Here is a 120,662-nt window from a genome sequence, read left to right as displayed (position 1 = left end):
GTACTTGTGCAGTCCATAGTTTCTCGTGCTTGATTTCAGAACAAGTCTGCATTCAGCTTACTGATGGCAAGGGCACGTTCTTCATTGGACGGTTTTCACAAAATTCCAATAGGTTAGGATTATATGCGCTAGAAGTTAAAAGGATAGGATGATTCGCACGAAAGGTTTAAAAGATAAGGATGATTTGTGCACAAAGGTTTCAACAAATGAACTGATTTTCTTCTTGAACAAACATTATTAATGAGAATCTCAATTTTATTTCAACATACATTGATAACTTCGATATAGATTACATTACTATACAACACTTGACAGTACACTGAAAGAAAATCGCACGCTGCCAAAACAGTCTTGAAAGTTCAGTTCTACCATTAAAAATCCATATTACAACAAACCCGCAAAATAAATCAAAAACCCAACTTCTAAAAGCATTAGCAGCAGGTCGCACCAGGGTAAGAATCCACAACCTCAATTTTGTTGTATAAAAGGAAAAATTTCGAGAGCAAATCATAATGCACAAGAAACGGACATTGGAGTTAGATAACCAGACGTATTTGGCATGAAAACCGTCTAATTGAGTTGGTTTCTATCCACGGGATCTTCATCTCAATTTCCATTACACATCGACATAATCGATGATCCATCCACACAAATTCAGATCTTCAACTTTGTGTATTGTTCTACATCCGCACATATGATGTTATCATTTCATAATTAAAAGGATTTGACAGGAAAGATCATAATTTAGTGTTCTGATCATAATGCCCTTGAACATTTTAATCAAGTGGGCTGCATGTGATCAGTTAACAGGAAAAACTGGCAGAATTGGACAAAACCTATGAGTATCGTCTGATCAATCTAAGGGCACAAATACCAAAATTCAAACGATATGGAAAATTCACGCAAAATAGTCAAATGAAAGAGACGTTTGGCATCAATTATCCAAAAGTATTATGTCAATCTAATGTAACAATCCAAAGATGAATATTGGAAAAGTTTCACTCTATAAGCACATGCTTCTCTAAATATACAATATTTGAATTATAAAATCTAAAACTCAATTAAGAGGAGGACATAGTAATCGACGGAATTATTTATAGAGTAGAAAATAAGCGTAAAATTCTGCCTACATATCGGTTTTCATCTCTCACATAACGGTGCTTGTAAATTCACAGAGTTCGAGCTGTCAACAGTTTTCCTGCTTCCCAAAGAGAGGTATAAGCTGTTTCTCCAACTCGACTAAACTGGAACAAATAAAATCGGAGATTAAGCAAATCATTGTACAGAGGCAACAAAAGTGGATTCAATAACTTACATCTCGAATTTTTGCAAAGCTTCAGCTTGTTTCGCTTTGTACAAGTCACTGTCTTTAGGTATGCTGCTCAAATTATTACCTGTGAAATTGTGAGTGATAGTTTGTGTTAGACAAGAAACTCAACAGACCATTAACCTGAACCAACATCAACCAAAAAGATGAAAAATAAAAACATTGGCATTTGGCAATGCCACAACCAAAGAAAGACAAATAGAAGAAAAAAAAACAAACAAATAAAGAAATGAGAAACTCAAAGCAACATGACAGCATTTCAAAAGTCGAAATGGTTTTTTACTCTTTCTAATATTCAACTTTTCTCAATCAATGTCCTTTTTACAGGGTAAACAAACTAAATCCAAGTACTTCACAGAAATCATTAAACCACACCCCCCCACCCCCAAAAAAAAAAGCACATAAAAAAAAATTAAGAAACAACTGTAGGAGGAGAGAAAAAATATCTCCACATTTTGCTGAGGTTTTTAAAATTCTATATAACACAAAGAACCATGTCTATCCTTGGTTACTTAAAGACATTTTTAATCCCATATATAAAGAGACATGTGCCGCATAATAGATGCAAATATTTATTTAGACAACTTTAACAAGAGAAAAAATTAATTTATATTGTTGAATTTCAGCATAAAGTAAATATATAAACAAAGCGGCCCAAAATGTTACGACTATACTGATAAGTAGAAGCTTCCTAAATCCTTATGAACCAATCGTGCTATTTCCCCAGAATTGATACAGAATGGGGTAAAATTGAGCCTTTACGAATTCTCCAACATACAATCCGGCTAGACTCTTAGCTTTGCCAACATATTAAGGCTCACAATTTTTATGCCTTGTCACAATATTTTTCCATAATCGATATGAAAGGTTTTTACAAAATATGTCCTATTTTGTATGAGAAGCACAAGATATGCTATTTGTCATCGTGGATTTAAGATCAAGAATTTCAAAATATATTTAAAAAAGAAAAAAAAGTAGTTCCATCTATTGTAAGCTAATGAATTTGAAAATAGTCGTAAGAAAGAGCAGGGGAACTGGATATGATGAGATCTCATGAATACAATGTGTGGCACATTGAATCATCACAATTATCTAGTCTTTGATATTGTTGGTAGTAAAAAGAGATTACCAGTAATATAGGTTGAAACAGGTGTTTTTGCTTCCATGTTGTTATCGTCCGTAGCAGGAGACAATTTTGTGACTATCAATCCCTGTCCATTTTCAAACGGAAAACTTTTGGTAAATACTAAATTCAAACTTAAACATGTACTATTATCGGTATAAATTTACATATTACAACCAAAATCAAAGTATTTTTCAACCTCAAAGGTCTAAACGAATTGAGATCATCTACATCTGCACAACATGTAAAATTAGAGGTACAATAGAACAAGATAATTCTTGGGTCACGGAATGTCAAAAATTAATAATTCAAGAACTAGTTAAATTTTTTAAAATCATCAGTGTTCCTTATAGATTAACACTTATTAGTGCATATATCAATAAAGAGGTATATCAACGTAATGATGTGAATATTACATTAGATTGCAGGAAAAAGTTTTATAATCAATTATTAACCGAATATTGTTGCAAAAAGCCTGAGGTGTCTTGAAATATACTCCCTCCGTCCCGTAAAGATAGACTCGCTTTCATTTTTCGTCTATCCCAAATTGCAAGCCACATTTCTCGTTAAGAATATATATATATTCAATTATATTATTGATATATGCACTAATAAGTGCTAATCTATATGGAAATGGAAGCAAGCCTATCTTTGTGGGAAAGAAGAAGTATTGACCTCTTTATTATTACTCCGTCCCATAAAGATAGACTTGCTTTCATTTTTCGTCTATCCCAAATTGCAAGCCACATTTCTCGTTAAGAATATATATATATTCAATTATATTATTGATATATGCACTAATAAGTGCTAATCTATATGGAAATGGAAGCAAGCCTATCTTTGTGGGACAGAAGAAGTATTGACCTCTATATTATTACACTGTCAACAATATTATTTTTTATAATCATTTTATGCCCGATTGTTGGTAAATAAAAAGTGATCACAAAATGGCATTCCCACAACATTATATGACAGAATGTATAACTTCTGAGTGATTATTCGTTTGAGATGAGCCCTTTATACTTTCTCTTTCACAGCCTCAAAGAATGGGGGGAAATGGCACTTACTAATATGCTGATATGCTCGATGAGTGCCACTAATTTTAACTCTCATAATTTCATTTGGCATCAAGATCAACATTTCAAAGACGACTGAATCCCATATAGTTCGTTTAAGCCCGTCTTGCGGGCTGATACACATTGAACACCCTACTCTTAGAACCTGGGTTTTAAAGGTGATTCTATTCTATCCAAGATCCTCCCTTTAGAAACCAGTTTTAAGAGCTGTTCTTGCAAAAGTTTCCTTCCCTTAACTCAATTGACAACCCACATTCAAAAATCATTTCTTAAACGACCATTCACTCAAAACTTCAATCAAAACAAATTATAATTCGAAACACAAAACTGAACTAAAAAATTTTAATAACAATAATAATTATTACTCCAACAATAACGAATACCTGTTTTTCTTTTCTCTTCAAGATTTTCACATGGCATTTTTTGATATAATGAAACAAATGGTACCGCGAGTGCCTGGAGTATAACTGGTCTCTGATTTCTGGGTTTGCAGTCAACCAATCTAAAACATCTTTGGACTTAATTACCTCGTCCGTCTCCAGTGATTCTAGCCAGGAGTAAACCGGCATCCATTGGTCCGTTCGCTGAAATCTATGATCATACATATTTTCCTGCAGACAGTAAAAGATTACTACAATAGTTTCTTGAAAGGGCAACGGATTCAGGAATTGAAATTGAAATATATAAACAATTGGGGAATAAAGGACGACTGGGAAAGTTGTAAATGATAGCGGCAGTCCGTTGGGTGGTTAGGTTAGAGGAAAAGGGAAAGCAAAAATTATCTGGGGAAATTTTGTATCGTTGTTTGCAGCTTTAGTCCTCCATTTCTGGTTAAATATTCAATTTAGTACATGAGTTTTAAAACTCTGAGTTTTCTTTTATTTTCTTATTATTATATTTTTGTCGACGGCATATTTCTTAGCTTTTGCTTGAGAGAGATTTTTTCAAATGAGGAAAAATTAGGGAAAATGTGATTAAAATGTATAAAAAGGTCACAAATTCTATAAAATATATAGTTGAAAATAAATTTTTTTTAATAATAATAATAATGTTAGAAAAGCTCTCACCAACAAACCCTTAGTGTTTCATAATTCTCATTTGTGTAAAAATAATGAAATATTTGTGGGCAAGCTTACCAATTTATAGTATTTGAAAATTGGCTCAGAGGGTGTTTGTGAGCCCTTTTTTTGTAAAAATGTATTTTGGAATAATAAATTGATGGGAAATATATGGTTCAAAAATAAGGAAAAGTTTTTTATTTACGTATAATATTATTTTAATGAAAAATGTGTGGTCGAAAAGAAAAGAGAGAAAAATGCATTTTGAAAAAAATTGGTACCAAACGGGCCTAAGTGAAAAACTTAAAGCCCCTTGTCAATGTTCTTTATTTGCCAAAAACAATTTTGAATAGTAAATTTTTAAAGAATACATAGTTAAAAAAATAGGAATTTTTTTTTTATTTACGGGTAGAAAATTTTATTGTCTAAATTTATGATTGAAACGAGAACATAAAAAATAAATAAATAAAAATAATAATAATAATAATAATTTAAAGTAAAGAATGTCAATCAAGGGCCAAAAATTCGACCCGTTCGTCCCTCGACTTAGCGTTTTAAAAATCTTAATTAAGTGACAACATTATTCGTAATTGAATCAATTTGCCTATGTTCTTTAGCAGGATTAATGATAACATTGGTGAAGTGGGTAAAATGTGTGAATCACAAAACATATGAAAGGCAATGAGGCAATGGTATTGTCCTTGTATAAATAACCTTTTTGGCTTCATTTATCAAATTCCTATTCTTAAATTCAGGGTTTTTTTAAGAATTAAAGATTTTCAATGACAAAAATTCAGACTTCGATTTCTCTACTAAAAAACATTCGAATTTTTGTGATCAAGTTTCAAGATGGGAAGGAAGATCAAAGGCATTCAAATTAGAGCAATAAAATGCATCGACTTGCTCAAAGCTTAAACACAATAATGTGTTGAGAATTAGAAACTTTATGTTTATACCATTGAGAGAAATGAAATAGCAGGAAAAAATAGACATACAAGAACATATAAAATTTATAGCGATTCACCACAATGTAAAACTATGTTCACATACACATCTACATTAATTAACTATGGTGCGTAGAAATTTACAAGTACTCTCTCTCTCTCTCTCTCTTTATGATAATATAAAAACTCTAATGACAATTGACAATCTCCTATTTATAAGAAAATTATGGTAAAATCGAAATTAAGAGTATGATTTTTTTAAACAATTCTTAGCCCCTATTCGACAACCATTATTTTAAAATTATTTATTCTATATACTCATTTTCAACCATACATTCACACAATAAAATATTATGTACGTAAATTTAAATTTTTTTTTATTACTTTTTAGTTACACATTCTCCAAAAATTCATTATACAAACAAATTTTTTGCCAAATAATGACCATCAAATAGTGGCTTATTAAAATTTTGGTCCGAGAATGAATCCTAGGAGGCAACCACCTTACCACGAAGGTAAATCCATATACGAACTCCACACAGAGACGATAAGTATGCTTCACAACTTAAAATTCTCCATGTCTCCTGCATGGAGACTAGTCCAACCATCAATACCTCCTCCTTTGTAGCGTCAAAAACTCATCAATCCACAGGGGGAAAAAAAGTCCAATTGAAGTTGCACGTAACTTTAGTTTTTCAATTAGAACAGTCCGTTAACGTGTCAAGCGGATTTAGACACCCTTGAATTTTCTCAAGTGTCAAGATTTTTCATACTCTAACTTTGATCTGATTAAGTGAATTATAACCTGTATATGTTTCATTCTTACATGATTAACAAATTTTTGCCAAAGTAAATAGTACTCTGACTATCACGATACATCATTTTTTGTAACCTAATTCCTCCTAAAAAGACTGCAATCATATAATCTATTTTGTAGTTTCTATTATAGCAACATACTCTGCCTTAGTAATAGAAAGAGAAAACATCTTCCGAAGCTTAGACACTCAACTAACTATTGTACCACTTAAAATAGTAGTGCTCTTCATGCCATTAATATCGTCAACCACGTTATTATCTACATAGTCATCTAATCTCAAGTCTGATTTTCTAAACACAAAGTTGGATCTAATGTATGTTTCAAATACCTGATAATATACTTTACTTCATCCTAATGTTATTTACTCGGATTGTTCGTATATTTTCTCACAAATCTCATGTGTTATATCTAGTCTTGTACACACATATATATAAGCAGGGGCAGAGCTAGGAATTAATACTACAAGGACAAAAAAAATTTAAATTTTAATGTACGAATAAAATTTATATGTAACAAGAAAAATTCCTAATATGACATGACCTATTATAGTTGTATCTGACGATGTTTTACAGTATAAAATTCATCTATAATGGAATCTAAATCTAAATTCATATTAAATTCTCATTCAACATTTAGTGGTAAAAAATCAGTAAGAAAACTATCATCCATTTTGTTACAAATTCTTGTCTTCACATGTTTCACTACTGAAAATGCTCGATCCACAGTCATCGTTGAAATAGGTAGTGTCGGTATTAAATAAATCAATTTAGTCAAAATGACGTAATTCTTTGCCTTCTACTTGCAACCAATTCCAGACATAAATAAAAAAGTGTAGGTACTTGAAATCGAGATTCGAAAATCACATCACTCTTAGAATAAGAAATTATGATACGATGAAGATATTGTACCGATATGAATAAGAAATACACATTTACTCTCTTGGAGTACTATCATTGAGAAAAATAAAGCAAAAAAAATATGCCTTATGTGTTGAAGTCGAATATTTCAACAAGAAAACTAATTGTACCAACGTTCCTGAAATTGGTGTTTCGACTCTCCACATTCTTTGCTCCGGTATTCCAAAAATTTTGGTTGATAAGGTCCAACATTTAGATAAGCTCGTCTAATCTGATCGCGTTCTTTAAATGGATGTTCACATATTTGCTTTCTTTTTACTAGGTCCGTTCAATAGAATCAAATGGTTCCAAATTAAGATTGAGAAGATGAAAGCCGTTCAACTTCAGGAGATGAAATTGGAAGAATAGGCAATGTAGGAATTGGAGTACCCTGAGATTTGTTACTCTTTGAAAAGAAAGAAAATAAGGTTCTTCTTCTCTTCGAAGAATGTCGATCTTCTTTCATATTGAATCTAAAAGCATGAAAATCAAAAAACTTCAATATCCCAAAAAGGCATAAACATAAATTGATAAAACCATAACCATAAACCATCACCACAAATTACACAATTGTACAGTATAGCTTAATAGCTCTATTACTAGTATCTTTATTTAATTAATAATTACCAATAGATAGCTTTCCAATTCCAACTTCCAAGATACTAGCCTGACAAGGGCGAATTTACTTGCACAATGAAATTATGAAAGGAAAGACAAGCAAAGCTAACATTATTGATTTCCTAGTAGGCAATAACTGTAACGTTGTAAGCTAATATTTTTCGTATCCCATGGTTTGCTTTGCACAATATTTCCTTAAATAATACACGTGATGCTTTGCACAATTACCAGAAAGTTAAAATCTTTACACCATTTTACTGCTTGCCATGAAATGTGATTTTTCATTCAAAAAGAACATTCCCAACTAGTTCGATTTCTTTGCTGCAAAACATGAAAATATTTACAATTTATAACATGTACAGTCGACAATTGGTGGTCGGCAGTCGACGGTCGATGGTAGTTGATCGGTGGTCGACGGCTCCAGGTGGGTGGAAAGATTTAGGGTTTAAAGATTTTGGGAATTTTTTCAATTTTGCTTTTCCAAATGATGTGAAGAATTGAAAATAGAAGAAATGGGTATTGATTAAAATTAAACAAGTTTGTTTTAAAAATTTGGCCTAAAATTAAATAAATAAATGGGCTAAATATTAAAACAAAAAATCATTTGAGGAATTGTGGCGGGCTAGCTCATTAAAATTAATTGTTGGAGGACTAATAGATTACAATTAAAACCTCTATTTTTCATTGTTAGTGTGTTTGGGCTTGGGCAACAATGGGCTACAGTCAAGTGCAGCCCATTACAAAATTTGCCCCATATATAGTTACGAATGGAAGAAGTATAAGACACCTTGACCATGTAGGCTCGCTCCTATTTTATAGAGGATAACAACTCATTGGACAGTCTAAAGTGACAAGCTAAATAAGTATTCACTAATTTTGCATTACTCATGACGTATTCTTCATGTGACTGTTTCAATACATCATTTTTCCATAGTAATTCTCATTCCAAATTCTTTTTTCTTTTTTTTCTTTTTTTTTTTTGGCAACACCGAAATCTTCATTGCAAACTCCTTGAATAATTCAAGAGCTTTTATTGAAAATTTGTAGAGATAAGAATGAAATAAATGAATATTGATAGTAAAATAAGTGCCCTTCACTTGTGGTGTAGCGGAATCTGTTTAGGAAAGGCTAATTTATGGTATGCTACTGATGTTTGGGAGTAATGACTCATGCGAACAATTTCACCTTTGACATTCCCACCACACAACCTTAAGTATGTATATAGATACTCTATTTTGGCATTTTTGTGTAAGAGAGAGAGAGAGAGAGAGTCAATCGATTTTGATTCATGAGTCAAGATTGCTAAAGGAAATATTATGAAATGACCAAACTATAGACTTCGATTACTTGGGATATGGACTGAGATGCAGTGAATGAAAAGGGACAGAATTCCAACGAAAAGTGTAAAAAATGCCCAACAATTTGCCAGCAGATCTAACCTCGACATATTGACTCTCAAGAACTACCTGCTCAACTTCATTCACTTCTTTCTCTGTCTTCTTACCTCGCTCATTAAGGTACCACCAGCTTCATACTTCCTCATGCAATGCTCGTAAAGACCAACATCAAACATTCTCCCGAAATTATTCTCAGTCAATAATTCATAGTTTTAGTCACCCAATTCTCTATTTGGTGAACAACCTCTGCTCCTTCAAATTACTCGCCCTGAATGATTGGTCCAAGAGCATAATAGACTCCAATATCAGTATACATTTGAGCATACTATGTATCAACTTGCCTACATTGTAGCTCAAATCTTGGTTTGAGATATACCACAGTTCCTGAGAAAGTTTGCAGTCTGTGTGGGCAAATCCAAATGGGATATATCTAGGGGAGAATATTGAACTATTAGCATACTTCTATACACATGCACATGAATTGTTGAAAATAAAAGTTAACATCATGAACTAAGTTGCATATACAATGCAAAAACAAGTAAGAGCATACTTCCATCTCGCGATCAACCTACTCTAGAGCATCTCTTACCTTGTAAAGGGGTACAAGCAATGCTTGAATGACATGCATAGATGCCACCCTGGAATACAGGTTATGCCTCTGAGCAACGGAATTGGGGTAGCTTTATCTAACTTCAGCAAATATACAAATTACCCAAGCTTTAATATGTTACCCAAAATTACATCATTATCTTCTTGAGGCAATTAAACAAATACATGGTGTTCCATATCTAAAGCATTTAAGAAAATCCTCTATTAGGGCAAAGATTACCTTCTTCCAGTACAGGTATTATGCTCTTGATTTGTAATAATACAGGTTTCTACACATCGTTGAAATCCTTTTCTTCCATTTTCATCTCTTCGAGAAGTTTTGTAAGAACGCTGTTCTTCAAAGAAGCCATATAGAATCTTCTTGTTTCTTTAACAAAAGGGCAGCTTACAAAAGTACTCTTAAAATTATGGTTCTTTTGAAAATTCGTTTTTAAAAGTTTAGTGTCACCTTTTATATTAAAAAAGTGATAGAAATTTCAAGAAAGTGACCAAAAAATTAACAACTACTTAAAAAAGTGACAAAAGATTAAAAAAGTGACAGAAAATTTAAAAAGTGATACAAATTAAAAAAAGCCACACGAATTTAAAAAAATTGACAGAAAATAAAAAGTGACACGTTTTTCCACATTCTCCTTGAGCAAACACCTCACATGCATCAATCTAATTGATTTAAAGTTTTCCTTTTCATATATACTGATATAAAACAAGAGTTGAATTTGTATGTTTAAATTTTCCCAAAAAAAAAAAAGGCACACATATGCATTTAGTTAATTGCTCAAATGAGATAACGTGACTTTTTTTAAGAAGTCTGTCACTTTTCCACATTCTCCTTGAATAAACACATTGCATGTATCAATCTAATTGATTCAAACTATCTTTTATGTATTAAAATAAAACATTAATGCTTGAATTTATATGTTCAAATTTTTAAAAATACACGCGTATGCATTTAGTTAATTTCTCAAATGAGATAGTATGACCTTTTTTAGAAAAATGACATAATATCACTTTTCACATTCTCCTTTCGTCAAACACTTTGTATCCATCAATTTAATTGATTTAAAGCTAATTTTTCATATATATTGACACAATCAATTTCTTCTCAAGTTCAACAATGTTATTTTCAAACATGTTCCCAATCACAATAGCAAAATAATCAAAAAGATACTTCATAAATGTCAATTATCTACATTACAAGGTTTAAACTAAACCTAATCACATTGTCAATAGGCTCTTTGCTCCTTATTTAAGTTCCATGTCAACTAATGAAAATCAATCTGCTAGCTCTTCAAACAAATATAGAGTTAATGAGAGAGTCAAAATGTATGTTAAAGAGATTATCACACGTCAAAGGCTCAATGTAAGCCGTGCACTCAACAGCCAAATCAGATAAAAGCTTGAATCTAATTCAAACTAATCAATTTTATAAATCCAACTCACCAAATGTTAAAGCAATGACAACATTAGCTAATAGATTTGTCAATTTATAATCACTGTAAGTATGACGAGGAAGACGATAAAGCCTTTCCAAGATCATCAAAATCACAGGCCATATATATTAAGATTCCTCTCTATTCTCCACCACATACATCATAAATCGCTAGACAAAATCCTATGAGATGGAATAAATATCAATGCCAATAATTTCCAAACAGAAGCAACCAGAATTGTTCCAAAACTTTGCCCTCCACCAGCAATTTCACCGTATCGATTTCAAAAACTTGGAGAATCGACACTTTAGCAAAATTTATACTATACACAGTAAAGAAAATAACAAATGTAAAAGCTAAAACTCATTCTTGATTATTATTAATATGGGATTCACGCTTGATAAAAGAGTCATTTGCATCTAATAGAAGTCAACTGGCACGGTTATTTCAATTTTATGAGAAATGATGGACTTTTCAAACTCGCTTTGTGCGTATGGCCTCGATCTCACAGTACCCATTAGCAAGCTTCATGTGCTCGATCTAAACCCCTCCTCATGCTCTTCGATTTGCTGGTTTTCGAAGTGGTCATAGACTTTTTCAGACTCGGAGTATCCATCTTTGTTGGTTGAAGCGGCTCCTTCACATGGTGGGTGATGATTAATCTCTATTAGGGCTGGACAAAACTCCCAAACCGAACCGACCGAACCGAACCCGAATCGAACGGAACCGAACCTGACGGTTCTTCTCAAATTAAATACCCGAACGGGTATTTGAATCAAGAACCGATGAGTATGGTTCGATTCTCGGTTCTAGGCCAAGACCCGAAGAATCGAATAAGAACTGAATCTCCGTAATTTTTTTAATTAATTTATTTTAAATAAGTAAAATTATTTTATTTTTTCTAAATAAATTTGTTAACTAGTTAATTTAGTTCAAACCACAAAATATGATTTTCCTATTTCTAATTTTCAGTTCAAAATCAACTTAATCAAATTGACCTCAATTTTATCCAAATCTATTATTCTACTGTAGTGTCGTTTCTACTGGAGAAAATAGAATTAAAACTCCACAACATCTCTCTTAATTATTTTGAGCTCGCTATCTTTCTCTTTCTGTGATTTTAATAATCAAATTTATGAAGAATTCAACAAAGAGAGACGTGAAACACATAAAATTGAACTACGTTATTTTGTAAGAGCTAATATTGCACATATCATTAATTAAATTAACGTAACTTTGTATATATTAAAAAATTTAATTATAATACGGAACTGAATGGAACCGAACCCAAACCGTTCCGTAATTAAATTTGGACCCGACGGTTCCACTTACTAAATACTCGAAAATTTCAGGTCGTCTCGGTTCTCGTTAGAATCGAACCGAATCGGACCACGTCCAGCCCTAATCTATATAAGAACAATGGAGTCGAATTTGAAATCGGGAAGGAGTTTTCTGATTCAGCGCTTCCTCTTTTTGATTTTTTATTTTTTTTATTTTTTTTATTTTTGAGGTTTTATGCTTAATTAGCCCCCTGTTTGGCCCCCCTTATATCTCATTAAATTAAATTAAATTTTTCTCTCTCCTATTTTCATCAACACAATCTTCAATAAAATAATATTACACGTAAATCGAAAAATTTCATTCTTTTATGACCATCCATTTAAAAAAAATTACTATTTCCTCATTATAATCAAAATTAATGAGGACCAAACGAAGGCTTAATACCGTAATAATAATCTTATTTGATTTTAAAGGTATTAATCAAAATGTAATTTTTTTTTTTAGGGTAGAGGGCCTACTTTGCCGTACAACCTGTTTGGAGTGATTTTTTGGCCCAAAAAATTGATTTTTTGACCGTTATTTCACTATTTCAACCATCATATTTGACTTCTTCTCTCACAGGTGAATCCCACTTTTCTCCTAACGGTCAAAAAATCAATTCTCAAAATCACTCCCAAACAGGCTCTTAAACAAAATAGGTAGATAGATTGTAATACTCCAAATTTTGTGCTCATTTAATTTTTAGAATAGCAATTTAACTTTTCAAAATTTAGTATGGCCAAAAAAATTATTTATAGTTGCCAAATTTTGCATTGGTTGATTTATTAAAAGTTTTTCCAAATAATTTGTTAATTAGGGGTTTGGGATAAATGTCCATTTTACACCTAATTACTAAAGTTAAACATTGTTTCTCCAACTTGGCCAAAAATTGATGAAACATATATGCATGAGGTGTTTTAATTTAAGCATGAGGTGGCTAACTAATGCATGAGGTGTTTTGGATTTAAGAAAATGAAACCATGCAGCCTACACATGTTGAATTTCTTGAAGAGTCGCCCAAAATTAATCATTTTTCTCACCTATAAATAGATGTGTTGCTGCCCTTTATTTCCCTTGCATGAAAAACAACTTATCACTTGTTTAAAAAAGGGCAGAAAACGTGAGGGAAGAAGAGGACCAGCCTAGCATTTCTCAATTCATTTTCAACCAAGATTTCTTCAAATTTTATTGTAAGATACTTTCTATGCTTAAGTGGTATGATTTCATGGTAATATTTATGTTTAAGCTATGCATGAAAAACCATAATATGAATGTGGTAGACAAGTCCACAAAGTTAGATATCTATTTATGCCTTAGGACAAGTCCGAAGGGCACCGGCAAGACGGAATGTGCAAGTATGTGTTTGATTGCATTCTTTTGTGTAGTATTAACATGATAAAATCCAAGCATGGTATCTTACTGAACATTCTTTATACTCATAGTGTTCTATACTAAATTTTCAAATTCATAATTGTGGAGTTGGTGGAAGTCAGTCGGCAAAATCGATGATGGATCAAGGACAAAATTATTTTATATCGAAGTTTCTGTTTTGTATGTTTTGTTTGACTGCTTTCCATATGTTTTGCTTTTGTTATTATATAAAAACATGTATAAGACATGATGTAATATGATACTGGAAGTAAATTATGTAATTATATCTATCATGTTATGTTAAGAGACTTTTTTTTTTTTTACTTTCCCTTGCACATGATAAAAAGGCAGAAATGGGACAGTTTTTGGGTCAACTTCAACACGTTATTTTTGACTCCATAAATTCCCACTTAGACTCTGAGAATATTATTGCGGTCCTCATTGAGTTTTCTTAATATGGGCACAAGAATCACTCAATTTGGATATCTGTAGCCTGAGATATGAATTTTTAAACGTTGAAGGGTCAAATCTGAAATTTCTGTGCAATACCTCACTGTTTCCAGTAAAACGCCCATATTATATGATCTTGTAAATTTTTTATATTTTAACCTAGAAAACTACTTGAAAATATCTTTCTAATGTCATAAATTTCATAGAAAACGGAGTTGGGATGAATTTTATAAAAATAGTCGAACTTGCTGACCCAACTAACCGTGGCAGTGCAGAGTTCGTATATGTAAAGTATAATTTCATATCGACATGCACTTCTATCGGCCATTAAATTTTATGAGAGATATTTTACCAAATTGAAAATAAGTTTCTAACATGTAATACTTCTATTTAAGAGTATTTACATGTACCAAAGGCAGAAACTATTATATTTAGTACGTGACCCTCGAAGTTTAAGTTCGAGGCGTCACATAGATATAAAAATTGTCCACTAATAAAGTGCAAATTAAATCTGGGCCGTATGGTAGCACCCATCAAAATTGATGACCAATATATATATATATATATATATTGAACCCCAACCTTGAGGGCCCTCACTGTCCCGCCCCTAGAGATTTTTGAGGGAGGTAAATCGCGAGATGTGCCCCAACAGGTCAGGGAACAATAGCTGCCTGTACACTGCGCCTACAAGGAGTCCAATTCCATGTCTCAGGAATCGAACTCCCACACTGCGGCTGCCAGCAAGGCTTGAAATAGCCTCACTCCTATCGTTTGCACCACTAAACAATGTCCCGGGAGGCTAAATTGACGCCCAATATCAGTTGGCTATTATATTGTATAGGCCTAAGACCAATGAAGCCTAGCCCAAGTAGTATCCAATGAAACCTAATAACAATTAACAATGTGTACATTACCAATTCGATTTTTAAAATTCATTTGGAGTCGTTTTCATAGTTACGGTTCTATTTGTCAATCTTTTTCATTGCAATACGATTCTATCTTACATGTATTTCTTTTTCATTCAATTGAAAGATCGATTTTCAATAGTCTCAATTATATAATTGTATCGAAATGTAAACTGAATTGACCGTTAGATAAACAATTTCAATTGTACACCACTAATGATTAACATAACTATCGTATTGAGCCTGTGTTTGGTAGATATAAAAATAAGATTTTTAGCAGATTGTGATAAAAATTAATGAAATATATACTTGAAAAGTTATGGATCCGAAATGTGTGGATAGAATTCATTGTTGACATTAATTTAAATTTTAATCAAATTTTTTAGTTGTCCTAAATAGATGCTTAATAACTTGATTAATAGAGTTCATGACCTAGCTTACCGAGTTAGTCGTTTACCTATATACTAGTCATCTAGCCACCAACTAAAGCTAACTCTTTTATAACAAGCAATGTGAAATTTGTATTTTCACAGCACCTAGGAATAATTTTTGTTGGATTTTTTGATACCCAATAAATTTCGGACAATGACATTAAAAAATATCGCGTTATATTTTATCGGCCGCGGTCAATGAGTGAAATATTTATTAACAAATCAATTCATATACACGCCTCAAACATAACGTCGGCCAGCAATTGCAACTTAATTGGTTTTAATGTCGCATTGCCCAAGTTCACTTATAGGAGGGCTTCCTTATGTCTCGACCCATTAATTTGTGTCTTGGCCCAACCTTTTGTTTCTTAACACAATTGATAATATACCTAAAGCTATATATATCAACTCTCTTGCAAGAAGTCGTGTATTTGCCCTTTGAGTGAGAAGAAAGACCGTGGTTCTCCTTATTCCGCCCCCCGCCCCCAAAAAAATGACCATGGCTGTTTTTGTAAACTCCTTCAAGCTCTTGCCTCTTTTTGTCTTTTCTTTGCCTTTGTGACTTGCAATCACTACCATATTATTGTCCCTTTATGGTTGAGAAAAGATGAATGCAACCATAAGTGGATTGAGTTGTGGGTTTGAAGTTTTGCTTGGTTGGTTGATATATTGATTGGTAAGTTTAATATGGGCCCGGAATCCACAAATTGAAAATCCATTCCACAACAAATTTGTTTTAAAAAATACAAGTCTGATCACGAAATATGCTGCCAACTTCGTGAATTTTGTTACAAATGCTTTTAAATACAATTGACACAATAACTTCGTGAATTTTGTTACAAATGCTTTTAAATACAATTGACACAATATTATTGTCTCTAATAGTTTTGTTGAACCTAGTGCTTGTTTACGAAAAAATACTGTGAATAGGAATGATGGGTTTCAAAAAACTATTGTGCTGCATGTATATAGTGATTTACATACAAATGATGTGATAAGATATGATTGTGTTAAAATATCTTCAATCAAATAAAAAAACATTCATACTCTTTTTTTGACCGTGACAATTAAATTGATTAATTTGTGATCAATAAATAATATGTAACCAATGGAAAAAGATAAATTGTGATTAGGAAAGAATATATAATCTAAAAAAAAGTTAATTTATGATCGATAATTTGATAATTTGTGACTTATAATAATTGTGATTTGTAATCGATAAATAAATTTTGACTTATAAATTTTTGATTTGTAACTGATGAATAAATTGTGACTTATAAAATTTTGAATTGTGATTATAAAATAATTTGTCACGTATAAAAATTTTAATTTGTAACCGAAAAATAATATGTGCTAACTAGACCAAATTGTATAGATCTGTAATCTTAATATATTTAATTAATAAAATATATAATTAATTAAATTATAAATAAATTTTAATAAATATTCAATTTTTAAAATTTAAAACCCGTGTTCTTAGTTTTGAAGTGGGTGATAATTAATCTCTTACTTATGAATTTTTCCCTTAGAGTGGCACCCATCAAAATTGACACCCGGTGACCCAACATATATGGTGTACAAGCCTAAGACCAATTAAGCCTAGGAAAAGGGCGCAAGTAGTATCCAATAAAACCCAATAACAAATAACAATGCGTACATTACCAATTCGATTTTTAAGATAGGAAAATTTCATAAACAAGAGATTAAGTATGGTATATTTCAAAATTAAGAAAACAAGTTTCAAACTTCAAAAATCAGATTTTTATTAAAATATATTTATGATTTAATTAATTTATTAATTAAATATATTTATGTCACATATTTATACAATTTGGTCACAACTTAACAATTTAATTAGTCACTTATTATTTTTTTGTCACAAATCAAAAATTTTATGTCAAAAATTATTTTACGATCACAATTCAAAAATTTTATAGGTTACAGTTTGTTCATTGGTCACAAATCAAAAAATTAATTAGTTACGGATTAATCTTTAGTCACAACTAATCAAATTATTGGTCACAGATCGAAAATTTTATAGGTCACATATTATTCTTAAATCACGAATAAAAAAATTTATAAGTCGCTGGATAATTTTTGGTCACAGTTATCTAATTAATTAGTCACGAATTAATTTTTAGTCACAAATTATCAAAATATTGATCACAACTAATTTCTTGGTCACAAATCAAAATTTTTATAAGTCACGGGATGGTTTTTGATTGCAAATTCACAAAATTTATAGGTCACATATTCAGAAATATTATTGATCACAACGTATTTACTCATTGCAAATTATTGAATTAATTGGTCATAATTATTTTTTTCAATCACAATTTAATCAAAAGTGAGTCACAACCGGAAGTCACAATCACAATTTTTCGATCACAACTTAATCAATTGTAAGTCACAATCAGAGGTCGCAGTCACAATTATCATGTCACATATCCAATTATTAATAGCAATCACGTAGATAATTGGTCACAACCATTCAAACGGTCACAGATCGAAAATCACAATTTACTTATAGGTCACATATCACTAATATTAAAGGTCACAACAATCACAATTATTAATTTTTTAGGTCACACATTATTTTTTAGTTACAATTTATCTTTTTCATTGATCACGCATTATTTAATTTATTTATTGGTCACTGATTAGCCAATTCACTAGTCACAATTGACCAAATAATCTGTAACCACCGATTCCAACAACACTATCACCACCGTGACCACCACCACACTGTTCACAAATTATCCAATAAACAAATTTCAACTGTGAGCAACAATCAAAGTCACAATTTTCATCGCCATCACCTTCGCCCGTCACATACCAACACAACAATTGGGAATCACAAATAACTAAATGATTGGTCACAACACCACCTCCTCAATCCGCCGTCGTCGCCCCCACGCAACACCACCATCGTACCACTGCCATGACCACCATAATTGCCGTCACTATCACCATTACAACGACCAGACCATGCAAAACCAAAATCACCACCTAAACACCAGTAATACCGTCACCAAAAAAATAAAAAATAAAAGAAATCGCCTAACCACCGAATTTCTACCGCCCCCGCAATGCCTATGCCACCACCAAAACGTCACCCAATGCTTGTGCCACCAACATGACCACCTGTAACAACACCATCGCAACCCACCACTAAATCATCGCCACCACCGCAACGTTCACAAAACCATCAATCACCAACAAAAACGCCCAAAACTCAATAAAATCGTCTTCCAGAAATTCAAAAAAAATAAAAATAAATAAATCACAGCACTGACCACCGCATCACAGCACCACCACCGCATACACCACCACAACCGTGCAGCGATTGTGGGAGAAACGAGTCACTTCATCCGATTCAAGGCTCTGCAGTTTCCTTTTTTTGGGGGGTGATTGGTTTTCATCTACGGTCGCCCAACACCAACCATAGGATTAAAAAAAAAAAAAAAAATCGCCCAACACCGACCATAGGCAGAGTTTCCACCTACGGTCGGTGTTTTTAGGGGAGGGCGAAAGAGAGAGAGAAGAGAGAGAGAGCGGTTTTGGGAAATTGATGGTGGGTTTGTAATTTAATTTAATTTAATAATATATTTATATAATAATATTATCTTAAAGAATAAAAAAATCTGGTTTTTGAAATAGTAAACTTTGCCTATGATTTATGAAATGTGATCTTCAAAGGTAGGCTTTTATGTAATTTCCACTTTTAAGATTCATTTGGAGCCGTTTTCATAGTTAGGATTCTGTTCGTAAATCTTTTTCATTGCAATACGATTCTATCTTTTATGTATTTATTTTCATTCAATTGAAAAATCAATTTTCGATATAGTCTCAATTATATAATTGTATCGAGATGTAAACTAAATTGGCCGTTAGACAAACAATTTCAATTGTACACAGCTAATGATAATCATAACTATCGTATTTAGCCCGTGTTCGGTAGATATTAAAATAAGACTTTTAGTTGATTTTGATAAAAATTAATGAAATGTCTGGTTGAAAAGTTATGGATTCGAAATGTGCGGATAGAATTTATTGTTGATTTTAACTTAAATTTTAATCAAATTTTTTAACTGTACTAAATAGAGGCTTAATAACTTGATTAATAGAATTCATGAGCTAGCTAACAGAATTAGTCGTTTACCTATATACTAGTCATCTTGCCACCAAGTAATGCTAACTCTTTTATAATCTACGTGAAATTTCTATTTTCATAGCACCTAGGAATAAATTTGTTTTCAAAAATACAAGTCGGATCACAAAATATGCTGCCAACTTTGCGAATTTTGTCAATTTTGTTACAAACACTTTTAAATACAATTGACACAATACTATTTCATCTCTAACAGTTCTATTGAACCTAGAGCTTGTTTACGAAAAAATACTTTGAATAGGAATAATGAGTTTCAAAACATGATCGTGCTATATGTATATTAATAATTTATATACAAGTAATGTAATGAGATATAATTGTATCAGAATTTTTTCAATCAAATTTTAAAAAGAAAAAAAAAAGAAACAACTTTCCTACTTTCTTTTTAACATCTTATCTATATCTAAATCATTATATAACCTCTTTATGTACAAGTAATATTATTCCTCAAAATAGCCTCTCATGAGGTGATTGAGTTAGTGGAGTAGACTAGCGCGAAAACTTTTGGTCACGAGTTCGATTCCTCTTACCAACACTTTCTCGATCGAACCTGTCGCACTAGACTTGTCTAGTATGGCTTACCTGATTGGCGTGATTTATAAACTATTGCATCAACCCGAAAGTTTACTTAGTGCGCACCCGAAAGATAGCGGTTGCGAATTCCTCCATCACCAAAAAAAAAAATAATAAGAATAATATTATTCCTCAAAATATGTTATTAGCGAGTGAATAACAATTGTGAACATATAACAAAAATCAATATTTGAAAGGAACTTATAATTTTGCCCAAACATATAACGTTTGAAACCCTACACAGATACACTCATTGTACAAATGCAAGAAAAAAAATTAAAAAAGAAAAAGTATGGCAAAGAGTCAACTCAAACGTGGAATCAAGGCATCGTGAGGCCAAACTTTTCGAATAGACTTTGTATATTATTGAGAATTGCTAAGCTGTTGCTCATGGACTCCTGGGATGTTTGCACCTTCACCTTAAATTCATTTGGAACCGTTGATCCCATCTCTCCGATCCCTTCCAGACAAGTATCCTGATCAGTCATGGCGGCACTAATCCACGTCTGTATGTCACTGATCTTCATATCTGTCAACACCTTCTCCCCCGGACCCACCTTCATCAACTCGAACGATCTATTGAGTTGACTCACCGCGTCGTCGAACAAACCGACGCAATCCTTCAACGCCGACTCAGCCGGCTTGTCGTTTGACTTCGAGATCAACTCTTTAGGCAGAGAAGTTAGGTTTGAGAGTTCTTGCACCGTGGCTTGAAGAGAAAGGTTGAAGAAGTTCAAAGGATTCGCAGTGAGTGGCTTGTTTAGGGAAGAAATGGAGGAGAAACAAGAGTCGGGGTAACGAGTCACGGCGCAGACAGTTTTGAGTGACTCGGCGGAGTTGGAGGCGAGTTCTTCGGACTCGGGTGGCTCGGTGACTGACTCATGGATGACGGCACCGACGATGGCGCCGATTATTAGGGTTAATAAAACGGTTAAAGTGATGGCGATGATTTTGCAAGGCTTTTGGGGTATGGTTTTTTGTTGATTAGGCAAAGAATTTGGGTCTTCTGAAGGTTTTACTTTGCCATAGCCCTTGAAGAAATTGAGAGACTCCATGGATGCTTGTGTTTCGGAGGTTGGAGAAGGAAATGGAAAATTGGAACAATTGGTTCACAGGGTCCATACAGGTGATGCTGTAGTTCAGGTTAAAAAATAAATTAATAATAATATATTAAAAAATTACATGGGGCCCGGCGCCATGTGAGGGTCGGTACCATGAAGCAATTTATATATAGAGTCAAATTGGAAATAAAAAGACAAATGCGATTTTAAAGTATTTTAACACGGTTCTTGTGACCGGCTCCGATTGTTTTTGACTCTATCTTTCTGATTATTTTACTTATAATTATTTTAGTGTTTGGATTAAAATCTAATTTTAATTTAAATTAAAATCAAATTATCAATATTAATCACATTTTTTACGAGTGCAATAATTTTTTAATTATACATTTCAAAATTTTCTATCACAATTTATTAAAAAAATTTAATTTTAATTTCTGACAAACACCCTCTTATTATGAATACCATGTCCCTTGTGCAAGAGGTGTTGGGAAAAAAAAAAAAAAAAAAGAATAGACATGGATGCTAAAGAGAAAACTCATCTCTATTGATATGAAATCGACATTTATCTTTCTCTAACAATCTTCAAATGGTATAGATAGAATTTTAAAATTATTAAAACAAATTCATATATTAAGAGAAGACTCTATAAAATATTGTGATAAAAATAAGATAGAAGCTAAGTTAGAAATAATAGATGAAAATATAAGGATCTTAAAAGCAGAAATCAAACATACGAATCAAAATATGGAAGATTTTAATTTAAATATTAAAGAATTATTAGATTTAAAAATAGTAAGACTTTCTAATAATTGGCCTAGATTAGCATCTTTCACGATTCTTACTTTAAAGAGAGAGAATAAGAATTGTTATAAATTATAAAAAACTAAATGTTAATACTATTGAAGATGATTATTTTTAGACTGACTGTTATTAGTACTTGAATTGTAAATTGTAAAAAGTATTTTTTAGGTTTCCTTGTTTACTTAAGTGGATTTACTTGTTTATTGTTTTATTTATATTGTATGCAAATATGTTGGAAGACTTTCTTTTGAGCACGAAAGAATACTTTTTTCAAAAGTAACTCATAAATTTTATCTCAAAATATGTAACATATTAAATTTAATAGAAAAGTTATTTATTTAAACTTACTTATTTCTTATGAGTACTGAGTAGAGTTATTTATTTCTTTATTTACTTATAAGTACCAACTTACATTTTTGTGAAATGCTACTATTTTAAAGGTAACATTTACCATATTGCCTAAAAAATTACTTTTACTTAAAATAAATAAATTTATTAATCAAAATGAAAAAAAAAAAAAAAAAAAACAACCACACACAAATAGTGCTTCGCTAGTCATTTGCAACACGAGGACACGAAAGGGAAAGGTTAGAGAATATATTTACTGTCTTTGGTTTAATTTAGTTCTGGTAATATTTGCACTAAACAACAAACTAAATTAAATTAATTTTTATTTAGTGTAATACGTGCACCAAACACACTCTAAATATAAAATTTGACAAAAATACACGCCTTATCTCAACGCAAGTTAGCAGAATATTTAGTCACAAAATCATTATCGATAATAAGATGTGATAACTAATTGAAGGTTAAAGATAAAAATTCAATAAAAATAAAATAAAATTGAGGTCATAAGTAAAAAAACAGCAAATATTGAAGACCAATATTGCAAAGAAATAGTAGTGATGGGTGAAAATAGGATTTCAATTTTCGATCAATTCTACCTCCTTTTCATCATTATTTTATATCAAAGATAAAATTTTGCTTAATCAAAATATTGCACTAATTAATAATCAACGTAAATTTCATCAATAAATGAGTAAAAGCAAGAAAAATAGAAAAAAGGGGGAAAAAATCAAAACTCGTGTGTATAGTTTACACCAATTCAAAAGTCAGGTGTATAGTTTAAAAATTCAAAATTCAAGTACATGTATAATTAATTAAAAATATTTATTAAATAAATATAATAAACTCATAGTTATACTATTAATGATCACAAATACATAATTATATGTCACAATTTATTTATGGTCATATATTATCAAATAAATTAGTCACAGATTATTTCGAAGTTACAAATAAAATTTTTTATAGGTCATAGTTTATTTTTAGGTCACAAATCAAAATTTTTATAGGTTACAATTTATCTATCGATCACAAATCTTCAAATTTGTTTGTCACAAATTATATTTTAGTTATAAGTTTTCAAATTTTAAGGTCACAATTTAATACTTGGTCACATACACCAAATAGTGTGTCACACACCACGCCATAACACTACCACTTCTGCCACTGCCATTTGCGACCACTCTCACCTTGCGATCGTCGTCAATGCAACAATACCACCGCCATCGCCATCTCCATCACCAACCGCCACGACCACTGTCAACACATTCACCTACACCACTATACAAAAATCGTCGCCAAATCCACATCACCAGCAACTCCACCACCACATATATCGTCGTTGCATCCCGCTCCAACAAACAAACCACCACCTCCACCTCCAGTCAATGACCGCACCACCACTCTTGCTAAATCACCATCTCTTCCAACATTACAGCACCACAGCCACCACCACACCAACAAAATTATCAAGTCTCCTATTGCCACTACCTCCACCTCAACCTCTGTCTCCAAAACTTCCCTCTGACATTTGCCACAGCTCTATATCATCTATTTTGAAGAAATCAAACTCAGATAAAAAAAGAACATAACTGTGCCACTGTATACGACGGAGAAAAAATATATTTGCATCTTTGCTTGCTAAGGATAGTCGTGCACAAAGTAACAAAACCCTAACATGGAGGAGAGCCATTGCCGCTCACAATGTTGATGCTGCTGTTGACCTCGGAAATTGGACCCTCCACGTGGAGACCGTGACTTGTGAGAACTTGAGGGTCGATTTTCTATGCTGATCGAAGCGTTGATCATAGGCAAATGCGCTAAATCTTCGCCACTGTGTGAGGGAAAAAATTTACGTGAGGTCGAGGTGCTGACTATTTGGACGATGTGTGGGGAGATGGTCAACGCAGCGACTGAGGCGAAGACTTACAGGGGACACAGCGTCAGGTGCATCTAAACTTTGTAAAGTTGAGTAAGGAGCTCATCTGCCACCGGTGCGCTGACCCACAGGGGACGATGCGTTGGGAGATGGCTAAAACCTTGTAAAGCTTAGGAGAGAACGCAATGACCGAGGCGACGACCCACAGGCGACTCCACGTCAGGTGTGCCTAAGTTTTGTAAAGTTGAGTGAGGAGCTCATCTACCACCAGTGCATTGACCCACAGGGGACGATGCATTGGGAGATGGTTAAAATCTTGTAAAGCTTAGGAGGGAGCGCAGCGACCGAGGCGATGACCCACAGGGGACTCCGTGTCAGGTGCACCTAAGCTTTGTAAAGTCAAGTGAGGAGCTTGATCCGAGGTGGGCGTGTCTGACGTTAAATGATTTGACAGCTGCTGTGTATTTCCAAGGTAACAGTTGGATGCAGTGCCCATTCCCCTAAAAGGCTGCTGTGGCTACTTATTGTTGACGGCTAGTGGTGACCGAGGCAGCAAAATCTTAAGCGTAGATCAAATATGGCGTTTCATTTCAACGGCCTAGATTGATGGTGCGACGGACGACCTATATTGGTTGCATTTGAATTTAACGGTGGAGATTAGTTGGAGCGCTCTATAAAAAGCAGACTTGAGCATTTTTGGAGTTTTTTACTCTTGCTAAAATAGAAAATTCCATTGCTTTCAAACCTCTTTGCGATTTTCGGTGTTCTTCAAGCATTTCCGACGAGAACTTTAATTTTTCGACGACCACACACCACTTTTTGACCATTTCTGGCTGGGGAACACTCAAACTCGTAAGTTTTAGTAACTATTTTGAGATATTTCCTTTCTGAAAATGGCTTCCGAGGGTGGTGCTAGTTTGGGGAGGGGGCTGGAGTTAGTACGGATGGACGAGCCCATTGTGGCGACCTCCTCCGAAGTAGCCGAGGCAATACTTAGGGGGGAGAACATTTGGAAGAGGCCAGATAGCCCAGTAGACACCTCTGTGCATTGGGGGGAGTCGAATTACCCCTCCAAGTTAAAGGAGGCTAACCTAAAAAGACTTAGAACTGAATATAGGATACCGGATAGTATAGACCTGATCTTACCCCAGCCTGATGAGAGGGCTTGCTACCCTAGGCTAGGGTGTGTGGAGAAAAGCGAGGCGATCCTTAGGGTTGGCCTTAGGCTTCCAATTCACCCATTTTTTCGGATGGTGCTTAGGTCTTACAGCTTAGCACCGACCTAACTGAATCCGAACTCCTGGAGCCAGATGGTGGGCTCCTGGATGTTATGGAAAGAGGCGTCACTAGGAGTGGAGATGCCCTTCTCTGTTTTTCAGACCCTCTATATTCCAGAAGTAACAGTCGGGGGGATAAGACCAGGGGCTGGTATTAGCTGACCTCTTGGGATTCCCACACTCCATTCGTGCTCGATTTGCCGAGCTCCATTAAGGAGTGAAAGAGCTCATAGTGCTGGGCTGCCGGGAGATGGGACACGATGGAGGGGGACCCCTTAACACCTCTTATGGTCCCCACGAAGTACTCGTCACTTAGTGAGTATTGTAGCTATATTACTCTTTTATTTCTTTTTGGTTCGGATTATAACTAACATTCGTATTCATTTTTTGAAGGCACTCTTCCTCGGTGCGAGTTGTCCTCCGACGATTTTGAGATCATCTGCGTTATCTATCAGCTGCCTCCGAAGAGGAGTCGTTTCATCGGCTGATCAGAAAGAACCTCCATTTTGTGACGCACGGCCTGATGGCCTCACAAGGTAATAGCACGAAGCAAATACCCATCAATACTTCCGAATCGTTTAGACTTGAACTAATTTACTTGTTTTTTACAGATAACTTCGATAAGAAGATGCCTCTCCGCCCCGACTTCAAAACAATGCAAAAGATGATGGCCGAGATGAGGGCCTTGAAGACCTCCTCCTCCTCCTACAAGAAGCAAATGGAGGACTTAGTGGATGCCAGCAAAAGGTTCCCGCCTTCGACGAAGGAGGAGGTGCCTGAGGATCCAGAGGCGAATCTGCTTCAGAAGGAAAAAAAACCTGCTGTCCCTTCGAAGTGACCAACGGTGGCAAGGCCATCCCTGTTCTGAGGTAAACCACAATTCCTACCGGGGTGGCCATTTCGAAGAGAACGCCCGCGCCATCAGAAGCTCCCCCTGCCTCGGCCAAGGCGCCAGTTGCTACTGTCCATCTCGCCCAGGTGCCGAGGCAGCCTAAGAAGAAAATGGCCCGTCCCTCAAAGGAGGTGGACTTCTTGGGCACGAACTCCGAGGAGTCGGTTAGAGAAGTACTGGAGGCTCTTCCCCCAGAAACGACTGTAGTGGCGGTGGTCCACAATAAGTATTGGACTGAAGAATGGAGGGACCACACCTCTTGTTACACAGTCGAGGACTTGGCGGCGGCCAATAGTGCCCGTGTAGCCCGGGCTCTGAGCACCAGCATCCAGCTCGAGGGCTTGGTGAAGGACCTCAACTCCAAGAGGGAGGACCTCGCTAAGTGCCTCAAGGAGGCGATGCAATATGGGGACAAGGTGAGGGAGGCCCGGGCCAAGGCTGCGGAGGAAGAGAAAAAGAGGACGGAGGCTGAGGCCCAGCTGGCGATTGCTGTAGGAGACATAGAGCGGCTGAAGAAGGAGCTCTATGAAGTGGAGCGCCAGGTGGCTGCCATGACTCGAAGAATGGATCACGCCAACGAGCACCATCAGCTCGTCATGGAAGCTCTGGAGGCCTCCAATAAAGAGAAAGCTGAGTTGAGGCAGAGGACGGAGGCCCAGTCTGAGGAAATTGCCTCTTTGAATGAGGAACTGAAGTCGGCAGGGGAAGTGACTGTTCAAAATTTCATTGACCACTTTGAGGTACATCCCATGTACGATGACTTTGCAAATTTTTGGGCCTCCTGGAGTGCCCAAGGCATATTGGGTCGGCTGAAAGAGGTCCACCCTACTTTGGACATCTCCTCTTTGGAGGCAGAGTTTGGGGGACCCATTTGAGGCCGGCATAATAGGCTTGCAGAGCACACTCCAGTAGCTCCCGAGGCTGGCGGGGAGGAGCCTCCTGTAGAGTAGGGCTTATTTTGTAATGGCTTTGGCCTCTTGTAAATTTGAAGTGAATGAAATGAAATTTTTTTTACCAAGTGTTATTGCTTCTACTTTCTTATCGTATTGATCTGTTTACGCATATATGAATGACAAACTTTTAAGACTAAGTGCCTCTTAACCACGATCAGAAGATTAGACCACTTAAGTAATCATCAAGCGTCTCTTAACAATAATCAGAAGATTGGATCACTTAAGTAATAATGCTGAGGGACTGAGGTAACAATTTGACAACCAATGTGACAAAGAACTGAAGTATCAATACTTAAAAAGGTTACATTATCCATTACCAAGGCATTTTCAGTGCTCAGTAAGATAGGAAGATTACAAATGAGATCGGATCGGGACGCACACTTATTAGACAACATTGAGATCGGATCGGAACAAAAACTCATCACTGATAGTATTTTCTCAAGTGTTCGATGTTTCATTGATGAGGTAGTGCTTTCCCTGCCATGTCTTCAATTTCAAAAGTGTCAGGTTGGGATTCCCTGCGGATGCGATAAGGACCCTCCCAGTTCGATCCAAATACTCCTGACCCGGTTGGCTTTGATGATTGAAAGACCTTTCTGAGGATGAGGTCTCCTAGGCGAAGATTTCGATTTCTGACCTTGAAGTTATAATGACGGGTCATCTTTCTATGATACTTCGTCAAATTCACCGGGGAGGTATCCCTCCTTTCTTCAAGGAGGTGGAGTTCGTTCACTCGGGCCTCGTCGTTAAGTGTATTTGACGGTGCGATGGGACACCGACCTCGACCGGGCTCATGGCCTCGGCCCTTTAGGTCATTGAGAATGGTGTTTCCCCTGTTGCAGTTTGGCTTGTAGTTCAGATGGCTCAGAAGACGTGGGAAAGTTCATTGACCCAAGCCCCCTTTGAGGTGTCAAACTTTCTTTACAGGGTCTGCTTGATAGTTTTGTTTACTGGCTCAACTTGTCCATTTGCTTGCGGATGATGGGGCATTGAGAAGTCTTTTTTTATTTCCAATTCGTCACACAATTCTTGCATTTTCCTGTTGTCGAACTATCTCCCATTATCGGACACTAAGGAGTGGGGAATACCGAACCTGCAAATGATATTCTTCCAGACGAATTTTGTAATATTTGCCTCGGTGATCTTCGCAAGAGGTTCAGCCTCGACCCACTTGGTGAAATAGTCAATGGCAACAATGGCGAAAGTCGCGCTTCCTCTTCCTTTAGGGAGTGGACTAATGAAGTCGATGCCCCACTTAGCGAATGGCCAGGGGCTGGTTACTACGGAGAGGTTCTGAGAAGGCTGCCTTTGAATATTCCAAAAGCCCATATTTCTGGACAAACTGGCAAGCATCCTTTTTCAGCTGAGAATCGCTGCTGGCTACGAGCCTTCTGACCTGCATTTCTCTTACCAGTCTAAGGCCCACTAGAAGGGCTTCGTATTTGGTAGCGTTGTTCGAGACATTGAAGCCGAACCTTACTGCGCAATTTAGCTTGTGACCCTCTGGGCTTTCCAAGACTATTCCTGCCCCGAAGCCTGCCTCTCCTGAGGATCCATCTACGAACAATTTCTAGGTTGGGGGCTCGGCTGGTTCCATTATTGCCTCCATTTTCGGGGTTTTGGCAAACTCAACCACAAAATCTACAAAGCCCTGGCCTTGATGGCATGTCGAGGTCAAAACAATATGTCGAACTCGCTGAGCTCGATTGCCCATTTTAGCAAGCGTCCTGATGCATCTGTTCTCTGCAGCACCTGCTTCAATGGAAAGTTGGTGAGAACTTCGATAGAGTGGGCCTGGAAGTATAGCCTTAGTTTTCTTGAGGCTGTGATGAAGGCGAGTGCTAATTTCTCTATGTCTGGGTACCGTGTTTCAGCTGGGAGGAGTGCTTTGCTGATGTAGTACACTGGCAACCGTTGATCGCCACGTCCGATACTGCCAAATACAGCAGCAGAGACTCCTCTAGTTGAGGTTTTGACAAAAGGGGGTGCCTCTCCGAGGTGCTTTTTTTCAGCGCCTGGAAGGCTTCTTCGCACTCAGAAGTCCATTGAAACTTCTTTCCTTGCTTAGACACCTTGAAGAAGGGTAAGTTCTTATTAGTGGCCCTGGAGATGAAGTGATTGAGTGCGCCTATTCGATCATTGAGGTTTTGGACCTCCTTCGATTTTTGAGGTGACCTCATTTCCAGCAAAGCCATTATCTTTACTGGATTGGTTTCAATTCCTCTTTGGTTAACTATATACCCTAAAAACTGACCCGAAGTTGCACTTGAGGGGATTCAACTTCATCCTATATTTTCTAAGTATCTGAAAGGTTTGATCAAGGTGACTTACGTGTTTGCTTGCCTGGAGGCTTTTGACTAGCATGTCGTCCACGTAGACGTCCATGGTTTTGCCAATGAGTTCGCAAATATCATGTTGACCAGTCTCTGATATGTGGTTTCGGCATTTTTCAATCCGAAGGGCATGACTTTGTAGAAGTAGAGTCCTCTGTCTGTGATGAATGACGTAGTTTCCTCGTCAGGTCGAAACATGGGTATCTGATTGTACCCCGAATATGCATCCATGAAGCTCAACAGTCCACGTCCGACAGTGGAATCCACAAGTTGGTCAATTCTTGGAAGTGGGAAGTTGTCTTTAGGGCACGCCTTATTCAAGTTAGTGAAGTCTACATACACCCTCCACTTCCCGCTGGGCTTTTTCACCAGGACCGGGTTGGATATCCACTTCGAATAGATGGCTTCCCTTATGAAACCACTGCGGCTAAGCTTGCCTACTTCGTCTTTGAGAGCCTCGTACCTTTCTGGATTGAGGGCACGTCTTTTCTGCCGATGAGGGGCACAGGAGGAGTTGATGTTAAGATGGTGGCAACTGATCCTTTGATCTATTCCCACCATGTATTCATGCTTCCAGGCGAAGATATCCAAGTTCCTTTTTAGAAAGTTTATCATCTCCTCTTTTGCTTCAGGGGGCAGTGCCTTCTCTATTCGCAAGACCTGACCAGGGTCTTCTGGGTTGGCGGAGAAAGTTTCTAGCTCTTCCATCGGGGTTGCATTTGGTTAAGAGTCAATTATCTGGGGATCTAACTCATTAAGAGGGTGTCCTTGTTCAGGGGCCTTTTCCATGTTGACGTCTTCCTCCTGTTCGGAGGTATACCCTTGTTGAGGGGTTTCGAGCATTTCCACGTCCATACTGGCTTCATTGGCCACTTCAGTTATGATTACGTTAACAGTTCGGGGCTCCGACTTTCTCAGAGAGTTCAAGTAACATGCCCTGGAGCTCAACTGGTCGCCTCGAACCGTAGCAATCCCATGTTCAGTTGGAAATTTCACACACAAATAGTGGATGGATGTGACGACCCAAAGATCTTTCAAAGCGGGTCTGCCCCATACTTCATGATAAGCCAATCTGTGGTCTACCACTAAGAATTCCATGAAGTGTTGGGCCATTAGGGGTGCTGAACCCATCTCGATGGGAAGAGTGATCCATCCTTGTGGGACGATACTGTCTCCAGTAAATCCGAATAGTGGGTCGGTCATAGGGATCAACCCATGTTCAATTTGCATTTTGTCGAAGGTGAACTTCCATTGTCGACGAGCATGCGTTTGAGTTCGTTTCTAGCCACTACGACTCTTACAACCAATGTGTCACGTTGGGGGTGGTGAATTCCATTTGCATCTTCTTGGGAGAAGGTGATTGTTGCCATCTTATTGGCCACTTGTGACTCGTTGACAATGTAGGTAATTATTGGCGGGTCATTTGCTTCCTTTGTGTAATTCCTTTGGGCGTTCCTGGTGTTGCCACCTATGTGAGGTCCCCCAATGATTGTGTCGATCTCCCTGATGACCTAGCTTCCAGAGAATGGGGCCTGATCTCTCTGTCTAGACTGACCTCGGTCCCTTGATTCTCTTCTTCGAGGTGATTGCTCTTTATGCCCTCTCTCTTCCCTGTTCGGGGAGGTGGATCTGCGAGGATATTCGCTCCTGCTGGAAGGATGTAGGTTGCTTCGATCAGGGCATCGATTAGCATCTCGACACTTACTAGTGTCATGCCCATAGAGTTGGTGGAAAGTGCAAAACCTTGCTCCTTCTAGGGGCCTGTTTGATCGTTTCTTCTTCTTCTTTTTACTATCAGCTCTTCCGGATGGTTCTGCTTCGTCAGGAGTATTCTCGTATGCCAATATCGGCACTGCATTCAATGTGGCGAAAGCCAGTGCTTGTTCAGAGGTGGGAGCTATTGTATGACCTGCTTGAGTCCACTACTGAGACACGAGGTGCGCTGCGGGTCCTTGACCTACCTGCCTCTGAGGCGGAGGGAGTCCCTGCACGTCACGATTTCGATGATCAATCATTTCCTCACTGACGATTTCCACCCTCATCATTTCCACCAGTTCGTTATAGGTGGTAAGATTCTTGCTGCACACATTCCTCCAGAATAAAGTGTTCATGTTGAGGCTGCCTTTCAGAGTTGAAAGGGCTTCCCTGTCAGTAACCTGTTCGCAGTATGTGATTTCGTCTGTAAATCTGGCGAGATAGCTTTTCAGCGTCTCTCCAGGGGCCTGCCTCATATCTTGCAGGCATTGAACTGGGGCCTCTCCTTCCCTGCGTAAGAGGTATTGGTTTAAGAATGCCTTCTTCAAATCTGGCCAACTTCTAATGCTCAGGGGAGGAAGTCTGCTATACCACATTTCAATAGCTCCGCCCAGGGTTAAGTGGAAGGCTCTGCATTTCAAAGCAGGTGAGGCTCCCCTGAGACTCATCTGTATCATGTATTTGGTGAGGTGCTTCTCTGGGTCCCCCTTTCCTTCATACTCGGGGATCTTAGGGGGCATGAAGTTCGTCGGCATTGGGAAGTTTCGGATCTCCCTTGAAAAAAGGAGGTTATTATCATCGTCATCGATCTCATAAGATCGACAGGGCCCATCTCAACCTTCATCGTCTGGAATATCCTGGGGAGGTGGAGGTGCTTCTCCTCGGCTTCCCCAATTGACTAGGTTCCTTCTATCCCTCCTATTTTTTAGGAGGGGCCTGTTCTTGTTCCTGGTATTGCTAAACTGATCTTCACATTGAGCGGGCCCTATTACTAGGGTCCTGCCCTATTCGGTCGAAGATGCTTTCCGACCTTTGTTCCTCATATTCTTGAGGAAAATTGTCCCCTAGCTATGGTTCTGCTGGCTAGCTTCCTTGCACGTAGGATGTGACTTCCGTGCCCACTTCTCTTTCGAGGGGGCGTTCTCTGTGCCGACTCATATGGCATCGGGAATGAGATATAGGGGCTTCCTGCACTGGGTAAGATCCTTGAAGCATTTGATAGCCCTGCTGACCTTGGGCTTGCAAGAGAAGTTCATGCATCGCCATATTCTAAGCTGCGATATCTCTCATGCCCGTCGTTATTTGAGCCATCCCTTCAGTGAGCATGGCTGTTCTTTCTCCTCGACGACGCCGGTGATGGGGTCTCTGGTGAGTGACATTGTTATGGAGCACCTCTTCTTCAGAAGCCTCTCTCATGGGGTTGTCGTTTCCATGGCTGGAACTCATTCTATCTCATTTTTCAGGGGTGATAATAATTTGGGATATAACTCGACTTTGTTCTTTTTCAAGAACATGCCCTTTTCAGGGTAAGTCGCTAATTTTTCGGTGTTTTCTCCGGTGGAGAATGTAGAACTTTGAACGAGAAGTTTCCCACAGATGGCGCCAATCTGTTGACCTCAGAAATTGGACCCTCCACGTGGCCAACCAATAGCCACTCCATTTATTCCTCCCTGCGCACAATCAACGCACGGTCAGATGCACACGATCGGAACCGACAGGGATGACAGGGATAGATTTTATATTATTACTACTAATATTAATAGTTAAATTAACACTTGATATAAGATTAAATAAACTTATTATTTGATTTTTGAACTATCATATTGAAAAACCTGGTCCAGTGTAAATTTCCCAATAGAAAAAGTAAGACCAAATACTGCGACCCATAAAAACGAACAAAAAATAAATTTTCAAAAAATAGATCACTGGAATTCTTGACATTTTTCATCTGCAAGCAAACCCTGTAATTTTAAAAGTATCATCATAGTTGAGGAGAAAATCTTTGCTGTAGCTCATGTACACCTCCAATCCGTGTATCTCCTCACTTACTTCTTTACAGCCATTGACCTCACCTTCGTCAGATCATCAAGACAAGATCCCAGATCTTCAATCCCTGATGTGATCGACACCGTCATGTCTCTCCTCTGATCATACGTATGCATTAACATATCTAAATTGTGTTGCATTATCCCCAATGTGTTGTTGAGTTGACTCAGGGAGTCACCAATAAACTCGAGCAATTACAAAAAATCAACTCGGTCCGAGTGTCATTTGACCTTATTCCCAACATAATGGAAGTGATGTTGAAGACTTGTACCATGGGTTTTCGAGGTATTTAATGAAAATCTGATTAGGATCTGCTTCATTTGTTGGTCTAATGGTGGAAGATGGAGAAATTATACAAGTTGACTTATTCCGACTCACGGAAAAAAAATTTTTTTATTGATAGATTTGGATGCAAAGATTGTAACTTCAAATTGCGCTTTCGTATAAGAGATGTGATTATGGTGCCTATTATTAGTGCTAATAGAATGATTAAGGAGAAGAAAGTGATGATTAATATTTTGTTTCTTTTTCGGATCAACGAGAAACTGTCTTTTTGTAGGAGGCTAGCTTTGTGGAGCTGTTATTCAATGGATCCATGTTAATCAACGTGTGTTTGCTTTTGCATCTATCAGAAAAAAATGGATATGGCACAAATGCTGTCTTGTTATTGTCATGTCATGGTCGAAGGCATGCGGGTTTTGTGATGAGAAAATGATCGAGGCACAGATGCCTTATTTACTTAATGGTGGTATCACGAGGCAAAATTCGAAGATACAAGTCAGATTGGCGTTTTATTGATGGATTGGTGATTTTTGTTCAACAGAAATTCAAACTTCTTGTCCAGCTGATTTTAGTACTCAAATTTAGTGAAAATTAGGCCATATGGAAGGTACATCGTGGCAGTTATGAGTGCTCTTTGCTGTAGGCTTGATTGAGGGTTAGTTGTGGGCAGTTTCTAACATGAAAAGGTTGGAAATCTAGAAAAACTGACCTGGTAGTTGGAGGTGTCAGTTAACTGTAATATGAATTTTGGCCTATTTATTCTAAGTGTTGGACATTTAGAAAGTGAGTGTAAGAGGAGAAAAGGGAGAGGTGATGAAGCAACAAGATCTGCTGGTCCTTCACAACAATTTTGTAAAAAGTTTCTTTATTTTGGTTGAGAAATAAAGTTAGATTGGTGCCCGTAAATTCGTGAGTTTAAATGCGTATTGGCTAGTCACGTATCAAAGATCTCGATGCCCTCGCATTGTAAACAGATCAACCCTGTAACAATAGGATAAGCAATTTTTGGAGTAATTTTACAAAAGGCAAACTATTAGGCTATTTTTCAATGTGAATATTTTTTTATCTTCCTTTTTAAAATGCTTTCTTGAATTCTTAGTCTAATCATATTAAAACTAGCATACAACATTTCCCGTGTTATCCTCCTCATCGCATCTACTTCTTCCCCATCATCTAGTCTACCATCCTCTAGATAAGTTGATGCAAACTCGGTTAGCAAGGTTGCTATCGAACTCTCAGGAATTGACACCGAATCCCTAGAATGCTCAAATACGACCAAGGTTTAGGATTCTACCTGCAAATAATGAACCAAGCAACCGAAAGTATATGAAACAATCGACCTCTTGACCACACTAAAATTGAATATCACCCGGATTTATGGATTTGACCTGAAATATTGAATTAAGCAACCAAAGGTATATTAAACCAATAACCTCTTAATTACAAGATCTTGAAATTGCACCCGATAATTTTGAACGCCACAAGATATTTTAAATCTTGATAAGTTTGAAGGTTTGAAGCATCACGCCTCGAAAGAGAAAATTCTCCATTCAATAATTCATAATGTCAAAGGTTCCTCTACAATAATGAAAGAAGTTCCTATTTATACTAAAATCCTAAAATATAATTAAAAAGGAATAAATTAATAAAAACCTAATTTAAAAAGGAAACAAATATTAAAAGATGCTAAAGAAACGTGCAAAATTGAAATTGTAGCAACACAAGGAAACTGTCGATATTCTTTAATTTTCTTCCGGTTTGTGCCTTGTGCAACAGCGAGCTTGTTTCCCATGCGGTCGCATGGATGTTTTAGTTCGTGCCAACCAATTCCTTGCCACAGGTGGTACGATCACATGCTCTCTTCCTCATTGCAGTCGCATGGTGAAGACCTCCAGCTTCGGTTTTCACTTTGCTGAACCAAGTCGACCTCAAATTGTTTTAAGCTTCCTGATTCCACCTCTTTGGACTCCTTAGCTCGATGATAGGATTGTCCAGATATATCACTCCATTCGCCCCCCAATTGAGCTCGTCTCTTGGTCTTTAATCCCTTGCCATCAATCGCCAATGTATTGATAATTTCCTGCCTCCTTCCATTGTTTGAGACACATTCCTCCAGCTTGCTTATGTCTTCGTTTCCCCGCTTGTAACTGAATTTTAGGCTGGTTATCTTCAACCTCTTGCACCCCATAATCTTGGACATTGATTGCATGATTTTATTGGCCCTGAACGAACCCGAACTTGCGCTTAGATTTGTTGTTTTGCTTGCTAACTTCAACCACTTTGAATTGATGGACTTTTATCTCCCCAATTAGCGCCTAACTTAGCTCAAATCTGGGCCTTAATCTCTTATCAACATTCGCCCATTTCTTTCAATGTTGAGGCCTATCCCGGATCACATCATAAGTGTTTTGATATGAATTTTAAATTACACCGAATAAATGTGTTTTTAATGTCTTTCGTTTTTATTTGTTTTGGATATAAAATTCGAAAGACTTAAGAATAAATAACTGGTAAATATTTGCCTTCTCACTGAGGAGGGTATATTAGGCTTCAGGAGACTAGATGATGTGGTGGATATATTCTCCATGAAGCTTTGGTGGTTGTTTCGTTCTTAGATATCACTTTGGACTCAGTTCTTATTGGACAAATAATGTAGGGTTCACATCTTTCACTTGCAACAGTTTCCCATCAAACTCTACTACCTGGAAGAGGATGAAGTTGGTCCACGGATGGAGCCACACATTATGTGGCATCTTGGAGCTGAACAAATATTCTTTTGGCATAATTGTTGGATGGGCATCGCTATATTGGTGTCCTTATTTCCATACAGGCAACACACATCTACGAGAGTAAATGATTTCTTTGAAGGCACTGGGTGAGATATTGGACGGCTACTACAAGCTCTTCCACCACTTATGATGGTGCAAATCAAGGCTATTTCTTCATGTACAGATGACCCATATCATATTGTTTCAAAGGACACACCAGATGGTAGCTTTGCTATCAAGTTAGCATGGCAGTTAGTCCTCTCAGTTCAACAGCCTCAAGACTCATACCACTTACTGTGGAGCACCATTATACCGAGTACTGATTCAATCTTTATTGAAGATAATGGCAAGATCGAATTCTAGTAAATATTATTTTATAGAGAAGGATTGGCTATCACTTGGCTTCCCACTGTAAGTGTTGTTCTAGGATCCAAACCATCAGTCATATTTTTATATGCAGCTCCATCTCTGACCTGGTTTGGCAGCATTTATGGACTTTTTCAGATACCTATACGATTAGAGATGGCGTTATTCTAGACAATACGTATGTTGTAGCCACATTCACATTATCAATCCTCTATTGATATTCTAGTTTTTATGGACTAAGAGAAATGGTGCGAAGCACAGAGAGATCTGTATGGTGCCTAGACAAATCATCTAGATAGTTTACCACATGATCTCATTTCTTTGCATGGGTGGATTATTTCAACCTATACATCGAAGGGAAGACTCGGCATCCTCCACCATCACCACTATTTCAGCTATATGGCATACCCCATTAGTGGTATCTCACAAGATCAACATAGTGGTGTGTCAATAGTGATTTTGCTAGTAGTGGGAGCATCATTCGGGACTAGAATGGATGCTACATCAGGGCATTCTCTACATCTAATAATACTTGCAGAATTTTTGAGGCTGAGCTCTAAGCTATACTAGACGGGGTTTTTCTTTTCCCAGAGGGCTTGGATTAAGGCAGACTCAATTGTCGCCATTCACCGCATCACCTGGGATAGAGGACCATGAACGATTCAGGGCATACTAAGACAGATCAAACACCTTATATCCTTATATTACTTTCCACATTTACTATAAAGAAACTAGATTGCTAACTCTTTAGCTTTAGACGGTTGGGAACATTGCCACTATCAGGAATATGTACCATTTTACCTTACAATTTAGATTCGAGCACTTGTGTGTGGATTGATAGATATGGATTGGGGACAACTTTGAGAATGGCTGGTAATTTCTTTCTATTTTTCACAATAGCCTTTCTTGTCAAAAATACTATATTGCCCTTAATGAAATTATTAACAAGATCTATCTTATATGTTTAAGGAATTGTCAATCAGGTCCTATATCTATATTTTTCAATCTTTTGAACATATTTAAATATTCTTTATATTTTAATAATTCTTCAAAGATTATAGGTTGACCTTTCTTAGTTATATATCCATTAAATAATCCTTCTGAGATTTCTTCTTGTATATTCGTATGTTTAGTTATAATATCTTCTACTTTTCTTATTTCTCTATGAGTTCTCACAGGATCAAATCCTATATTATTCTTACAACTGTAATCTATATCTCTATATATTTCTTCAATTTTTTCTTTACCAATAGGGAATATAACATCAGATTTTATATCTAATTTAAGCAAAAAAGAAACATCTTCTTCATCTAAAAATAAAATGAGATTATTATCATCATTAACAGTAGAAGTGGATGCTTGTGAATTGTTCATTAAAACATGAGCATGTAAAGATAAATAAATAACTTACAGTAATCAAGTGGAAATAAACAGGCTTTCCCTCCAGTATGCTCTTATAGATGCTTTGCATGTACTTAATCAATCTTCTGAATCAAGTAAAGATTAAAAATGTTTTTGAAATCATTTGCGTCCACAACTGCTTCCGCAAAAAGCTTTTCAATTAAGGTTGCATTTCTCACTCTAGAGAACTAGCCGTGTTTCCACAGACGCTATCTCACAGTATCCAGAGTCTCTGTTTTCACCTCTATCCATACTCTTTTCAGAATCAAGTTCCTACTTGGAACGAAATTTTAAAAGATAACTCACACTCAAGGTGCTACAATTTTTTGTTAGTAAATTGCCCTTTTCCCCTAAACCATTCATCAAAGAAGGGTACTTTGGCATGACTAACATCCATTCAAAATCAATGTTTTGAAAATCTTTTAAAATCTCTATCTGTACTGCCGAGGAATCATGAGAAACTTAACGAAATCCTTTTATGAAAACTTTGTTGAACATAACAAACTTTACTTTAATATTCATAAACTGAAATTGTACATGCTTACAAACTATATTTACATACCTTTGGTACTCACCTTATGAAGTTTAGAACTCCATAAGTGATTACCTTATTACACGCTTTCCTATCTTCAAGCTATCTAATATTTTTCTGAATACAAGTAGTGTATACAGATTACAAGGAATTTTTCTCTAATGTGTTATCAGAGAATAGAGATAGATTTTTCGAGATCTCTTCCTTCTTCCTTCATGCGTCCTTTTACAGGAAAGTTTGGAATCTTATCTTGGACAGGTGTCTTCCACTTTCTTTGTTGGGTAGCAAGGCATCTTATCTCCACCGAATTCTTCATTGTCTTCTTGCAATGTGGACCTCTCATTTGAAAATTATGTGCCTTATCTTTTGAATTTGTCTGCCACTTGTGTCAATTAGTGGGTAAGTGGTCACAATAATGGAGACTTTCTCATATTATTTCTTGTCTTTAGTAGCCACAGTTTTTCTTTAATAAATTTCTTTATTAAAGTAGTGATAAAGGGCTACTTCAATCACCATCATTTCTCCATTTTTGAATCAAAGAATTCTGCATGGAATTCTTCATCGTTAAGAGATGCTTGGCTCATATCTTCAACAACACAGTATTCACAGTGGGGATCACTGTAATTCCAAAGTAACTTGCATAATTCCTTAGCCATATCTTCTGATCCATGCACTTGGTTGGATATAATTGCTGATAATAAATGGTCAAGATAACAAAGATCTTCCTCTTTAGTGGTCATCCTTGCACTGGAATATATAATATGATCTTCAGAAGGATAAACCCATATTTTTTCTTTCTCAGTGATAATCTGAGTTACATGTTCAAATATCTCTTTATACCCTTTAGCTCTTCTATAGGGCATCATATTAAGAATATCTTGATATCCATTTTTAACAACCTTTTGATTGGCTGGTAAAAAATGTTGATTTGTTAATCCCATTTTTATCACATGGAACGATGGGTGCATATATTCAAGGACAGGATCCCATTCCATTGTAGCTGAATGGAATCTGATATATATATTTGTTGTTTTAACAACTTCAGTATATCTCTTGACAGCTTTCCTGATGTTGGCTGGAAGCTGACCTATCTCTTTAAGATCTTTGCTTGGATATATACAAAGTATATTTCCTATTTCAAAGCAATTTCGAACCCAATTGGCTGGTGCACCTGGATAGAAATTTATCTTGTTGTATTTTGAATAGTGGAGAGTCTTCATCCACTTTCCAATTTCCAAATACCAATCTGATAGAATGTTAAAAATAACAATAAACAATGTTACTTCTTCATAACTATCTTTTCTCGGCATTTTTGCTTCATGGCATATTTTGACAATATCTTTAGGATCTATTCTTTCAATAGAAAGTTTAGATTGAGTTTGGCTCTGAGAAGAGCTACCTTCTCTTTTGATATCTGGAATATCTTTATTACCAGTAATAGTTTTGAGTATTCCCTGTGAAGGGGTTCCTATTACTTTCTTTTCTTTCCCTTTATCCTCGGAAAGAGCGCTAGTATTCACAAGTCCCTGCGAAGGGATACTAGGCTTGGTACAAGTATCTTCTGCCTCAAGGGCTATATTTTTGCCTTGAAGATTATCTTGGATATTTTGAATTTGAGCTTCCAAATAGGAAACTTTAATTTCAAGTATCTGGACTTTCGTCCTTAGTTGTTCTAACTCCATCCCTGCTAAGATAATCAGGAAGAAAGTTAGTTTTACCTTCAATATCAAATTTGAAATATGAAAACCAAATTTGTATCCTAATAATATATCTATTATTAATAGATGGATCAACATTATTTTTTAAGAATGCTTTAACTTGGGTATTATCAGCTCTAATTAAGAACTTTTTTGGTAATAAATAATCTTCATATTTCTGAACTCCTCTTTTTACAGCAATGAGTTCTTTTCTGTTCGTCTCATATCTTGTTTCAACTTCTTTGAATGTTCCCGATGTATAACCTGCAAGTATTTCATGACAAGAACAATTTTTTTCACATTTATATTCTTTATGATTCTTTTTAACTTTTAACACTGCTCCCCAATAATAATCTGAAGCATTAGTTTTCAAGATAAAAAAATCTTCTTCTTGTGGTATTACAAGTTTGGGTAATACCTTTAACTCTTTTTTAACTTTCCTTATATTTTCACAGTCTTTTTCTTCCCAAGACCATATTATATCTTTTCTTAATTTTGGAAGAAAATAATTTTTCAATTTAGCACAATTTTCAATGAATCCTTCTGCATAATTCAATATACCAAGGAAACTTTGTAATTGTTTTTTATCTTTGATTTCTTCAGGAAATTCTTGAAGTTTTTCACCAATATGAGATTGCAACTGCAATTCTCCTTCTTTTATAAATAATCCTAAAAATTCAATTTCTGTTTTAGCTATCTCAACTTTCTTTTGAGAGAGTGTAATACCATGTTTTTTCATTATATAACAGAATTTCTCAAGATGCTCAATATGTTCATCAATATTATTTGAATGAATAAGTAAATCATCTACATATACAATACAAAATTGAGTAATTGGTTTAATTACCTCATCCATTCTTCTTTGGAATATCTGTGGTGCATTTTTCAACCCAAATGGCATTAAATTCCATTCGTATTATCCTAAAGGATTGGGGGTACTAAATGCAGTTAGTGGTTTACTTTCCTCTGTAAGCATGATTTGCCAAAACCCTGACTTACAATCAAAATTTGAAAATATCTTTTTGTTTTGTACTTGTTTAATAAGGATATCCTTATTTGGCAAGTAATATCCATCAAACTTAGTTACTTCATTTAATTTTTTAAAATTTATTACCATTCTGGCTTTTCCTCTTTTTATCTCACTATGTTTTTTAACCATAAAGACTGGACTGCAATGAGGGCTTTTACTAGGTCTAATTAATTTAGCTTCTAGCAATTCTTTTATCTGATTTCTAAATTCTTTTTGATCATCAACACTATATTTCATGGGTTTAACTCTAACAATAGTATCTGGATTGGTTAATTCTATTTTAGCCTTTACTTTATCAATATTCCATTTTTCTAATGGGTTTTCAGAATATGTTTCAGAAATTTCCTTTTTCAATTTTTCAATCCTATTTTCTGTTGTCATTTTTAAAACTGTAACTGGTTTAAATTTTTCTGTACTCCAACATCCACCACGCTGGGTTGAGGAACTCTGATGGTTTATTTCTCTATATGCAATTGTAACAGCTTTATTTATTTTTGGTGTAAATATCTTATGTGCACAAGGTGTTGTGAACATATATTTATCAATATATTGTGTAAATGGTGCATATTTTAATAGGAAATTTTGTCCTAATAAAATATCACATCCTATTGTGGTTGACATATATATTGTATCAACAAATACTTCTCTAAAGGAAATTAGAAAAGGTACTTGAGTAGCATACTTGCTATATATTACCTTGTTTCCACCTGCTGTTGTAGCAGTTACTACTTTCTTTGAATTATATTTCCAGTATTCAGATGGTAGTACATTTGGTAAACATAGGCTTATTGTACTTCCTGTATCTAGGTAAGCATGAAATTTAATTCTACAATAATCTTTTATATTGAGTGTAATTTCAATATATGGACTCATGGGATTAGTACTTATTACTCTTTCCATGATAACAATGATTTCATATTTTCATCTATTCTTGGAATGATAATTGGATTATCGTCTACTGTTATTTTTAAATATCCTTGACAAATTTTGTAAGGACTATATTTCTCAAGAAAGTTCATTCCTAGTAGAATAGGTGAACGATCTACTCCATATAGTTCGTCTTTATATAGAATTATTTCTTTAGTATATTCTCTTTGGTCCTCTCCTATAAGTATAAGAGGGAACTTAACATATTTTCTGATTTCAAGATTATTTCCTAAATAATCTTTAAATATGTATGGTTCTGATATCTTGAATTCTGTTAGATGACTAACGAATTTAGCATTTACATGACTCTTATCTGCTCCAGTATCTATGAGGACAAGAAGATTCTTCTTATATCCTTCTTGGTTCACATATCTTGTCTTGATATAGTATTGAGAACTTGATGGTTCAGCAATACTTAGATTCTTAAGTCTGCTTATCTTAGGGTCTTGTCTTGAGGGAAATCTTGCAATAAGATTATCTCCTTCTAAACTAACACTATTTCTTCTTATTAATTTTCCTTCAGAGTTAATTTTTCTAGCTTGTTTATGAAAATCAAGCATTATTTATTCTGGTATATTGACTTCATGTTCTTGGTATTTCCTAGGAGGTATATATTGTGCTAACTCCTCAAAATCTTTATGTATGATAATATTATCAGTTATTTTTCTTAAATTGTTATGATGGCTAGTACTAAAAGCAAAAATTGATTTTATGCTTATATTAACAGCCTTACTTCTTCGTAACATTTTCAAGTTACCAATTCTATAATATAAATTAAAGCTTTGGTCAATATTTTCATCACTTAATGATATTGCATAATTTGGTTTTACTGTAAATATTATCTTTTGATAGACTAAGTTTCCTACAATTGTTCCTAATAGAGCATCTATAGGATCTTGTAAGATTCTATTATCCATACAATATATTTCTATAGGTATATTCATACCTTCTCTAAAAAATCATTTTACCATTATCTGTACTCCTCCTAACTCAATACATTTTAATTTGTTTCTTACATTTTCTGGGATTTTGGATAACTTTTGTTTTACCCATTCTTTTGTAATTATAGGTATTCTTGCTTTTCCTATGGTATCTTCTATGTTGATAGACATTTCTTTATAATTCATACTTACAATTGTTTTATTTACTCTTGGTAAAATTCCTAAGAATCCTTGATGGAATACATCTTTTTCTTGTAGGTCTAATATCTTCTTAGTGATTCCTACGTATTTTTTAATATCAAAGGTAATTTCTTGATTAATACCTTCTATAGAATCTTCAACTTCTTCAGTTGTTTCTATTTCTATTTCTGATTGTTGTATTTCTTGATTCATATATACTATTTCCTCATATTCTTCCTCTGATGAGGATGTATCCAATTCATAAATACTACTGCATTCACTGCTTAGATCTTCAAAATATTCAATTGGTTCTATATCACTATCATTTTGAAATTTTTCATAAATTCTAAGAGTTTTTATATTTTGTCTATCTTTCTTTTTAGGACATTGAGGGGCAGTGTGTCCTTCTTCATTACAAATAAAACATCTACATTTTTTGATGTATCTTGGTTTAGATTTCTTATTCCAATTTCTTTTCTTGAAATATTTTTTATATGGTTTAAAATTCCTTTTACTAAATTTTTTATAATTTTTGAATTTTCTTTTATATTTCTTATATGGTTTATACTTCTTTTTATAGCATCCAAATTGTTCTACCTGGCCATTATCTTTGTAGCAATATAATGAATTTTTTCTTATTTTATAAGTTTTCTTATTTTCTAGTGCTTCTCTACACCACATACTTATCATTCTTTTTGTAAATTCAATTCTACTTCCAAGACTATCTATTTCAACTCCTTCCTCTTTTCCTAGAGGCAATAATTTCTCATATTCTTTTAGTAACTTGATTTCCCATGGGAATGGTAACTTTGTAAAGTAAGATCTTAAAATAGGTTTATTTTCTTGATAATCTCCTTGATTTAATATATAGTATAATTCTTCAAATTTGCATGTATATCTTTCTAACTCACACATATCACATATCTTTAGATTTTCCATTGCAATCATTCCTTGATTATATTCTTCTTGTGTTCTTTCTTCTTCATTAGAAATATGTCTATTTCCTAGAAATTCTATTCTTAAGATTTTCTCAAATCTTTTTAATATTTCCTGTATATTCTGTTCATTTAAGGAATTTCTATTATCTAATACTTCAGTTCTTTTTACTCTATATTTTACATCTCCTTTGATGGTTTCTGGTAACTTTTTCCACCATTCAGAGACAGTTCCTCTAAATGTATGTTCTATAAATCCAAAGGCCGTATATGTTTCCCATTTGTTAAATTGTATAGCTAAATCTGTACTTTTTATCCATGTTTCAATAGCTTTATTTTTATCTACACAATCTAAATCTAACCATATTCCTGTTGTGTGGATTGGTTCATTATAAGATTTCATTGGATTTATTTCTTTTATGGATTGTTTTCTTACATTTCCAGTGTATCTTTTCTGGGTTTTTCTATATTGATTAATATCAACCTTATTAGGTATTGGGGTTCCATAAGGAAAATCTTTATATTGTTCTTCATCACTACTAAATTCTACTTTTATATCTTGACTAGAAGATGGATTGGTATTCATCTTTATATTTTTCATTTTTTCAGTTAATTCTTCTAACTGTTTTTTATATTCTTCATACTCTTCACCTGTAGATTCTAAGAATTTTTGTTCTATTTCTTCTACATCTGTTATCATATATTGTTTTTCTTCATGCTTTTTTCCTTTATTTTTTACTCTAAAATCTTGAGGTGGATTAATTATAATCCTATCTTTTCCTCTAAGATTATTATCTAATAATGCATTTCCTACTTGTAGATTATATTCTAAATTTTCTAGTCTTTTATGTATATCCTCAAAACTTTCGTTTGTAGTGTTTTTAGGTAAATAGGGATAACTAGGTTTTTTATGTTTTTTAACCTTTTCCAAAAATTCTTCAATTATATTTTCTTCATCTACTATATTCATCATAACTTTTGGATCGTAACATGGCTCTGATACCATTCTTTCGGAGTGTGCAGCGGAGGGATTAATATTTTTGAGCCAATTAACTTCTTCATAAGTTTTTAAAATATCACAATAAAATTTATAAAATTCACTATTTTTTACCAATATTTTTTCTTGAATAATTATGTTTAATTCTTTAATTCTCCTTCTTAAGTTAAGAATTAATTTATATATATCTTTTTCCATTTTAATTGATTCATTATCTATGGAATCATTTTTATTTTTTAGTTTTGGGTCTAAATATTCTATAAAGAAGTCTTTCAGATCTTCTTCCAAATAGATTAATTCTTTTTCTGTAGCGTTTTTTAGATCAATAAAATTTTGTATAATATTTGAATCTAAATTTATTAAAAAATTTTGATCTATATTTTTTTGAGGACTTATTTGAAGGTTTTTAGACATTGTAGTGGCTTTGGTTGTAATTTCTCTATTAAGGGTATTTTTGGAAAATTAGTTGTTTGGAGACCAGTTTCAAATGTTTTTATTTCTTAGACTAATTTGGAAAATCAACCTTCTATTTAGACTATTAAGCTGTATTTCCCATTGACTGCCCAGCTTCAAAAGTATATAGTCTAGATTTCATTTGTTTTCATTTTCATTGTATGGGAAGCAATATTTTCTCATTTATTGCTCTGTTGCCTTTTGGAGATTAGGTTTATATTCTTCTCCTTCCCTATATTCTGGTATTTTTATGATACATACATGGTTGGGAAATCCGAACCCCTATCGACCTTTCTTGGTAAAGTTTAAAAATTCACTAGAGATGTGTGGATGTCTTTGATTAAAAAAAAAAAAAAGCATGCCTTTAATTATATTCAAATTGTGTTTTTTTCCTTTAAAACAATTAAATATTTCTTTGAGAAAATTTGAAAGTCCAAATAGCATGTCGGTATAATACTAGAACATGAACAAAAGTACAGAGCTCAACTTATAGTTTTATCTTTTTAACTTATCCTTTCAAGCTAATGATTCGTTTATATAAGTTATCTCGCTAGTGTTCAAGTTTCTCTATCCATCGTTTATTAATTTATATCAAATCATCAATGAAGGCAAAAAAAACTTGGCCTCTGTTTGACAATCGTTTCAACAATTTTTTTTAAAAAAGTTATTTTCAATCACATATTTTTACATTAAAACATTTTGTGCGTATACTCTATTTTTTTCTTACTTTTTAACTATACGTTATAAAAAAATCACAATTTTAAAATTCATTTTTCAAAAAACTTATTTTAATAGTTGTCAAATATGTAAGTTTGGTGCTCCACTCGTCATTATTTAAATAAAAGGAAATTCTATAAAATATCTACTTTTACATGGTCGTTTCCAAAAGATGATCCTATATGTGCGGAAAATGTTTGATAGAAGTTTTTCAGGCGGACACTTGGCCCCTTTTTCATTAGTTTTTGGCAAAATCAACAAAAAAGGCACCATATATGTGTTGCCAAGGTGCCTGTACATATTTCCCTGTACGTAGGGAAAAATCCTTTGCAAAAATGTCCAAAAATTGTTCAATATCCCTTTTACTATAATTTTGACCAAAATGCCCTCATTAACAATTTTTAATTCTATAGTGAGGAGAAAACTATTCATATAATTAAAAATTGTATTGGCCAATAATAACTTAACACATAACCTATACTACTTATTTAAAAAAATAGCATGTTAATCATGCATTAAATGACCATTTCTTCCTATTAGTTGGTAAATAAAACATTTATGAAATGTAGAGAACTCTCGTGTTAGGACGAAGTGTCGTCTAGACAAATGAAGTGTCAAATGTTTGGATAAAAAGGGTTCAAATGTTGATAACAACTTTTAAAATAACGAGAACAACAACTATTAAAGACAACATATCAACAAAAATAAGATTTCAAAGAAAAATTCCCTTCTAGAATTGTGGAGAGCCTAATAAACTCGCAGATTTGGATGACATTAAATTTCTCAAAATGAAATTATATGATTTTCTTATGAATTGGAAGCATATAGTTATTTTTTTAGAGTTAACGTATTTTTTATTTCATCTTCTTCATTTTTTCCAAAATTATTGGTCAATACCTAATACATAATGAAAGCAAATGAATCGTTAGAGATTAGATTGCATTAAGGTAGCTTCTCATGGAAACTATTCGATCTTTTTGAAATTCGTGACAAATAGAAAAAAATTTGCTTCATTTTTCATTAAATGTAAAATAGACAATTTGATAACAAATTTGGCCATTTTTACAAGAGTTATAAAAATTAGAAACTTTTCAATTGACAAGTATAGAATTGGAATTCTCCTTTAATTAGAATCTACATTTTGTTGTAAATGATAAATTTATTAGTGAAGGACACTTGTATCCCTGTAGCCATAGAAATTACTACCATTATATCTCTAATCATTCTCTATAAATATTGGGCTTTGATTTTCAATAAAACACACAATTTTATTGACGTCTTTCTAATTTATAACATGTTATCAATACGATCTCTCTCCAAATGATTTATCTTAAATTGTCAAGATATTTGTTTAATTGATAGTGCAACTACTCATACTATTTTTCAAGATAAAAAAAATATATTTTGGACTTAATATTAATAGAAAATAATATTAATACGATATTAAGTGCATCGAATATCGTTGATGACTCCAAAAGAGCCTATATTATTTTATCAAGTACTACAAAATTATATTTTGACAATATAATTTATTTTCGCAAATTTAGAAGAAATTTGTTTAGTTTTAAAGATACCCGCTGTAATGAATACCACATTGAGACAACACAATAAAGTAATATTGAATATCTTTGCATAACTTTTTTATATCTTGCCAGAAGCACATAAAAGAAAAAAATTCATGCACTCCCACCTAGCATACATCATATATTTATAAAAATTGTTGAATCAAATATTATCACGAAATGAAATTTCTTCACCCAAAAAGTTTTATACATTGACATGATTGACTTGGATATCTAGAAACTATAATAATGAGTCGAATAATCACTACTCCAAAAATCATCTTTCGCAACGGTCAAAAAAGCATTGCCAAAGACCTATGGTAACGTTCAAGCGTCTGTTGTGGGTTTCAACATTGCCGTAGAAGGAAGAGTTTTTGCAACGTTCAAAGACCATTGCAAATTAAGGTTTTGGCAGCGTTCAAGTCATTTAATTTTATTTATTTATTTTTTTTTTTTTGCATTTTTTTATTTGTATATCAATTTACCAAATCAATCACAAAATAAAAAAGACTTTTTGGGCATACATGAAATTGATATAATTTTATTAATCCATACTAAATAGACAAATCACATGATTGCAATAAATCGAAGAAAAAATTTCATTTACATATTGCCCATCAAATAGACATCATCCTAAACTGCTCACTTTTTAGTGGCAAGTTGTGTCCGGAGTTGCTTGGCAACGGCAACCATGTTCTGTAGGGCCGGCTTCACTTCAGTGTACTTGCGAATCTTGAGACCACAGTCAGGTTTAACCCACAAGATGTTGGTTTCGAGCACTGCAAGCATCTTGTTAATTCTGTCAGCAATTTCTTCTGTTGATGGTATTCTGGACGAGTGGGTATCGTAAACACCTGGGCCAATTCCAGCACCATACTTTACTCCCTCGTGGAAAACTGAAAGGAGCTTCTCATTAGAACGAGATTTCTCAATGGTGATCACATCAGCGTCCATGTCAATAATAGAGTGTTTCTATAGAGTCGTTTATCAAATGCCTACAATATATTGTTAGAGCATTACTTACGAAAACAAAACTCCCAACTTTTATTTGGGATCATGCCATATTACATCTACATCATTGGTTTGTACAAGATCAACTACTTATTATCAATATTCATTTTTGCAACTTGCATTTGGTGATAAATGATAAGTGTGTTTTTACATACTTATTTAGATCATCAGCATGACTTAAACATGGACAAAATAGTTGAATTGTGACTTAATCTTGTTAAATTCATGCAATGTAGGTGTTTCTATGGAAAAGATGAAATTCAGAAGAAAAGAGCCGAAAAAGGACCAAAACGGAACAAAGCGATAGTTCGGGGACCAAAGGTGCAAATAATGGAAAGTTGAGCTAAGGTGCAGAGCTAGAATGAAAATATACCAAGTATGAGATTGAGGACGATACAAGACGATCGGAGGAAGAAATAAGTAACATTAGACTGAATTGAAGAATAGTGAAAGATGAAGGACTAAATTGCAATTAATCAAAAGATAAGCCGAGCAAGTGATCAAGGAATTGATTGACCCAAACATCAATTAGGAGTCAATATTAGATAATGGAACAAAGGAAAGAAAGAAAAGAGATCAAAAAAAAGAGAAAAAGGAGTTCAGGGACCAAAATAGCAAGGTTGTAAAGTTACAACCTTGCGGCCGCATGTAACTATACCATGTGGCCGCACATGAGGAGGTAGGGATATTACTGGGGCATATCACTTGAACCATGCGATCGCATGGGTTAATACCATCCAGCCGCATGGCTTGAAAATTTGACGAAAATTCTGAACTTCCGTTTTTAATTGGAACTCTTTCGGAGCTCCGTGAGAACATGATATAAAGCCAAAATTCATCAGAAATAGGGTAGAATGTCCAGGGAGAAGAAAAATATAACTTTTGGAGGCAAGAAACACGAACTTGAAGCCGACTTCACAAGAATTCAAGCGGGTTTTCAAGGTTTTATTCAAGATTTCAAGAATTTTCATACGGGTGCTATTCTTTCTATTTATTAATTTCATTTTTTTCTGTAATTATGAATCTTCTAGGATATGTTTTCAATTACTAGGTGACCGATGAACCATTGTTTGTTATTTTAATTCCATATTTCATGAATTTAATATAAAGACTCGTTTGGATAATTTGATTGGTTTATATGCATTAATTTTCTTCCACAATTAGTGGCCAATGATTGTGTGAGCGTTGATGACTTGTTTCTTACATTCGAGAGAAGTGGAATAGGTTCGATAAGGTGTAAATCAACATAGGGTCTGATAGGGGATAGAGATATACCCATATACTTTATGCAATTCTTTAATTGTTCACAAAACCACATGCATTTTTGTATATTTGCATCATCCATAGAGATATAGGCTGGTGGTGTGCAAGAATAGGTCTAATATATATCGAGAGAATATATTGGATAGAATTAGGAATATTGAATTGGCAAATTTTCATCGGGTCATTAATTTTATGAAATTAGGGTTTTTACAATTTCAATTGGGGATTCGTGATCCTAGTGACTTTAGTTTGATTCATTTCCATAAATTAGCTTTTGAATTTGCATAATTTCATTTACTTGAGTGTTTGAGTCATTTAATTACAGAAATTTCGAAATTAAGGTTTCTAATTGAGAAATTAGGGTTTTTAGTTGAAATTAGGGTTTTTAGTTGAAATTAGGGTTTTTAATTGAAATTAGGGCTTTTTGCATTTTGACAATATTTTCACTCAATTAGATTCGATTAAGACTAGATTATATAGAATTGAACGACTTAATCTCTGAGGGACGATATTCGGACTTTTTAAAATCCACTTTATTACTTGTTACGAACTGTACACTTGCGGTAATTTTAAATCGAAAGAATTATTTCGTGAACAATAAACCTAATATTTCTTGAGTGTCAATCAAAAACCCATATTTAAATTTAAATTGAGATACTGACGCAAGCTGGAAACGACTACTAATACAACGTAGGCTAAGGAGCAAAAGGAGAAATTCGCATCTTAATGTACTTATTTAATTTGTTCGAATCTATTAGAGTAGAAATGGAAAGGATCCAATTTGAGTAAGTTTTGAATTCAAAAGCAAAACCTGTTAGCACTTGGTCATGAACATAATATTTTTCAGTTAAATGTTTTTGGTTGTACTACACAAGTCCATATTTCACTCCCCTTAACATGCTAAAACGGGTCCCCAATAAAGATTTGGAATTTATGTTAGTTTTGATTTAATATTTCTTATAAGGTATTTTGAACCTTTAACAAATGATATATTTATTATACATTTTCCATACTGTCATTTTGATGAAATGACTTTCACAACTTTGGGAGGATTAAAATCACATCTTGAAAAATATGATAAAATTTTTTGAAATAAAATAACTCTATCTTACTTTAATCCCCATAGCAATCAATTTGAGTAAGAGGTTGAAAAAAATTTCATTTGTAAAGAATTGCAAATCAATTATCAGATATATTTATCGACACAGGAAAACAGACAAAGGTATACACATTAGTAGAAAATATTCTAACAAAAATTGACATCCATATAGGACAATCTGTTATAGCAAATAAGTCTCAAATATACCAGAAGAGCGATCGACTAGTTGATTGAAAAGGTTTTATAACTCAAAAAAGAAAAGTACAAAAGAAAAATCAACCAAAACTTTGAAAGAAGTAATATTAGAAATGATCAATCAATATTTAAAATATGGTTCTTAAGAATCACAATATTCGAAAATAATGAAATTTCAATAAATTATATGTTATATAATAAATTGTGAGAACAAAATAATATTATTATAACATGGCCTTGATATTATGTAAAATGAGAATTCTGAACCACGGTCTATTAGAGACTGTCAACATAGAAATGATTAGCTAAAATGAAAAGAAGCCAAACAGGCATATTCGAATTCCTTAAAAAAAGGAAAAAGTATTTAGACTTGCAGTCCGAATACCTGAAAAATGTAATCTTCGTAAGATACAAAATGATTTTTGTACGGAAGAGAAATGAAAATAATGTGATTACAACATACAAAACCTGACTTGTAGCTCCAAACTTTTCACAAAGACCTAGAATTGATCACGAGGAAACATATTCTTCCTTAGTGGACACTATTACTTTCAAATTCTTAATTAATTTGGTCGTGTCATAAAGCCTCGACATGCGCCTTATAAGCATAGTAACTGCCTATTTGTATGATTCACTTGATATTGATAAGCCACCTAGCTTACCAATCAATGAAGGACATCTAATAAAAATGATGCCAGCATTTCCTTTTCCACCAATCAATTGCAGGAGCTCCTTATCCGATATCAACTTATCATTTTCTAATAATGCAGTATGGTCGACATCATGATGACCTGATAGTAGCTAACTTTAATAGTCAATCAGAAACAATATCACTACACGTTTCCCTACTCAACACGGTAGCTGATTTGATTGAGAAAACTTGAGTCGACCAATAAGGAGTTCATTCTCCCTATAAATAATGGCAAACGGTCCCCTCCAAAGCAGAGTTCGGCTTACCTCAAGACTTATTATAATACACTCTCATTTTTCTACAAATCTCATTGTGAAATGATTATGTACTTGGTTTTCGAGGCAATTATCAATAAATACATCTTTTCTTCTTTTAAAGTTGGCCAAGAATTATGATTACAATTTTTGACGTCAATAGTCACATATATATGAAACTTCTCGAAGTACTTAAAGTGCCAAGAATAGATGATACATGTTCGAGAATTATGTTTTCAATTAACTTGTAAAGATTGTTATATGTATTGAAATAATCTGGACGCATGTGGTATAATCGCCTTAGCAAAATTTCTTGAAAGATGATTACAAAAATGATGATGTCTGCCCATGTTTTTTTTATAAAGAAAACAAATATTGAATTTGTAGTGGTCTTTCATGTTGAAGATTTAAATTGAATTGAAATTCTTGGAAAGCTAAACAAAATTACAAATTATTTAAAAAAATGAATTTGAGATGAAATATTTGGGAAAAACCCAATTACATATTGAATATTTCCCATAAGGATTATTTATACATCAATCTATATATATAGAAAAGTCTTAAAACGTCGTTGCATGGATAATGCACATTCATTGATATCACCTATGATTGTTTTGATCACAGTATGTGAAAAAGATCCATTTCGTTCACTTGAAAAAGAAAAAAGATTACGATTTCTAGAGTACCATATCTTAGTGCAATTGGAGCATTAACCTATCACGCAAATTGCATTCGATTCAACATAACTTTTTCTGTAAATTTCCTTGCAAGATATAGCTCTATATCAACCAAAAGACAATGGAATGGTATTAAACGCCATTTTCGTCACTGAAGGTACTATTGATTTATGATTGTTTCATTCTCAAAAGTCAGGATCAACTTAAGTGGGATATATAGTTGCAGATATTTCTTTGATCCACATAAATCTAAATTACAAATAGAATATGTGTTTAGAAGTGGAGGAACAAATATATCATGGATATTTGGGAAACAAATCTTGACAACAATATTTTCAAATTATTACTATCCATGAAGCAAGTCGAGAACATACATGGTTGAAGAACATGACTCATCGTATCCAAATATCACGCAGATTAACTTAAACAAAAGATAGTCTAACGATTTTGTATGAAAACAATACGAATTGTATTGCACAACTCAAATGAGACTATATCGAACGTGACAAGACCATGAATATTTCTCTAAAATTCTTTCATATACATGAGTTTTGGAAGAATGATTACAACGATGTTTAATAAATTCACTCAAGTGACCATGTAACTGATTGATTTACCAAAGTGCTGCCAACATTTACATTTAAGAAGTTGGTTTACTAGATTGAAATGCTTCGACTTGAAGATTTTCAGTGATCAATGTCACGGAGGCAGTTATACTCTCTCCTTCATTTAGATTTTATTCCACTGAATTTTTTGGTAAGGTTTTAATAATGCAATATTTATTTTTTATACTCCAAAGTAGCAGTAGTCTTTTTTCTTCGTTTGACTTTTTGTACAATAGAATTTTTATCAAATAAGATTTTAATGAGGTAGATATTTTGTTATGCGTTATTCAAAAAGAAGTGTTATAAATGATAAGTTCATTACTGAATGGCAAATATGACCTAAAAATTATAACTAGTATATCCATAATCTTCCCCTATAAATATGGAGTTTTGGTTCTCATATAAAACACATACAATTCTATCGACTTCTCTAGTTTCTTCCTTTTATCACTGTTCACGTGTGGGAAGGTGAAAGTCGACAACGACAAATGTTGAAATATTTGGCCAGTGTTTTGGGTTCTCTCTTGCCGGTTTGGAAGATGAATGTGGGAGAAGGAAAGTGTCGTGAGAGGGGCATTTGAGGGAAAAAGAAATTTTACCAACTGTACAATGTCAGACAAGTGGGTGGCAACGTTCAATTAATTAATTTTGGGCAGACAAAAATGGCTACCAAACAGCCTCCTAATTTATAACACATTCTATATAAACGTTTAATAGTTGTGAAAGTCATTAATATAAAAACAACATTTTCTCTGGACAATAATCTAATTATACACACTCATAATCCCTTTTAAAATTATAGAACAGATAGATGACATAGAAAATGAAAAAAAGATTAAAATTATTAAATTTCTTTCCCTTTCATCTTTATTTATATCTCTGTCTTTTTCATATCATCATTATGTTGCATTACTCTATTCTTTAACTGTCTAAGCTTTTACTACTAACAGTTCATATGGAAAAGTGAAAATGAAATGCGAAATTGTGAATTAAAAAATCAGGAATATAGAAGGCAATTTTTCGTTGCTTTCATTTTCCACGTACAATTCTTGGACCATTCATTGTTTTATATAAAAAAGGAAAATACCCAAATAAATATCAATTCTTCACCATTCAATTCATCATTGACTTTAAACTAATATAACAACCAAAAATTTGAAATACAAAAATCCAAACTTTCCGCTCCCTCTCTCTCCCCCCATCTATTTAAACGGATACAACTATTATGCACAAATGCATATGAACGTTGAAAGAATTTTGAAAGAATTGGTGAAGAAGAAGAATTTATTTTGATACTTGTTGTGATTTTTCAAGAAATGGCATCAAATATTGGGATGATGGATGGCGCTTACTTTGTCGGGAGGAATGAGATTCTTACATGGATCAATGCAAGGCTTCAGCTTAATCTCTCTCGTGTTGAAGAGGTAAAAATCTGTTTTTGCCCAATTCTTGACATTAAATAATACGCATCCATTGAATTTTTCTTTTTCTTCTTTTGAAGATATCTTCCTGAATTTATGGGTATATTTATTTCCCTGAAATTTTGGGATATAAATTGCTTTTTTTGTGCTTTGGATTATGTTAGAACAAAAATATTAGTGACCGTAACAAATACCGGATTGACATGTACCGAATTTGCAACTAACAGAAATACTGGATTTGCACATACTGATTACCGAATAGTTATTCGAAGAAAACAATTTTATGTTGTTTAAATAAGAATTAATTTCTCAACTAAACAAATATGCCTTTCGTTGCATTCAAGTTATTTATATTACGTTGCAGAATTATTTACTAGTGTTCTGTCAGTCTCTGGCGTGTTTACTGTTTTTGCAAAAAAATAGAGATTTATTACTAATATCAGAATTTTTTTTTTTTGGAATTATTAATTTCTGCGAGTAAGTTTTGTCCGAGCCCCAAGAAGCAAGAGGAAAAAGCAGGATTTGGTTTTCATTTTGATGGATGGCTAAATAGTTGCCAAAATGCTTAAACCTAAGTTGCCAGTAGTTATAAAACAACAAATGTTGGTCTTTGACAGTGCTAGTGTGGTATGGCCATTAATGTGGGATTGGGATATAGGTCCATTGATGATGATTGAGTTGTGGCTGATGGAGGATTTGATGGTCGAGATGGTTGAACTACTACTTATTTTTACGGCTGCACAATGTATAATCTCATTCTATCAATCTCATTCTATCAAAGCAAGAATGCTCTGACTCTGTCGAAGTCCACGATAAACAGCTGTCTTTCTATTCTGAAGAGTGTTACTAACTCAAAATTCAAAGGTCTTTAGTTGGTTTTTTCAGAAATTGATTCACAAAATAAAGTTAAACATTTAGCAACCTTTTTCCTTGAATGTTTTCATTTGATGTCATATGTTATGCACTTATGTTTTTACCAAGAACTGTGCATGATTTTTCTCCCATAACATGAGCCAAGCACTCTAATCGTAGACATGCTATGCCAGGCTGCCTCTGGTGCTGTGCAATGTCAGATGATGGACATGACCCATCCAGGAGTTGTTCCGATCCATAAAGTGAGAACCTTGTTCTCGGATTTATTTATTTTCTTTCCTGGTATATGCATTCTTTGATGCTGTGGTGTTTCTTGCAATGTGAACTTCCATAGGTGAACTTTGACGCTAAGACGGAATATGATATGATCCAGAACTACAAAGTACTGCAGGATGTTTTTAACAAACTTAAAATTGATAAGGTAACACTAAGCTCCATTTTGTTTTTCTGGGAGTACTTATACGAAATATGTCTTGTGTCCATATAACTCTTACTACAACGAGCCTCCCGCGACAATTTTTTCAACATGGTATATGAATAAAGTACTTTTGTTTCTTGACTAATTGTATTTTAATTTTAGTAGATTTCTTGGTAAGTGCTTACCTAAGAAAGTGAAGTGTAAAGAAAATGTTAAGTGTATCACCCTTAAATCTTCATTTCTTTCGATTTGGGTGCAGCACATTGAAGTCAATAGAATTGTCAAGGGAAGGCCTTTGGACAACTTGGAATTTTTGCAATGGCTGAAACGCTATTGTGATTCAGTGAATGGTGGCATTGTGAATGAGTAATATGTCCTTTGATTTAATTGGGCCATCAAATCGTCTCGAAACTTAGTACTTGTTGCCTTATTATGCATTTTTTGTGCTTGTCTGAGTCCTCTAGGAATTACAATCCCATGGAGCGCAGATGTAAAGGTGGAAAGGAACGGAATATCAAAGGTTCTCAAAAGATTTCCAAGTCGTTGCAAACAAACAACTCTTTTATTTCTGGCTCGGGTGACGAACTTGGCAATAATAAGATATATGGTCAGCCCACACCTTATCTTTTTTCAGTTATTTTAACTTTTAGTACTTCGCATTCTTGTTCAATATATATTGATATAGGTATAAAACAAGGAAAGTCGACTTCTGGCAATTTCAATTCTTCAGTGGAGATTCAAGCATTGTCAAAGGAGGTAATAGTGCTGCACTTTCTCCCATGTTATTATTCAACCTTTAGGAAAGGGGCATCACCTTTTTGATTTAGTCTATAGCATCATGATTTGAACTAGATGTTTACACACTTGGTTTAGCCCTTGTTTGACAACCATTAAAATGAGTTTTTTATAAAATGTAGGAAAAAGTTTTGGGTTCATATGTTAAGACTTGGGGTTCCAACTTAAAATGTCAACCTTGTTAAGAGGAGTAGTCCAAGACCTTATAAGTTGGTCTATATTTTTATCTTTATTCAATATTGGATTATATCCCTTAACATTCCCTCGCAAGATGGTAGCTCTTTTAAGCAGACCAATTTTGAAATTCGTGTGCTTATTTTTTTTTAGTATTAATCAGATCGAATCGCTTGTTAGAGTTTAATGGGTTCTGATACCATGTTAAGACTTGATATTCATCTTAAAATGTCAACCTTATTAAGAGGTGTAGTCCAAAGTTTTATAAGTTGGTCTATGTTTTCATTTTTATTCAATGTGAGATTTTATCCCTTAGCATGCCCTCACAAGATAATGGTTCGTTTGAGCAGACCAATCTTGAAATCCGTATTAATCGGATCAAATCGTTCGTTGGAGCTTAATAGGCTTTGGTATCATGTTAAGATTTAGGGTTCCAACTTAAAAAGTTAACCTTATTAAGATGAGTAACCCAAGATCTTATTAGTTGGTCTATATTTTTATCTTTATTCGACGTGAGATTATATCCTTTAACATTATGTGCAAAATATTTTATTGTGAAAATGTGTGGTTAAAAATGAATTTGAGAAAAAAAAGTTTTGTTTTAATGGTTGTTAAATAGGGGCTTAATATTGTTAAATGTTAAAGTAATTCAGGTTCATTATATAACAGTAGTTTAGTCTTTCTATATGCTCTTAGTATTATGTAGTTTTCCTATATATAGTCTCTTTGTAGTATTTTGTTTCATCTATAATCTGATTGCATCTTGTTCAACAAACATGATGTTTGTGACATCTTCCACATGGGTTGTGGGAGAATTGTGTTTCTGGTTTATAAGAATTTTGGTAGCGACTTGTCAACACATGCTTGAACATTTTGGGCTGGTGGCAGGGCCACGAGTGTGTCCTGGTCTGCACACTTTGTAACACTCCGTCCCACATTGATTGCCTGACATGCGATAGTGTGGATATTGGCAGGGGCATGAGTGTAAACTTTGGGCCTTAAGATGTTTGTTTCCAACTCATGTCCTCTACAACTATTTGAAACATTTATGCACCTATGGTATGCAGTATTATACAAAACATGAAATTTTGGACAAGATTTAACTTCTTTTTCTTTCTTGGTCATGTCTAGTACTATGCTATCCACCTTAGCAAATTTGCACTTGGGGTTGGCTCTACATGCAATACGGGATTGAAAATTTTCAATAGTTATTTAGAAATTTTTATGCTCTCCAAAAGTTAGTTTTTGTATGCTTCAATTTAATTAGTTATATCGTACAATTGTTCAGATGACAAATCTCAAGCTCTCTGTTGACCTCTTGGAAAAGGAAAGAGATTTTTACTTTGCAAAATTGCGAGATATAGAAATCCTTTGTCAAACGCCCGAGTTGGAAAATATTCCGGTAAGATTATCTTAGTACCCCAGTTTTGTCAAAAAGGTAGCATTTTTTGTACTTTGTATTCGTCTTCTTCGTTGTTCTCTTTTCTCTTTCCGTGGATAAACCTTTTTCAAGATAGAGATGTCTTCTTGTCAATGTTGTTCTTGATAATTTTATTATTGCCAAAATGATAAAACCGGAGAATGAAGGAAAATGAGTTTTCTATTATTTTGTCAATTGAATTCAAGAAGTAAAAACATTTCATTGATAAAAATGTTCGATAGTATGGAACCATAACGTGAACCCGTGTTCATAAATCAACTTTGTTATCGTTTATTAGCCTCAATGATTGATCAGATTAATAGTTGATTCCATAGTATTTTGTTTAGTTGTGGAATTTAAAAAAAAAAAAAAAAAATTAGTTTCTTCTTGCCAATCGACATTAATGACTGTGCTTACTTAACTAGGCAAAAATTTCTATAATAACTTGATATTGCTTAGGCTAAGTAAAAGTTAGTTTCAAGTAAAAATGAATCTTTTTTCTTAAGAAAAAAAATTGCTTTATTTTGAAAGTAACTTTTACAAGTGAACTTAAGCTTAGCAAAAAATAATGATAATATAAAGGCTCTCAAATTATTTGACATGCCAAAGTTTTCCGTGGGGTAACATAATATAATCATTCCACGATTTCTCGTCTTTGTTATGTCATATTTTCTACTCCTTTCTCTATCATGAGCGGCTACAAGTTGTACATGTGTTAGCTAAAATAACTAAGGCCTGTTTGGAATTGATTCTGCTTGCTTTTGTTTTTGCTTCCATTTTTTGTAGAAGAGCTTCCTACCTTAGGTTAGCTTTCTCTAAAAGCCCGGCTCAAAAGTAGCTTCTTAGCCTCAAAAGCAAAAGCAGTTTTTGGCTTTTCAATAATCATGCCAAACTGCCTTAAGTTACCATTTCTTTGATTTTCTTGCAGATGGCCGTGGCCGTTAAGAAGATATTATATGCTGCTGACGAGAAAGAGTCTGTACTTGCAGAGGCTCAAGAAATTGTAGCTCAATCAGTGGACATGGGAGAAGCTGAATATTCCTACGATGATCAATGAATACTAACTGAAAATGCCTAAAACGGAAAAGAAACTGTTGGCATTTTAGTCGTTTTTAGGTTGCTGATCTTCTACCACCTCCATATGCTGGATGAATGGCCGTGGTATGAGCACACGATAATTTGTGCTTTAGATTCCATTTTTCCTCTCTTTTTTCTTGTTTTTGTATTTTATTGTAGAGGGAACAAAAAATATTCAGGATAATTGAGCATGCTGGGTGAGAAGCAGCTTTGATTTTACAGTGAAATTATTGATTGTTCCTGCATTAGTGTTTCTTCTCTATTTTTCCATGCATTTATTTTTCTTTTCTCTATCATTCAATGTCGTCTAAACATGATCTAGACAAATAGCATTATTCTTTCTGTAATTTACTTTTATTTTCCACGTGATGTTCATTAAATAATGAGTGGATTGCCACTTTGCATTATATAATTGTAAAATTGTATTGAAGGTCGAGCTAAAACTTCCTCAACCAAACGTATGAATTCAAAATAGGTGATTTTTGCATGGATAGAGTTGTGATCTCGAATTGCATAGATATCCTCCGTCTTTTTCAAGATAAAAAGAGGAGATGATAATAAATTATTGCAGAAGGTTTAATTTTTGAATGCCAAAAGAAAATTTCATTGACTCGTGTAGCAATTTGTTTCAGAGGTAAAAAGTGGCGTACAATCAAACAACTAGTGGTATGCAAATCTAAAAAAGGTAAAAGTTGTAAGTTTATTAGCTACTTTATTCCTATATTGAAACACAATGGTAAGTAACAACCTATCTTTTTAGGTAAAAATACTAACGGGGCTGGGAGATTTTGAACATTTTGAAGCGAATCCCAATCAAACTCATTAATGCATAAGACTGATTCGAATTGCCATAGCAAATAACCTACTGCAGGCTTAGATTGTACACTACCACTGTACCTAAGTGATTTGGTGATAAGATTTTCGAAATCTGAGGACTTAATTTTTACTCTTGCTCCAACAAATGAGACACCATACCTATTGCATTTAAGAAGCATGCTTCAAGTACAACATTTTTTTACATAATCTTTGATAGCCCTCTCACATCATACGAGTGGGCCCCACGATTAAAATAATTAGCTGTGAAACTAAGTGTAGCATTTTTTTGCATTTAATCCTTGACACCATAAACAAATTCCAATGAATCTCATTCTCGTGGCCATAATCAAGTAAACGAATCAAGAATCCTCTGCTGGCAAATTATTTTCCACAAGCAAACACAATAGATTTGGAGTAGATCCTTGGGATGAGATTAGCCAATTCTTCCTCAGACGTGACATTTTTGAGGTGAATTCCAGACGTGATACCAATATCACTCAATATTTTTGACATCAAAAGGGAATATATTATCATCTACTATAGAAATAGTGTCTTATGTTCTGTCCAAACGACAAGATCTTATAAAACACTATTCAATCATGGGAGAATCGAGAAAAGAACTCAGTTGCTTACCGAGAAATCACATTCATTGCATTCGGGATTCTCAGACTTGTATCTTAAAAGATCAACTTAATAAAGAATAGTAGGCTAATAATTATTGTTTACATACATAAGCAAAAAATTTCACTCTTCCATGGAACTATAATCTAAAACATTTGAATATATAAATTTTCAGGAAATATTAAGTGTAAAAAAAAAAGGTTGAGAGGACGAAAGTGCAGATTGATTGTATTTATCAAAAAGAAAAACTGATAATACTGCCAAAATCACCGTAAGCATCAAAATATTGACATGATCTACAATTTCCCTCTTCTACTCCCCCATCAGTTCCTATTCCATTGGATATTATTTTACCAGAGCATTAACGGTTTATACCAACTTCATCATAACAGTGAAACAAATTCCATCATTTCCTACGAAAATATGCTCACACACTACAAAACCTGGATCAGCCTTTGTTTTACAAATGATAAAAGAGATGCTGAAACTTTCTCCATCCCTGTGATAGTTCTCATATTCCTCTCCTTGATGGCTGCTCATTTCTCAGTTACTGGTTAAAAGTTCTGCAGAAATAGAATAGAAAAGTAGAAGTGTCAGAAAAAGCAAAGGAAACAATAAAGTTGGTCTTATATTCTGTAGATAAACGTTTAAGAAATGAAACAATCCTTTTATCGAGGTTGTTTCGGTATAAATCAGGTTATAGTTTACATCTTCGGTTGAAAGCGCACCTAGAAGGTCCATTGACTCTACGTAGAAGCAGTGCTCAGAACATGGGACATGTTATCAGCAAATGGATCTGTTGCTCGGCAGGAAGATCCCTGAGGTAGCCGTACAGCCATGGCTTTTAACTGCAACAAGAGATGAACCGCAGAGAGCTTAGTGTGCAATTTTTCTTTACTAGATTAATAATAATCAAGAGATCAGAACTAGTAATGTGGAAAGAAAGGAAAAAGAGGTTTCCAAGAGGTAAACTAGATTCTACAAGATTCTAATACGTTTTTTCGACCTTGTAAAAGGATTGATATCAATCATCATTAAGGGCAGACTTTTTCAGATTTATCTTCACCACAACACTACTACCTTCTGAATGCTAACTTTCAGAAGACACTACTCTTAATATCACCTGTCTTCAAGAACAACATAATTCACTTACCTGTCTCACAAGACATTTTATTACTTCTTTTGCAGCATTATTTTTCTCTGCTTCGTCCTGAACAAATTCCATTGCCTCTTCTAATTGATCTGATGTTCTTTCAAGTTCAGCTGCTAGAAATTGAGTCCTATGAGTGAGAGCCTCCACCTACATGCCATTTTCCAACAGTAGATATTATTTAAGCTTGTTTTACAAATTCATTCAAGTAAATGAAATCATTAGTTTATGCTGAAAGAAATCCTTCTAGTGGTTTTGGTTTTGCAAAACAAGTTCTGAAGTTAGCTATTGCAGTTATTTAGCAGTGTTTGATGATTTTTAAAATGCCAGCTTTATTATTCAATAGCCTAGCGGTCAAAATACAGGAAATACAAAACGCAACATATTCAAATATTTCTTACTCAGGAGAAAGAATAACGCAAACCTTTTTCTACATAAAAAGCAAGACAAATTATTTTTTGTCACTACAACATTAAGGTATAGAATAAACTGGACAAAGTCATGTCAGGAGTCAATACACAAAGAACGACATATGTTCCTATGAATATTGACTGCATTAGCTATTATATTTCTCCACTCCAGTTTTGGCACTGACCATAAATTAAAAGGATAGTTGAAGGGGAAGAAAATCAAATTTGTGAGATTATGTACAATAATCAGAGTCCTTGAATGTCTCCAGCTTTGTAGCATGGATATTTCAATTAGGGTAGCGTGTTCGTGTTCGTGTTCGTGTTCGTGTCCGACATTTGTCAAATATCGACACTCCTCCGACACTCTACCATAATCAAAATATATATTTCTAACTCAAAATTATTAGTTAATAACAAATAGGTACTCATATTTAAAAGATTTCAGTAACAAAAATGTTATGAAGGGGAAGAGGACGATCAGGGCAACACAGGCAGTTGAGGAAGAAGAGGCAGCCATCCGTTTATCAAGAGACGAAGTCGTTTTGATTAAGGAATAATTGTTTAAGTAGAAATGCGTTTTCTTAAGCTTTCTTCCTTCTCACTCTTTTAATTTGTTTTCAGGCTTTTGTCTTTTATAACAATCTGTGGAAGAGAGGGAAGGCAGTGAATGATTATTGTGAAAGTCCCTTTTCCCTCTGATTCCCTGTCTCTTATATTTTTCTTCTTAGGTTTTTTTCTTCTTATCTCCTTCTATTTCATATTAATTGCTGTAATTGAACTTCATTATTGCAATTAATATACTGGGTGTTGATTTTCCTTCAAATTTCTGATTTCTCATTGCTGAATTGTTGGATTTGGGGTTGAGATTAAAGCTCAACCATAACATTGGGTATCAGGGCAGCAATGTGACTTGGATATGGCTGAAACTAGGAGTAAATCTAATGAGGAACGCCTTAAGAAGCTAGACAAGGAAATATTAGACTTGGGTGTGGCTTTCAAATCATCAGACCAAATGTTGAAGGTAGTCTGCACTGAGCAGGACCGGATGGAGCATTTGATGGGGTAAATGAACAGTAAATATGAATTTATCCTTTCATCGTTGACTAAAATGATTGGGGCTAAATCAGTCTCTAAAAATCAGTTTAACCATTACAAATGTGCTGATGTGGACAGAGATGAAGCGGGGCATACGAGAATTCCAGTGGTAGAAGGTAAAGTGGAAATAGTGGAAGATGGCGGTGAAATGGTTGTTTCCGATGTTGGGGATTTAGAACTTGATAAAAAGGGTGGGGAAGAATTGGTGCCAGTGGTTGATGCAAAAGTGGAGATAGTGGTTGCGATAGAGAAGTTAGAGGCACCAGAGGCTAAGCTAGAGGTAGAAAATGAGGAGAGAGAAGTTTGAAAATGAGGAAGTAGCAGAGGAAAAATAATTTTCTTGTTCCATTCATTATAAGAAACGGTACACACACACACACACACACAAAATAGGAATGCTATATTAGGAAGGTTCCCAATTAGGTTTCCTATAATAAGCTGTACATTCTATAACACTCCACCTCAAACTGCAGTATAGATATTAATCATGCCCAGTTTGTTACAAATATAATCTACCCGAATCCCATTTAAAGCCTTGGGAAAAATATCTCCTAATTGTTCTCTAGTTTTCACATATCCTGTAGAGATCAAATTCTATTGCACCTTTTCATGAGCGAAATGACACTCAATCTTAATATGCTTAGTTCGCTCATGGAATACAAGATTAGAAGCAATATGAAGAGAGCTTGATTATCACACAACTTTGCTGGTATTAAAACTTTAAAGCCAACTTTAGTTAAGAGCTGATATATCCACATTATCTCACACAAATTGAGCCATAGCTCTATATTCTGATTCTGCACTGAATTGGGACACAACATTCTGCTTGTTACTTTCCCACGAGACCAAATTTCCCCCAACAAAGACACAGTAGCCAATAGTGGATTTTCGATCAATCTTGAAACTTGTTCAATCTGCATCTGAGAAGCACTCGATGTGGGTGTGTCCATGATTTTTGTACAGTATTTCACGTCCAAGAGCTCCCTTTAAATAACATAAGATTTGTTCTAAAGCTGCCCAATGGTGAACTGTTGGAGAAGACATGAATAGACTTACAATAATGACAGAATACGCAACATCAGGACGTGTTATTGTAAGATAGTTCAATTTCCCAATCAATCTTCTTTACTTCTCAGGATCTTCAAATAGGTCACCATCTTTGGTAAGTTGCAAATTAGGAAGCATTGGAGCACTACTTAGCTTAGCTCCCAATTTTCCTGTCTCTGTTAATAAGTCTAATACATATTTTCTCTGAGATAAAAGAATGCCTTTTGTGTTTCTTGTCACCTCAACTCCCAAGAAATACTTCAACACTCATAAGTCTTTCGTGTGAAATTGAGTGTGAAGACAGGACTTCAGAGATGAAATTTGCATAGTATCACTGCCAGTAATAACAATATCATCAACATACACAACAAGAAGAATTCAGACTGTTTGTAGAAGACTGAGTGGTCGGACTTGCTCTTTTGCATTCAAAACTTTTCCACTGCTTGATTGAATTTCCCAAACCACGCACGTGAACTCTGTTTCAAATTATATAAGGACCTCCGAAGATAACACACTTTTCCATACTCCCCCTGAGCAACAAACCCAAGTAGTTGCTCTATATAAACTTCTTCCTGGAGATCACCATGTAAGAAAGCGTTTTGGATGTTTAATTGATGTAAGGGCTAATTATGTGTAGTTGCCAGAGAAATGAACAATCGAACAGATGTTAATTTAGTTACTGGAGAGAAAGTGTCTGAGTAATTCACACCATAAGTCTGGGCATAGCCTTTAGCTACAAGACGAGCTTTAAGTCTCGCCACTGATCCATCAGGATTTACTAAATCCCAAGTACCATTAGCATCTAAACCGTTAATCTCCTCTACCATAGCATCACGCCAACTAATATGAGATAAGGCTTTATGAACAGTTTTCGAAAGAGTACAGAGTCTATGGAGGCAACAAAAGAGTAAGAAGACGAGGAAAAGTGATCATAAGAAACAAAAGATGAAATATGATAAGTGCATTGACGTTTACCTTTACGAAGAGCGATAGGTAGATCAAGATCATTAGACACTAGCTCTGATGCCGAAGAAAAGTTAGGTGCCGAATATGCATCAGGAGGGTTTCGTCATCTGGAATACACCTGGCGAAAAGGTGACGGTGGTATTAGAGCAATAGGTGTAGGAGTAACATTGGTTGACTGGTAAGTGGCATGATAAACTAACAGATCGACATCCTCTCCCTTACTGAAAGAAGAATAAGAAATGGGAAAGAAAGGAATATGTTCCAAAAAAGTAACATCAGCAGCTGACACAAGATACTTGTTAAGACTCGGACAGTAGCATCGAAAACTCTTTTGTAGACGAGAGTAACCTAGAAAAATACATTTTAAGGATTTTGGATCAAATTTAGTTATCTGGGGACGAACATTACGAGCATAACAGGTACTGCCAATTATCCTAGGTTTAATAGGAAACAAAGGTTTAGTAGGGAAAATATCACTATAAGGGGTCACACCATGAAGAACAGATGATGGCATTCAATTAATCAAAAGAAGGTTGCGGAGACTGCATCAACGCAAAATTGTTTAGGAACATGCATTTGGAACAGGAGTGTCCTAACTGTCTCAAGAAGGTATCTATTTTTTCTTTTAGCAATACCATTTTAAGGAGTGTCGACGTACCAGGATTGATGAAGAATGCCATTCTGAAGCATAAAGGTCTGAAAAGAATTGGAAAAATATTCTTTGACATTAGCACTTCTCAATATTTGTATAGAAACATTAAACTGTGTTTTAATTTCAGAACAAAAGGCACTAAAATGAGAAAACAATTTCGAACGATTTCTTTTCGGAAACAGAAGAACAGAGACGTCGGAGACTCAAATGGAAACGAAACTGCTGAGAACTAAAAAATCGAATTCAAACTTCACCGAACGAAGAACTGTTCTTCCTCCCACAAATGATGCTGCCGACCACAGATAATGCCGCAGACTACGAAGATGCCGCTGACAGGGAGCAAGCACAGGTAAGATAATTTAGGGCTCTGATACCATGTAATTCGGAGAGGAAAAATAATTTTCTTGTTCCATTCATTATAAGAGACAGTACATATATATACAATAGGTAGGGCTGGACATGGTCTGTTCGATTCGGTTCTAATGAGAACCGAACCGACCCGAAATTTTCAGGTATGTAGTAAATGGAACCGTCGGGTCCAAATTTAATTATGGAACCGTTCGGGTTTGATTCCATTCGGTTCTGTATTATAATTAATTTTTTTAATATATACAAAGTTACATTAATTTAATTAATGATATGTTCAATATTAGCTCTTACAAAATAACGTAGTCCAATCTTATGTGTCTTTTACGTTTTTCTTTCCTGAATTCTTCATAAATTTGATTATTAAAATCACAGAAAGAGAAAGATAGCGAGCTCAAAATAATTAAAAGAGATGTTGTAGAGTTTTAATTCGATTTACTCCAGTAGAAACGACACTACAGTAGAGTAACAGATTTCGATAAAATTGAGATCAATTTGATTAAGTTGATTTTGAACTGAAAATTAGAAATAGAAAAATCATATTTTGTGGTTTGAACTAAATTAACTAGTTAACAAATTTATTTAGAAAAAATAAAATAATTTTGCTTATTTAAAATAAATAAATTAAAAAAATTAAGGAGATTCGGTTCTTATTCGGTTCTTGGCCTAGAACTAAAACTGAACCGTACCCATTAGTTCTTGATTCAAATACCCGTTCGGGTATTTAATTTGAGAAGAACCGTTGGGTTTGGTTCGGGAATTTTGTCCAGCCCTAACAATAGGAATGCTATGTTAGGAAGGTTTCCCATTAAGGTTTTCTATAATTAAGCTGTACATTCTATAAGACTGACAAAGTAACTATAGATGAGATTTCATACTCCAAAGCCAAAATGGAGTTTTGGATGACAAATGAAGCTAATTTTGAGGTGGCCAGAGCCAGTGCCAGTTCAGATGCAGGATAGCAGGTTCATGTATTAGATGGTGGAATGGGAATTGTTGGAACTAAGTCATTAGAGGCTATATACGATGAGTATGCTGAAGATAAAAGACTGGTTGCTGAATATAGCTTACTGATGGAAACCCAAGTGGTGCAGGAGAAAGATGTTAAGCTGGCAACAATTGAGAATGAGAGGGATTTGGTGGTGAAAGTCAGAGAACTGGAGGAGAATAAGACTGATTTTAGTGATGAAATGAAGAGAAAGGAAAAGGAGATTCAAGGTTTGGAGGGGGGGAGGGGGTCTGCTTCTCAAAATAAGAGGTTCAATGGGAGAAGTAATCAGTGTAAGGCTGTTGGGTACAAGAAAGTTAGCATGTCTTGCATAAAAAGAAACCAAAAAGATGAGATGAATGGGGCATATGTCACCTTGCACTACTTGCTTAATCCAAGGGCAGTGAAAAGAATAAGCCAAGTTGAGAAGATGCTAACTTCATGGGGATTTGGGTTTTACTTGCTTTCAATGGATGAGAAAACGTACAAGTTGATTGGGGAGGATTATCCGGAAAATCGAGCAGAGGATGTTAAGAATCCAAGGTTGTTGTGGATGATGGGTTTTATATTTGTTGTCAGTTTTCTTGGACTTTTTAGCCTTGTTCCTCTTCGGAAAGTTATGGGTTTAGATTATGAGCTAACGTGCGTCACAAGAACTACCATAGCAATGTTGATTGATAGCTTCCATATAAAAAATGGAGTTGAACTTGCCAGGAAGCAGGTGAGCTATCTTGGGAATACTGGAGCATAAGTTTCAGCTGGAGTTGCTTTAAGTGGTTCTTCAGCGGTATTGGTGATTCCATGGATTTGACAAATTTTCCAACCTTGGATTGACCCAGCTCAACAACACTACTAGTGATGGCAAGAAAACCCGCCCCGACAGGTTGGCGAGGCCCCGAACTTGCCTCGTGAAGAGGAAAAAAAAATTGTTTCTAGACAATTCACCCATCAAAAACCATTTTGAATTTGCATTTTATTCTCTAATAATAGCATAACTCGAAAGTTTGAAAATTGAAAAAAATATATATATATATTTAAACAGGGCAAAAAGTTGCCCCGCACCCCACCCTGCCCGGTCTAAGGTGGGGCGGGGTGGGGTTTGGGCGAGGCCCCCACCCTGCCCCGAACATGTCCCGTTGCCATCTCGAAACACTACTCTGCATATATCCATCAAAATGACACCATTTGAGGCATTCTATGGCATCAAACCTCCTCAGCTGACTTTGGGACCATACGAACAGATTAACCTTGCATCAGTAGAAATACTGCTGGAGAGGCATAGAATAGACCTGCTAAGGGAAAACTTGGCTCAAGCTAGAGCCAGAATGAAGCAATATGCAGATAAGCACAAGGGTGAGAGGGAAGTCCAAATTGGAGATTGGATGTACCTAAAGGTACATCCTGATGCACAAATGACTGTGGTCAAGAGGACAAATCAGAAATTATCTGCGAAGTATTATAGACCTTACAAGGTGATACAAAAACTCGGGAAAGTGGCTTATAAGTTAGAATTACTAACTACAGCTCAGATTCATCCTGTCTATCATGTGTCCTTGTTGAAGAAAAAGATAGGGCAGAAAGAGATCCCAATTTATGCACTCCCAGATCAACATAAAAGCAAGGAGAATCAGGCAAAACCGCTGCATTGATCAATAAAAATGGTCTAGCTGTAATTCAATGGTTAGTTCAATGGGAAGGAACTAGCCCAGATGACTACCTAAGAGGAATCCGTAGAAGTGCAGTCCAAATTTTCAGTGTTTCAACCTTGAGGACAAGGTTATATTTAGGGGGAGGGATGTCATGAAGGGGAAGAGGAAGATCAGGGCAACACAGGCAGTTGAGGAAGAAGAGGCAGCCAACCGTTTATCAAGAGACGAGGTCGTTTTGATTAAGAAATAATTGTTCAAGTAGAAATGCGATTTCTTAAGTTTTCTTCCTTCTCACGCTTTTAATTTGTTTTTGTCTTTTATAACTATCTGTGGAAGAGAGGGGAAGGCAGTGAATGATTATCAAAGTCCCTTTTCCCACTAATTCCCTATCTCTTATCTTTTTCTTCTTAAGTCTTCTTCTTCTTCTTATCTCCTTCTATTTCATATTAATTGCTGTAATTGAATTTCATTATTGCAATTAATATACTGGGTGTTGATTTTTCTTCAAATTTCTGATTTCTTATTACTGAATTGTTGGATTTGGGGTTGAGATTAAAGCTCAACCATAACAAAAAATTAATAACAAGTATAAAACTAAAATTATACTATATAAATAGAGAATTTAATCAACATGTTGGTGACGTGTTGTATTAGTGTGTTTTTGAAATATCCAGTGTCAGACACGTGTTCATTTCTGTGCATCAAAAGGCTCCAGTTTTGATATAATTTCTCATTTTGGATCAGCCCTCTTCGTATTGAATGGAAGATATTTATCAGAAACTGGTGGAAAGAGGTGCAAGGAAACTTTGTCATGATTTCTTCAGTTCCTTCACACAGACAAGAATATGCAGGCAATTCTCGAAGACAATGAAGCAATGAACAAGTACAAGAGCAGCAATGAACATACAAAGAAACTTATGGAAAATTTTGGTCACCATATATTTACCTGCTCTCTCAGAACTGATATTTCTTCGGCGAGATTGTCATTTCTTTGATTTGAATCATCAATTTCTTCTTCTGAAGGAACACTAGCAAATGATGATGCAAGAGAAATGGAATGATATGGACTTGAATTTGCAGAGAGAGGAGAAGATGCTATAGAATGCCTTGCTGAACCTGGGAGCGAAGCATTTATTTTCTCGCAGTAGTCAAAGATAGATGTTGATGGACTTGATGCATGAGACCCGTTCCACTCAAAACTTCTAGAGTGAAAGTGAGAATTATGATTACTGCTTGAGTGTAGCTTCTGGTTCTTTTTAGATAGTCCACTATCAGACAGTCTAAATGAATCAAAGAATGAGAGTCTGGAAAGTAGGCCACGTGATTTAGCTTTAGAGGACTCTTTCTCCTTAATTTTACCAAGATCCCCACACACCTTTCCACAGCTGGCCTTGGGAGGTCGAGAGCTCAAATCCAATCCCTTATTCAGTTTTCGAAAACAACCTTCACAGACACGATATGGTTTCTTCCTATTTGGAGCAAAAGAAGCCTTGAACGATTTCTCATTGCTACATGTGCTACAAAACACAAGTCCACAGTTGTAGCAATTATGACGTTTCCTTCTGAAATTAAATGATTTGTCACAACTAGAACAACTTGAGCGATCAGCTACAAAAATCCGTTTGTGATGACAAATTGCTGCTGTGAAATTGTTTCCACAAATCACTCTCTTCACTAGTTTGTCTTTCAGAGCTTCTACAAGAGTAGGAGTATTCCTGTCAGCATTGTCCCCATGACCTAACTGACCATTTCTTCCTTTTCCCCAAGTGAAAACTTCAGATTTCGAGGTCAGGGCAACTACATGATGAGAGCCACATGAAATTTCTTCAATGAAGCTGTTTTTTATTTTACCTTCGATACGCAAGGGTAATGTACCGGCGTCTCTGGGACTCTCAAGTTGACTACAATCAGCACTCCCCATGGCATATATCTGTCCGCAGGTTGTAAGACAAACAGTGATGCTATGCCCACAGGCTACTTGACAGAAGTTTGTATCAGTTGACACAGAAACACAGCATGGAACAAGTCTAGATAGCTTATCCCCATGTCCAAGCTGGCCTTCATCTCCATTTCCCCAGGTGAACAGCTTTCTAGTTGAAGAGACATTGGAACTTGATGATTCACAAGGAACCTCTATGATAGCAGCAGTGTGCCAAAATCCACAAGATACATTGATAACCCTTAGTCCTTTTAAAGTTTCAACTTCCATTGGAACATTTGTGCTACAACGATCTCCATGACCCAGGGCACCAAAAGTTCCATCTCCAAAGGTAAACAACTCACCCCCTGAGGCAATGGCAGCTGAGTGCCAAGGTCCACAAGATACTGAAATTACATGGATACCCTCCATCTGACCCCTTATTTTTCTTGGAGTCCAGTGACTAACTTCAGTGCCATGCCCAAGAAGGCCGAAGTTATGGATGCCATCTCCCCATGTATACAGATCTCCAGAAAGTGTCACAGCGCAAGTATGATATTCTCCGCATGCTATTGATACAATGTTCAGTCCACTAAGAGTGTTGATGAGCTTTGGACTAGAGACATCGGCTTCTACTCCATGCCCCAGGAGCCCCCCTGAACCCACTCCCCAACTAAAAATTTCCCCTTGTCTTGTGATTAACACAGCGTGTTCATTGCCACAAGCAATATTTTGAGCATCAAGTACCAAATTAGATTCCAGAACCATTGGCAAAAAGGCATCCTTTCTAGGAAAAACTGATCCTCCAATTCCATGAACACCTCCGCCAAGCAATCCATCCTCAGTTCCTTCTCCCCAAATGAAGATATCACTTGAAGTAACATTATCTTCAAGAGAGGATCCCACACTACATGAACTACTTATGGCACTGGAGAAACTGACTCGAGAAGTATCAGTGGATATCTTCCCATTAAGATCACCTACATTCTCTTGTGGTTGTGGACTATGAGAACTGGTGACAAACTCTATCTGTCTAGAGCATTGACCAGCTGCATTATACAGTAAAAAGTCAGAAAAAACTCTTCCAGGTCTTTTTTGAGGGGGTCTCTCAAACGGGATAGGAACTATCTGACAGTGTAGTCTATCCTGCAAAAACCATACGAAGAGAATTATATATCACGAGCCTTAATGAGTCCAGCCAATAAAAAGAGTACCACTAGCCAAAAGAGGAAGTTAATAGGCTATAACCGTTCCATAAATAGGAAGAAGAGACCTCATTCTTTGTATCACAGCTGCTACTTGACAAAATGGATTCAGAATTCCTTCCTGTAAGTGTCCTTGAATTATCTGATGACATGCTATCAATTCCAATTCCAGTTCTCCATTTTTGAAAGTTACCCTGTGAAGTCAATGCCTTCAGGGCAACAAACCAGATCTCTGCTTCATCCTTGTCTTTGCATATCTGCTGAAATTAATCAGCATAAGCAGACGCATTTTTGAAAGATTTCGTCTCCTATTCTTTTCTTTGCTGATTTTTCCCTCTTTTTTTTTTTTTAATCAATTCATGCTTATTCGACTATCAATCTATTGTGCAGCAGCAGCCATTTGTTTACTCTGGTTTAACTCTGAAATTGTTGAACGTATTCCAATGATTTGGAGCGATCAATTTGGGTTGTAGTTCAATAGTTAACATCAAGCTAAGGTATTTTACCAGAACTAATCTCAACTAAACCTGCTAACAAAGTTAATAAATGAAGTAAAAGGATGGGCACAAGTTTATCTCAAGCCTTTCACAGATTACACTTAAACTGTTTTCATGCTAGTTACATCATTTATCGAAGCGAACAATTTACAATTTGTTGCCAACTAATTTTATTTTTTCACATTCATAAATGATGAGTTATACAATCCCCACAGTAGATCCCACTTCATATTTTATCTACATGCTCAAAATTATTTGATAAAAGACGATCAAGCAGATAAAAATCTAGTCTTTTATAAGGAAAAATAAATTAAATGACCAGAGACACGGCAATATCAAATCATCTGAAGAGACCTTGTGTAATTACTTATTTTTAGCACCGATTTGTTCTTCCAGTAGGTATAAAATATTCAGAATTCAAAAAGCAGATGATATTTTAGTGAAGTGCTTAACCACTATTTGGAACAAGTTTCTTCCCCATTATTTTTCCAGCAGATTCAGTACAATTGATGTGCACACCAAGTTGGCAAGACGTGTTTCCAATAATTTGGGTTCACATCTCCAGTGCTCTGAATCTTGGCATAGCATTTTAATTCTCTTGCCACTTTATGGACTTCTTTATCCTTGGAAAAAGTCACTTTAAACTATGTAGCTCTCTCTCTTTAATCACCAATTAGTCATTTAGTCTAAAAGAATTAAATGAAGTCCTTTAGTCTAAAAGAATTAAATGAACTTTCACAATTTAGTCTTTTAGCACTAATTATTGTTACTGTTAGCTTCTCAAGAAAATTCTTGGCTGCATGGCAATACTAGTGCAGATTTCATCAACATTCAAAAGAAGGTACTGCACTATTGGACTGGGTCTAACAAAATGGTTATCTCCTAAAACTTTTTCTAAACTAGTTAATTTGCGTAGGCATTATTGGAGGAGGAGAAGCACTAAATTGGGGTTTGTCAGGACCAATTCTACGAGCTTCCATCCAAGTCACTTCTTTTTTTGTCCAAGTTGCTTTTCTTTTTGTCTAACTCACTTCTTTCGCATAGGGTTTACCTCCTATTAATGATTCATGAGTATCTATCTGTATTCTTTCTAGATTCAAACAAAATCACAAATAAAATAGATTCATAGGTTTGATATCTTGTATAGAACTCATTGGTGAAAGAAATATTTGATAGATCACATAGAGCCAATGAATGAGGTGGGTTGATTAACAATTCACAGAATCCCCCACCCCCCACCCCAAGGTTTTGCTGTGTTCTAAACTGCCCTTCCACTTCTTGTCTTGAAACTAAGTAAAAGAATGAGCAGAGGTCTACGTACCACATCTAAGGAACCTTTGTCATAGATAAGAGAAAATGACTGATATTCTTTCTCAGGTTGCGGATACCTCTTAAATGTTGCCTGTAAAAGCATGTATGTTTACAAACATATTTTTTTTGTTAACAATATCAACAGAAGCTTATTGTAATGGATTCGCATACTGGCGATACAGTTCTCAGTTACATTTATAGAAAATTATACTTGAATTTTATGAGCAAAGAAAAAAGGTAAGAAGACATAACCAAGTTGAACATTTAAATCCTAATCCACATCAAATGACTTGGAGAATATTATTGTATCACTTGGATGTCTTTACAATGATCAAGTATATTGATGTCTTTATGTATGTAAGATACAGATTACAGAGACATGCATGTATGGGCATACATACACACACACACACAGTTCATTGATGTACTCATATGTGCAGTGACATGCATATGCATGTTCACAGAAAATGGACATGATAAGAATCAGGACTAACTTCACACGGAAAATTTGTTCCGTGAATCTTGCAAAGTAATGTACAAAGTACCATTAATTCTCTAATAAAAGTCAAATACACAACAGGTCAAATGGGTGGTAGAGAAGGCAACATAATTATGGAATACGAGATAGAAACTTTTGTATATAAGGAAGAAAAGAAGTACCAAATAGAAGCAATGCCAAATACGTTTGGATCAACAAGATGGGGAATCGATCGGGGAAAAGGTAAATCTAATGATGTGGTTTTGAAGGAAATAAATTGGGATATGAACAAATAGAAATATCATATTGTCGAGGCCGCTAGTTTCTTTAATCATAGCGGAGCATTTATTAGAAGATTCAAGAGTAGAACTAATAAGGAAACAAAGTGGTGGAATGAGAAGGTTCGTATGGCAGGTAAGAAGACAAAAGAGTGATATAGAAACTTATCAAAATATGAAACTGCAGAGAATTTTGAAAAGTGTAAGTTAGCTAACCTTGGAGAGGACAAGAAGGTGATCCAAGAGTCCCATGTGGAAAAAATATGAGAATTTGAAAAGTTATCTTGGAATAAAGAATGGGAGAAAGCTTTTTACAAGATAGCTTGACAAAGTAGAAGGGAAATAGATAATTATAACAAGTCAAGTGTATTAAAATTGGAAACCATAGAGTTATTAAAAGGTGTAAGGTGAACCGGACGTTAGTCAAACTTCATTATAGATAGGAATTTTAATGCAGGACCATGCGTGAAACGAGGGATTGGGCTTGGGATGGATCCTCAGACTTAATTTTGGGTGATATAGGGTAGATTGCATTTGTTTCATGAGCTATAACTTTCGTGCAAAGTGGTGGCAATATCCTACATTAGTTGGTATTAGAGTTGGAAGTCCCATGTTTGCGTCCATGTTGGAGCATTCCTATGGAGTGGGTGGATAATGTAGGAGCGCTTGAAATGAGGCTAGACCTGATAGATTGGGCTTGGAGTGGATTCTCAGTATTGATTCTGGATGAAAATGGATTGCATTTATGCCATGAGATATAGCTTTTTGAGCAAAGTAGTGACAATAACCTACGTCAAATATCAACTATATTAGAAGAATTACTGGTTCGAAAGTCTAGGAGGCAGTAAAAAGGATGAAGATGGGAACAATGGAATATTGAAGTATGGAATTGTTTGTATGATGTGGATACTTATGGTTGACAAAGTTGTTTAATGATATAGTAAAGAGCAACGAGGTCGACTGAATGGTGGAACAGTTTTAAGTCGCCTATTTATAAGAATAAAAGAGATTTAAAAATTGTACGAAATTAACAAGCTCACATAGTAGTAATATGACATCTTGGAAGAGGGTGACTGGAGATAAATTAAGGTGCCAAAAGGCAACAAATCATAAATAAATGAACCTTCTCTATACGTGAAGAAGCAGATCAATGAATTTCAGAAAAAAAGATAATGAAAATGAGTACCACAAAAAGAAATAAATGAGTAAATTTTGCTTTCCAACTTACACAAGCAGCAGATGGAGCCAAACCGAATTGCAAGCAAGTCTTTGGCTTTCTAAAATCTATGCAAGCCTAACTTACTGTTCATTAGTGTGGTATTTATTATCACTACCCGACCAGTAAATAATTCAGCAAACAGAATTTTGTGTATATTAAGTGAAGGCGAAGAACAAACTTACTGTACGTTGTCCAGGTATAATCCTTGAAACTTGGCTTAATCGGAGCTGTTTCTCCTTTCTGCCAGGATACCAAATTATTGTGGTCTCATCCTGGAATTTGATTAATGCAGTGGGACAAGAATTAGGGAATATGCATAGCTAGTGGCATCATGAATGCAGTCTTTCATAAAGTGTATTATCCAGAACAAGTTTCAGTCAGCATACTGCCAAATGCTATATCTTATTATGTAATCCCTATAGCTGTAAATTGTAAATAGTAATAAATATAAGCACAAAACTAACACAGATCAGAAGAAAGAGGAGAAAACTCAAATATTAGCCATTTCTTGACCGACTCTTGCAGAGATGTACGATCTAAACCACTTTTAGAGAGCTTGTAAACATGAAGCACATCAGAAGAAAGGAAAAAGAATAACAGAATGCCTGTATCCATGAAACTATGGTAACAGTCTTTTTCTAGAATCCAAGAAAAATCAGAAAACTGCCTTATAATCCAATCCTATCAGTTCAGCAGTGAATAACTGTCAAGCTAAAAATCCTTGTCTGACCATTATTATTCTCAGCAAATCACAAAGATTTAATTTATTTAAAATTAGACCTAAAATAATCAATGCATTAAATATCAAAAGTTTGATTAGGAATTTTTGTAGACTAAACTTATACTCAGTTAACGCGAATTAACAAAAACAGATGCAAAAAGAACAGAGACTTTAGACCTAACGCCTGACAGCTGATACTATTGAGCGTGGCTTGAAACATTACTATAGTGAATTTCCTTGAAAGCATTGCCTTGCAGCGTGTAGACTTGACGAATGTACATACCATCACTTGGACTCTTATTGGAAACTAAGATGGAGAATCGATGCAAATCATGCAATAATGACCACTGACACATGAATTTGCTAGCAAGATAGCCTTAAGTAATAAATAGAAGGAAAAGCATTTCATTTTTTTTTATTTTTTTTTTTGGAAAGAATTCACATTGTCTGAACAATTTCAACTTGACTGTATAGTGTTGAACTGAATCTGCTTCAGCATACGCACAATACTGGGTGTCTTTCTAGCCTTCCCAATAATCTGCCAAACAATTTATTATTTATGTACTGCATCCTATAGCATGGATGAACAAAGTGATACAACTAGAACTATAAATTCATAAATATCTAATAGAGTAAACATCCAAATAGTTTACTGTTATGAGGAATTGGATAACCCAATGTCTAGCCCTGTCAGTCATGGAATGAAATGAAACTCACCTTAGAAAGTTGGAAATGGCAGAACTTTGGTTTTCCCCTTCGCCCATACTTTAGCAGATAGGAGCCTCTTTTTAAGGCAGTAATGGCCTGTAGCCGGCATATAACAATCAAACAGGATGACTTAGTATGTAAGCAAAGAAAATGACCCATTAAAACTCGACAACATATATTAAGGATTGAAACTACAAAGATAACAGGTAACAACTAATAAAGAAAAATAACTAATTGAAATCAAGAGCATCATCTGAACCAAACATCATTCTAACTGAACTTGACCAAGAGGGTTGTTATCCTGGAGTTCAAACAAAAGAAGAAAGAGGTAAAATACAAAACTGGACACTTTTTGCATTTCAAAGGCTTAAGTAAAACTTTCTTTGTTAAGCTCTTTACATGGGTGTTATGTCAACCATTGAAGATTGTAACTGAAGAATCCTAAAGAACACTCTTCTAGAGGAAAAACTATGACACCATCTAAATCCATGTTTTGTTTATAGTAGTTACTTCAAGAACTTCTATAGCTTCTCTACTTTATTCACAATACTGAAACAAAAAGTGATGGAAAGAAGGTTTGATACGGTTATATACCTGCTCAGCATTCCTCTCACCAGGACTACTACCCTGTTGGTCAGTCATTCAAGCTATAATATTAACTGGGGACTTTTGCAGAAGATGAAACCCATCTTGACAATGCCAAACCTCCAGAAGATGACTAAATAGCACCAGAAATCACCAAGGAAAATTCAGCTTACTCTGCTACTTCTATAATGCACCCTGCACTTCTAAGCAGTAAAACAAAAATGAAAGACAGTTAAACTCCTCTCTCCTAATTGATATCAATTATCAAAATCTCAAGCACGTCAAAATGTCAATATCTCTTCAGGCATTGTTTAAAACAGAAGTAACTTGACTTACAAATTACAATTGATTTTATTTTATTTTTATTTTTTTATTCTTTAACCTGGACTGTTGGGACCAGCCAAGAATATAAAGACCAATCACATACCAGTCAAACTGCCCCCTGGCCACAATTCATGAATTACGTACAGCAAATGAAATGCATTAAGAGATACTGAAGCCTCTGAATGATATTTAAATTCAGTCAGTAATCAGTAAGTTCAGAATCAAATATAATTTAATGGAAAAAAAAATAAAAAATAAAAACGTTTCCACAAATAGATTCCACTTACACCTCGTAAATAGTAACACATCTTAACTAAACTTCCGGAAGAATAAAAAGAAATTCCTCACGGAAACCCTCCATAAAGTAATCAATTACTAAGAACTCTTCAAATTAAGTTAAAACCTCGATATCCAAAATGCTAATAAAAAAATGGGTAAAATCAACATAAAAAATAAATCCAATCTATCATCATAACCATCAACAATGTTATAATTTTTGAAAATCGATCAATAATAGCTAGGTTTTATTTCAAGCAAACATGCGTCAATTATTTGTAACAATTCATAATTTATTGAAAAACAAACAACGCTTTAAAAGGCACATTCAATCAATAATGAAATTTCGTACCCATCAGACGGTAAAAACTAACTGCAAAAGTGCTTATTGGCGAGTATTCGAAGAATTTGACGCCAATTTCAGCTCCGATATAATAAAAATGAAAAAGGCGATGAAATCACAAAATTTGCAGCTAAGAAGGTGGATTTTCGGTTGAATGAATCATTTTTTTTTTTTTTCACAAAATGAAATGGAAATTGTTATGAAGAGAAAAACGATTATTAATAGAGGTAATTTAATTTCCCTCGCGATTGGATTTTGTGGTGGTGCCACGTAAGCAACGGAATCTGAATCGGTTATGATGCAGATGGCTTTTTTTGTCATTTTACTGCAGGAACTGTTCGTTTCCAGCTTCTGCTTCCAATTTACCATTTTCCCGCCATTTTCTGCAGAAATAAATTCTAAAAATGACAAATTTTTCGCGTCAGCCACTACTGCGTAGGGCATTTGGTCTAGTGGTATGATTCTCGCTTAGGGTGCGAGAGGTCCCGAGTTCAATTCTCGGAATGCCCCCAAAATAATTTTAGGCCTTTTCCAATCAATATATAATTGGCCCAACTTTCAGGGGAGATGATCTTGGGTCTTGGCAATAGTAAATAATGCAATATATCTAGAAAAAAATTGCAATGGGTCTCCACTAACCTTTGCAAAAAGTGCAAATAGGTTCCCAACAAATATTGAAGGCGCCATATTGAACCTTTCATTCCTTTAACAGTGTAGGTCCTTGTGAATAGTTTACATCATTAATGTTTTTTAAAGTCAATTATTTATTGAATGGACTAGGGCTAGGCAAATCTACTGAACCGAACTCGACGATTCTTGCCAAATTAAATGTTCGAACGGGTATCTGAATTGAGAACCGACGGGTACGGTTCGGTTCTCGGTTCTAGATCAAGAACCGAAAAATCGAATAAGAACCGAATATTTCTAATTTTTTTTTTTTGTATTGAGTAAATCAAATTATATTAATTTTAATTTGTTCTAAACAAATTAACAATTTATAAATCCAAATTTTTGACCCAATAATTTGTTTCATTTCTAATTTTTTAATTTTTGGCCCCATTACCCATTTTATTGTTTCATTTCTTAGCACAACAAGATTCAATCCATTAAATAACTCTAAATACCTACACTAAAGTGCATAACGTTGTCTCGACTCTCGTACTCACTCTTGTAGCCTCGCTGACATTTCAAAATATATATAATCGTCAGTCGATGCTGTGACTTTCGATCGAAGTTGCGACCTCCATTGACCGAAACTTTGATCGTAGCTATCATTTGAATAAGGTAGTCTATTAGTCTATTGCATTCCAAAATCATTGAATGTATCATTAATTGTATTTATATAATGTTGTTATAAATGTTAAAAAATTTAATTATAGTACAGAACCGAACCGAATCGAATCGAACCGTTCCATAATTATATTTGGACTCGACGGTTCCATTTACTAGAAACCCGAAAATTTTGGTTCGGTTCGATTTTAAAGAGAACCGAACCGAACCGACCCGACCCGCGCCCACCCCTAGAATGGACAAAGTAAGAAATGCATCATCCATTATACCAAAATAATATTAATACACTTCGACAACAAATTATAGCGAAACATCAAGTTAAACAATCCTTTTTTTTTTTTTCAAGAGGAACCAAGGTACAAAGCTAGAAAACACTACAATCAACCATGCTTGGTACATATAGTCATCATCACAAAACACATGATCATGATTGCTCGAAAATGTTTCTCTATCAACCTGCATAGAAAAACAAACCAAATGAGCCTCGTAGAAATCCACAAATCAAACATACGAATTCTTAGATCTCTATAGCTAGAATTGGTGGTACAAATATTTGTTTCAGTTATAGCATACTGTCTTGTTTAATTAACGGATGTTAAGAACATTTTCAAAAGACTTCTTAGCGGTAAGAGCCAATCCTTAAAATTAAGGTTCAATAGAGATTTTATTTTAACTATTTAAAATAGCGAGTTAGACTTTATTTGTACTTTATAATAATTGAATTTAATTAGCTCTACATTTCAATGCTTCACTAGTTCACTTCTTGAACTATCAAAACATATATGAATTTTTTTGGAGTTACGAAAAAATTATCTTTGATGCATAAACAACTCTTTAAAATTAAATAATCTCTTCAAAATGCTCTAGCATGCTAATGGAAATGATATCGTGACACAGAAAATCTGTTGGTGTACTATTTTTATACTACAGCAAGACAAAATCGTGTTACATTAGACAAGTAGGTTTTCGAAAAGCATTTAACATAAATCAAAATATAAAAAGGAAAGCACGATTTTGGACAAGATGCGTTGTGTATATATCCACTTGCCACTTCCGTTAATTCAACAAAGAGCATAGCATCCTTTACAAAATTTATAAATTATCAAACTCTATTTTCAATGACATGTTTCAATAAACGTAAGAGTAATATCAACTTATTCACCGCTATAAATTAAAGTTCAATGGAAAAGAAAGTTTGAGGTGAAAAAGTTGCAAGTTGATGCCCAATAATAAGATCATTGTAACACCTTATGTAAGCACATTTACTAAAAACTATTAAGAGCCGGTCAAGAATTTCTCATTTAAATCCACATAGAACATATAATTTTTATGAACCCAAACCCCCCCCCCCCCCCCCAAATTAAAAAAAACCAAAAAAAAACAAAACACCCGAATGCACTAAATCACAACAAGAATCAGCATCATGGAGTTACACTCTATTTAGGGTTTTGTTTTGTTATTTAAATCTAGTTTGCCATGTAATTGAAACAGTTGATAATGGAATAAAATTACGTATTGAAGGCAGCCAATTTCTTCTCTTCCCTGCGTATTCTTTCTTCTTCTTCTTCTTCTTCTTCTTTTCTTCACTGTTTTCTACCTTCTTCTTCTCTAATCTCCTATTAATTCTACATCAAGATGTTTTGGTCTTTTTGCGGTGAAGTTAATGTCAAAATAAAATATTCAACAAGAGTTAACTCTCCTTAGAAACATTGTGCTCCATCCAAGCGCTTTCAATTAGTATGAAAGAATAGTGTAAAACAGCGTCTGGTGATATGAAATGATTTTCTCACAATTACAAAGTTTTATAGGCTTTGCTCTGATTTATTTTTCAAAAACTACTTCTGCTTCAAGTTAACAAACTGAATTCAATTCAGATGACTGAAAACCTGGTCTACAAATGTCTTGCACAATGGGAATAGAAACCATTCATGAAATTCGCCTTACCATTTAATAGATTCATGGTTTGAGTATCTATTAAATATTTTAATGAAAAAAAAGTATCAAATGTGTCGGTTATCTAACAACTTAACCTTTTGTTAAGAGATTCAATGATTTAAAGGACTTCCTTGCAACCCACCTTAAGCTTAGCTTATAAGTTAATCTTCTAACATGTTTCAAGATATCTAAAAGTTACTCTTCTTAAAGTCTTCAGTCTACCATAAGAACAGAGTGGAGGATTTTGAAAACTTAGCCACCATACACTGGTGTCATATCGATGATTTATGAGCCTCGAAGAGCCATGTGAAAGCAATATGAGAGGAACATAATCATGTTCAAATTAGACTTTTTCCTGACTTTTTTGCCAGATAAATTTATACTTATTTTTAAGCTCAACCAAAAATATTCACCTCTCATTACATTAATGAGTTGAGCGCCAAAACCAAATAGTTAAGCCATACAATATTCTTATTAATCTCAGGTTAAAATTTACAGTTTATTTGGTTTGGATTAAAATTTGATTTTAATCTAAATCAAAGTCAAATAATCAAATTAACTACATTTTTCATAGGTCCTACAACTTTTCAACTACGCATTTCAAAAACTTAAATCATAATCTACTAAAAAATCTAATTTTAATCCCACAAAACACCCTTATATACTGTTACAACTCACCCAACAAAGCTCCAATGGCTGACCACGTGGTAGTCAGCTAACAAATCAATTTGGCCCACGCTCCACATCATCATCCTATCTGGCCTAGCTAAGGCACCAAATAGTAGGTAATTGAAGTGATAATCTCAACCGAGGAGCCAAGTAAGAGGCTAACCCTCCATAGTCGAGGAGATGTGCACCGACCTATTGGAGTGCAATTCTCAAGTGACTAGGCTCTAAACCTATGAAAGCATCTTCTTGCTTCACCTCTTCCATAAAAAAAATTTTGTGATTGACTGATGTTAACTTTCTGCAAGCAGCAAGTGTCTCACAATCAACTTGTCAACCCACCTTTCAGATGTTAAACCTAGGCTAAGAAATAGTCATTTTTCAAAATCATTGACTGCTCCCTAAACCTAGGATTGCAGAAGTGACAACTAGGAGAAGAGACCTCAACCGTTAAGATGAAACCACATGTCTTTCTTCTAATGAATACTACTTCATCCCTTCTGCTACAAAAGCTCATACCTAATACCATTCGAAGGAAATACAATTTTACACAATCAATAATATTATAATTGCTCATTCTTGTTATTTTCTCTCTTCAACCCGATGTGTGTACACATACTTATAGCTCACGTTTTTGTTCATCTTATACCCAAATATATAAGTTGACAACTTGACCATTAAAGTGCTCGCGACCGCCTTTCCCACCACCATAGAATAATCTTAATAAAACATCAATCATCGCCTTACATAAATAAACTACAAACATCCCATTTACAAGGAAACAGATTAAATAACTAGAGTTCATATAAACACTAGTTTATACTTAATAATTACGCAGAAGTTGCATAATTCATGTGTTAGAGCAATTCGGAGTGTCTCCATATACATAGATGAGTCGGTCCTAAGAATGAACGACCTTTCACTCATTCTTTGGACTCTTGAGCGGTGATTAATGTGTTCAAGCAATATGGGAGGCGCCGAATACATAGATGACTAGTTCCTAAGAATGAACAACCATTTGCCCATTATTTGGACCCTCGATTAGGTACAAACCCGAAATTTTCCCATACATGAACTTATATATAAACTAAGGATAATGCTACGTGTTACGTGTAGGCCCCTCTATGTGAGTAGGATGTAAACCCTTGTGTACACAGTTATGTACACATAGCATTACCCATAAGCTAAACACATCCCATTTGCAAAGGAAACATATATAATAATTAGAGTTCATGCGACTACAGACTAGAGTACACTTGATTATTGTGTGGAGAAATCGCATAATGACTTATGTTGATCACATCTACGGGTCTGTTTGGTGGATGAGTCTTGTTTCTTATCCTCAAAGCTTGATAGCTCTTGTACACGAATTGTCTATATTTTGGTGGTTCTCCAATATGTTCTGTGAAATTCGGTAATGGTTCGACTATTTTGTCTCCTTGCAAGTTATAGAAAAAGGAGAACGAGTGACGACTCCTTCCCTTTGATCTTATAACTCTGTGAGTTGAACTCTTAAACTTATTGTTAGTCAAGACCTGAAAATATATTTCAAACCTTAGTTCATCATCCAGTACGAGGCCTGACAATATTTTAACTTACGAAACATGAAAATGAAGGTTACCTGAATAACATCGGCTACATTGACAACTATCGTGCCTTTAACAGGAACCACTGGAATCCATTCTCCATGCTTAAGAACCTCAAGACCTCCAACTTCATCTTGAAAAATAAAAGTTATACAATTAGAGTCTTCGTGTTCGGATATCCCAATGTTTTCAGTTTCTGTCGCTGGGAAGTACCGCTTAGCCGACATAAGATCCCCGGTTCTGTCATCGTTGTACTCCTTGAGAAAATTAGGAGGAAGACCCAAGCAATCGTTCAAAATGCTCTCCACAACTTCACCTGTCTTGCTGAAATTCTTGAACATCTCTTCAAGTACTTCCCTGGCAACACATATTAATTATTAAGTAATACTCAACTAAGAATACAAGTGATTTTGATCATTACATTATTGAGGTAGAGAATCTGAAGATAGATCCCCATTTTTATTTCAATTTGATCTTATCTGGATAAAGTGTACCTGAACCCAGGAGGGTCATTGGGCAAAACATTGAAACTGGACTGAGGTGGAAGCATCAACAGATATTCATTCTTATCACTAGAGTGCGCCGGCTGTTTCCCATAACCGGCCGGAACCGGCGCTCCGGATCTAGGTCTGTACTTGATCTTCTCTTCCTCTGGCAACGTGAAAAATGTCTTGGTAAGCTCCATGGCTCGGCTCATAAGCTCCAGCGATACCCCGTGGTTTACAGCCTGAAAGAAGCCGTATTCAGAACAGGCGCGGCTAATTATGGCTTTCGCCGCCTTCTTGCCTTCCTCATCGCCGTTTTGGAAGAACACAGACAGATCCACCGTCGGAATTGCACAGTTAGACATTGCAACACGTCAAGTGGAAATCAGCACACAAACGCATGTATGTATGTATACAAGGCCCACGATGCTTCAGGGAGTGGTGGGACCCTTAAGGTTAGGATTTAACTTTTTTTTTTTTTTGTTTTATATAAGGTCCACGTGCATCGCATACATGAATAACGTGGGATAGCACTGTTCACGAATAAAATATCTTTTTTACCGCGTTTTCAGTGACCTTTGGTATTAATTAAAGAAAATTAAAAATAATGGTGTGAACCAAATGATGCAGTTCGAATCATGGGCAGATTTTATTTTATTTTATTTAATAATTTATTTTTAATTAAATATTGCTGTCAACAACCTTTCAACAATCACGAGCAGATTGATCTAATATACCAGGAACAACAACCGATACAAAAATATCAACTGGCCATTTTAATTCACATTAATTTCTCCACTTTATCTATGATATATGCAAGCATATATCGGTACTCGGTGACCGGCATGTGAATGTTCACAATTTGATGATTTGTTAGGTCCAAAATTTATTAATTATAAACCAGAAGTAGCATTACTTGTTGTAGACCTCAATTTCTACTCGAGTGACATGGATAATAGGTTCCGACTTTACTCACGTCCACGTAGCTTATCTCCTGTGTAATTGGATAAGCTTTTAGGAGCACATGGCGTTCTTTGATAGTGGAGAAAGCGACCTTGAGCACTATGACGATCAAATCAGTCAATTTGTATGATTATATTTGGATGTGAGACATACAGGAGATGTAAGCCACGATAGAGCTCAAGCAATGGGGATATATAGACAGTATAATGAGAAATTGCAATGTTACTTAAATGTGTAAAATTATATTACTTTCAAATGACATTAAATGTGAGCTTTAATAGTAGATGGGGTAAAATGGTGATCGTTGGATGAAAAGACACATGACCTTATTCTGACGATCAAGGTGTCTTATCATAAGTGTCATTCTAATAGTCCTAGGCTTCGGGGCATTAAATGATTTTGAAAAATAGCATTCCACGACTTAGACCTATCATGTAAAAGGTAGACTGATAAATTGAATTGATAAAGTGGTTGTTACAGAGAAATCACATCAATCAATCGTAGAAGATCTTCTACAGATTATCATTCTAAGAAAGGTACCTCATACGCTTGAAGGCTATTCCCTTCAGATTGGTGTTGTATCATGTCTATGGAAGGTTCGATTTCTTCATGAGTGATGTGGTCAACATATTTCAACTCCAGTCACATCCATGTAGTTTATTTCCCGCACACTTGGACAAATCATAAAAAACATGTGGCCTTCTTCGATAGTGGGAGAGATGGTCTCGAGCACTCTGACGATCAAGTCAGTATACTTGTATGATTTTATTTAGGTTTGAGACGTACGAGAGGCGTGAGCTACAATAGTGTTCGGGCACCGGAGGCATACAGAGAGTAAGTTGAGAGAGAGAAATATTACTTGAATGTGTAAAAATGTAATACCTTCCAAGTGTACTAAGTATGAGCTTTTATAGTAGAGGAGGATGAATAGTTATCGTTGGATGAAGGGACATGAGGCCTCATTTTAAAATTCTTATCATAGGCATCATTCCATCAATCCTAGGCTCAGGGACATTAAATGATTTTAAAAAGTGGCCACCTTACAACTTAGACATAGGATGTCAAAAGTAGATTGACAAGTTGACTTGATAAAGTGATTATTATAAGGAGATCATATCATCAATCATAGAAGATCTCGTACGAAGTATCTTCAAGGGATATGTCTCACACGTTGAAGGCTATTTGTTTCAAATTGGTTCTGCAGCATGTCACATTCCCTCACCTCGTGCATGGAGAGTTCGACCTTTATATGAGGGTTCGACATAGTGCATCATTTTGACTACTAAAGGGCCTTGGATAGCCAAGTAGGATAGTGATGTTGATTGTGAGCCTTAATTCATGTATTATGTGGCTGTCATATGACCATTCTTATAGTCTCGTTGAATGTGACATAATACTCATTATATATAAAAAAAAATGGATAGAAATCCCATCATTGACAAAACTATGGGGAAAATTTTTGTCTTTACATAAACAGCATCTTACATACTACACAGGTACCTCGGAAGAGAATCAAATTAAAATACTTATTCTTTTTTCATATTTGAGGTAATATGGAAAAATAAAATAAAAGGGCAAAAAGACGAGTCCATAGGATTATTCGATTTGATGACATCTAACATGTCAAGGGATTAATCCCACATAAAATAAATATAAGAATATTAATCAACATATTAGTGGTTGGACTACCCTTTTAACTCTTAATATGATATCAAAATTTATTAAGCTCCTACGAGCCATTCAATTTATCTAATGTTATTCTTCTATCAAAAATTTTTGACTGAATTTTTTTAATTAAATGCTAAAAAATTATATATTCCGACTCAATCATAATTCAACCCTTTAACAGTTCATTTTCTACTGCAGCTGCCCTCAAGTAGGAGCATTTCTTGAACAGGTTCAGCAACAAGATAATTAATAGCACATTCCTTTTGCATACAATGAATGAATAAAAAGCTTAACAAAGCAATCGAAAACATGATAAGCGTTTATCAGTTTTAACTTATCAGACAAAATTAAAACCGCCAAAGGAACAATGCATCTTATCAGAATAAAATAATGAAAGTGCAATGGAAAGGCACCAAATAAATCGTGAAATTATATGACTTAAATAGCGTGTATTCGACATAATCTCGATAAAACATCAATCACTATACAAACATAGCTAGAACACATCCCATTTGCAAGGAAACGTATACAATAACTAGAGTTCAAGTAACCACTAGTTTATGCTTGATCATCATGAGGAATTGCATAATGAGTTATGTCCACTATATCTTGGGGTCTTGGTTTGCGCTCCAAGTTGTTCTGTGTAATGTGGTTTGACCCTTTTGTCTTCTTGCAAGTTATAGAAATTGGAAAATGAGTGACGTCTTCTTCCTTTTGGCTTCTTAACTCTTTGAGCTGCACTCTTGAATTGTTTTCAAGACCTGAAGGAGAGAATATCCGGAAATATTTCATAATATTAGTCCATCAAGTAAAAATTTGTAACGCTATAAATGTATTTCAAAACTTCACTAAAAACAGAATTAGAACACTTTTCACCTAAAAATTACAATAAAAAATTGCATTCACTCCAATAGCAAGTCAGTGTTCAACCTTTAAAATGGAGCAAGTGGGTCATCAACATTTTGTTATAGTTGCAAAATTCATCCCCAATCATGAAATCGTCAATTCTTTGTTAATTGTCATGTAACCCTCGTGTGGCCTATTTGAAGCAAGATTTTTCGTTGAATGTCTAAATATTTGAACTAAAGCATGCCTTCAAGAGAACCGTGTGACAATTTAAAGACGATTTCCGTCGATGGGGGATTCATTGTGCGAACATTGTAAAAGGTTAGAACCAAAGTTCCATTTTAAAGATGAGGACTAACTAGCTAATGTAGTAATAGGTTAGAGACCAACTCGCAATTTTCAAAATTCCAAAGAGAACAACCGTATTTGGCGGGCACAAATAATTATAAAACGAAACATACTATACTAATTACATAATAAAACTACCGTATACATAGTAAGATAATCTTCGACCATCGAAAAGTTTTTTATATCCTTAACAACGGATGAAATTAAAAATAGAAGTTACTTGAATAACATCGCCCACATTGACGAGTATTGTACCTTCTACCAAAACAATTGGAGTCCATTCTCCATCCTTAAGAACCTCCAAAGCTCCAACTTCATCCTGAAAAATAAAAGTGATACAATTCCCATCTGTATGTTGAGACAACCCAATGTTATCATTTCCTGTTGCTGGGAAGTAGCGCCGAGTCGTCAAAATATCCCATCTTCTATTGTATTTCTTGAGAAAATCAGGAGGAAGACCCAAGAAATCATTTAAAATGCTCTCTATAAGTTCACCAATCTTACTGAAATAGTTGAACATCTCTTCAAGTACTACCCTAGCAATACATATTTACGATATTAAGTAATATATCTAGCTTATAAAAAATATTGCTAAGCACAATATTATTTTGCATCAATAACCAAACAAATCATTCACTGATTCTAGAGCCGGTCCTGAGACGAGGCGGATGAGGCTTGCACCTCAGGCCAAAAGCTAAAGGGGGCCTCGTTTCCATGGCCAAAATTTTTTTCCCCCTTTTTTCCAATTAAATGAAGAAAGTAAATTGTGAAAGAAGAAAGTATTTTCCTCTCCTCCGATCGGACCGACGACGAGTCAGGGGTCAGTCGAAATGTTCATAACCGCTAGGCGTTGCATTGGCAAGGGCAGAAGAGCTGAAGAGGGAAAGAACTGGCTCTCTGAGGAAGAAGAAGACAGAACTTAGAGGCCCTTTTGTTTGGTTTGGGTTGATAGTTAATATGGGCCTTTTTTAGTTTAAAAAGTTAGGCCCAAATCGAAATCATTTCCTCTCATATACAGCTTCTTCTTCTTCTTTTTTTATTTTCTTAGTGTTATACAGCTTTCATGAGGAAATATATTATAAGGGATAAGTTTTCTTCCTCAGTATTTTCTTTGAGTATATTTGGGATTTCATTGTTTTTATTTATTGGGTATAGTATTTATGGATTTATTTGGTTGATTTGAATATAAATTGGTTGAAATTTCACACTTGCTCTTTGCTAGGAGGCCAAATGAAATTTTTTCTTCCTCTGTTAGTGTGATTTCTGATGTTTCACTCCAGTAGTTTGTTTCTACTAGTTTGTTAGTAATTTATAGCTTTTTATGAAATTAATTAGTGTTGGGCCCTTGAGTAATTATTTGGTAAAGTGCTATTCTATTTAATTTGAAATTTACATAATTCTATTTCAACATTTGGATTTATGTAATGGTAGTAGTTTTTGCCCTCATAGTAATGCAAATCACAGTGATCAAACCTTGGAAAACTTAGAAATGAATAATCTTACATTTTCTAAAATTCATTAGAAGTAGATTTCTAATATATTTGTTTGTTGTTATATTGTTAAGTTAGTAGTAGGGATAGATTTAGGGGCTCCAGGCCTGAAAAAACCTTTTTTTTTTTTTCTTTTTTGTAAATCAGTTTTTTATGTGTGGTTTTTTTTTTTTTTTTTGTGCATTAGTTCAGTTTGAAATTTTTTTTGCTCGCTCTTGAATCCAATATTGAATCCGTCCCTAATTAGCAATATGTTGCATAATAATACACTGTTGAATTTTATATTTTACGCTGCTTTTGGGGGCCTTACTTATAGGGTTCGCCTCAGGCCCCGAAAATCACAGGACCAGCCGTGACTGATCCCAACAAGAGGCTTAAAGGATGTTCAACAAATTTTTTAAAAGGGAGACGCTCTTTATTTTAAAGAATTAAAACTTAAAATTAAGGTAGACAAGATTCTTTATTTTAAAATAAAGTGTTAATTTGACTCTATGTATTTTTTGTCAAGATCGCATTTAAATAAAATTGCAAATTTCTATGCCCCACTATTAAATTATTTATAGTATATTGAATATTTTATCCAGTGTTCTAAAAAGCGTAATGCGTGGTGATGCGTGGAAGCCAAGTTATGAGCTACGCGAGCTTAGACGAGGCTTGGGCGTAAAAAAACGTTTTCTTATTTTAATTTTTAGAAATAATACTTATTAAACATTCAAATCAGATTTATAGGAATGTTATACATTTTTTTCAAAATTTCTAACAAAATGATTAGTTTCAAATTTAAAAATAAAATAGTAAATAAATAGTATAGGAAGTTAAATATTATCTAACTCTTTATCAAATTCCAATTTAATATCCTCTTCTTCATCTAGTTTGTCCTTCGTGTCTTCCGATACAAGTGATTGCTTTAAATTAGGACAAAATGAAGAAATTAGCCATTGACAATTTTTTAACAACACAAAATTTAAAAAAACAAATAAAAAAGGATGATAATGCGTGCCAATGCGCGCATAATTGCGCCTAGGCTCACTTTAGCGGTCAACGACAATTCGTTGACCGCCAAATAAGGCGCCAAGCCACTTGGCTTGGTGTTTTAGCCGAGCATCACGTCTAGACGGGTGCCAAGGCGCGCCTAGACTGCACCATTTAGAACACCGATTTTATCATTGATGTCTACAAAAAGTGTATGATTGAGAAAAGGGGTAAAAATAATAAATAAATGTTAGGAAAAGTATAATAAAGAGTTGGTTGGACTGAATACAAAATTTCTTTTCATTTAAATAAATTATCTATTATGCAATGTTTTGAAAATCATATCGAACTTCGTCTTGGAAAAGCCAAAAGGATAAAGGCTAAAAGGTTAAATCGAGATTGAACCAGAGTTAAATTGATTGACAAAAATAATTGAGTACATACATATTTTTTAAATTACTAGTAGTAAACACGTGCGTTACACGTCTTTTCTGTAGAATGAATGATATACGTAATATTTTTAAAGTAAGACAATTGATAATGTTAAAAGAAAAAATTAATTTGTTAAAGAATATACATATAAATAAAAGTTTTATGAAAAGTACGTACATAAATTGAAAATGTTGAATAAATTGAAATGTAATGATTTGTTTATGCTAGACTTTGGTTGAAGATTAAAATCAGATTTTTAGTATATTATGATAAAAGTTGATGAAATATGTGATTGAAAAGTCGTGAATATCATGAAATACGTTGTTAAAATTACTCCATCGATCCCATATAAATAGGCTAATTTTATTTTTCACACAGATTAAGAAATCTTGTTTAATGTTAGTGAAAAAGCAATTTTTGTCAAAAACTTTCCTAATTTACTTTATTTATATTTGTACAATTTCAAGATTAAGTAAAGAAATCTGGTTATAACTCGGGAAATTAAATAACGGTATATTAGTCAGCGAACAAAACAAAATATTTTCAATAAAGAAATATGACTATATAATTGGGATAAAAAATAAGAAAAATCAGCCTATATAAATGAGATGAAATGAGTAATTATTAACTTTGATTTAAAGTAAATCTAAATTTTAAACAGGAGCTTAGATCAAATTCTTTAGCAAACATGGGCTAAATATGTTATTAGAAAATGGATAAAAATTGTGAATACAATTAAGGGCGGATCCAAGACTTTAGCTCAGTTAGGGTGGTCGTCGACTATTGATTGTTGACTTTCAACAGTCAACAGCCAACAACCTTAATAGCGATGTCGTTTATTAATATTAAATTTTTTTTTATCCATGTATAAATGTACTAAAACATAAAAATTATATATTTATATGAAAATATAATTCAATACAATCTGAAATAAAAATATAAAAAAAAAATGATACAACCTTATTCTGTAACTACAAGTTCAAAAAATGCATCATCTGAGGTCTCATATTTCGAAATTCTTGCAAGACTGTCTCGTTCTCAACTTTTTGAAAAATTTCTTTGTCAATGTAATTTTAAAATATGATTCAAGTTTCAATTTCCAATTTTCAACACCAATTTATCACAAATCATAAATTCCCCAATTTATCATTCTACATTTTCAAAAATCACATACACTTCTATTAGTTTTTAACATCACATATTCTCAAATTTCCAAATAACTCATAATTCATAAATGATTACTCATAACTCATAGATCATTAAATCATAAAATACCTAAAACAACATTTAAACAATAAAAACGAAAAAAAAAATTACAAAGAACTGAAGAAGAAACTGATCGAAGCAAGCCCGGCATGGCGGCGATAGGCGTCTGGAGGCATATTGCAGCTGGAGCCTGGAGTGGGAAGATGGTCTCGACAACAGTACCCAATTAAATGTAAATTTGCAATTGTTTTAAATCTAAATTTGTTTTGTGTGGTTTCTATTCAGGCTTCAGCCAATTTATTTATTATTTATTATTTTTTTAAGACAACCGGCCCAACATGCAAAGCCTATTATTTTATAAAATAAAAATAATAAATGGCCTTTCACAATTTATACAGTTTTTCTTCATTCCTAGTTCATCCATGGAAGTAGCTGTTCCCTCTAAAAGGTCCAAACCTCCACTTTAAGATTCACTTAAGCAACTCCAGCACGCGCAGCCGCGCCTCCACGTCCAATGCTGAATCCGCCACTGAATATAATAAAATATATTATTAAAGATAGTCTCAAAAAAAGTTTGTCGGTGAAGTCAACCTGAGACCAGCTTTCACCAAATTAATATGCAAATCAATCTCGCGATTTATCTTTCTCACAAAGTTCTAGGGGCGGAGAGGTGGGGGTTTTCAAGGTTGGGGTTCAACCTTAATATGCAAATCAATCCATGTTATTGTGTGTGTATGTACATATGGAATATTTTTTATCCTTCAGATTTCTTGAGACTTGTAAGAATTATAGAGTCCCTCCATCCAATTTATATATACTTGTTTTGTTTTTCACATAAATTAAGAAATCTTATTTAATGTTATTAAAAAAATAATTTTTACCACAAACTTTCCTAAACTATCCCTATTTATATTTATACAATTTCATAATTAAGTACAGAAAATCAATCCCACTACGTGTACAGGAGATGACTGATAGAATTTATACAGATAAGATACAGCCAGAGGGGAATTTTTTTTTTGCACTATTTTATTCACATGGGGCTCATCCCAAACGTGAGAGATCTATATTTATTCTGTAAAACTCATTTCTGTACAAATTGATTTTCTTGGGAAAAATTGATTATAACTAGATAAATTAAATAAGGATATATTAGTAAACGAACAAAATAAAATATTCTTAATAAAAAAGATGGAGTACTTATTTATGCCCTTGTTTGAGTCCCATTTTTTCAAAAAAATACATTCTTAAACAGTGATTTGATATCATTTTAATCACACATTCTTGAATAAAATAATATTACACGTAAATTCAAAATTTTTCCTTATTATTTAACCACATATTTTCTATCATTACACTATTTAAAAATTCATTTTTTTCTCTCAAAATGGAGATCAAACAAGAGTTATATCTTATCAACTTCATATAGACACTAGAGAGAAATCCAATCATTGACATAATTATGGTGAATAAATTTTGAATAAAGCTTCTCGTACAGAAGCTGGTTCACAGAACAGCTACGAAAATTTAAAATTGACCAAAAATGAATTGACGTGGCATATTGGTTTTCAAAACAATTGATTTGGATGACCAACAGAAAAATTGAAAGGGGATCTAACACACCACTCCACCTGCCGCTGAGATTTTTCCCCGTCGAAAACAAGATATGAGATTTCTCATCTCTCATTGGAGTTGAAGTCCTTAGATCGATGCCGACTAAGGCGAAACAAACTCATCTGTACACACTCACCCGCAACATCGATAGCAACCGCTCCCCCATATTGGAACCCTCGCACGTCGAGTGCGAAGATGGTAACGTCCAACTCCGATGACGGTGAAAACCAGTCTACGCGAACTCTGGAAAACCTAAGTGAGGGACAGATTGTGTTTTGTTTTTTCATAATATGCTTCTATTGTGTTGTGAAAACCTTGTTTGAGAGTTATATTTGTTGTTGTCAAGGTCTGCTCTCTTGGTAATGCGATTTAAACCCAATGGGTCTTTTTTGTTGTTTCATTTGCATTCTGTAATTTGTCTGAAGGAGTGAATTTACGTAGTTGTTGATTACTTGTGGGCAATGTTAAAGTGCTGAGATTATATTTTCAATAACTTATGCGACTGAAATTCATTTATGTTTTGCTGAATGTTGCCATTTTTGTGTTGCAGTATGAGGTTCCATAGAAGACATAGGTGATGAGAGGGATGTTGATGAGAATGTTGCGGACAATATGATATCAGTGGAGAAGGAAACGTTAGGAAAAGATGATCCAATGGTGCCGGAGGTGGGTATGTGTTCAATGAAGAAATCGGCATGTTTATTGCGGTTTGTGCACTTGATAATATTACTAAGGTAAAGACGTTGGGTTATTTGTTGTTTGACGGATTGACGACAGCCGTAGATGAAAGCGCCGACGACATAGACAGGAATTAAGGGTTTCAGTTCGGTGGGTGAATTACTTGGGAAAGTGGCTTGAGAAAGTGGGAGTAAAGTCATAGTTGAGGGTTTTTGTTTGTTTTCAACAGTGACGTGGTATTTATTTATTTTTATTTTTTTTTTAAATTGCTTGATAGCTCATCTGGAATTCTTTATCAACTATATATCTTCTGTACGTGCAGCGCCATTGATAATTTTGTCTTTACACAAACTGCTATAGATTGCAAGTCACCATTGGGAATAACATAAAAATACTTAGGGCATGTTTGGGAGAGATTTTTCCCTCAAAAAAATTAATTTTTTGACCATTATTTCACTATTTCAGTCGTCATATTTGACTTCTTCTCTCACGGGTGGATTTCCATTTCATATTTGAGCGAATGTGGGAAACTAAAATAAAAGAACTAAAAGGCAAGACTTCCAAGGATCATTCGATTCGACGACTTCTAAGTTGTTAAGGGATTTAGGGGCGGAGCCCAATAGAGACCAATGCAGGAGCATGCCTGCACAGAACTTTCGAGCCCAATCCAAATTGCTATCATATTATTTGTTTCAAAGTTTTGGACTATTGGTGAAAAACCCAATCGAAAAACAAGCAGAGAAGCACACATTTCAATCCACATATTTCACTCCTCTAAGCTTCTGAATCTCTACAACTCTGTGTGGAACCTCACTCCTCGGCCTCGCTCTCTTGTCTCTCGTATCGATCTTTATATTGATTAGGGACTTCGGACGAAATGGGCTTTTAACACTATATCATTAATATATTAGCTTTTTATGTTTTCGTCATTTTTTTAGTTTTGTGTTTATGTGTTTTGTTTGTTGATAATTGTTCTAAATTGATTCTGTGAAGACACTTTTGATTTATACTGCATAAAAATGTCTTCGATTTTAATTTTTTAAGGGTCGACTTCGGAAAAAAATCTGCCTTTTGTTTTATTTTCAATATTTTTTTTGTTGGGAGTCTTGTTACGGGTTTATTCGTACTTAAAGCATAGTAAGATGTACGTATTTTCAATTTGCATGGGTCTTTTATATTGAATTTTTGGCCATATGATCAATGGAAATTAGAGAGGAAAAATAAGAAAAAAGAAACGTAGATTGATTTTTTGGGCTATGGTTTGGCAGTTGAAGCTAGAAATTAATCTAGCTAATGTAGAAGTTAAAAAAAAAAAAAAAAAAGCGAGAAATTGATTAATGATTATGTTAAACATATAAATTTGGTGAAAACGATTAAATTTATGTAAGTCGCAGAAATTTTGTTATTTTAGTTAAAAAGTTGAAAATAATTCTGTTAAGATTTATCTATAAGTTCAAGCAGAAAATTTCATGGCAAGGCGATTTTGTGGATCATTTGAATCTCAATGGAGAGTTGTTGCTTATGAAAATTTGTGATTCTTGATGCATTCATCTTCATATTGATTGGGGGCTTCAGTTCTACAGATGTCCAAAAAAAAAAAAAAAAAAAAAACAAAAGCTTAAGACTACCTAATTCATTTTTATCATCATGGCCAAAAACTCAAATTTTGGCATTGATCAAATTGTACTTGTACTAAACAATATTCCTGACTCCATCCATGAAGGGATTAATCCCATATCGAATAAAAATAAGAAAATTAATTAACATATCATGATTTGGACTATCCTCTTTAACAAAACAGACCTTCTAAAATAATCGAGCCAAACCTAATCAATAAACCAAATATTTATCCATTGCATTTTTTATTAAATGTAAAAATTCTATATATTCCGATTCAACCTGAGTTCAACCCTTTGAAACTTCATCTTTTCCAGGTCAATGTCTAACCAAGATAAAAAAACATCATTTTCATTGAGTAATGCTATGTAGTCCCATTGAGGTTGTAATCTCATTTTAGGCGACACTAGATGATAGTTTAAATAAAAGGTGAAATTAAATAAGTAATTTAATTTCACTTATCATTTAATGTCACTTTAACGTCACCTTGACTAGAGTTGTAACCTCAGTAGAGCTAAATAAACATTACTTTTCTTCTTTACATTTCTTACAAATCTTAATGGTCTTATAATTTGTTTTTGCTTCAAGATGTTCAGCAACAAGATAATTAATAGTACATTCTTTCTGCAGACAATGAGTTCATAAACAAATTAAGTGTTTTTCAGCTTTAAGTCAACTGCGAAGAGACAAATATTTAGGCAAGTTCAATAAAAAAGGCACCAAATAAATCTTGTAATTATAGAACATAAATGACGGATTCGGCATTGGTTGGGCATGGCATTAGATTAGGAAGGGGCCTAAGCTAAGCCCTGAAATTGGAATGCTTTACTCTGACTCTTTGGGTTTAGGAAGAGAAAAGCACTGTTTAGCTTAGATCCGATTTGGGATGAAATGCGGAAAAGTCCTAATCAAAGGCGAAAGGCGCCATCCAAGCAAAGTGGGAATACCCAGCAATCATTAAACATAATCTCTATAATACATCGATGAGTGTATATAAGCTAGAACACATTCCATTTGCAAGATAACTAGAGTTCATGTAACCACTAGTTTATTCTTGTTAATTATGAGGAATTGCATAATGAGTTATGTCAATCACATCTTCGCGTCTGGATGGCGGATGAGTTCTGTTTCTTATCCTCAAAGCTCGATAATCCTTGACCATGAATCCTCTATACTTCGGTGGCTCTCCAATTTGTTTAGTGTAATGTGGTAATGGTTCAACGCTTTTGTCTCCTTGCAAGCTATAGAAATAGGTAATCGAGTGACGACTTCTTCCTTTTTGTTTCAAAACTCTATGGGGTGCACTCTTGAACTTATTGTTCGTCAAGACCTGGAGGAGAGGAAATCCGAAAATATTTCATAATGTTCTTCCATCGAGTAAAAACTTGTGACGCCTTAATGTAATTTGAAACTTGAACCTAAAACTAGAACTAATACACTTTCTGCCTAAATAATACAAGAAAAAATTGCACCAGAGGTCTCCAACCTAACGCTCCAATATAGTAAGTTGGTGTCCAACCTTCAGTTATTCATCAATATTTTATTATAGTTGCAAAAGTCATCCCCAGTCACAAAATCTTCAATTCTTTGTTAATTGTAATGTGGCCCTCACATGTCTAGAAATTTGAATTAAAGCATGCTTCACAAGAACCATGTGAACAATTTAAAGAAAATTTGGGCGATTTTCATCAATGAGGTGAAAGGTTAGTACCAACTTTTTATTTTCAAGATGAGGACTAACTTGCTAATGTAGAAATAAGTTAGGGATTCACTCTGCAATTTTTCAAAATTACAAATAGAACAACCTTATTTAGAGGGGTATAAAATATAAAGCCGCGGCTGGTTTGCCGTTTTCTTGTCATTTTCCGTTTTTGAAAACGCGGAAAATGCTTTTGGTTCGTCGTTTTCGAAAACGAGTTGAAATTTATAACTGAAAACGCAAAACGACATTTTATCGTTTTTAACGTTTTCAGTTATAAGTGTCGAAGACGCTTAAAACGCGGAAAACTAATAATCGTTTTGAAAATGAAAATGGAAACCAATCACACCCTAAATGTCCGTAAAATGAAATATCCTATATAATTAAATAATCAAACTAGTAGATAATCTTGGACTGTCGAAAAAAATTTCTATATCTTTAACAATGGATGAAATTAAAAATAAAAAGTTACCTGAATAACATCGCCGACATTGACAACTATTGTGCCTTCAACCGAAACAATTGGAGTCCATTCTCCATCCTTAAGAACCTCCAAACCTCCAACTTCATCCTGAAAGACAAAAGTGATAAAATTTCCATCTGTATGTTGAGGTAACCCAATGTTGTCATTTTCTGATGCTGGGAAGTAGCGCCGAGTCGTCAAAATATCTGAGCTTCTATCATCGTTGTATTTCTTGAGAAAATCGGGAGGAAGACCCAAGCAATCATTCAAAATGCTCTCCACAAGTTCACCAGTCTTGCAAAAATAGTTGAATAACTCTTCAAGTGCTGGCCTGACAATATATATTTAAGATATTAGGTGGTAATATTCATCTAGCTTATAAATAATGTTGCTATGCATTTAAAATTTTTGCATCAATAACCTAGCAAATCATTCCCTGAGCCCAACACGAGACTTAAAACATATTCCTAATCGTTCACTGCGGCAATCGTCATATTTGACATACACATGACATGTGATTATTTGATACAAGAGTCAATAAAAAACTATCACATTAATGCATCAAATAACCACTTATCACGTGTATATCATGTAAAGCGATTGCTATAATGAGCGACCACGAATATCATTACTCCTAAAACTAAGGCGATCTTTATTTTAACTAATCAAAATTTAGAGTTAAGCTCTAACCTGCTCTTTGCTTTAACTTTTCAAAATAGAGAATTGATTTTGGCTCAATTCATATTTTATCAATATTGCATTTAATAAAATTGCAAGTTTAAATGATCTACTGCTTAAATTATTTATATTATAATGAATATTTTAACTATTGACATCTATAAAAATCTGAATTAATTGAGAAATGAGGTAAAAGACATATAAATGATTTTTTGGTAATGTAAATAAAGAGTTTATTAGAGTGCATAAAAAATTATATATAAAGACACTCTATATTATTTTTAATTTACTTTTTAAAAATAAACAGCCTCTTGGAAATGATTTTACTCTATAATTATAAAGACTATTTATGTTTATGACATCTTTAAATTTATAGAATAAATTTTGACACCAACAATGCTTTTTATTTTTACATCATTTGTTTTTTCAATAAAACATTTATTGTTTCTCTTCCTCTTATTTAACATATTTTTTATATGTCAATGAGAAATTAATTTAGATATAATTTGAATACTTTAAAGAGTATAGCATTGAAATCAGAGATGGATTTAGGGGGGCTGGGCTGTAGCCCCCCACACTCAGGCCCAAGAACTTTTTTTTAAGATATTTTTTATTTTTTTTTGGTAAAAAAAATCAGTTTTTTATGTGTAATTTTTTTTTTCGCGTAGTAGCCTAGTTTGAAATTTTGTAGCCCGATTTTGGATCCAATCCTGAATCCATCCCTAATTGAAATTATAGCTTATTAAATGGAAATATAGAAAAAGACTTGATATAGTTTGGTCATTCATTCTATTTTCATTGACTTCTGATCCATAAAATAAATTGATTAATAAATCGTATTAAGGGGGGTTGGGTGGAAGAGGAAAGAAAGCTAAACTTATGCTAATTACACTGTCTGGTCGATCTAATCCCATGGATACGTACTTGTAAATATATCACATCTATAACTTATAGGAGGAAATGTATACCTTAACTCAGGCGGATCATTTGGCAAAACATTGGAGCTGGACTGAGGTGGAAGCATCAATATATACTCATTCAGATCAATACCGTGCGCCGACATCTTCCCATAACCTGCCGACTCTGGCTCGCCGGATTTAGGTCTATACTTTCTCTTCTCCTCCTCCGGCAACGCAAAAAATATCTTGGTTAGCTCCATGGCTCGGCTCATAAGCTCCAGAGGTATCTCGTGGTTTACAGCCTGAAAGAAGCCGTATTCAGAACAAGCGTGGCTGATTATTTCCTTAGCCCTTTTCTTTTCTTCCTCTTCACCATCTTTGAGAAAAACAGAAAGGTCAACTGTAGGATGAGACAGGGTAGCCATGTTGATTCAGCTTTCTCCATTTCTCTCTCTTTGTTATGGTTTTTTTATAGCGTATTAACCTAGTTTGACCAAGCTTTTTGAGTTTTTAAGGTATGAAATTTATAATTAAAAAATATAAATATTTAATTGATAAAAAAATTTAATTACCTTATAATATCAAATTACCTTTATATATATATAAATATATGGGTATTTTTATTTTGTATATCCTTATATTTGGTCAATCTATATTTTTAAACTATTGATAAATATTTATGTCACTTTCTATCCATGTATTTCGAGATACTTTCAAATATTATATGCTTATTCATTACTTATTTCTATATATTTATAATTTAAATAGTTTACAAACACTTCCTCAATTGTGCTCTAGTATCTAACTCAAAAGCTGGATATTATTCAAAAGTGGTACTTGTTTTCAAAAAATAAAAAATAAATTTGAACGAGACTGGAGAAGTCATTAGCAAATTGTTCGTTTCGCATTCTTGTTTAGTTTCAACATGCTTAGGTAAGACTTCCTTTTTTAATCTGGCTTAGGTAAGAAATTTTAGAATAAGTAATTAATTAATGGGTGATAATTTTTGTCCTTAAGCAAAACAGCATCTTACAGAATACACAAATATCAACAGCAACTATTTTTTAGATATGATTCATTTAAAATGCTAACAGCTTCAATTTATATAAATCCTAAATCCATCTAAATTGCAAATGCATATGAAAGTTTCTATGCCAATCAAATCAAATACTAAGATAATATAAAATATGAAAAGGATAAAATTCCACTATTCTTGAGCTTCTCCAATATGGCTGCACAATAACACAGAGTTGCTATTTGAACAATCATTCCAGTAAGTGTTCGCGCTCAAGTGTTTATATATATTGTTAAATACTTTGCCGAAAAGGTTTTATGGAAATCGTTAGAAAACATCCAAAACGAAATAAACAAATGCACCCCTTTTAGTTAAAGAACAGTCAATTGGTTGCAACAAAATAAACATAAAAAAAAGTACCATTAGCTTCTCTATTAATATATGTTGAAGGTTAATTCAAAATTGTCATGTTAATTTTCAGTTTAGTCCAGTTTGAAAGAGTCAAAAATACTGGTTTAATTTCAAGTATTTGCTCCCTTTTTTTTTCTGGTTTTGAGTCAGTCAAAGTCAGTATAAATTAGTGGCAATAAATTAAATGTTTGTTGAGGATTTTAGCTCTTTTCAGTTTGTATGTAAGCCTATAAATAGGCATTCACGTTTCTGGAATAAATGCACAAGAAAACCAGTATTTTTCTCTGCATTCTTCTATGATCTCTGCATACTTTCTATTTATTCGCCTTTAGTTCTCTAAATCTCCGTCAATATAGCTTGTAAATACTGCGCATCTAGAACCAAACTGCTACATTTCAGATTGATTAGGAATGTTGCATTTGATGAAGAAGCAAGCTGGAATTGGCATGAAAAAGATGAAGTTGCTGATGAGAAGATTGAAGTTATTAATATCAAAGTGCCAACAAGTGAAACTTCATCAACTAGAGAAATGGAACCAACTCCTCCGAGTTCATCAAGCAGAGTCCTCTCAAATTCAACAACATCCAACTCTTCAAGTAATAGCAGCTTATCTTCCACACAAGTTTCTTCAGATGAGTCTCCTCAAGGAAATTCAGGTCATTAAGGGAAATTTATTCAACAACTCAAGCTTTGATCTTTTCAGATCCTACCAACTTTAAAGAAGCAGCAAATAAAGAAGAATGTGTAGCGCAATGAAAGAAGAGCTTGAGGTAATTAAGAAAAATGAGACATGGGAATTGGTGGACCTACCTGTAGGTAAAAATGCTATTGGAGTAAAATGGGTTTACAGAACAAAATACCATTCAAACAGAAAAATAGAAAAGCACAGGGCTCGGCTCGTGACAAAGGGGTATTCCCAACAACAAGGTATTGATTACGATGACACATTTTTGTCTGTTGCCCGATTTGAAACAGTGAGAACCTTTTTAGCCTTGGCAGCACAATTAAGATGGCCTGTTTTTCAATTCAATGTGAAGTCTGCATTTTTAAATGGAGAATTGGAGGAAGAAGTTTATGTCTCTCAACCAGAAGGCTTTGTCATTCCGAGAAAGGAAGATAAGGTCTATAGATTGAAAAAAGCCCTCTATGGTCTAAAGCAGTTTCCACGGGCATGGTACAGTAAGATAGATTCTTACTTTCATCAAAATGGATTTGAAAGAAGCAAAAGTGAGCCTACACTTTATTTAAAGAGACATTGTAAAAATGATCTTCTAATTGTTTGTCTTTATGTTGATGACATAATTTACATGGGTTCTTCTTCTTCTCTTATCGATGATTTAAAGCGTGTATGAAGAACAAATTTAAAATGTTAGATTTAGGTTTTTTGTGCCATTTCCTTGGCCTAGAAGTTGAAGATGGAGTTTTTGTTTCACAAAGGAAATATGCAACTGATCTTCTTAAAAGATTCAACATGTTGAATTGCAAAGTTGCAGCAACACCTTTGAATTTGAATGAAAGATTGAAGCTGAATGATGGTACCGAACAAGCAACTTCAAGTTATTTTAGAAGCTTGGTTGGTGGCTTGATATACTTAACTCATACCAGCCTTGACATAACATTTTCAGTTGGAGTGATTTCTAATTTCATGCATTGTCCTTCAAAGCATCATCTTGGAGCTGCAAACAGGGTCTTGCGCTACATTGCTGGAACAGTAGACTTTGGGTTATGGTATTGTCATGTTTCAGATTTCAAGTTGTTTAGATTTACTGATGGTGATTGGGCAGGTTGTTTGGAAGATAGAAAAAGCACTTTAGGTTATGTTTTCAGCTTGGGATCAGGAGCCATATCTTGGAGTTCAAAAAAACAAGGAACAACAGCTTTATCTTCATTCGAAGCTGAATATGCAGCTGTAACTTCATCAGCATGTCAAGCTGTATGGTTACAAAGACTACTTGCAGACCTTGATCAGGAACAAAAAGGAGGAACTGAAATCTATTGCGACAACAAAGCAGTAACTGCCATGTCCAAGAATCCAGCTTCCCATGGAAGAACGAAGCATATAGATATTATAGTTCACTTCATTCGAGAGCTTGTAGCAAAATGGCGTATCACTCTACATTATTGCAACACAAATGAGCAGATAGTTGATATTCTAACAAAATCACTCCATCACGAATTATTTTAGGAATCAACTTGGAGTTTGCAATTTTGAATCAAGGGGGAGTGTTGAAGGTTAATTCAAAATTGTCATGTTAATTTTCAGTTTAGTCCAGTTTGAAAGAGTCAGAAATAATGGTTTAATTTCAAGTATTTGCTCCGTTTTTTTCTGGTTTTGAGTCAGTCAAAGTCAGTATACATTAGTGGCAATAAATTAGATGTTAGTTGAGGATTTTTTTAGCTCTTTTTAGTTTGTATGTAAGCCTATAAATAGGCATTCACATTTCTGGAATAAATGCACAATAAAATCAGTATTTTTCTCTGCATTCTTCTTGTTTTCTACATACTTTCTATTTATTTGCCTTTAGTTCTCTAAATCTCCGTCAATATAGCTTGTAAATACTGTGCATCTAGAACCAAACTGCTACAGTTCAGATTGATTAGGAGTACAGAAGACTATTCTTCATTTTCTTCGAATAAGCCATGTTTGGCTCCAATCATTTTTAAACTCTTTTTTTATGTACTCATTTTCAACTGCACATTCACACAATAAAATTTTTTACACATAAACTCAAAACTTTTTCCTACTTTTTAATAGTAGATTGATGGAGAATGTGTAAATGAAAAATAAGAAAACCTTTTTTTAGTTACACGTAATATTATTTAGATGAATAATATATGGTTAAAAAGAAGAGAGAAAAAAATGTACTTTGGAAAAAAATTACTAAATGAGAATCAAACGGATCCTTAATATGGTTCTTGAATAAGCAGGTGTTTGGGTCAGACTTTTTGTAGAACTGTAGAGCCTGGCACAAACCCTATATTTAGGATGCCGGCAAGCCAAAAAATTTAGTGGCTTAGCATTGCCGGCTAGTAAATATTATTATTATTATTATTATTATTATTATTTATTTATTTGCATTGGACTCACCATTAATGGAGAGGCCCATTTTCCAAAAAAAAAAAAAAAAAAAAGTACTCTCTGTATTTGAAATTAGAGGCTGCACGGCCAAACATCACTATGCCTTCGTTTGGCCCTCATTAAATTCCATTTCATTTCTTTATTTTATTTTCAACCATATAATCTCTCATAAATCAAAAACTTTTTCCTCTTTTTCAACCACTCATTTAAAAAAAAAAAAACATTATTCAAACATTTTCATTTCAAAAAATACGGGCCAAATGGGGGCTAAGTAAAATCTCAAGTCTAACAGGCAACTCAACTTGTCAGAAACAATAAGGAAATGATAAAAAGGAAAAAAACCCAGCAAATAAGCTATAACGATTTATCATTTTATGAATTCTAGAAATTGAAGGCCTCCAAAATTAAACAAGAAATGATGGGAAACAGGGGCGGACCTAGAAAAGAATTTTCAAAGAAAGCGATATTAATAAAAGTGAAAAAATAATAACATTATAACACAAACATTATACTAAAAATAAAATAACTTATCATTGTTCTTTACTAGTTGTTATGCATTGATATCTTTGTACAATTACTTCATTATCAAAATCAATAGGAAGTTGTGCAACATAAAGATCGTCTCCATTTGACATCTCCACATCATCGTTTTCCACATCCTCAAGAGATTTTCTTTTATAAAATATTTCCACAAGTATTTTCACTGTGAAATAAACAAGAGTTAATTTAAGATGTGCCATATCATAGAAGAACATCTAATACATACAACAGGATAAGGCCAGAAAGAAGCAAAATAATCCCAACAATTCAAGCCCACTGTCCACATATTCATATCATATAGGAAAATAATCTAAAACTAATTTATATCATATCAGATTCATATCAAAGGAGAAAAATATTCCAAAACCATTTCATAGTCACAAATATTTAACTCTTCCATTTATGTGCACAGGATAAGTAATAAATTGGGTATGAAATAATCTTACAGTGTTACAGTAAGTGAGAGGATTTTGGCACAAGTCATCCTTGATGATTTAAGCAACATATAAAAATTAAAATAATTAAAATATATACAAACAAATATTACCTATGTCCCAAACAGTTGCAACATACCGGCTTTTGACCAATTGAAGTGACATTCTCTGGAAAGTTATAGCATAAAATGCAGCTTATTCTGTAACATAACATTTGAGATTTTGAAGAATATCAAATTACATTATAAGTGCCTATTTGGGTTGCTTAAAAGTAGGTGAAATATAAATTGATAGAGATGAGGGATGTATAAGTAGGTAGTAGTTGTGGTCCTATGAAATGTGTGGTTAAAATGAAAGTTTGACCAATTTAAATTATAAGGTAGGAAATCTGAACATGCACTAAATGCTAATATTCGAAAGTTCTAATGAATCACTAAAAAAAAAAGAAAATTATGTATTAGTTAAAAGAATATGCATCTTGACTTTGCACCACAGCAAACGTTGCCAAAACAATGGATGTACACATTGAAAAAAAATGTTTCATAGCTCACATCAGTGCATTGACATAAAACTATATTTCCAGCACATTCAGTTATCTTCATAAAGCAGAATTTACTTCATCATGAAACTTGTCAATATCATCTTTCTGCTGAGTCTCATTGAACCAGGTAAAAAAGCTGCATTCAAAGCGTACCTGACCAGTATTACACAGGAATGAATAAACAAACACTTTAAAGTTTTCGATTTGACAACATGAGGCAGCAGTTGAGCCTTAGGGAAGATAGCAAGTCAAAGACAGCACGCCTTGGTTTTGATATTTCATGAAGAAGAATGTTTATTAAACGTGGAAAGTGGATCCAGGCAACCAGGATTCATAAGGCTTATGTGCAAAGCACACATTATACTCTAAAAGAACAAATTCCAAATGTATTGACAAAGTTCAACGATTGCAGCAATTTGTTTTGTTTTTTGAAGTGTCAGTCTCACTGAAAACTAGACCAAAAACAGCAACAAAGTTACTTCAGGTGAAGATTTTATATCATTTTCGTCAGCTATCAGATTGCAGGACCGAAACTATCAAAACCACACGAAAATCGAAAAAATGATTAGTAGTTTGGAGGAAATGGTGTCAGCACCCCTTTTATATACAATTTCGTAGCTGAGACCCAGCAATATACTGAGCTATCTTTGTTGTAGAGGATTGGTAATTCTCTATTCTAACAAGTACTTGAAAGATTGGTAATCAATTTTGATGCCAAAGTAATGGTTTTCTGGGTAATATCTCCATTATCTCACTGTTATGACTTAAGGCCAACAATTCCTTCTCAAAGATGGACATTCCCATGTTCCTAGCCCAAATAGCTTTGCTTAAATATGTTAAGGATTTTCTGTCTTGCTTTAATACAGCTCCTATTCCCTTTTAATAAGCATCAAATTCAATAATGAAGGACTAGTAAGGCTAGTAGTGGAGTTGAAATCATTGCTTGCTTCAATAGCTTAAAGGCTGAATCTGTTGTTTCTGTACATTGAAAGTTGTCCTTTTTAAGAATATCAATTAAAGGCTTGGCTAAGACTCCATAGTTCTTGACAAATTTCCTGTAATACCCAGTGAAACCTAGTAAACCCTTAGTTGTTTGACATTCTTAAGTTTAGGCCAATGTTGCATTGCTTCAACTTTACTTGGGTAAGATGAAACTCCCTTTTGACGAATTGTACTTGGATCATTTGGCATACAATTGGTGTTTCTGTAATATCTCTAGCACAATATTGAGATGATGGCAATGTGATAATAAGTCAAGTACACTAATATTTCATCAAAGAAAACAAGTATATAGCTCCTTAATTGGTCCTTAAATACTTCGTTCATTATGTTTTAAAAGGTAGCACGTGCATTAGTGAGGGCAAAGGGCATCACCTTGAATTCATACAACCCTTGGTGAGTTTTAAATGCAATTTTGTGGATATCCTTCTCAGTAACTCTGACCTGATGGTAGCCAGCCCTGAGGTCAATCTTGGTATGGTACTTTGATCTATTGAGCTCATCTAGCAATTCATCAATGGGTGGCATGGAAAATTTATCCTTGATTGATAGATTGTTCAGTTACCTCTAATTTATACAAAACCTCCGTGATTTATCCTCCTTCTTAACTAGGAGAATTGGAGAGACAAATGGACCATTGCTGGATTGTATAATTCTACGATCCCGCATTTTCTTAACTAACTTCTCTATCTCTACCCTTTGAGTGAAAGGCGCCTTTGCTTGATTCCGAAAGGCTGAGCTCCTTCTTTCAGTAGGATGTAGTGGTCATGTGACCTAAGAAGAGGCAGACCTTTTGGTTCTTCAAACACTTCTGGGAATTGATTATTGACCTCTATGATCTTGTTGAGGATTTTCTTCTTTTCTTCTTCATTGATGGTGTATAGCTGCCCAACAACACCATAAGTGTGTCCTTTAAACAACTTCTCCATCTCCTTCACCTCCATCTTCCTGATTTGCTGTTTTGTTGTTTTACTCGTCCATTTTATCTCCTGTTAATTGTATTTGAACTTGACATGCCCTTGCACAAAGTCGAATATTATTATACCAAATTAACTCATCCCATTCACTTCTAACACTATGTCACTTCTTCTAAGCCTAAGAGTCCTTAGTTTGTATTGGAATTCCCATTGCAATAATAAAATATTTTAGTAGTGTATTTCAACAAAAATAAAAGTCTAATTTAGAATTTTAAAGTTGAAACTTAAAAACAAATAAAAAAATATTAAAGTAAAAAAGAAGCAGCTACAAATAAAAACAGCCAATGAATCAAAATAAATCATAGCACAAAATTACACCCCTTTTATCATTGAACTCTGTTGGGCAAATTATTGTTAAATGACCTCCTGGACTAGGATGTTAACGTCGGAATATATATTTCATAGGCCTAAGTCAATGAATGAAATAAGTAACAATAACCAAGTTCAAAAACTCTACCCGGTCCAATAATATTTGAAACGCCCCAAATTTTTATCAACATTGGAGTGTTACGAAACACTCAATTTTCTTTTTAATAATTTCAGAACGACTCAAATAAAATGAAATTCTTTATTTTCAACCGTAAATATTAATTTAAAATAAACAAACGAGTTTTTGAACAAATAACACTAGCAAATAATTTAGAGACATAAAAAAACTAAATGTTTAATTTCTTTTTCTTTTCTTCGATTCACTTGGCAACCTACAACAACATTCCACTACATTCTAATCGACCCGAATTAACCTGTAAAAATTTACAAGAATGAATATTCGAAAAATACCCAGTAAGATACATGCAATTTCTATACACAATTATATAGTAAATAAAATCTACACTTTATACCACTTTGCTCTTATGGAGTATATCGATGATCAAGCGACACACCCATCTTAGATCCTCTTATAATCCCATAGAATTTCATCTCTCTTTTTAAAAACACGAAGGTTCATTGGCAATCCATGCATATTTAATTGAATATAAAAGTATAAGGAAACGAAAACACTTGCACAAAAGTATCTTACCTTACTAAATAAAATGAAATATAATTGCTCATGCCCAAATTCTTTTCTCAACCTCTCTACTTCGGTGAAAGTGTATTGATTGACAATGATGTATGCAAACTTTTAGATTTCCAACACTACTTTCTCCCTCTCTCTATACCGTAAGTGAATATTTGAATTTGTGCATGTAAAACTCTTCGATCATACCTATATATAGGTGTAGACTAGAGTAATTGATAAACCAAAAATTTATGTGATAGAATCAAATCCAAGATGGTGTGTATCATAAAATAAAGATTGTACTTTATCGTTGTTTTATTCAATCTCAAAGAATTACTATCCCTATCCAATATCGATATACTTCATCTTTTCTTGTCAAAATCTAATTATTTGACTCTAGATAAGATAGAAATTTATAGTATATTTCATTTGTCCATTTTTTTAGGTATAAAGATAAATTTAATTTAATTATTTAATTATTAATATTTTTTTAAATTTTCATTTGTTAAAATATTTTCTTTTTGATGGCTTTGAATCTTGGCCCATTTAGCTTTGTTATTGGTCCAATTAAATGCCTAACCTTGTCCTATTTATATGGTTTAAACCTTAGCCATTTAGTGTGTAATTTGTGTATGAGAAAAGAGGAGAAAAACGGCTACTTTTGGAGAGAAATCCGGCCACCTTTATGGTGCCAAAATCGGTGATAAACTTTGTGTTTTTGCCTTCCTTTTTAGTGTTTTCTTCTTGCCTTTGTGGTTACAAATCATTATCGTTATCTTGTCATTTGTGGGCGAGATTGAGAAGCAACTTATTATCAAACGACCTCCCCGACTATGATTTAAATTCAGTTTAATTATTAGTCGACTTTGTTCAAATGACTAAGTAATCAACAACTCCTCATAATTATACGACTCAACCCTAAAACCAATTTTGGGCCATTAGTAACGACCTAATTTCATTAGAGTTGCTCATGGCCCATTTCCCGACTCCTTGGACGACTTATTATATTTTCCCACTTAGAAATAGTCTTTATACTCTTTTGGGCTCGGCCCATTGTCACAACCTAATTTGCACTCATATATGTGCCTCATTCTTTTTACCATGTGTGTGTGTTATTGTATAATTGATATCCTTCCTTTCGAGAAGAAAATCGGTGCCTCTCTTTTTAATTGAGTCCCTTTTCAATTTCTCTTCTTCTCTTGGCCTTAGTGGCTACCTTTGTGGCTACAATAACACCACCATTCATCTCTCTTTGTGGGCAATAGAAAGCAATCGGAGTTTGGGATTTTGTGCCTTCGTTTGGTTCGACTAGTGCTGACGATTTTTTTATGAGGTTTTGGCTGATTTGGAATTAATTGAGCCCAGAGCAACCTCGTGGTGGTCAAGTTATCTCCTTACATATGGTATCAGAGCTTGGGGTGGAAAGATCCAGCCAAAAACTAACCAAAATCGCGAGGCAAACGCGATTTTCATTTTTTTCCCGAACCTGAAATTGACTATTCTTGCAAAACTAGACGTTGGATGAACGGAGGTTAAACCCATAACCAGCAGGTGGAGGAGCCTCTAGTGGTGAGGTGCGAGGCAACGATCGACGATGGTGGAGGTGGCGATTGGCAGTGGCATGTGGTGATTCTGGCAACAGCGTGTGTAGCTTGTTTTGCTATAACTTCCTTCAGGCAGTTTGTTCCATTTTCTGTCCTAGACATATTGATATAGTTACTTTCTTGCTTTAGGTTATACTGAAAGGTATGGACAATTTTGCCCATTGGTGCTCGGTAAATGGTTACTGGATAGTCGTGTTAGCATATTTGTTGAATTTTTAGGGCGAATAGTGGAGGCCCAAAAGTAGCAGATTCGCATCTCTCGTAATTTATGGACTCAGATAGTCCCCTTTGGTAAATTGTCTTATCTCGTTAATTTTCAGCATTAGCGTGTCACTGTGTGGGGTGACAATAAAATTGGGGTTAGCGTGTAGGGTAACCATCGCTTGTGCTAGAAATTAGGATTAGTTGCTCTTAATTGTTACGATTAAGTTCTTATTTTGATAAATTAACATATTGTTCTTTATGATATAATTGCCGTTATTGTGAGTGAAATCGTTTTTTGGTTGGACATATCTATTTGTTGCATCATCAATTCTGTTGCGTCGTTAATTTTGTTTGAATAACTAGACCTTACCCGTTACATTCCCTTGATTTAAGATTGCGAGTCTTACGAAACCTTGGAAATCTAGAACGAAATATACTGTCTGTGACCCTAGGACTATTTTGTGTGGTTTGTCTGTGTTTTTATTGATTCATAAAAATGAAAACTCACTACTTTAATTTGGGAATTTTTAACGAAAAAGTTGATTTATCAATCTAGCAACATAAAATAAAGGGTATTTTAGTCTAACAAAAGTTTCAAAAACCATTGAATGTAATTTTTCTGATGATTTTTCAAAAGAACAAAAAGAAAAAGTCAATGAGTTTGCTTATACCCCAATCATTTTACACTTGTCTGACTCTATTTTGAGAAAGGTGGATAAACTGAAAATTACCAAAGAACGTTGGAAAAAAATGGAAGACATGTATTTGCTCAAGTGTATCTCGAACAAGCTTTATTTATTTGAACGTTTTCTCAACTTTAAAATGGATCCTTCAAAGGATCTTGACGATAATTTAGACATGTTTAACAAACTTATTCAAGATATTGTTATCTGTGAAGAGACAGTGTCTGAATCCTACAAAACTATAATTTTGCTTAATTCTATGTCTGACACGTATAAGGAATTTAAAAATACAATTAAGTATGATAGGGAAACTTTGACGCTTGAATTTGTTATTGACTCACTTAGAAGTAAAGAGATGAAAATTAGAGTTGAAAAATATGATAAGAATCGCAATGAGATTTACATATGCGAGGTAGAACTCAGTTTAGGTAAAATAGTCATGATGGATACCAAAGTAGTAACGAGACAAGTATTAACGGAGGGAAAAAAAGGGGCAAGAGTTCGTCTAGATCAAAGCCTAGAACTAGGGTTAAGAAATGCTAAGGCTATGGGAACACGAGACATTTTATTACAGATTTCCGTAAAGATAAGGGTAAGTAAAAGGGTAAAGAGAGAGATGAGGTAAATGTGTTGTCTTCTGCTTCCGATGTTGATGACAGTGAAGTTTATATGATTACAAGTCCCGTTGCTTATACTTTTGAACTGAATTTAATTGTTAATTTTCGTATGCATGAGTAGATACTTGATTCTGGTGCATCTTATTCATGGGACATTTGAAAATGATTGGTTTGAAAACTTGCATAAATCTAATGCTGGACATGTTGTGCTGTGTGACAATTTTGCTTATGATGTTGCTAGAATTCGTAAAATTACTATAAATTTTGACACTGGCTTTGGCCATTGTGAACACCTGGATAGATGTTAGATATATTCCTGAACTGTCTAGAAATTTAATTTTAGTAGGAAAACTTGAAAAAGATTACTTCACCAGTAAACTATTGGAAATGGAACATTAAAAATGATTAAGGGTGCACTAGTCTCCACTAAGGAAACTCGAAAAAGTGACATTTATATCACTACTGGAAAAGTGATTAGATGTTTAAACTTCTCTATCTCTTCTGCCAGAGTTGATTACACATATATATGGCATAATAAGCTTGTACACATAGACATTAAGGGACTCAATCTTCTTAATGAAAATGGTACATTTGGTAACAATTGTGTATCTGATTTGCCATTCTGCAATCACTATGTGCTTGGTAAGTATCATAGAACTTCTTTCTCCACAAGTGTTCATAAAAATAAAGGCAAGCTTAAATATGTGCATTCAAATTTGTGGGATCCTACTAAAAATCCTACATCAGGTGAAAATATGTATTTCTTGTCTATTATTGATGATTACACAAGCAAGGTATGAGTTTATCATTTAAAGAATAAATTTGACACTTTTCATAACTTTAATAATTGGAAAAGATATGTAGAGAACCAAACTTGAAAAAGGATTATGTTCTTGAGAACAGATAATGACCTAGAGTTTTGTAACACTGAATTTGACAATATGTGCAAACAAAATGGAATACCAAAGCATAAGACGGTTCCTTACACTCTCCAACAAAATGGGGTAGCAGAAAGGATTAATGAAACCATACTTGATAAAGTGCATTGCATGATATTAAGTTATGGTATCCCAAAATTGTTTTGGGGTGAAGCTATTATAACTGCTTCTTATTTGATTAATTTGACTCTATCTGTTGCATTGAATGGTGATAATCCTCATGAAAAGTGGTCTGATTAACTAAGTGATTATTCTGTACTTGGAACTTTTGATTGTGCTGCATTTTCTCATCAGAGTGAGGGAAAGCTTGAACTAAGAGCTAGAAAGTATGATTTTCTAGGGTACCATGAGGGCATTAAGGGTTACAAGTTATAGGATAGCAGCCAAAATGGGGTTAAGATCATTGTAAATAGAGATGCCATGTTTAACGAGGGTGAAATGCCTTGTCTAAAGAGTGAAATTGAACTTGTAAGCAAAGCAGAACAAGGTGAAGAGAGATCGATTTAAGGTGGAGTTAGGAAAACTTTGCACATCTGTTCCTGCTATTCCAAATGAGGTGGAGACTCAGGTTCAAGAACTTGAGATGGAGAATAGAGATGAAGTAGTGATAGAAGAGCATCTTGAGGAAGAAAATCTCTTAGCAAACTACAATTTAGTTAAGGATGGAGAGAAAAGACAAACGAGAGAGCTTAGGAGATTCAGATATGAATCTGAGCTAGCCATTGCTTACGCCAGTTATGAGGAGCTAGTTGATAGAGAGCCAAAAACCTTAGAGGAAGGGGATGAAGAGTGAACAATCTGAAAAGTGATTTAAGCTAATGAGAGAGAAGATGAGTTCCTTAGAAAAGAATTAAACTTGGGAGCTAGTATCTAGACCTAAGAATAAATCCACCGTTGATTGTAAGTGGGTCCTTAAGGTTAAAGAGGGTATTAGTATTTTTGAACCCTTAAGGCTTAAAGTTAGGTAAGTGGCTAAGGGTTACACACAGAAGGAGGGTATTGATTATAATAATATTTTTTCACCAGTTGTTAAGTACTCTACTATTAGGGCCATGTTTGCATTATTGCACATTTTGACTGGGAACTTGAATAACTTGATGTAAAAACTGCATTTTTACATGGTGAACTTGATGAGCAAATCTTTATGAATCAACCTAAAGGTTTTAAAGACAAACTAAAACCCGATCATGTATATTTCCTTTAAAGGTTTTTATATGGCTTCAAATAGTCGCTAGATAGTGGTATAAAAGTTATGACTTTTGTACTCACCATAGGGTTTCAAAGAAGTAAGTTTGATCATTGCTTGTATTTTCAACATAACGATACTGATAATAATTATGTGTTCTTATTGTTTTATGTGGATGATATACTCTTGATTTGTTCATCACCTAAGTAGATAAATAACATAAAAACAAAGTTGAGCGACGAATTTGACATGAAATACCTAGGTAAAGTTAAGAGACTTAGGCATGGAAATTAAAAGAGATAAGCTAAATTCTGCATTGTTTTGCATGAATCTCCTTATATTTCAGAGGTGTTGAAAATTTTTGGCATGAATGATTGCAAACCTGTTACATTACTTTTAACTAATCATTTCGTGTTATCTAAAGATCAGGCTCTATGTAATGAATATGAAGTAAAACACGAGTACGATTTCATATTTTAATGTGATTGGTTCTATTATGTATTTGATGGTTTGCACTAGACCGAAATTAGATTTTGTTGTTAGTACTCTTAGTAGTTGTATGTCTAATTCGGGTCCCAAGTATTGGGAAGCCTTCAAGTGACCATTAAGGTATTTGAAGGGCACTAGCGCTGTATGTCTAAAGTTTGATACAAGTAAAGAATAAGTGAATTGAAAGGCTTTGTAGATGCAGATTATGTAGGAATAGGGATGGTAGGAAATTCACTTCTTTTTGTGAGTTGGCTTTATCTAACTCTTGTGTTAGTTAGAAATAGCAATTACAACACATTGTTGCACTATTCACGACAAAGTTAAAATATATTACTACCACTGAACCTATTAAAGAGGCTTTGTGGTTTAGAGGTTTGTTCCATGAACTGTGTGTCTTGAATGATTATGTGGTAGTATATTCAAATAATTAGTCTTCTACACATCTATGCAAAAATCCTATTTTTCATGAACGCACCAAACACATTGATGTTAGACTACACTTCATTAAAGATATTATATCATAAGAGATGGTAAGACTTGAAAAAGTCCATACGCAATATAACCTTTCGGACATGGGCACAAAGGTGTTGCCATTAGTAAAGTTCAGAAGTTGCAAGGATCTTTTAAATATTGGTACAGGTAAATGATTTTCAAATTTATCGATTCTTCTTTAGAGGTGTCACTAATAGGAGATATATTTTTTTTGCAGGTCTTTTGACACCAAGGTGGAAGTTGTTGAGCAAATTGTTGTCAGATGACCTCTCGAGTTATGATGTAAACTCGATTTAATTATCAGTGGACTTTGTCTAATTAACTGAACAATCACTAACTCTTCATAATTATATGACTAAACCCTAAAACCAATTGTGGGCCATTAGTAGTGACCTAATTTCATTAGAGTTGCTCATAGCCCATTTCCCAACTCTTTGGACGGCTTATTATATTGCCCACTTAGAAAGACTCTTTATATTCTTTTGGGCTCGGCCCATTGTCACACCCTAATTTGCACTCATATATGTGCCTCATTCTTTTTACCCCGTCTGTGTGTTATTGTATAATTAATATCCTCCCTTTGAGAAGAAAATCAGCGCCTCTCTCTGTAATTTCAATTTCTCTTCTTCTCTTGGCCTTAGTAGCTGCCTTTGCGGCTACAATAATACCTCCATTCGTCTCTCTTCGTGGGTAATAGAAAGCAACCGAAGTTTGGAATTTTGTGCCTTGGTTTGGATCGACTAGGGCTGGCATTTTTTTGATGAGGTTTTGGTTGATTTGGAGTTAACTGAGCCCGGAGCAACCTCGTGGTGATCATCTCCTTACAAGCTCAAAAGCGACAACATAAGCCCTTGTTTGATCATGATATTAATTAGAATTTGACATTTGATACTTTGATATGGGAGTTTTGAACTAAAAAGTGCATTTAAAAGTATCAAATTTTGTTAAAAATCTGATTAGTATCAGAACCCAGAATTTAAACAAAAAAATAAAAATAAAAATAAAATAATAATCGAAGTCATACCTGTTAAAGATATGGAAAATATTGTTGAGAATAATATCTATTATATTTTTTCTTTTAGTGTAGGATTATCTTATTTGGTAATTGATTGTGTAATTATTATACAATCTTTCCTTTCACGTTATTTCCTTTTACAGTTATTTGTAACCCTATAATTAGGGTCTTCTACTTTGTAATACACAAGAGTTTAATATATGCAATTTATAATATTTTAACATGGTATCAGAGCTAATCCAATCCTAAACAAATTAATTCTTGAATTACGTTTCCGACGATTGTGCTGCTCGCCCGGCCAATTTTTTTGTTTTACTTTGCTGCATTTTTTTTTTTTTTGGATTCAAGTCATAGGAAAATCATAACGCTAGCCCTTCTAGGTTGAAGCAGAAGGATCAACACCCATCAATACCTCTTGCTCTCGTGTTCAACACTTGCAAACTCTTTCATTGACGGTTTTCTCTGGGGTTCAAAATTTCTGGCCAAACTCACTCCGTTTAGTTCTATTATCGGTGATTTCTTCTTTGTGTAGGATCAGTGAGGCATTTTAAGTCGTGATTTCAGTTGAGGAATTGTTTCGGTGATTTCAGCTGTGTATTTTCTTTTAGTTCAGTCGTGGATTCGGGTGCAGTGAGCGTAGAGTTGTTTGGGACTCCTCTTTCGACGGGGGTTTTTTTAGGTTAGTGGTGCAATTTCTGATTCAGTTTTTCGGTTTGAGTCAGAGATTTGGTGTTGGAGGTTGCAACAATCAGTGATTTTCTTACTGTGGGCAGCCGGTTTCTTCAGTGTTTTGCTGGGGCTGTGACCTGCGTTTCGGGCAGTCGATGTCTTCTTCTTCGAGGTCTGGAAAGCCGCTTGTGGTGGCCGTTGGCAATACGGTAGTATGTTGACGAGATTATGGATGAATTATTTCTGCGAATCGGCAGTGGTGGAGGACAGTGAAATGAAGCGCACAACGCATTCTGGGTGTGAAAGACGTTGGGCAATTTCGGTGCAGGGTTCGTATTTGAGCTACGAGGACTCGTTCAAGGCCGTGACTGGTGAACCCGACGTGAATTCTTCTTCGAGGTCGGTGCTCTGTTGTCGGCGGCAGATGGGTCAGCCTTGAATTTGCAGCGACAGAGAAGCATCGCTGGAAGTCATGATGGGGAAGGCTAAGAAAGAGGCTGTATCAGCTTTAGGCAGTGGAAGGACCGATGCTTGGAGCTTAGTTGGAGGTGTGGCCGGCGGCAGGGAGTGTCGGTTGTTGATGCTATAAAGCTACTGTGATTGGGATTGTCATTGGGTTAATGGGCTAAGGTGATTTAATTGGTTGTGGTTGGTGGGCTGAAGTTTGTTAACTATTTAATTAGTTTATTCATAGCCGAAAGTTGAGAAGAGACCTTGTTTTTGAAATTAATCAAGCGCTAATATTGCACACAGCGCACTGTGTGAAAGAAGATGGGCTGATTTTAATCGGCAGGTCACCGGTGTAATTGGACTAAGTTAATTGATGAAGGGCTGTGGGTCAGTTTATTATTGGGCCGGTCTAATGATATTTTTGGGCCTTCATTTGTTAGTTCCTACTGGGTTACTGACGTTGTTTTTAATTGGGCCATCTTTTTGTTGGCTGATTTCTTGGTGGACCTGTGTCGGTAGTTTCTTGCCAGATTAATTGGGTTGTTTTGTTAGTTTGGGCTATTTTTTGGACAGCAATCAAGTTCCTTTGTGGAGTGATAAATATGGGCTGTAGATTGCCAACACTTTATTTTGGTAATGTTGGACTAGTCTTTGTTTGGGTTTTTTGTTCTGTTGGGCTTGGTTTTATTTGGGTCACTCATTTCTTCTGATTCTTTCTCCTTGGTTGGTTTATCAAGAATTGGTTTTTCTCCTCTATGATATTCTTTTTCGAATTCGTTTGGTGATCATCTGGATTTGATGATTTGGTCTCCCCCCCCTCTTTTCTGCTTCGTCTTCTTCTTTGCATTTGGTTTGGTATATCCCTAGTTCATGGGATTGGACATTTGGTTTGGTGTTGGTCCAGTTATCTGGAATTTGATTTGTTATTTGGTCCAGTGTATCTGGAATTTGGAATTTCGCATAGTTGGATTTTGGAATTGGTATGTCAAGTTTAATTGGAATTTGAAATTTGCATTTAGTTCAATTGGCATTTCTCCTCTCTCGATTTCTTCTCTGGCGTTGTCTTCTTCTTGCATCTGGCTATCTTATTCTACTGCATCTATGCTGCTCTTCTTGCTGTGGTTCTTCTATTGAAGGCTTCCCCTTCATCTACATCAATTTGGAAGATTTGACTTGATCGATTTATTTTTCAAACTCAATATGATTGTCACTAGACCCTATTGAGTTTGAGGGAGGGTGTTAAAGATATGGAAAATATTGTTGAGAATAATATCTATTATATTTTTCTTTTAGCATAGGATTATTTTCTTTGGCAATTGATTGTGTAATTATTACCCAATTTTTCCTTTCACGTTATTTCCTTTTATAGTTATTTGTAACCCTATAAATAGGGTCTTCTACTTTGTAATACACAAGAGTTTAATATATGCAATTTATAATATTTTAACAATACCAATATTAAGCTTATCAGAAGTAAACCAAACCATGATCGACTTGCACCAATTTTTTCTCAGTTAAAAATTCATTTTCCAATTTCGCTCT

The 120,662-nt window shown here is 34.4% G+C and overlaps 9 protein-coding genes and 1 non-coding gene across 22 annotated transcripts; 4 read left to right on the top strand and 6 right to left on the bottom strand.

Moving 5' to 3' along the window:
• Positions 1-908: 908 nt before the first annotated feature.
• On the bottom strand, positions 909-4,303 carry LOC111401625. Of its 3 annotated transcripts, none has more exons than XM_023029447.1 (4): positions 3,910-4,303; positions 2,457-2,538; positions 1,316-1,394; positions 909-1,239 (listed from the first exon to the last, which is right to left on the bottom strand). In XM_023029447.1, exons 1-4 carry the CDS (start codon positions 4,129-4,131, stop codon positions 1,170-1,172), a joined length of 453 nt encoding a protein of 150 aa, XP_022885215.1. In that variant the 5' UTR covers positions 4,132-4,303; the 3' UTR covers positions 909-1,169. The 3 variants fall into 3 exon arrangements, with proteins under 3 accessions (XP_022885215.1, XP_022885217.1, XP_022885216.1); XM_023029449.1 differs by having other exon boundaries at positions 909-1,198; XM_023029448.1 differs by having other exon boundaries at positions 909-1,244; positions 3,910-4,301.
• Positions 4,304-20,644: 16,341 nt separating this feature from the next.
• On the bottom strand, positions 20,645-21,653 carry LOC111401624 (putative pectinesterase/pectinesterase inhibitor 26). The gene has a single exon (XM_023029446.1). It carries the CDS (start codon positions 21,569-21,571, stop codon positions 20,837-20,839), a length of 735 nt encoding a protein of 244 aa, XP_022885214.1. The 5' UTR covers positions 21,572-21,653; the 3' UTR covers positions 20,645-20,836.
• A 4,749-nt stretch (positions 21,654-26,402) lies between these two features.
• Positions 26,403-27,646, top strand: LOC111400445. Its single transcript, XM_023027863.1, has 3 exons — positions 26,403-26,415; positions 26,491-26,702; positions 26,786-27,646. Exons 1-3 carry the CDS (start codon positions 26,403-26,405, stop codon positions 27,644-27,646), a joined length of 1,086 nt encoding a protein of 361 aa, XP_022883631.1.
• A 27,908-nt stretch (positions 27,647-55,554) lies between these two features.
• On the top strand, positions 55,555-60,867 carry LOC111401622 (microtubule-associated protein RP/EB family member 1A). Of its 2 annotated transcripts, XM_023029444.1 has the most exons (8): positions 55,643-55,865; positions 56,909-56,977; positions 57,070-57,156; positions 57,413-57,519; positions 57,618-57,760; positions 57,839-57,909; positions 59,411-59,524; positions 60,471-60,867. In XM_023029444.1, the coding sequence occupies exons 1-8, from the start codon at positions 55,758-55,760 to the stop codon at positions 60,597-60,599; spliced, it is 828 nt and encodes a 275-aa protein (XP_022885212.1). In that variant the 5' UTR covers positions 55,643-55,757; the 3' UTR covers positions 60,600-60,867. The 2 variants fall into 2 exon arrangements, with proteins under 2 accessions (XP_022885211.1, XP_022885212.1); XM_023029443.1 differs by having other exon boundaries at positions 55,555-55,865; positions 57,618-57,909.
• A 1,396-nt stretch (positions 60,868-62,263) lies between these two features.
• LOC111401621 (PH, RCC1 and FYVE domains-containing protein 1) lies at positions 62,264-80,558 on the bottom strand. 8 transcript variants are annotated; one of them, XM_023029435.1, is made up of 10 exons: positions 80,252-80,556; positions 79,309-79,502; positions 78,724-78,810; positions 77,468-77,557; positions 75,321-75,401; positions 73,571-73,762; positions 71,326-73,443; positions 63,210-63,356; positions 62,785-62,904; positions 62,264-62,619 (listed from the first exon to the last, which is right to left on the bottom strand). In XM_023029435.1, the coding sequence occupies exons 2-9, from the start codon at positions 79,354-79,356 to the stop codon at positions 62,803-62,805; spliced, it is 2,865 nt and encodes a 954-aa protein (XP_022885203.1). In that variant the 5' UTR covers positions 79,357-79,502; positions 80,252-80,556; the 3' UTR covers positions 62,264-62,619; positions 62,785-62,802. The 8 variants fall into 8 exon arrangements, with proteins under 8 accessions (XP_022885203.1, XP_022885202.1, XP_022885206.1 ...); XM_023029434.1 differs by having other exon boundaries at positions 79,309-79,499; XM_023029438.1 differs by having other exon boundaries at positions 73,571-73,759; positions 79,309-79,499.
• Positions 68,531-69,693, top strand: LOC111401623. The gene has a single exon (XM_023029445.1). The coding sequence runs from the start codon at positions 68,729-68,731 to the stop codon at positions 69,479-69,481; it is 753 nt and encodes a 250-aa protein (XP_022885213.1). The 5' UTR covers positions 68,531-68,728; the 3' UTR covers positions 69,482-69,693.
• A 122-nt stretch (positions 80,559-80,680) lies between the features above and the next one.
• TRNAP-AGG lies at positions 80,681-80,752 on the top strand. Its single transcript has one exon. It is a non-coding gene; the product is annotated as a tRNA-Pro (tRNA).
• A 1,091-nt stretch (positions 80,753-81,843) lies between these two features.
• Positions 81,844-86,610, bottom strand: LOC111401620 (flavonol synthase/flavanone 3-hydroxylase-like). 3 transcript variants are annotated; one of them, XM_023029431.1, is made up of 4 exons: positions 86,214-86,610; positions 85,755-86,076; positions 85,380-85,668; positions 81,922-81,988 (listed from the first exon to the last, which is right to left on the bottom strand). In XM_023029431.1, the coding sequence occupies exons 1-4, from the start codon at positions 86,567-86,569 to the stop codon at positions 81,984-81,986; spliced, it is 972 nt and encodes a 323-aa protein (XP_022885199.1). In that variant the 5' UTR covers positions 86,570-86,610; the 3' UTR covers positions 81,922-81,983. The 3 variants fall into 3 exon arrangements, with proteins under 3 accessions (XP_022885201.1, XP_022885199.1, XP_022885198.1); XM_023029433.1 differs by lacking the exon at positions 85,380-85,668 and having other exon boundaries at positions 81,844-81,988; XM_023029430.1 differs by lacking the exon at positions 81,922-81,988 and having other exon boundaries at positions 85,135-85,668.
• A 2,947-nt stretch (positions 86,611-89,557) lies between these two features.
• Positions 89,558-93,262, bottom strand: LOC111400444 (1-aminocyclopropane-1-carboxylate oxidase homolog 1-like). Its single transcript, XM_023027862.1, has 5 exons — positions 93,258-93,262; positions 92,566-92,656; positions 92,351-92,424; positions 90,250-90,565; positions 89,558-89,596 (listed from the first exon to the last, which is right to left on the bottom strand). Exons 1-5 carry the CDS (start codon positions 93,260-93,262, stop codon positions 89,558-89,560), a joined length of 525 nt encoding a protein of 174 aa, XP_022883630.1.
• A 5,705-nt stretch (positions 93,263-98,967) lies between these two features.
• Positions 98,968-102,240, bottom strand: LOC111401619 (flavonol synthase/flavanone 3-hydroxylase-like). Its single transcript, XM_023029429.1, has 3 exons — positions 101,847-102,240; positions 100,210-100,531; positions 98,968-99,368 (listed from the first exon to the last, which is right to left on the bottom strand). Exons 1-3 carry the CDS (start codon positions 102,200-102,202, stop codon positions 99,096-99,098), a joined length of 951 nt encoding a protein of 316 aa, XP_022885197.1. The 5' UTR covers positions 102,203-102,240; the 3' UTR covers positions 98,968-99,095.
• Positions 102,241-120,662: the final 18,422 nt, after the last annotated feature.

This window comes from Olea europaea, chromosome 10, assembly GCF_002742605.1.
Source record: "Olea europaea var. sylvestris chromosome 10, O_europaea_v1, whole genome shotgun sequence".
In the NCBI taxonomy this organism is placed as follows: domain Eukaryota; kingdom Viridiplantae; phylum Streptophyta; class Magnoliopsida; order Lamiales; family Oleaceae; genus Olea; species Olea europaea.
This window is presented reverse-complemented; position numbering and strand designations above follow the sequence as displayed.

Bases quoted from the DNA above. Each gene is read 5' to 3' on its own strand.
- LOC111401625 (XM_023029447.1), bottom strand. From the start codon at position 4,131: ATGTATGATCATAGATTTCAGCGAACGGACCAATGGATGCCGGTTTAC. The intron at 1,395-2,456 runs GTAATCTCTTTT...ACAATTTCACAG, and splicing joins TGTTTCAACCTATATTACTG to GTAATAATTTGAGCAGCATA. The intron at 1,240-1,315 runs GTAAGTTATTGA...GTTCCAGTTTAG, and splicing joins GCTTTGCAAAAATTCGAGAT to TCGAGTTGGAGAAACAGCTT.
- LOC111401624 (XM_023029446.1), bottom strand. From the start codon at position 21,571: ATGGAGTCTCTCAATTTCTTCAAGGGCTATGGCAAAGTAAAACCTTCA.
- LOC111400445 (XM_023027863.1), top strand. The intron at 26,703-26,785 runs GTCCCTTCGAAG...GCCATTTCGAAG, and splicing joins AGAAGGAAAAAAAACCTGCT to AGAACGCCCGCGCCATCAGA.
- LOC111401622 (XM_023029443.1), top strand. From the start codon at position 55,758: ATGGCATCAAATATTGGGATGATGGATGGCGCTTACTTTGTCGGGAGG. The intron at 57,157-57,412 runs GTAACACTAAGC...ATTTGGGTGCAG, and splicing joins ACAAACTTAAAATTGATAAG to CACATTGAAGTCAATAGAAT. The intron at 57,520-57,617 runs GTAATATGTCCT...TGAGTCCTCTAG, and splicing joins AATGGTGGCATTGTGAATGA to GAATTACAATCCCATGGAGC.
- LOC111401623 (XM_023029445.1), top strand. From the start codon at position 68,729: ATGGGAATTGTTGGAACTAAGTCATTAGAGGCTATATACGATGAGTAT.
- LOC111401621 (XM_023029435.1), bottom strand. From the start codon at position 79,356: ATGACTGACCAACAGGGTAGTAGTCCTGGTGAGAGGAATGCTGAGCAG. The intron at 77,558-78,723 runs GTGAGTTTCATT...ATCAAATTCCAG, and splicing joins GCCATTTCCAACTTTCTAAG to GATGAGACCACAATAATTTG. The intron at 73,444-73,570 runs GTCTCTTCTTCC...TGGTTTTTGCAG, and splicing joins GCTGTGATACAAAGAATGAG to GATAGACTACACTGTCAGAT.
- LOC111401620 (XM_023029430.1), bottom strand. From the start codon at position 86,569: ATGTCTAACTGTGCAATTCCGACGGTGGATCTGTCTGTGTTCTTCCAA. The intron at 86,077-86,213 runs GTACACTTTATC...ATGTGTTGCCAG, and splicing joins AATGACCCTCCTGGGTTCAG to GGAAGTACTTGAAGAGATGT. The intron at 85,669-85,754 runs GTAACCTTCATT...ATATATTTTCAG, and splicing joins ATGTAGCCGATGTTATTCAG to GTCTTGACTAACAATAAGTT.
- LOC111400444 (XM_023027862.1), bottom strand. The intron at 92,425-92,565 runs GTCGTTGACCGC...CCTAATTTAAAG, and splicing joins TATTTGGCGGTCAACGAATT to CAATCACTTGTATCGGAAGA. The intron at 90,566-92,350 runs GTTAGATAATAT...ATGTATTGCTAG, and splicing joins AAATTGGAATTTGATAAAGA to GGTAGTACTTGAAGAGATGT.
- LOC111401619 (XM_023029429.1), bottom strand. From the start codon at position 102,202: ATGGCTACCCTGTCTCATCCTACAGTTGACCTTTCTGTTTTTCTCAAA. The intron at 100,532-101,846 runs GTATACATTTCC...ATATATTGTCAG, and splicing joins AATGATCCGCCTGAGTTAAG to GCCAGCACTTGAAGAGTTAT. The intron at 99,369-100,209 runs GTAACTTTTTAT...CCTCTCCTCCAG, and splicing joins ATGTCGGCGATGTTATTCAG to GTCTTGACGAACAATAAGTT.